The 141,842-nt window shown below is 42.3% G+C and overlaps 13 protein-coding genes across 14 annotated transcripts; 7 read left to right on the top strand and 6 right to left on the bottom strand.

Moving 5' to 3' along the window:
* Positions 1-18,942: 18,942 nt before the first annotated feature.
* Positions 18,943-23,721, top strand: rpl7l1 (ribosomal protein L7-like 1). The gene is made up of 6 exons (XM_076084280.1): positions 18,943-19,025; positions 19,570-19,678; positions 19,780-19,943; positions 21,350-21,487; positions 21,562-21,671; positions 22,827-23,721. Exons 1-6 carry the CDS (start codon positions 19,006-19,008, stop codon positions 23,033-23,035), a joined length of 750 nt encoding a protein of 249 aa, XP_075940395.1. The 5' UTR covers positions 18,943-19,005; the 3' UTR covers positions 23,036-23,721.
* Positions 23,722-31,804: 8,083 nt separating this feature from the next.
* On the top strand, positions 31,805-41,311 carry slc5a6a (solute carrier family 5 member 6a). Its single transcript, XM_076084023.1, has 17 exons — positions 31,805-31,904; positions 32,953-33,205; positions 33,307-33,528; positions 34,548-34,613; positions 36,209-36,260; positions 36,399-36,466; positions 36,742-36,896; positions 36,993-37,133; positions 37,594-37,723; positions 37,834-37,922; positions 38,085-38,197; positions 38,294-38,361; positions 38,459-38,545; positions 38,633-38,817; positions 38,924-39,027; positions 40,027-40,154; positions 40,263-41,311. The coding sequence occupies exons 2-17, from the start codon at positions 33,080-33,082 to the stop codon at positions 40,458-40,460; spliced, it is 1,932 nt and encodes a 643-aa protein (XP_075940138.1). The 5' UTR covers positions 31,805-31,904; positions 32,953-33,079; the 3' UTR covers positions 40,461-41,311.
* A 9,215-nt stretch (positions 41,312-50,526) lies between these two features.
* tcf23 (transcription factor 23) lies at positions 50,527-53,903 on the bottom strand. Its single transcript, XM_076083624.1, has 4 exons — positions 53,727-53,903; positions 52,823-52,969; positions 51,750-51,914; positions 50,527-50,664 (listed from the first exon to the last, which is right to left on the bottom strand). Exons 1-4 carry the CDS (start codon positions 53,901-53,903, stop codon positions 50,527-50,529), a joined length of 627 nt encoding a protein of 208 aa, XP_075939739.1.
* A 6,593-nt stretch (positions 53,904-60,496) lies between these two features.
* Positions 60,497-66,297, top strand: LOC142941969 (CD5 antigen-like). Its single transcript, XM_076084100.1, has 4 exons — positions 60,497-60,557; positions 64,001-64,108; positions 65,567-65,884; positions 65,978-66,297. Exons 1-4 carry the CDS (start codon positions 60,497-60,499, stop codon positions 66,295-66,297), a joined length of 807 nt encoding a protein of 268 aa, XP_075940215.1.
* A 1,701-nt stretch (positions 66,298-67,998) lies between these two features.
* Positions 67,999-70,999, top strand: LOC142941968 (scavenger receptor cysteine-rich type 1 protein M130-like). Its single transcript, XM_076084099.1, has 3 exons — positions 67,999-68,269; positions 70,263-70,586; positions 70,680-70,999. Exons 1-3 carry the CDS (start codon positions 67,999-68,001, stop codon positions 70,997-70,999), a joined length of 915 nt encoding a protein of 304 aa, XP_075940214.1.
* Positions 71,000-72,389: 1,390 nt separating this feature from the next.
* Positions 72,390-73,755, top strand: LOC142941967 (scavenger receptor cysteine-rich type 1 protein M130-like). The gene is made up of 3 exons (XM_076084098.1): positions 72,390-72,428; positions 72,982-73,342; positions 73,436-73,755. The coding sequence occupies exons 1-3, from the start codon at positions 72,390-72,392 to the stop codon at positions 73,753-73,755; spliced, it is 720 nt and encodes a 239-aa protein (XP_075940213.1).
* Positions 73,756-76,389: 2,634 nt separating this feature from the next.
* On the top strand, positions 76,390-78,837 carry LOC142941966 (CD5 antigen-like). Its single transcript, XM_076084097.1, has 3 exons — positions 76,390-76,512; positions 78,067-78,427; positions 78,521-78,837. Exons 1-3 carry the CDS (start codon positions 76,390-76,392, stop codon positions 78,835-78,837), a joined length of 801 nt encoding a protein of 266 aa, XP_075940212.1.
* A 1,413-nt stretch (positions 78,838-80,250) lies between these two features.
* LOC142941965 (CD5 antigen-like) lies at positions 80,251-84,000 on the top strand. The gene is made up of 5 exons (XM_076084096.1): positions 80,251-80,257; positions 80,876-81,190; positions 81,284-81,580; positions 82,990-82,993; positions 83,862-84,000. The coding sequence occupies exons 1-5, from the start codon at positions 80,251-80,253 to the stop codon at positions 83,998-84,000; spliced, it is 762 nt and encodes a 253-aa protein (XP_075940211.1).
* Positions 84,001-97,817: 13,817 nt separating this feature from the next.
* Positions 97,818-99,169, bottom strand: LOC142941963 (scavenger receptor cysteine-rich type 1 protein M130-like). The gene is made up of 3 exons (XM_076084092.1): positions 99,163-99,169; positions 98,231-98,545; positions 97,818-98,137 (listed from the first exon to the last, which is right to left on the bottom strand). Exons 1-3 carry the CDS (start codon positions 99,167-99,169, stop codon positions 97,818-97,820), a joined length of 642 nt encoding a protein of 213 aa, XP_075940207.1.
* Positions 99,170-100,580: 1,411 nt separating this feature from the next.
* Positions 100,581-101,899, bottom strand: LOC142941962 (CD5 antigen-like). The gene is made up of 3 exons (XM_076084091.1): positions 101,893-101,899; positions 100,988-101,302; positions 100,581-100,894 (listed from the first exon to the last, which is right to left on the bottom strand). The coding sequence occupies exons 1-3, from the start codon at positions 101,897-101,899 to the stop codon at positions 100,581-100,583; spliced, it is 636 nt and encodes a 211-aa protein (XP_075940206.1).
* Positions 101,900-104,020: 2,121 nt separating this feature from the next.
* Positions 104,021-109,905, bottom strand: LOC142941960 (scavenger receptor cysteine-rich type 1 protein M130-like). The gene is made up of 4 exons (XM_076084090.1): positions 109,845-109,905; positions 106,321-106,428; positions 104,428-104,754; positions 104,021-104,334 (listed from the first exon to the last, which is right to left on the bottom strand). Exons 1-4 carry the CDS (start codon positions 109,903-109,905, stop codon positions 104,021-104,023), a joined length of 810 nt encoding a protein of 269 aa, XP_075940205.1.
* A 10,609-nt stretch (positions 109,906-120,514) lies between these two features.
* ephx1 (epoxide hydrolase 1, microsomal (xenobiotic)) lies at positions 120,515-126,256 on the bottom strand. 2 transcript variants are annotated; one of them, XM_076084577.1, is made up of 11 exons: positions 126,023-126,256; positions 125,792-125,862; positions 124,938-125,057; positions 124,756-124,863; positions 124,493-124,673; positions 124,192-124,410; positions 123,919-124,048; positions 123,370-123,584; positions 122,263-122,371; positions 121,810-121,932; positions 120,515-121,548 (listed from the first exon to the last, which is right to left on the bottom strand). In XM_076084577.1, the coding sequence occupies exons 3-11, from the start codon at positions 125,010-125,012 to the stop codon at positions 121,341-121,343; spliced, it is 1,368 nt and encodes a 455-aa protein (XP_075940692.1). In that variant the 5' UTR covers positions 125,013-125,057; positions 125,792-125,862; positions 126,023-126,256; the 3' UTR covers positions 120,515-121,340. The 2 variants fall into 2 exon arrangements, with proteins under 2 accessions (XP_075940692.1, XP_075940691.1); XM_076084576.1 differs by lacking the exon at positions 125,792-125,862.
* A 540-nt stretch (positions 126,257-126,796) lies between these two features.
* srp9 (signal recognition particle 9) lies at positions 126,797-129,953 on the bottom strand. Its single transcript, XM_076084582.1, has 3 exons — positions 129,772-129,953; positions 129,578-129,646; positions 126,797-127,665 (listed from the first exon to the last, which is right to left on the bottom strand). Exons 1-3 carry the CDS (start codon positions 129,841-129,843, stop codon positions 127,546-127,548), a joined length of 261 nt encoding a protein of 86 aa, XP_075940697.1. The 5' UTR covers positions 129,844-129,953; the 3' UTR covers positions 126,797-127,545.
* Between the last annotated feature and the right edge of the window lie 11,889 nt (positions 129,954-141,842).

Here is a 141,842-nt window from a genome sequence, read left to right as displayed (position 1 = left end):
TTCTATACAACCAGAGGAGGTGCCCCCTGATGGCCATTAGAGAGAATGCAAGTTTCACATTGTTTTCCCTTTTCAAACCTGGAAATTGCCACCTGGGCTTAATGGGAGCAAATTGCCACCACCAGGTTCTGAAATCTGGTGGAGGAAGAGAGGTCGCCGATTAACGCCGTGTTCAATAACCACAATGTTCAGGTGTCTATACTTTTGGCCTTGTAGTGTATCACTGTTGGGCTGCGTGGTGACATCATCCTGGATCACTTTCCTTATATCACTTTTAATCTAATTTCGAGATAAAAATTTCAATAAACTTTCATTATCTCCAGCCATCTTCAGTTTTAGATTTTGCAGTGCACATCCTGGCTGTGTATCATCTCACTATCCAAAGGCCTTTCATTTTTTTTATTTTTTTTTAAACATCAACCATAAAAGATTACAGAAACCATTTCCTGGAATCGTATTAATATAATCCCATTGCATGTAATCCTTTCCAAACCTGCACAGGCTCTATGTGACAAGCAATATGAGATTATAATATTAATCTCAGTGTTGAATTTGGTGATAAGGGACGACACTTCTTCTTTGCTGGTGGAGAGTACAACAGTGTACAACATGTCTTTCTGCTCAATGAAAACATCACAGTTTTGAGTTATTTTCATGCTTTAACTGCAAGTTTAAGGGGTCCAATGCTTCAATATGGGTTGAAATGGCATATATAGCTCTTTTATACTCAAAAATACATGGTGCTCAAGGCAAAGTTTCCAACGGGTTTTTAGCTGAAAACATCACTATGTTGTTGTTAAAGTCGAGAAGATACACATCTATTGGCTGCATCGCAGCTTTGAGAAATCACAAAAGAAATAACTACCCTCCACAAGTACAAGCTCAGTCTAGAGTTAAAAGAAATATGTTTTAGTAAGAGTCAATCATCTGAATGCCCAGAGCCCGTGTTTTGGTCCTCATACAGGTTTTCTGGCGTTAGGCGCGGCAGGACAACTTGTCGGCTTGGAGGCTGGAGAGGCTCTTGTTTCGGAGCTCCGGAGGACTCGTGCACTTCAGTGCGTCCCGGGGCGACAAGGTGGCCTTGGTCTGCCCCATCCACTGCACCAAGGAGAGGATGTTACAGTCACACTGCCAGGCGTTATCGTGGAGGGAGAGCTTTTTCAGGTCTGACAGGGGTCAGAAAAAGAAAATCACCAAGAATAAATCATCAGTAAACAATGTAATCATTTCTACCCCGACTATTGTCACCCCTTTGTTTGCAGTGAAAGTGGGTCTGTAAAAAAGGCAGGCTGTTGGTAGTCGTACCAGGCATATGGGCGAACATGTTTCCGTCCACTGTCTTCAGGCGGTTTCCACTGACAGCCAGCTGAGAAAGCTTGGCCATGTTCCTGAACACATCAGATGGCAGGTGCTCCAGCTCGTTGTTCCTCAGGTAGAGTTCCTATGTCAATATTCAGCACATTTAGTGTACACAATGCACTATAAGAAACGTATGTCTCAATGAACATATTAACAACTATCTGCAAGTGGAAATAAAAATGTTTAATGGTAAGGTCACCTGATTGTTCAAATTTACAGACATTAGCTAATAATACATTCTTACATTTCCAGTAAGTTAGAGAACCCCATATGGACCAGATGTGATTATTTATGTTACCTGCAAGTTGCCCAGGCCGTCCAGAGTGGAGGAGCTCAGCGTGGACAGAAGGTTGTTGTCTAGAACCAGCATCTCCAGAGATCGCAGCGGTCTGAATGCTCCAGCGGGAACGTTCTTCAGACTGGATTTGGAAAGTCAGAATTCCTTGATGAACATCAATACACTGCACAACTAATGTAAATGTCTATTGAGCAATATGAAAACATAATCCACTCTTTTCTCATAATGTGATGAAGGCATTCCCTTATTACAAACTCCTGTCTGCTGTTAAGTTGTATCTTGTTTTGTCTCCTCAGTGTAAAAAACACAGCAAAGGCAAAACTCTAGACCTGCTATAACTTCTCTTTATCTACAACAATGCTGTATTTACTTGTTGTCACTTAGCAGAGTTTTTCCCTTAAACCTAACTGAGTGCTTTTTTGTACCTCAAGCTAACCAAACCTCAACAACAGTGTTGTCACATCACATAACAGATTTATTTTTCAACAGGGATTTGTAACGGTTCTTGACGGCAAAGAACAAATAATTTCATCCTGCTGACAGGTGCATCCGATTTACTATTCTATGTGTGGTTCTATAGGGAAGTTACACACAACGTAAATTATCCTTTATTTGGAGGACTTTTTCGCCTGAACAAACTCTATCCCTAGACAGAACATCGATATTGAATGAACGCCTAATAAAGATGTGTTTTAACGTTGAATGACTGAATTTTTTTTTATTTAAAAAATGTTAATGTTTGGCAACTACAGTATAGTTAAGGTTAGGTATAAGACAACGTATTAGGACCACAGGTAAAGAGAAAAAGAACTACGGAGTCGGCGAGGGAGGTAATATTCTGAGAAAAATTTCAGCATAACAGAAAAAAACTAAGATTGGCAAATTAGCAAGAAAAAAAATTGAATATTCTTTAAGATTATAAAGTCATACATTAGCGAGGAAAGAAAATTGGAAAAATAGTCCTTTTTTTGGAACCACATCTCTTCACTTTGCAATGTTGGATCAACCTCACCACACCACAGACCTCACTGTTAAACACTGCGGTAATGTGAGCCGCCAAGTGCAAAATATATCAATATTTTAATTATGTTCATAAAAGAACAGAGAATAAACATGAAAGAAAACAAGTGTATGTATCTTTTAGGACATTCACCTCGCTCAGAGGCTGTAAGTTAGTGAGGACATCTGTAACGGTCCAACATGAGAATGAATAGGTCCAACATGAGAATGAAATACAATGCATACTGATGTCTGCATTATATTCATAAAATAACAAAGAAAGACCATAAAAGAAGACATGTATACGTATCTTTCAGGAACTTTGCCTCAATGTTTTAATTTTTTCTCGCAAATTTGGGAGGTTTTTGTCATAAATTTACGGCTTTACTCTCCAAATAATTTTCTTGGAATACTACCCCCTGCTCCGGCTCTGTAATGATTTTGATTTTAGGTAACGTTATGGCCAATAAAATATGTTTAAGGATTTAAGCAGCAATTAAAACACTTGGGGTTAGGGAAAGGTGTTGGTCTTGGTAATATCAACACCAATTGTTGGTAGTGGACATAACTCCACACCTGCCTTGCCAAATAAGAGGTGCATGCCACTCTAGCATGTATGTAGATAAAACGTAAATGTATGGATAGTGGGGTGGTCTTAACATTCCAGTATCCCAGGATTAGGAGTCTGATTCTCAATGCAAATACCCGCACTAGAAAATCAAATCCACCTATGGCATTGCTAAGTGCAATAGGTTTGGCATTGAGAGGTATATAGAAGAATCCACTGAAGGTCATGTGTGATGACCTGTTATTGTCTAGGTTGAGGAACATGAGCTGTCTGAGTCCAATGAAGGCCTTCGGAGAGATCCTCTGAATGCGGTTCAGGGAAAGGTCCAGAACTTTGAGGGCGATCAGAGGCTTGAAGGCATTAGATGGGAGCGTTGTTAGCCCGTTAAGTGGAAGGTCTAAGTCTGACAAGTTCCTCATTCCAGCAAACATCTGAGGTTTGATGATGCCAATCTGGTTATGTCCCAGCATTAGGAAGCGAAGGTTCAGGAGATCCTAGAGACATGGAAGGAAGGCATACCATGTTTTTTTCTGGTCAAATCATTATATCGGGATTGCTGCGCATGTAAACGATTCCTCTCCAAAAAGTCTTTACCTGGAATCCCCTCGGTGGAAGGTTGACGATGTGGTTGCCGTAGAGATTGAGGAGCATCAGTTGCTTTGCGCCGGAGAAGGCCTGGGGGTGGATGGACTTGATGGCATTTCGTTCCAGGTTGATGCTCTCAATCTTTGGGATTGATCTCAGAGCGTTAGCCTTCAGGTCTGTGATACCATTCTCACCTTTAACAAAGCAGTAGGAAAGTCGGATACCAATGCAGTCATGGCGCACAATGCTTATGTGTACTAGCAGTAAATGTCCGATACGTTATTAAGTGTGGAGCATCACAACAATCTTAGGGTTTGATTTGATTAACCACAAGGTATTTACCTAGTTTGAGGATCCAGGCATCAGGGGGCAGTTTAGAGGGAAAGGTGCGAAGCCCCCTCTTATGACAATTGACCTCTGACTTTTCTGGACCGGATTTCCTGGAGCATTTACAGACATCGGGACAGCCCTCCGCAGCCTGCACCATCCATAGCATCACAAGCATCAACCACGCCAGGTGCTGCATCTCCCCTGGAGTGTCGAGAACGTAGAGAGAAGGAGACAGAGAGAGAGGTAGCCTTGGGACAGCCTTGACATTGAGAAAGCAGTTGTAATTATAGAGGACGTTCTATCATTATGTAACCAGGTGATAAAAGCGAACCGGACCGACCAGGTGGTTTGTTACACAGAACCATCTGAGAAGCTGTCATTGGAAACTGTTGGGAAAAGGGCAGGCGCTTTCAAAAATATATTTGGCAGGTGATTGGATAAACCATCTGTCAATGAAACTTTCAAATCTTTACCATGGAGAAAAGATTTTAGTGTTGTACATAGCTGTTCTTTCCATGAAGAAGTACTCTCCAGTCCTGATAGAATTAATTATATTGCAGCATCTACGCTAACCTCTTCAGGAGCCGCCATACTTGTTTACAACGAACAGTCGCCTCTCCTCCGTGTCGCGTTACACACACTTAAGCCATGCCCTCTAGCTTACAGTAATTCCTCACAGGAAGCTGGTTGGTCCGTGCTATGGCTCGCCGGACACAAGCGTATCACTTGAAGCCTGACTAGATGGATTTTTCTGAGATATGTGATCCCGTGTTTCTATCACGATCTTGTGACACCACAAGAATCGAGCTAGTTTGACCGTCTCTCAGAGCGGCGCGCTTGCTCAGAGGTCAAGGGGCCGCTGGAATATACAAGGGGGTACAATATAATAAGCTGTTTTGCTGGGAATGATGACTGTTGCAGACGGCTTGCTGATGCTTGTGGAGTGAAAACATTCCATGTGGGCCACTGGAGCTCGTTATGATGATATCTGATTTTCTGGTGCATTAATTTGCCCTATCAGTGTAGCATGGACACATTTTGTTTCCTGTGTAAGATGAAGTAGCTGCTAGGTTTCCTTGATTAGTACTTTATAGTGATTTTACAGGGCAGTGCTATGAATGGCCATAGAGGGGCCACTGCCGAATTTGTGCCATATTTGTGTCATATTTGTACAGGGCTTATTTATTTTTTAACAATACCTGTGTATTTTTGTATCAATTTCCTTCAGTGGAAGTCAATCTTTTATTCACTTTTGTTTTTCTTTCAAGAGGAGAGAATGTTCCTCCTAACTCATAGTGAAAGAGCCCAGTTGTGCATGGAAAATACAAACATGTCAGTGTAATTCTTCTATATTCACGTAAAAACCTTCGACTCGAATAGAAATAGATCATAGACATGTGCATAAATATTTGTTGGGACGTAACTCATACAGCTACAATATGGTCACACACAATGTGTGTCTGTTTACGACTTCCGCAGTTTAAAAGTTATCCATTGCAATAACTCTTATGCAGTGCAGTATTTAAATAATCTCTGAATAGAAATGGGATAAATTATGGTCTCCATAAATAATTGGAATTTACAAGTCCAACTAAAACTACAGATGTGTAAACAGTATTTAAAAAAGGTAGTGTTTCTTAAATGATACAGAGACATGTGGACATTTATCTGCAGCTAATTCCATTTTAAAGCCCACTGTGTTCAGAGACAATCCTTTCAAACATCAAGAGGGAAGCAGAGCAACAAAATACCAACGGGCCACACGTCATTTTATGTGGCCCACGAATCCGCCAGCAAAAAAATAAAAAAATTAAAAGTTAGACTTGATAATAAAAATATCCCCACAGTCGAAATGATGAGATAGAAAGTCATAATTATGAGATACTTAAACACAACAGTCATAGAAGCAGCTCTTTGGCTGGTTACTGTACATTTGACATGGAAATGTATTGTGAGTACATTGAAGACTACTTTAAACGTGACTTTACAACAGATGAAATACTTCATGTGGGATTGTGCAAACGCACCCTTGAAAGGATTTTAAGCTTTGAACAAAGTTATTGTAATAACTTGTGTTTGATATTTATCTTTGATAGTCTTTAACAGTTTGATCTTTGATAGAGTAATGTGGGTTTCTTAACCCTAAATTAAAAGGATTTAAGTTATAATAACAGAAATGTGCTGAAATATATTTTTACATTTATATAACTGCATGTACAATATTTTTACACTTGAATAAACAATAATCAAATGCAGAGACAGTTATTTAACAATATGTTAGGAGTAGTTACATTTACAACCGGCCCTTTGTGGGCGACCATGATGCTGATGTGGCCCAGAGTGAAAATGAGTTTGACAGCCCTGCTTTAAAACAAAGCACAGAGCAGCTTTTCATCAGTAGAAACATTCAAACCTGATGGTTGTTTCCACTAACTGAACTGCCTGAGGTGCATTCAATTCCTCCCACTCGAGTTGAAAAGTGATCCGAGATGGAGAAAAAAAATCCCAAGACGGGATGAAGCTCATTTCAAAGCTTTTTTCCCACTTGCTGGGTTCCACTTACCTTAACAACAACACTTGATTCTCCAGATGTCTGTCCACTTTGTGCTCACCTCACAAGCATGCAAGTTAAGTGGCTCCTTTACACTCCCTCAGTCAGAGAGAAGAAGCCCTGAGGCCGTCTGTGTCTCCACTAACACTGAGCTTTAAAAACGCGATTTCATAGATGCAAAAATTATACTTTTCAACATCACAAAGAGCATTGCAAAAATACTCAGCTCTTCCTGTGTTCTGAAACAGGGAGGTGTGCAGCATATGAAGCACTCTCTTTCTCTCCTGACATAAAAGCAGCTATGAAACACTTGCCGGTACAGCAGTGTGGGAACACAGAGCAAGACAGTGAAAGCTTGGTGTGAAACTCCCGGACCAACGACTTCTGCAATGTCACAGAGCCCAGAGAAATGTGGCATCCACAGATTATGGCATCAATCCATGTTATGCTGCCAGGTCTACTGACTGTGTGTGTGTGTGTGTGTCTGTGGTATGTCTGTGTTTGATTCCTCAGATCCAACTTTGTGCATTCAAACTGTGGACATTTTCACAACGTGATCTCATCCCTGCTTGTCATATTTGACCTCTTGGGCAAAGGCCTTTTTGCGAGGTCATAGCCATTGAGCCAACGTTGTGGGTGTGGGTGGGGGGGGGGGGATCGGGGTGGGCAGCAGGGGCGTTTGCTCTGCTCTCCTCTCCTTTCATTTCCTCCTCTCGTCCTATCTCTTCTTCTCTCCTGCTCTCCTCTGGCCCTATATTCTAAAACATTTAACAAAAAAACAAAAATAACAACAACATAATTAAACAACCATGAAAATGGATAATTCTTTCATAGGTTATAGAAAAGCATTAATATGTATAGTAATAATATAAGAGAGAGGTATAGATATTTATATATCTATATAGATATGTATATCTAGATAAAGATATTATATATGGATATATATATATATATATATATATATATATTATATTCTCCTCTGCAGTTATTGCTTTAAAAAGCACTTTCGAAACACTTTAAAAAGCTTTCGAAATCGACAGTGACGCTCACAATACATTCTAGTTTTCCACTTTTAATACTTTTGTGACATTGACTTTACCTACTCACAGCTGTCCAGCATCCACTTTGATATATTTGATGGGAATGTGTGATCTAAGTGTCTAATAATGACACAAATGCACTGTAAATATTTTGACTGTAAATTCACAGTAAATTACTGTCAAATAGTTGCATTCATTTCACAGTAAGGTATTGTAACATTTTCACTGCAAATTATTTCACAGTGGCAATGCCAGCATATTACTGTGATTAAGCAGTATGTTGCTATAGAATTACTGTAATTAACTGTAACTTTGAATGTCTACCAGATTACTTTAATTTAGCAGTATTCTGCCGTAGAATCCCCCTATTTACACAGTTTATGTCCAGGTTGCTTTGATTTAGCAGTATGCTGCTGCAGACTTACTGTGTAACTGCACAGCCAGTACTGTGCGGTTAATTTACACTTAAAAACATCATAAAATAATGTAAACCTATACAGACACTGAAGGGTGCCTTGTATTCAGACGACCAGGGCCACCGACCAAGCGTGGCTATACGACACCCTGGACGTGAGAGTGGGCTAAAAATATGAAGGGTTAGTCCAGGAATTAGGACTTGACATTAAATGAATGGTTCAACATTTTAGGAAATACTCTTATTCACATTCTTGCAGAGAGTTTGAGGGGAAGATCGATACCACACTCATAGTCTGTTCTTTTAACATGAAGCTACAGGCAGTTAGTTTAGTTTAGCATACATGAAGACTAGAAACAGGGGGAGGAAGATAGCCTAAATAAATGCACCTACCAGCAACTAGATCTCACAAATGAACATGTTACATCTCGTTTGTTTCAGCCGTGCAAAACCTGAAGTGCAGAATGGACAATTTTGTTTTGGGTGTAGCTATGTTTCAGATTACCTTTTGGCTGAAAAATAATAACTTTCGGGAGTTTTCTGGTTGCCTGGCAGCGACTGGGAGCCAGGAAATTGAAATAAATTTATATACACTTATGCCTTTAAACATTGCAAGGAACTTCAAAACTAGCTTGTTTTAAAGCATATTCAAACATATAATTAGATTAAGTAAGATAGAAGTCCCAGTAACTGAAAGAATGTGTTATAGTGTGCATTACTTCCACACCAACATCATCCACAGCATGGTAATAAAAATAAATAATTCATTCTTGCTCTGAAACAAAGACGGCACCAGAACATTTTTCATTCTTTGTATTGACATAAACAAAAACACAGCGGTTGCCAGTAATAACAAAGAATGAGTTACATCAGTGTATAACAGAGGGGCAATTAGAATAATTATTATTCATATTATAATGTTTTAATTATTATTATGATAAATAATAATAATAAATAATGAATCAACTAAAAAATACAAAGGAGTACAGTGTAGTAAATGTAATGGTTCGTTGCATAACTAGCTTTGGGAGGCTCGTTTGTTCTGCCAAAATGATGGATTCAGCTCACAAGAACATTTTCAGCTGTGCTTTGTTTTATGATGCAAAAGTTCCATTCATCACCATGTAGATCGTGGTACAAAATCACAGAGTAATCACGTACTGCATGAGCAATGAGAGAGGGGATTTAAATATTTTAATCATTGTACCCACCAGGGTCCTTTTCTGGTCTTCATCGCCGTTAAAGACGTAACGCCGCCAAGGATCACAAATCATATGCAAATATTGAGTAATGAAGTTTTCATAATTCTAAGCAGGTTTTCCCAATAACAAAGACATCCATTATGTGACACTGAGAGTTAGGATGTATATGAATTCATCTTTGCTTCTGCGAACAGCTCACCACTCATAGAGGGATTTTTGCATTAAAATGTGTTATAATAAATCAATCCTTAATCACCATAGTTGTTGTTTTCCATTAAATATCTGAACTTACAGGTGATGTAAGTTTTAGGTTTCAGGGGAAGAGGGTTTAAAGTACCTAAATATAAAGTGTCAGGTGAAGTAGAAGTTGTTTTTGTGGCAGGATTAAGATGAGCATTTGGAGCTAAGACGCTGCTGCCGGTCGTGGAGCTCTTCACCTCTGGGATCTGGGTCTGTCTGCGGTGGACTGGTTGCTGGTGGAGGCCCCGCTGGAGCTGAAGGAGTTTCTGGTGAACCTGCGGCATTTCGTCTCATTTTATGTGGAATCCGACCCGGTGGCACCAATGACAAGCATTAAGAATAACTATATAGAAATAACCAATCTTCTCGCTGATGATCTCGTTTAATTATGTAGGTCATATAGAGGCATCGGTATTAAACTGAGACCTTTCAGAACCAGTTAAAAGTTCCTCCGAGTGACTTTAAAGCTGCACAGAGCTGCGGAGGGAACTGTTGACTCGCAGTGGGACCTACTGACAACCCTTCAACATTACATACATACATACATACAGTTATTCATTGTTAATACTGATATCGCAGAAAAAGAAACCGGAACCACGTGCACATTTGAGCTACTTTTCGATAGCGAGATAAACATCTCACTTTCAGGTATTATATCACGCCCCGTGCAGTGAGGTCGGTTTCGGTAGGTTGCACATCTTTCTCCTTGGCAGTTGGTGACACAAGTTGTTTCACAGCCGCGTACCTATGTGTGGCAGCGGCTGCACGAGGAAGTGGGTCAGGACAGTGATTCCTTATGAGGGGAGAGAGCAGAGGGGGCTGCCAAACATGTCACTCTCTGTTACACAGCAACGAAAAGACTGGGGATGGAGAGTGGAGGGGAGGAGGCAGAAGCACAGAGGAGATTGGAAGACAGAAAGCGAAGGGCTAAAGGGGAGAAGAAACTGGAGGAAAATGTTGCAGCAGGAGGAGGGTGGAGAGTGAGCAGGCCGGAGGAGCAGTGCTGTACGATCAGATCGCAAGCAGGAACAGAGAGAGAATGAGACCGTATCAGAGAGTGAGACGCGGTGCACAGGACTGATGGGTGGAGTGGTGGAGGGGAGCGCGGGGCCGAGACTTGAGCTGCGCAGCACTAACGCTGGGATTAATGGAGACGCGCGCCAGGGAAAGGAGGCGGCAGATAGACAGCTGTGCTGACTGGACCGATTCTTTTGTCAGAGAAAGAGGAAGATGAAAGATCCTTTTTCAAAACCTGGCCAGCACACAATCACGCACACACGCACACACACACACACACACACACACACACACACACACACAGAAGCAAGCCATCTGGAAGAGTGTCATTAGCCAGCCTTCACAGAGATAGGGAGGGAGACAGAGGTGAGAAGTCAGAGAGCTGCAGTGTGTGTGTGTGTAGGTGTGTAGGTGTGTGTGTGCAACAGACGGGGAAAAAAGGCATAAATTACCACAAAATACAGATGGGAAGTGTCATACAAGGAATTATGACAGATTTTCGTTTTTTAAAGACAAACAACAACAAATTGAAAAATCATTAAATATGATTCTGATGATATTCAATATTTTTCACCCTGTCAACAGATCCAATGAAAGGGCCACACCAATGGATCCAAAGCCTGACACAAGCCGGCTATACAGCTTATTTCTCTGTGTCGTAGAGCTCCATTGGCCTTTGACTCGTCACAGCAGGTACAGGTGTTACTGACTTTAACGTTGGCTCCCTTCTTCTTAAGTGCCCCAGTGAGTCATGACTGTAGTCGCTTTTCCAATCAATTGGCAAGTGAATTTTAAGCGAAGCTCTGAGACGTCCAAAAAAAGAAATGTGGCGCGTTTCCATCAACTGGTTTGGAGCAAAACAAATTGCTACGGTGCAGTTTGGTCTGTAGTTGGCGCTATAGGCTACGCATTGTTGGTAATCCAACACTTTTCGACGAATGCAAAAACAACACCACAAGCCTGAAAAACTTCTGCACAGCTTTTCAAAAGCAATACTTTAAAATACGTATAAAAAGATGGTGGACGGAAGCACGGCTACTGAGACAGCCAGCACGCACCATGCCAGCACCCTGAATATGAAGCAGCTAGATAATATTCAATCCTTCATGGACTGGAAGACGATTCTGGAGAAGGTCCGATCTGGCCAAATGTCAAGCAGGCAACATTTTCTGTTGCCAGGCAGCATTCCCAACTTTGGCGACTTGAATAAAGCGAATATATTTCTCAAAGGCGACTAGCGACAAATTTAGTGACTTATTCAGACCATCAGGGAAAAACTGTGTTCCCTTAACTTCACAATAACTCCACAATACTTGTGGACTTGAACACCAGTCTCCTGGTTGAAGGTCCTGTGTTTGTTTGAGCCGTCCACGTACCCTCCCACAGTCTTTCTTGCTCTTTAAACTACGGCACTAATTCTGTGCGTTGCATATTCGCCTGGATTAATTTGAGTGTCCACCCCAACAACGGACCTGTTGCCTGTTAAAATCATTTGCCAACCTGAACAGATGTGTATATAATTCAAAATTGTAGCATAAATTCAAGTTACAAAAAAGAAAAGGAGGAAGAGCAGAAGGAGGGTGACAGATAAAAGAGAGGAAGGCAGTTAAAGAGAAGCAGAGAGAGAGAGAGAGATGGGAGGAGCTGATGATGACTGGGCTGATAAATGTCTCCATCTCCCTCCACACAGCCATCTGAAGCTGTTTACATCCACTCTGCCCACAGCAGATGGTCATTCATTTTGTATGGCAATTGTCCAATCGAAGCGTTTGTTAACAATGGCCCGGCGCCATCGGATCAAAGCTTACAATGATCAGATGGCGCTTTTCATGGAGCGGCGGTGTCTCCCAAAACCTCGCCCGTCAATAAACGGCTGCTGTGAGAGTGATGGCTGCACCAAGTGCTTATTGATGAGCTAAGACTTGACTTTACAATACAGGCTGCAAATGGCGACAGTAAGTCAATTCACGGCGGGTGCACTGGAGTTAGCTCCTCGACATCAACTTGGGACAGTTGGTGAACGTTCCCGATGACTATGTTCACTTCTTGTATACAGTCTATGGTTTTAACCAAATAGGGAACGGGAAGACCAGTATGGTGTACCAGAGAGGGGTTAGAGGACACCACCATGATGACAAGTTGTTTCTATGTCTTGTATCGCAGGTGACCAAAGGTACTAAACGTCATGTTCTGTGCTTTAAGAATGAGCCTTTTTAACATCGATTCCATGGAATGTTTTACTCTTGAAAAATGCCACGAGGACAAAGATCACGGCCAGTCTTTGGGACGCTGCGGTATCTTATATTCTGTTTTTAGCTTTACTTTGTAATATCTGCTTTGGGAACTACAGATGAAAAATGTATAGCAATGTTTTTATTGATGTGCACTTTCCCTTATCAAATAAACCAATAAATTAAAAAAATGCTACAAGTTAAAATAAAGCAGTTGTAACAAATATGTTTATGTATGAACAATGGATCAAATCTCTACCAGTCTTAGCGCTGTTATCATATTTACATTGTTCAATTATAAGCCCACTGTATCCTACCTGCCCAGAAAGCACATTCTCACTCCCAACTTGGTCGATGCTTGGTCAGTAGCCCTACGCTTCAAACTATGGCGCTCTAGGTTCGCCTCTAGCGACAGTTTTGGACGTGTCAGTTTCCGCTTGTTGCATGCGTAGTGTCTATTCAAAAAAATCTCTTTAGGTTTACTCACGCAACAAAGGTACTTGGTTAGATTGAGGAAAAGAGTTGGTTTGGGTTAAATATGCACGTATATGTCACGTATGAGTATGCTTGTTGCGTAACTGCTGCTAGTATCTTAAAAGCAAGGTCAAACAAGTCAATGTTGACTTGGTTTTACACTGGACACGAACAGCGGTCTCCTGGGTGAAAGTCCTGTGTTTGTTTGACCCATAAAAGCCACTTCACCCACCCACCCTGTGCAGTCTTTCTTGCTCTTCATACTACGACAGTTGCTTTTAGTGTCTAATAAAGACACTGATGGGCTTACATTGAAGTTATTTGGAAGCCCGGTCAACTCACACAGACGCTAAAGAGTGCCCCGGTGCGTAGGTATCAGACGCTGAGGGGCACTGACCAAGCGTCTGCATACGATAGTAGGGAGTGAAAAAATTTGGGTTCATCACTTCATCATATTACATAAATTATTTGATATTTTATTGATATAGAGATATTGATTTGTGGGGCTTTCATTTCAGTAAGTCTGAAAAGAGTTTCATGACAGCGGTTTAATGTCGGCATCCTCACTGCGCGAAATAAATACAGTCAACACGAGCATTGTTGCTTCACTCCTTATACAGTCAACAGCGCTATATCTTACAACTACAGCTGGGACTAAAAGCCTGCTGCTAAAAGAGCCTCTGTGATGAGATGCTTTGGGTGCTAACAACAGGCCTTCTGGGCGGGTTTCTATGAGACAGATATTGACTGTAATGATGCTCGGGCAAGCATGGCCAGCCCATGCACCTATTATGCAATCACCGGCTGAAGCGGTCCCGTCAAATCAACCATCGTCTATTTAAGGAGAGACTTTGATCGTTCCCTCCAGGCTAATGGCTGAGCCCACGTTAGACCCCCCGTGCTCTGTCTCCTCCCAGATCAACTACGGGGACACTCAGCCTGCAGGGCCAACACTGTACCTTAATGAACGCACCATCATCACCATGGTAATGTAGAGCACTGCGTTCTGCATGGCTCTATAGCATCACCTACTGACGGACGGTGTGTAGTACATCCCACAGTGTTTACAGGGGTTAATGTACACAAGTCAGGGGTTCCAAGAGAAGATCCATAGACAATCCTGTAGGCCCTACAGAGGTACAGGGGCGTTACCAAGGAAATATGGGCCCCTCGACCCTCTGGAAATGTGGGGACCCTTTGAAGTTACCTGGTGATTCATTAAGGGATGTTACAAAAACTCAGAGGGGACTACTTTTAGGTCTGACAGCCGCCAAACAGTTGTGCATATTAGGGTGGAAGCCTCCCGTTACACTTCAGATTTCCGAATGGATTCTCTCATTATCAGACATCATGTCTCTGGGACTCTATAGCTCAAACCAGCGGTGAGAAGGGAAAAATAATTGACACCTTGTCCAAGGCACTGCAGGAAGTTAAATTAAGTTATATATTCCAGACTGTGTGAAATACCGTCTGTATACAAATGGTCATACCATCACAGTGGTTTACATTGTTTGCCAGTTTTTTACATTTATAAATGATTATTATTTTAATTAATTTAGTTTACCATCTATTTCACTCTGTTTTTCTTTGTATATATGTATTTCACTTTTCTATTTTTCTATTTTGTTGTTTTTTTGAGTTGTCTTACCCTTGTGCCATCTTGGGTGGGGGAAGTGAGGAGGGGATCATTTAAAGGGACAGTTCATCACAACATCTAAAATACTAATTTCTTACCCTCTTCCATGTAGTGCCATCAATCTAGATAGTCATTGATTGAATCATAGATTGTAGTGGTTTGAGTTGCCTACTCTTGGAGATAACATTGAGATGTCTGCCTTTTCTCCTATATGTGTAAGTATCATTGAAAAACAGGCAAGTTAAAGACACCAAAAAAGAACCCCGTTATTATTACAGCCTGATTTTAATCATATAATAAGGTTAGGCAGTTGGTTCTTGCTCACATAGCTGTTAGCTCAGATCCCAAGCATCAAACGCAATGAAAATCAGGTCACGCTGAAGGTGCTTCTGCATTTTATGTAACAGATGTGTCCATCAAACGCCTCATTATGGTGCGAATCACTCCTTTGAAATTATTCAGCGCAATCCACCTCGCTGACACTTCGGATAGACTTCAGAAGGCATAAAAGTGACGAGCGGGCCGATTGAGCCATGTGTGCATGTTGCATGTGAGTGAGGTGAGCCTGTGTGTGCGTGTGTGTGTGTGTGTGTGTGTGTAGTTGCACACGGTGCACTGTAACTGCAGGGAAGGCCTTTTTGCATCCTGTCTAAGCTGTTTACACATCTATGAGCCTCCTGACTCGAATGTAGAAGATCATCTTTTATTTTTTATCTTTTTTTCATTTTATGCTTAGATGCTGAGGTAAGTTGACCTGCCAACCGCAGGGATGTTTATTGGTCTGGACCAGAGAGGAGTCCCTGCAACATCCAAGAAGCTTTTTTGCCCGCTAACCAAATTTTCAGGAAAGAATTACATTTTTTTTAAACAGAGCAGGAGTTAAAGAGTAACTTTCGTACTTTACAAACGTATTCCCCCTTGCTTTTGTGTCTAAGTGACTAATGGGGACAACAGTTTTTGAAATTGGTCCAGTACCGAGGGAGAACGCTGCAGTCGCGGGCCGCCATGTAACCGCTCGGGGCAGCTCCTCACCTGTCAATGTGCGTCCACTAAAAGGCTTTTGCCACCACGGGATTGTTATTATATTATTGTGCCTGACAACATTATGGAAAGAAACCTGCAGAGAACTAAAAGCTTTTTTTCTGTACCCAACGCTTGACAGCGTCTGTTTTCCCACAGCAATTACATCGCAGTTCCGTTTAGCAGCTGTCATCTGCAGCTTGCTCCTTTAATACTGGAGCAATTTCAAAAAGAAATTTCCCCCAACAGTCACTTTGACACACACAAAAAAAACATGGGAACATAGGATCGATGTCTAAAAATTGACCGAAGAAAGCTTTCAACACTATTTACTATAAACTATAGACTATTTACTGCAATATAAAAGGTCCTCTAGTAAGACAAGGCTGGTCTTTTCCAGCATTCGTAGTTATACCTAGGAAAGATAATGCGCCAATTGGTAGCTATCCCACGTAGTCATGAACGGGGAAGTATAAAGACCAGAAAAAACGGCAGACGGGTCCTACAAACCACGACCTTTGACCCAGGAGGCTGCTGTTTGTTCCCCGTGTGAAACAACAAGTCAACGCAGATTTTTTTTGTCAGTAACAGCCCAGCGACAGTTATTCTAACCCAAACCATCATCTTTTCCCAAACCGGTAAACTGGTTTTGTCGCCTAAACATAACTAAATCATTCATGATCTTTTCCTCAACATAACGAAAAAAATATAGACTTGGTGTGCAAAGGCCTTTAAACGCAAAACTCTGCACTTTTAAATAATAAACATGAATGCGGCCTTGACATGCTTTGTGCAGCCGTAAACAATATCATGTGTGGGAAATTTGGTATGGAGGCCACCTATAATCTCAAGCGCAGAAGACATTTTGTCACAATAGGAAAAGCACAGATGTAAATTAGTTGTTCTCACTGCAGCGAGATGATCAGTTACTCAGTGGTGATTCGTAAACCAGTGGTAACTGCATTAGAAATAAAGGATGTGAAAGGGTTTTACTTTGGCGGGGAGAAGGAGGAAGTCTGGACAGAATGGGATAAAAACGACAAGATGTTTCTGAGTGAAGAGCAAACTGAAGAAAGAGATCGCGGGGTGAATTGGACCGAATGAAAAATGCTTCACACACACTTCAGAAGGGCTTTAAAATCAATTCACTTTATTTTATGCCCCCCTTTCTGTCTTAATATATTCACAGACCTTAACCTCAATACGTTGATGAAACTCAGCAGCAGCGTTGGTGGCGCAGCTTTTTCTTTGATGCTTGCTCAAAGTGACTATTGTGCTGCATAATGAGACCCTGCGCTGACCTTTGTGGAATATTTTAGCTATGTTAACCCAAAAACAAAAATCATTTCAGGCTGTGTTCAGCAAAGACTAGTTTTATCTCTTTGTGTGTGTGTGTGTGTGTGTGTGTGTGTGTGTGTGTGTGTGTGTGTGTGTGTGTGTGTGTGTGTGTGCGTCCTGACAGGGTCATATTTCTGATCAACTTGAAGTGTAGTTCCTGCTCCTGTAAAATAAGTTTTCCAAATATAAACTTTAAATGACCGGTGGAAGACAAATGCAGTCTCAAAGCAAAGAGACGACACAATCACGATCAATAATGTATTTAGATCCTGATTATTCGTGACGTCATTTTGGCATCGACACTTTTTTTACAGACAGTAAGGTAGTCCAGATTTCGCAACCCAACCCGTGACCTCCACCCATTTCCAATGTTATCAGCTTCTTGAATGGCCGTTATCAGTGGTTATCACTAACATGCTGACGCTTCAGATGGGCCAAACTACACCGACCACATTGTGAAAGTCAACGTTGTGAATTGAAACAAAACAACTTAAGTTTAAGGCAACGAAACCACTTGGTTAGGTTTGGCAAAAGATCGTGTTTTGGGTTAAAATAAGTACTTAAGTTACGTAATTTACGTAAATGGCGTTAGTGAAGTATAAAAGCCCTTCAACGCATAGTGAACACAGCTGGAAGGATCATTGGTGCCTCACTCCCCTCACTCCCCTCCCTGCAGGACATATATGACACTCGCCTCACCCGCAAAGTGACCATGCTTGTGCACGACTCCAGCCACCCCTCACACAGCCTCCTGCCCTCTGGGAGAAGATACCGGAGCCTCCGTGCTCGAACCACCAGACTCTCAAACAGCTTCGTCCACCAGGCTGTTAGGAAGCTGAACTCTCTCCCTCTTCTCTTTTAAGACTCTACGTCCGACTGCTGCTAAATTATATGTTGTCTAAATGTTTTTTTATCTATTTGCACTGTATTCACTTTATATGTTTATATGTTGGACTGGAGAGAAACGTTTTTTCAACTCCTCGGTATGTTCGGTACATATTGTGCAACTGACAATAAAGCTAACTTTGAACTTTGAACTTTGATGGAGTCAGTCTGCATGTGTAGATACATATTTGCCTGGAGAATAATGTATTTCAGGGGTTAACAAATATTTTCATACATTTTGGTATTCTTTGCATGTTGTATGTACATATACCTGTATTGTGCTGTTGACAAATAGTAAATAATAACTTTATGTATATAGCACCTTCAAAGCCAGAGTTTACAAAGTGCTTTGACAGACAAAGCAAGGCAAAAGCAATGCAATAAAAACAACAGAAAGCACAACAGTGAGGCCCAACAAAGCCAGACAAACGAAGATAAGAGTTAAACCCTAATAAAACAGTACAATAGATGAAACAATAAAACCAATTATTACTATAAGAACAAACTAAGAAATTAAATACATATAAATGTAATTAAATAATAACAACAATAAAATAAAGCAGCAACGCACTAAAAAGACAACACCACTAAAATGCCAGTTTGTAAAAATGGGTCTTAAGAAATTATTGGAATACATATATGAACAAATTATGAAAAGGTTATATTGGACATGAGCACTTTCACAATACTAGTAAATAGTATGTCTGTTATTGACCGCTTGGTGGCAGTAGTGTAAGCCCGTACAGTCGGCCGGAAATAAAACAAGCGTGGGCTGTGACGTCATCTCCGAGCGACGCTTGAGTCTCCCGATTTCACCATGGCCGAAACTGAAGCTGAGTATGTGAATGTTTTTTTTGTATCATATCTAAGTCCATCCGTTCTTTCTCTTCATGTAGTTGTTATGTTTAAAGTCTCAGTAAGAATTATACGTATTACCGATTCTACCGAGACTAATATTTATCGGGCTGATGGTGAGAAAAGGCTGTTTCTAGCGGGCTTGGTTTCACATGGGTCCGAGTGTACATTACGGAGATGTAGCCACAGCTCGCGCAATGCAGCGCCAATATTTGGCACTAGTTGTGTGCAATTGAAATGACAGTTGTGTCTTCTGTTCACTTTTTCGGTGACATTCACGGAGCAAAGTTACCAACACTAAACCGGAAAACCGGAGCTGCTAATTGGTTCTGTCCGGACTGAGACGCACGGTTACTCTGACCAATGCTACATTAGCACAATGAGCTCTAGCTGGACTGTTTATCAAACGCTTGTGTGTGTGTGTGTGTGTGTGTGTGTGTGTGTGTGTGTGTGTGTGTGTGTGTGTGTGTGTGTGTGTGTGTGTGTGTGTGTGTGTGTGTGTGTGTGTGTGTGTGTGTTTTATCAGATCAAAGAAAGTGATCAAGCTGGTACCCGAGTATCTCCTGAAGAAGAGGAAAGCGTACCAGGCCATCAAAGCCACGCAAGCCAAGCTCGCGCTGCTTGAGAAGAGAAAGGTAAGTGATCACTGAGTGTTAGGAGGTCAAATACAGGTGTTCAATGTGCACTTAGATCCTGCAGTCTATTTAGCTACACGTGTATGTCTGTGTGGTTCCAGGTATCTAAAGGCAAACCGTTGAAGTTCAAGCGTTTGGAAGACTTCTTGAAAGCCAGCCACAGGAGGCACCGCGATGACACCCGCATCGAGAGATCACAGCACAGGCCGCCGGCCCCTCTGCCTCCGGCCAAGAGCAAGCTGGCCTTCGCAGTCCGCATCAGAGAGTGAGTGATTTGACTCAGAAGGGTGTTTGGAGCACAATGTCTCTCTCTATAGTCATGTCTGTATAAAGGGGTGGGCTGCATGGGAATTCATCAAAGGCTGAAAAAGGTCTTCAATACGTCCTGTAGATCACTGACAATTTCCTAAATTTTTAGGTACAGAGCACCCGGTGACATTAGTTGGGATTGCATTCCCATGTTTTCCTCAAAAGTGTGAAAGACATTTTACTTCCTCGCCCGTTTTTTAAATGTTCCTTTATTAGCAATGAGTGCTAATAAAGGAAGCGAGGTTAAAATCAGCTTGTTTTTAAAGGGACAGTTCACCCGAAAAGGAGCGGGTCTCTACGCCGGTATCTCCAAAACAAGGCAACTGGCATCAAGACAATCTACTCTATTCAATTCCATTTTTATTTATTTAGCCACGTATCACAATTTTGCCACAGAGGACTTAACTAACCTTGCATCAGAAAAGGAAGCTCAACAAAAACACCCCTTTAATGGGGGGAAAAATGTCTGTCTGAAAGTCAATGAGTGTTTTGATTGGATGCCTGAAATAAGGTCTAGTTAACACAAGCTGAAGAGATTTTAAAGTTTTGTTCTACAATATAAACATGTAATGGGAATGCCCCACTCTTCAATTTTGAAGCTTTCACGTGTCTTAAAGGGGGTTGCTAAATGAGGCCGCTAATCGTCATCACGCCGACTATTTCACCTTCACCGCCTCGTTGTTTTTCCTCACACTCGTGCCAGCGAGGTGTTGTTGCTTTACAGCCCAACGTTAGCTTTTTTTACTCCTGCCGATTGCATTTGCGCTTTAAAAAAATCGTAAAAAGTGGTGTTTATTTGTGAAAGATTAACTTGCTGAATAAAATGTGCGAGTATCATAAACGTTTGTTTGTCACGCAGTTTATTTTCTGCAAAAATCCAATGGAGAAATCCCATTGGCTTTTTGTCAAGGGTACCAGTGTGATGCTTCACGGGTTGGCCTACAAAAATATGTCACCCCTGCTTATAAATGAACAAACCCTTGCTGTAATCTCTTTGGCTCTTAAAACCCAATCTCATTGGTCATAACAATCTGAAATATGAGACAGATGGCCTATCGGCTATGAAAAGACGTCTGGTTTCGATCGTCTGCTGATCGATTCGTTAAAAATACACTGATACTGATCTTTGAGGATCGGGACATCCCTGAACTTACCTGAATGGAGGAGATCTCCCCTAAGGACCATCTTGCGGTCTACACATCTAAAACTCGTCCAGGTCTGAGATAGAGAGCTGTCACTTTGATAACATCAGATGTTGTGCGCTCCGGTGAATGAAACACCCGGCTGTGGTCGTTTAAACGTGTACATAATGAAAACACCGTTTCCAGTCCGGTCAACACGGCTCGTCCTCTCTCCCGCTAGGATCAAAGGCGTCAGCCCCAAAGTGATGAAGGTGGTCCAGATGCTGAGGCTGAGGAAGATCTTCAGCGGGGCCTTCGTCAAAATCAACAAGGCCTCCATGGCCATGATGAAGGTTGTGGAGCCCTACGTGGCCTGGGGGTGAGTAGCTTTAGCTCGGATCCAACTCCGTTACGTTTGTTACCGCGTGTTCTAAACGCAACGCTTCCAACCAGATTCCCCAACTTGAAGTCCGTCCGCGAGCTCATCCTGAAGAGGGGACAGACCAGGATCGGCAGGAGGAGGGTCCCCCTCACGGACAACAACTTCATCGAGCAGCACATGGGTGAGTCTCCCTCACGGTGTCGCGTCCGGCTGAAGCCTCAACGGTCAATCCAAAGCAAGCGTGTGCCATCGGCCTCCGGCACACATTTTCACACCGTTGTAGGTGTTGAAATGCAGAATGACTCACCGATATATACACTTTTTTGAACATATAATACAAGTAACGTTTAATTAAACCATGTCAAAATAATTAAGGTCAGTGTCATAATCAAGAAGCCTCACAGTCATAATATTTCATTCTGTATATACTTCAGCTCATGCTTGGTGAATATGAAGAAGTTACTGCTCTCCTAGCCAAAAGTACAAGCAGGATGCTACGTTTTCTACCGGTATCCCCCTCTCTATAACGCACCGACCAGAAAGAATGCGTGTCCCAGATTAACATTTGCTAGGAATAAAGAAATCTATTTACCAAGCTTATTAATTATGATCTGAAGTATTTACAAAGTGGAAAACGTGACGGGAGGGCACATACTGTGTGTTATGGAGGGGGGGGGGGGGGTTGCTGTGCATGAATTGGCAGACTGCATGTTACCTGAATTGTTTGTTAGGAAAAGTAGATCCTGTAGATGTAACGGAGGGGAGCAGTGTGTTCAAGTGTTAACATTATCGAAGGTGTATTTGAATGAACAAATTCCTTACAAAAGGTTGAGTTGCACTGAATTTGGATCCGGCTTAATTAGAACAGGATTATAATTTATTTATATTTTAAATATAACTAAATACTTTTTCTAGAGTGGCAACGGTAATGTTTTCAACAGCAAAGTCATTATAAAGTCCTAAATATCTCACTGGAAAAACAAATCTAAAATGTTTATAAAATAAATCCCATTTCTGAGTGAAGTTTAGAAAGAATGAAGAACTCAGATGTCGGTCATTCCTCCTGGCGTGTAGATCGATGAGTCGTGTGCTCCTTTTGCGGAACCTCATTGAGATGACATGAAACACTAAAATTAATGATTTAAAATAATCCGCTTGTTGCTGTTTTCCATTTCCTTGTGTGGGATGTAAGCGTAGTAGTGTAGGTCCACTGTCACTGAATTTATGAGTTGCATAAATGAGGCAGACGGCGTTTTCTCACAGTGGCAGTTGTAAATTTAACAGAACGTCTGCCCGGTTCTGACACCTGTTTCCCATCACCTCCCCCGTCTCTCAGGTAAATACGGCATCATCTGCCTGGAGGACCTCATACACGAGATCTACGCAGTCGGCAAGGGTTTCCGGGCCGCCAACAACTTCCTGTTGCCCTTCAGGCTGTCGGTGGCTCGCCACGCCGCCAAGGACAAGGCCGGGCTCCTGAAGGACCTGGGGAACCCCGGATTTCGCAACACGGGCATTAACGCCATCATCCGGAAGCAGAACTGAGGGAGGAGCGCCGCAGGGCGGACACTCGGGCGCTATGGGGATGCTTGAGGAGCAAACGCCAACGACAAAATATTCCTTTTTGTTGTTGTTCCTTTAGCAGAGAAGCTCACGGTTTCACCCACAGTCGTATTTAATACACGTGTTTCTGTTGTGGTTACAAGCTGGGAGCAGAAGGACCTGAAGTGGAGTCTCATTAACTTACGTTTAAAAAAAAAAATGTATACCATGTAGTGCCCCTGACTACAGACTGATGGAAGCTGCTTGGTGAAAAATAATATTTTGAAAAGATATTGTCTGTTAAAAGGAAAACTTCCCCCACAAAATATGTTTGTATATCAGTTACTGTGTTCTCACCTACCTCCACAGAGAAGAATTCAAGGTGACAGTGTGAGTAGTTTGATGTACAAATGTATGTTTTTTTTTTTTGGTTGAAGTATTCCTTTTTAAAGGGTGCTTACTTGCGACGCGTGTTATTCCTCAGTTTGTCAGAGGAGCGGATCAGCACTGTGCTGGTATAATATCAGTCATTGAGCCTCACGCCCACCTACAGCTGATTCATTCACTACATTCAGTAGTGTTCTGTGTGGAAACATGTCTTTTAAAATCTGTTTGACATGGATTTATGATTCACTGTTGATATTTTTATTTTTTATTTTACAATAAATAAATAAAAAAAATGATCCATTTTTTTTTTTAAGCGTTTTTTTTTTTTACACATAATGAGATGTAGAAATTACAACAAGGTGTTTCTCCACAGGAAACTTAACACCCCCAGTTGTGTTACACTGTTACTATTAATTCAAGGAGACGCATGAGTCACCAGCCGTAGGAGGAGAGGGGGGGGGGGGGGGGAGAAACCTATGCAACTGCGCTTTCATCGAGTGCGCACTGGGAGAAATGGAGGATGTCGCGCGGTGGTGGATGTAGTGAGCTCACTTGCAATCGTTGAAAACCGGTAAGAAACGAGGCAACCGTGTTCGGTGTCATCCGGGGTGAGTGACGCATACTGTCATCAAAATAAAAAAAATCAATCGGCGACCATTGCCATGGTGATTAATTACCACGATGACGATTTATTTTTCCTGCCCTCAGCGCAGGGATTGACGCCGGTTCCGAAAAGGGTGTCATCCTGTTTCACAACGTGCACGAAACTAAATGTCAACGGGAAACACGGCTGCCATGCGCGTTACACTGTCAATTTATTTAGAATTGAGTTCCGTTTTATTTTTGTCCCACTGGTAGGAAAAACTTGTCCCCACAAATCGATATAATTAAATATATTTCAGACTGCCAGAGCACGAGTTGTGCTGCCTTCATAAAAATCCGAAAGGTCGAAACTATTGAAAATGTGACGAATGAGAGCTGAATAAAAGCGCCACTACTAAACATATATATTACATAGACTGTAAGTGTCTATATAACTATTGAAACGTTACACGTACGGCAACGTTTTACACAACTGTTGGCACAAATTCGTTTTTATTGTGGCGAGTTTGTAGTTTACGAGGAGCACGTGAGGGCAGCAGCCAATCTAGTGTCAAGGAGAATGGGCGGTCCTTCACCCCAGGAGCGCCGCTCACGAGCAGATGCAAGCGAAGGGATGCACTGTAGCTTCAGCGGTTTGGCAGCGTCAGGTGGTCAAAGGTAAAACCAATTTACCTATTTATTTAATCATATGAATGGGATTAAATAGCGTTGCATGCGTGTCGTTGTCACCGAAGGCTCGGAGAATACCGGATACTCATTCATTCGGCGCACGCGGTGGCAGAAGAAAGTTTGGATTGGGCAACAAGACCATGAGGGCTCGTAGTTGGTTAACGTTAAATGCCAAAACGTGTTCGTGTGCCGGTTCTTTCTGGTTGTAATGGGGAGATGTTTGTAACGAAACAGCTCGTGTGGTGTCTCGTTACGTGAACTGCACCAAGCCGCTCAACAGCGATGTTAGCGATTTTGGCTAGCTCGCACAGCTGAAATGAATGAGATGTCGGAGCGGGTGGGGACTAATTAGCCGAGTCGGCAGCAGGTCTGTCTCTAATGTTCACATTGCTTTAAAAATAGGAATATGTTCTTATAACAACGTTATGCACGAATTGTGTATCGGTACACGTAGCGTTGGAGGGCTTTTATTCGTGAATGATGTTGACGCATGACCCAATATCTTTTGGCTGCTTCCCGTGTAAAGCCAGTATGTAGCTTATGGTTTGAATGAACCTGTTTGAGCGTGAAACCATCGAAGAAGAAGAATGACTCTTTGATGAGCCTTCCTGACAAGGTCATATTCTGAAGACTTAACTGTCTAATAGAATAGTTGTAATGTGTCTATGAAATAACAATTAAATACGAACGTTAATTACGTGGGGAATATTTACTACAGTGTATAGAGTCAACACTAAAACATTTGTATTTATTTACTTTTGCTAAATTAGTATAAACTACCCCTCCAGTTGGTTATAGTTATTTAAAAACATTTTATAAGGGTCACCATTGAAAATACATATCAGGTTGCTGCATTTCGATAAGCGCCAGTAAGGTTAGTCATATCCAAAATAGAGCTCTAGGATTGGTTGAGGTGTCCCTTCAGTTCCTCTGGTTTTAGTTTTTTTGCATCAGTGTAATAAGGAGCGACACAGATGTTGTTAATGGAGAATGAATAGAGGCACTGGATGTCTGAAACTTATTTCATTCCTCGCTGGCTGCTTGTCAGCTCATGGAGCAGATTGAAAGCCGAGGTCGCTGTATTCGTTGTTTTGGTGAGGTAGAACATTGGTGCTCGGATTAAAGCCTTTTCCCAAGCCACACTCCAAAGACTATTGGCTACAATCCGGCCACATTCCCCAGCCCCACATAGTTATAAGCCCCTCTTATTGACTGCTTCTTCCCGTTCGTGAATCGAGACCCATTTCCAGTCCGTGATACAAAGTGGTATGCAGCGTGGAATCGGTGCACGGTACGGTTGTCTCTCTGTTCAGCTTAAAGCTGGATTGGCTCGGCTGCTGTGTACGGATCTGCTCAAAGGTTGTGGGTCAAACACTTCACTGGTCAAGTTTTCAAACTGCGTATATACTAAATGTTTTAACGTTTAATTGAACCACATTAATATCCGTGATTACATTTTAGATATCCATAATAGCACTTCTCCTTGTCAGAATAGTGAGTAAGGATAGCCACAATAACATTCGTACTAGTAGAAATTGTATTTTCTAGATATCTACAGCTTTGATTGTGCTAGTCAAAACTACATTTAAGATATCCTCAAAGTACATGTGGCCCTTTGACATTTAAGAGCTACACTGTATTTATATTGCAGATATCTGTAATTTAAGACTTCCAAGTCAAAAAGAACATCTCGGATACGCACGATAACTTACTTAAGAGAACAGATGACATCAAGTTTGCCATTGATGTGTATTGGGCTTTCAATTTTAGATATCCATAGTTGCATTTTTGATGATCAGAATGTCATGCCGGATATCTGCAATGACATTTTTACGATTTAAAACTCCCATTTCAGATATTTACAATCCGATTGTTACCAGTCATAACTGGAGTGAGCCACTTTGACATATTATTATCTTTTTGGATACCTAGAACAGCTATCTATTATACATTTCTATATCTATAATACAAGTGCGTTGTTTCTAGTCATAATTCTGATAGTAGATATCTGGAGTTTCACATTTACGCGGCCTAGTCGTAATGCCAATTGCAGATATCTGTAATGATATTTTTACCAGTCAGTGTATTTTGGATAGTCATCATATTATTATGAATATCTGGAATGTTTTTTCATTTTGGATATCTGAAATTAAGATTATGAGTAATAACAATTTGACTGTAAATATCAGAAATTTGAGTGACGCCATTTTTTTCTCGTATGAGTCATGCCGTGGATGTCTGTTCATTTTGACCAGGAAGAACTTCTGCATTAGTCCAGCTTTTAAATGTCAAAACGGCTTACCATTAAAAAAACATAAAAAGTTGTTTGGCTGGTTGTATTACATCAGACCCGTTACACATTTTATTTGAAGAATATCAGCATTTGCCATCACTCAGACGATTTAGAGTCCCACAGGCTCGACTGAAGTCTTCTGTTCCTCAGTCTGTCAAACTGTGAAATCAGAGTTTGGGTTCTAAGTAGGCCTCACTGTACCAACGGAACACTGACTGTAAAAAAGGGAGCGATGCAGACACTTTATTTTCGCAATGTGAGGTGCTGTTTTATGTTGGTATTCCGATTTTGTTGTTTGGTTAAATGTCGTGTTTGTATTTATGTGGAACGGTGTACGTCTCGGGACGCAGGACAAATTTTGGAAGATGTTCCGATAATAAAGCGACATCAGGTTAGATGACGAATGTATTTCAGGGCGCACGGTCCTGTTTGCAGCATTTGAATAAAAGGCAGTTATTTTAACACTACTTTAGGTTGTCACTGAGCAAATTTACTGACACACACACACACACAGATCCACTTGAAGTGTTTTGTGTATTTACCCAGATCATCTGGCAAGGGTCAAGATGATTTCCAGTTATCTGCTGTGAGGAACTCCCGCACCTTCTGCAGGCTAATGATTACACACCAATCTCCTGTTTTAGTATTATCTGGTGTCTCGTTAACAATTGTCACAAAAGACTAACGCATTGTGTCGAGTCACTTATTTCGCTCGGTATCCTCAGCCTTCAGTGGAACAGCCTCGCGCATATCTTCATTCACAACACTAGCTTTTTTAGAACTGATAACGCATTAATCAGCGGTGGCAGTTTTGTGTTTCACTTGTCAGCAACACTTAATCTCGGTGCTTGTGGAAACAAAATGCGATGCATCTCACTTGTCTACCTCTCACCTCACAGCGTGTGCTGTAGAGTTATTTCACGGAGCAGGTCAGGGTTCAGCTGAAGGGTTTAATGATTACTCACATTAGACCAGCTGAGCCCGTATGTAAGCATGCAGAGCGCACACACGTGTATGTAGTTAGTAGCATGGGGATCACCGTACACCCCTGTGTTTTTCTGAAAATATTATGGTGTGCATTCAATTTCACCAATCTCGGGAACCCACCAGCTATCGTTCTGTCGACGGATACGTCTCTGGGAGCAAGGAGCTTTATTTTTGGGGGTTCCAGTGTAGCCAGCGGATCCGGACCAACCTCTTTCCCATTCGCAACTTGGGATGCGAGACTGGAGATGAGGGACTATGTGAACAACCGGATTGTAGCCCAAAGTAGCTGTCTTCCAAGCTCATTTTAAACCAATACAAAGTTAAATCATCTTCAGACGATAGCCAGTGTATTCCAGAATATCTTTGCAATAACCTCCAAGTGTTCCTAAAGAGAGTATTTACTGCCCACGTCTCATCCACCTGACCTTTCAGACAATAGGCCTACGTCTAACAGTCATTCCCTGACTATAACCTAATGCTGTCCTGTCAAAAGCCAACATTTATCTTTTGCTTTGACCTGTTTAAGCTTTAAACCTTCAGAGAAGAAGAATGACTATAATCCCTGGAGGAAAAGGACTGGAATAAACTATTAGGAATCTATAGGCTAAAGACTGACCGAGTGCATACATCGTCTAAACAACCTATTTGTCTCCTGTAAATCCCCAAAATACAGATTGAAAACACCTCTGAGAGAGATCTCACCTTTCTGTGTTGCTCCTGAAAGGGCACTGCAGAGTGTTATTGTTTTCCATTGCTGCCCACTGAGGCTGGAGGACAGAAAGACGTCCCGCTGGTACCTCTACAGTTATAGTGAGCCACGGTGGGCCCATTCCACGCTCAAAAACAAACTTCCACTCGCAAACTGGTGAGATTTATGCTTTACTTTCAGGAAACTTTCAGGATGAAGAGTAATGGATGGCTAGAGTCCTCTCGGCTAAAATGACCGTGTTTAACCTTGGATTGAGACGAATGTTTTCACCCTGACTGATGCACAATAACACTGGTTCTGGAGCTTCCTGTCAAGGACGATTAGAAGGGTATCTCTAGTTGGTCCCTTTAATCCCTGTTGATAGTCACACTGAGTGCTCACACTCAGTACATTAAATGCAGAGCTCGTGCTGGTTGTCTGATGAGGGGGTTGAAAATATGCGGTCTGCTTTGAACCACCTTGATAATAGCAGTCTGTCCCGTGCAGCTGCAAACCTTCCCATGCTCTACCTGACCCCCCCCCCCCCCCCCCATCAAACAGCAGGTCTTCTGTTTTTCCACCAGTTACACACTAGACGGGGGTGTAGGGGTGAAAGCGCTGGTGCCATCGGCTCAGCTCGCACTACCTCGTGTAACGCGCAATCATTGTCCCTGTGTTGCCAGGCAACCGCAGCCTCCCTCACCTCCTTGTGTGATTTGCGATGCTCGTGACAGCCCCACCACCTCCACCACCACCTAACTAACACGCAGCCTGGCCAAAAACACAGTCAGTGCTGCACACACAAGCAAAAGGACTGCACCTTTACCTCACTCAACAGAAAAAGGCCTAAATGTCGGTTGGATCCTGGGGCCGAGGCGGTGGGATAGTGTTGGATGTGAGCGATTAACGCGCGGCACCGTTTTGTACACTCGTGCGGTGGAAAGACACGGTTGTAGTTGGCCAATTGGTGCAGAAGCAAATTGTTTGCTGTGAGCCATGTTCTTTTGTATTGTACATTCTTAAGTACTGTCCTTTTCAGCGAGCCGTTTCAGTAGCCTGTGGGGGCAGTGTGCCCATGTGGGATTACACCAGATATATCTTTACAATTTAAATGTATACATTCACAGGTGTCCACTATCTGCTGTGTTGTTCGAGATACTGATTTCTCCTGCTGCGGGTGGCGTGTCAGCTTTGCCTACATGTACCAGGATGCATTGCGCAAAGGCTGATAGATTAGCAAAAAAAACCTCACAAAGCAATGAGGGAAATATTCAGACAAAAATCCAACCGTATACCTTCTATTCACGTTTGTCTTAGTTCAGTGATAGAGATTCTAATTCTAGACTAATTGTAAATCCCACTTCCTTCAAACTGGAGAGAAACAGTTATTCTTTTTTCATCTGTTCCAACAATCTGGCAACTGTGGTTTGGTTGAAATTAATCTTAAATATAGCATACTGGGACGCCATTTTACCAGCAACGAGAACAAGGGCGTTTGAGTGGCATTCTGCCCCTCAGCTGTTAAAGTCCTCTGTAGTTCTTCCTCATACCGAGTACGTCACTGTGGTGAGGAAGAACACATTTTACATTTGCACCCCAGAGACACAGAGAATATCAGTAACCACTGCTGCTGCTTTTCACACCATGTGCCTAAGGTGGATAGGTGGAGGTGAGGTTGAAAATGGATGAATTTTATTTTTTCGGAGACAGTAGGCGATACCATTTAGAACTGTAAAGGTCAGTTGGTCTGACTGTGAGGAAGAACGGTTGTGAGGACAAATTTCATTTGCATTTCACCAAATGAAAAAAAAAAGTTTGCTGTCAATTCTTTGCATGCTGGGATTTTTGGCTCTGTTTTAATGGGAACAGATTAAAAAAAACTTTGAGGAAACAAATCCTTACAAAACAGCCAGAACCAGTTGAGTCCTGAGATGGCATGTACCTCTGGTTTCACTGTGAAACCACTGGGCTTCTTGCTTTATGCTCTGCAGGATTTTAATCAAAGGGCCCTTATGTAAACCTGTCGGGTTTTAATGCATGAAGCCCATTTTTAGAATGGCATCTAAACAGTAGGGGTTTGCAACAAAAGGCCGTTGGCTCTGATCCCGTAACTCTCGGCAGGAGCAAAGTCTCGTGTGAAACGGCAGAACAAGGTGTGCACCATACAGACTCCAGACATGCCTAATCAACAAGCACTGCAGCAAATGGTTGATTTTTAAATACCGCTGGATATGTATTCCCAGCGGGCCTTGAAATAGCAAACGTGCAAAGTGACGCATTCATTGTGCTTCCTGGCTTAAACATTAGTTAAAGAGCTACAGTCTATCTGTTAAAACACCCACCTGATGGGTGCTGTTGAAGTTGAAGTTGAACCAGTTTCAACTGGCAGTGTCTTCTGTTCCCGACCTGTCATACAGCGTGGTAGATTAGCCATAATAAGCCGAAATGATAAGAGGACTTAACGGGGTCATTGGTCTCGGCCAGTGCTTGATCACTGCAGCACGGAGCATCGAACAGACGGGCCTGTCGGTACAGAACGCTACCGACGCAGTGATCGTAATCTCACATTAGACGTGACACCAAAACTTTCCGCTGCTTAATTTACCCATGTTGTGTGCACTTTTATTTCATTTCAGCTCGGTGTGAGAGTTTTTACTCACAAGGTCACACATAGAGTGCGCAGATTTAAAAACATACCGATTCTGATACTTTAAAAAAATATTGTAATACTGACCCGTAGAAGACGATGCCAACATGGCAACAACCACAGCGCTCCAGCTAGAAGAAATAGCTGTACTCGGAGGCGGTGCCGAGATCACGTCAATCACAAGTAGTGTTGGAGGCTGTAGCCAAACACGCTGTGAAGGAGAAGACGCTCTCATGTGAGGTGGAATATCCTCAGATGACCCCCCCCCCCCCCGAAGTGACCGCTGTAAAAGAACACCGTTGTGCATCTCTTGTCAAAACATAGCGAGGGATTGGGTTTTGTTTGGTTGAAATGATCCGGACCCAAAAAGAGAAGACACCGCTGTTTCTTTGGAGAACATTGCGCTGGGTCTTGAAACCTTTGTAACAGTATTGCGACAGGCGCTGCATTTCTTGCGTGTGGTGAATGGCTGAGCTGAATTTCTCCTCTTGCCTCTACAGTGATCGTGACAAAGATACTCCTCTCCAGTGAGCCTTCAGTGTGAGGGGCCAGTGTGTGTCAGCCAGCAGCAGCAGCAGCAGCGTGGACTCAGACTACAGTAAGTCCTTTGCTGTTTCTTTCTCATATTCAAGTGCTGTTGTTGTGTTTGTCAACTTAGACATTGCCGTTAGTAAGAATGCGGTTTTTGTCCAGCTGTAGTTCAGACACAATGCCGTCCTTATTATGTTGACGGCTGGGTGTGTGTGTGTGTTTCCGAGCTAATGCGATAAAGAAACGTGCTGTTAAGCTTCTGTTGTACTGCTATGGTAAAGGGTGCAATCTGAAACTCTCACTTCTGATCATGTCGCAGATCGGATCAGCGGAAAATGTAACGGAAGGACATGTATAACTTTTAGATCCCGCTTCTTTGCAGCAGGTACCGATGGCCAATCGTGGATGAGCCATTTCGGCCGACACCGACTGTTTTTGTTGTTGTTTTGTTGTAGCAGCTGGTTTACAAGTCTCCAGAGAATTTAGTTATCGCCACTATCCCGAATTTATTTTGCAGCTGCCCCAAAGTCTGTGTAAACCGTCAAAACTCCAAATGTTATCCTTTTACTTTGTTATAGTCTATATGTTTATTTGCATAAAAAAACCACCATTCAAATAATTTGGAAATAGCAGATTGTGTTTTTTTATTGATAACATTTTGTCACTAGTAGTTTTAATGATGTATTATAAGCTGCTTATAGCTGGTGTCAGCAAGTTAAACAGGCCACAGTTCCCTCTTTATTATCTATTTCATATTATGTGAAAACATTTCCTCCTTTTTCACCAAAATCTACGTAATGTGAACAAGAGCTCAAAGCACAGAGGGAATCGTACGCTGTGCAGTGTGCAGTAAAGCCCCTGAGGCACATTTATCATATCGGGCAACATAAATTAAATTGACTTCGAATTGATTTTTGTGTAAAAATCCAGTTTTAAATTCAATAATAAAGGGTCTCTGGCTTCAGTTGATTTAATAATGCAAGAACATATTTTACAGACTCCTGTGATTCCTCCGTTACAGAACAGCCGGCAGTGATGCGTTTAAATGCAGCGCTCTTGAAGGAGGTTGTATTACTGCTTCAGTACCACCTCCTCACTTGTTGTTCTCCCTGCAGCTCTCAGCGACTCTCCCAATAGGCGAGGGGCTCTCTCTGACGACGTGATCAGCCCCGGAGGCCGTGCTTCCAGCAGCGTTCCCTCTCCCGACACCCTCCTCCCTCCCCTGCCACATCCACTGCCATCATGGGGGACGTGGTCCTCATGCACTTCACCACAGCGGACTACGTCATCTTTGCCTTGCTGTTGGTGGCCTCGACCGGCATCGGCCTCTTCTACGCCTTCTCCGGTGGGCGCCAGCGCACAACACAGGTAGACTTCCATCTCTTTCCTGACAATGCTTCCCTTACTCTCAGTGTTGTTTGTGTTTTTTATTTTAGAAATATCTGACGGACATTGTGTTGTTCTTCTAGGAGTTCCTGATGGCTGATCGCTCCATGAGCTGCCTACCCGTGTCTCTGTCCCTGCTGGCCACCTTCCAGTCGGCCGTGGCCATCCTGGGCGCCCCCTCTGAGGTGTACACCTTTGGGACTCAGTACTGGTTCCTGGGCTGCTCCTACTTCTTGGGCCTGCTCATCCCGGCCCACGTTTTCATACCTGTCCTCTACCGACTGCGGCTGTCCAGCGCCTACGAGGTACGCACAAGTCGAGAATTGACACGAATCTGTCCTCTGTCGGCAGTTTTCACTTTTTTTTTTTTTTCTCGACTATGATCGCTGGGCTTAAAATTGTTATCTGTGCTCTTATCTGCTTATCCATGGCGCGTTGACGTTCAACAGAAACAAACGTCTGAAGACTGAACATCTTCACCAGGCCTTTATTGACAGCCAGACTGGCTCAGTGTACTTGGGTTCATGAGATAAGCTGAACAGTACTGCACTAATGTCCTGTGAACAAAGAATGACTTGTGACTTATAAACCAGGGGCCGGTTACACAAAACACCTCACGTTTTCTCCTTAAGTGTGACACGTAAGGTTTGGTTTCTCCTTAGTTAAGGGTTTCTTTAGCTCAGGAAAACGTCAAGGTTTTAAAAGAGATTCTACAGCCGTAAAATCCTACAGATTTCCAAGGAGAGGTTTCTTTGCTTGCACTGCTATACCTGTTATAGCCTCACAAAGTTAGCCAATAGATAGTAAAATAAATAAATGGCAGAAGACAAGAAAAGCCAGTTGGACAGAGGAGGAAAAGAATATAAGCCTTCTAGAGGATCGCAATAAAAAGTAAATGTGATCCTCAAATAACGGCAAACCTTGAATGTGGGGAAGGTCGGGTCCATCTGCAACATTAAAGAAGTGTCCGTCTTGCCGGGGAATTCAACCGTCTGCTTAACACCGTTAAGCAGACGGTTACTGCCTTGCTGCAGTTAAGATGGAGTCAGAGGTACCTTCAGAGTGTCCTTGCTAAAGTGTTTTAACTTTAAGGGATTCCTTAAGTATACGACCAAGATAAGGAGAAAACCTTCAATACTTAAGTCACCAACCTGACCTGAAACCTTCAGCAGGAAACTTAAGAACTGATTTTATTGAGGAAACCTTTGACTTTAAGGTAAGTCTCTCGGCCCCTCGCTTTGACAATGTGGGTCTAATGACCACGTATCACACGATGACTTCTAATCTTCTGTTTTTTCCCTTTGACATTCTCTCCCCTCGACAGTATCTGGAGCTGCGCTTCAACAAGACGGTTCGCATATGTGGGACAGTGACCTTCATCTTTCAGATGGTATCTTTGTTTGCGCCATACTTTGTTTTTACATTAGTTTCTGGGCCGTGTCATGGCAGCACTTACAGGAATCAGGGATCTGATTTGATAAAATGACCGCCACTCTGTGTATCACGTCACCGAAGCAGATACTTAGTAAAGACTATTATTATAAGAAAATGATGTATAATAACTTAATAGCAACTTACAATTTAGTTCAGTAAGCAGCTAAAGTCATCAGGTGATGCAGTGAAACATTAAGTGAAGATAAGCAATAACAAATCAAAAAAACAAATCTCCACTGTCGCTGTTTATCGTCCTATCTGAGAATGTGTTCATTGGCTGATTATATCACAGCCTCAGTAAAACTTTGGACATGTCACATTGACCCTTGTAAAATATCTCTTCGGGTTTGTGTTGCCTACATTTTATCCAATGAAAGCATTAACAGCGTTCACGAGTTGATGACATGATATGAATTGTTATTCTCAAAGATAATCGATATAAATGTCCCTTCAAACATCTGGCCTCTCTGGCGAACTGACAGTTTCTCTGTTGATTGGTGTGGATTGTCCCGGCAAACAAACAAAAAATGTCCCTAAAATATATTGTGAAATGTCGGCGGGTTGCTCAAAGGCTACTTTGCCTTTTCATCAGCAGACGACCTAGTGAAACAAAGTTTAACCCTCTGAACCCGCAGACAGTTAGAGAGCTTGTTATGTTTCTGCTCCGGTCACATTTTACTCACCGTGGTTGTTCGTCGCTGTAGTCTTGCACCTCTGTGGGAACACCTCTGTGGGAACACCTCTGTGGGAACACCTCTGTGGGAACACCTCTGTGGGAACAGCCCAATGATGGCGAAAAGTAGGGAGAACTCAAAAGTGTCTTTTAATGCCACACATTGTAAAGAAAACAACACACGTTGAATTTCTTTCTTTATTTTACAAACATTTGAAAGCAATGCCTTCGATATATCCAACATTTTCTAAGTGCCCACAAGTGTTACCAACATTGAGGTTCCACGTGCTGTACATATTACATATTACATATTACATATTACATATTACATACACACAACTATTTACATGTTTACAACCTCATCTGTCCTCGACGCTGTGCTCTGTGTAAACAACCTATGCAGTCCAAGTGTCACTGAGCTTTTGTCATGTGACTGTTATTTAAACAAGACACGTAGACTAAATTGATTTAGATTTGGTGTTTAGACTTCAACATGATGTGTTCAAGGACCATCAGGAATGTAAATAATCTGGCGACAAGTTGTGTTTTTACAGTTTCTGTGTATGATTAAAGGCATTTTTTTCTATTTGTTTTTAATCAAATTAAATATATTGTATTATTTATTTATTTTAGAAAACATGCCTTTCAAACATCCTGGCGGGTTTTGGGGTAGAAAGGGTTAATTGTGTACGCAGTCGTATTATTTAACTATCTTGAGGTCCGTGAGATCCAAACCTGTCTCTCTCTAAATGTATTTTGTAAAAGTGCCGACCACAGAGCGTTTCACAGTGGAGCAGGTATAATCTGATCCGTGTGAGCTCAGCTCTGTTTCTGTGATTCTTCTGTTCTGCAGTGTTTATTCTGCTCTTTCTCTGCAGGTCATTTACATGGGGGTGGTCCTGTATGCCCCGGCTCTGGCACTCAATGCAGGTAAGACTTATTATTTTCTCATATTTTACCGCAGGATTATCACACCGTTGTTACACAAACAGGTGCCAACATTTGCTGATGTTGAGTAACCCTTGAGTGCGCTGAGGTTTGTAATGCTTCTACTCTGTTCTTCTGCAGTGACAGGCTTTGACCTGTGGGGGGCGGTGCTGGCCATGGGGTTGGTGTGCACTCTATATACTGCTCTGGTGAGTGTTGACTACAGCATTTGAAAAACTTAGCAGTACTCAGGATGTTACTGTAGTTTTTCTCAAAACGTCACACCTGCACTTGACTGGAAATTCTCCTCCTTTCATCAATTTCTCTCCTCTCTGATGTCTTTATTTCTTTTCCTAGCATCATCTCTGGTCATTCTAGGATCATAAATGTCACTCATTGCATGTGTTGTCAGTATGTGAAGCCTCTGATTTTTGATGTTGATTATTATAGAATTTAAAGTGAATCCACTGCTCCTCCTTCCCAGGGGGGTCTGAAGGCGGTGATCTGGACCGATGTGTTCCAGACGGTGGTGATGTTTGCGGGCCAGCTGGCGGTCATCGTGGTGGGGGCCAGTCAGGCGGGGGGCATGGCAGAGGTGTGGAGGAAGGCAGTTAATGGCAGCCGCATTTCTGGACTGGAGTGAGTTGTGGAATGAAGTATTCCTCATTACCTTTACATGTTGTAGTGCATGAAGGTAGGGGCTGATCATACCGTGTTCACTCTCTGCCCGTGCAGCCTGAACCCGGACCCTCTGGAGCGCCACACCTTCTGGACGCTGGGTGTGGGAGGAGTCTTCCTGATGTTGGCTCTGTACGGGGTCAACCAGGCCCAGGTCCAGAGGTACCTTAGTGCTCGTACGGAGAAAGAGGCCGTCATGTGAGTACCGTCAAAGTCTCACAACATACTTGGCTAATCCTTGTCCTAGTCAGCGCTCGGTTCAGTTTGTCATGTGCGAAGCCAGTTGGATGCATCCATAGAATATGTGTAAATCACTGCAACCACGAGGTCCTTGAGCATGCAGTCATAGATGAGCACTATAGATATTAGGCCACTGGGTCCAGTAGTATGCAAGATTAGCCCTGGACAGACAGACGGACACAGAGACGCACAAACTCATGCGCATTAGCGATCGAATGCATAATCTCGTTTCGGAGATAAGTAGAACCGAGTCCAACCCCCAGTCGGTTAATAGTTAATTTGTAACTATTGTCTTAAGTATTCTTCAGTATCTATATAGTTACTTTCCTTGTCATCTGCACCTTTTTTATGGTGTCTGTCATCTTGTCTCCAGTGTTGACGGTGTTTTCGTTTGCCCTCACCTCTGTTGTCCTTCCAGGTCCTGCTACGTAGTTTTCCCGTGCCAGCAGATTGTCTTGTGTTTAGGTTGCCTGATGGGTCTCGTCATGTTTGCTCGCTATGGAGAGGACAGCCCTCTGGACAAGGGCTACGTCAAAACTAATGACCAGGTGAGCATTGAGTTGCCTTCATGGTTCCCCAGATGTCGGTGTATATGCAGTGTCATCTCTTCTGTCTTGGCTCCGGAGGTTATCGGCTAATATTTAGCTGCTTTGTGCAGATGGTGCTGTATTTTGTGATGGACGTCTTCAAGGATCTGCCCGGGCTCGCAGGACTGTTTGTGGCCTGTCTCTTCAGTGGAGCTCTCAGGTAAGAGAACCCGTTTTAAAGAAGAGGATCGTCTGCTGTTGAATGAAGCGGAGTCATGTTTTTGAACTTTACTACCGTCTTCATGTTCTATCCCAAAGGCCTGTGCTGTACAGACGCGCTTCATAATGTGCAATTCAATCCCATCTCTGTTCCTCCCTCCAGCACCATCTCGTCAGCTTTTAACTCCCTAGCAACTGTAACCATGGAGGACCTGATTAAACCTTATTTTCCAAACATGACTGAGGCTAAAGCTACGCTGCTATCCAAGGGACTTGGTAAGACAGCTGCTTTAAAGGTGCACTGTGTAATGCCTGTAACCCTGTAGCGGGTGTAACCACTCACTGCTTCTTTGTCGTCTCTTTGCCCCACAGCTCTGGTCTATGGGCTGGTGTGTCTGGCTATGGCCTACCTCGCCTCTATCATGGGATCTGTGCTGCAGGTAAACAAACTCTTGACATGCTCCGAGTTGCAAATAAAGAAAATGTATTTAATTGTGAGAGTGACACATTATGAAATGTTGTGTCCTCTGCCCTCAGGCAGCCTTCAGCATCTTTGGGATGGTGGGTGGTCCCCTGCTGGGCCTCTTCTGTCTGGGGATGTTCTTTCCCTGGGCAAACTCGACTGTGAGTGTTGTATTTTGATTTGTGATTAAATGTTCTACACACTATGTTTGAGTGCAGGTTGGAACATCTGTCCCTGTACCTCCTCAGGGTGCAGTGGTGGGGTTAGTAGCAGGCCTCGCCATGGCCTTCTGGATCGGCATTGGGAGCTTTTTGACGCGTATGTCCGATTCCATCCCAGTGCCACCGCTCAACACCACCGCCCTGCCCCTGTTTGACAACATGACCGCCACTGTCATGACTACACTGGTCAACGCCACCAGACCCAGGCTAAGGTAACACATGAGAACCAAGGAACTGACCTTAAAGACCACTGAGCACTACAGGTAGACTGCAGATGAGGTCTTACCACCACTTTGTCTTCCCCCCCCTTTCCTTCAGGCGATCGGGTGTGGAGGCGATCTACTCGTTGTCCTACATGTGGTACAGCGCTCACAACTCCACCACTGTGGTGGTGGTGGGACTGCTGGTCAGCCTGCTAACAGGTACACCCACTTTTCGTGTGTGTGTGTGTGTGTGTGTGTGTGTGTGTGTGTGTGTGTGTGTGTGTGTGTGTGTGTGTGTGTGTGTGTGTGTGTGTGTGTAAAGCTGTATTTAACATTCAGAACAATAAAGCAGCAAACAACTATTGTCTATGTAAAGTTAGAGAGGAGTGAGGTCTGAAGTCGCTCTCCCTCTGTGTGTGCTGTTATCAGAACTGTTCGTTGCTTTGTTGACAATAGAAATTGCTCCCAAAGCGCCTTTAATTCACCAAGTTAAATGTGAAGGAAACAGCTGTTCCATTCGCTCCTCAAAGCTGCCGCACTCCATTTACCTCACTGATCATTGTAAAACACACTTCATTCAAAGTCCACAGCAACCGTATAAAACTCATCACAACCGTCTTGGTGAGTTTAACACCGTTACAAAAAAATCACCAACTCTGGTTTGAGAGTTTGAAAAAGTAGCAGATATAAAGAAAAAATAATGTTCTTTATTTGTATCACACATTTCATACAGACTATGGCTCAAAGTGCTGTACATTTAAAAATACATACAAGTGGCAAGAAGAAAGCAGGCGTTATGCACTTACATTTGAAGTGTCCTTTGAAGCATTTCAACAGATGAATAAGAACTGGAACAGTGTTTAAAGGCACAAAAGGTTATTTGAAGGAAGCATGTGGGACTTTGTGTAACACGTGTAAAGTGCTGTTAAAAACACCAGCGTAACATTTTCACTTTTGTGACGTCCCATGTGACACACCAGAGACAAAAACATAGATGCTACTCTACTCTGGCAATGGGAAAGGAGTCTCTCCTCAATCATTCTGCATCACGGTAGGAATCGCGAGAATAACAACTAGTGACTGCTTGAATCAGAAAGTCCCAAATACAGTGCTTATGGGCCCAGTGATGGAACAACAGTTCATGTGATGCCCACACTGATTGAAAACTGCCCCTTTTGATTCCTCGCATCTTTAAAAGCGTTTCTGTCCACATGTTAGGACCCATGAAGGAGAAGGATCTGACCCCCGGCACAGTGTTTCCAGTCATGGGCACGCTGCTCTTCTTCCTGCCTGAGCGCTACAAGGAGAAGCTCTGCTGCGTCACTCCTCTGTCCACCCCTCAGAAGGTAACCTCGTGTCCACACTCTTCCTTGCCTGTTTTTTCCTTGTTTGTTGATCATAAAAACCCCCGAGCTTTCAACAGCAGCACATAATAATGAATCCTTGTTGACCAGTCCAAAGAAATCCAGCCTTATCAGATGGCCAAGAAAGACGGCAACGGAGCAGCCCTCTGCAAAGAGGACACGGTCACCGAGGACAAAGAGATGGAGAGCGACCGAGCCCAGACGGAGGAGGAGGACGACTTGGAGACGAGGGCGGCTCTGCCCTCGTGCCAGCTGGCGGGTCACACGGTTGAGGAGACGGTCTTCTGATCCTCTACTTGTAAACAAGCTGCCAGCTCCTCAGGGGAGGATCATAGATCATAGAAGTCCATCACTACGGAGAAGGTCTGCAGCACCAAGTATGGCTGTTTTTTTATATGTCAAAATCAGTTGAATCTGGTTATATAAAAGGCTTATGGACTTTAATGGGGAACAGGTGTTTTATTGGTACCTGCTCCCGCTTTTATTTTTTGGGGGGGAAATTAACTTCTGCCAGGCTGGAACTGTGCACTGAAAGCCCAAATGGCAGCAGTCAAAGAAGAAGAACCGAGTCAGTCGATCTCCATTAGACACTCCGGATGTGTCCAGATGTGAACGAGAGTGGGTAGCTCTCACGCACAATGAGCTGTCCCGCTGTGTCCGGACCCAGATGTTTCTGTTTGACAATAAAAAAAAAGAATCAGGTAGTCATTAAGAGATACAAGATTTAAATGATGTAAACAAAAATGTGTTATTTTTGTAGAGAAGACGGAGCCATAAAATCCCTGAATATGTTTTAAAAGAATATAATATAAAAAGAAAAGAGGGACGGAACCTGAAGGGGAGGCATGGCGGTGCTGTGATGGCGTAGTGTACTCACATAGCCTCGGTTCATAGTCATAGACTTCTAGCTGCTACTATAGATGTCTAAATACGAAAGCAAAGCCGTGTGTGTTCAGATGAGAGCAAAGATGGCGTCTTGCAGTGGCAGTTAAAGCAGATGGAGCGCAGTCATTCTAAAACTTGTCGTGCCTCCAGTTGGTGACGACTGCATTCCCCCTGACTGGAGAAGCAGACAGGAGTTACCACAAAGTGATGACCTGCAGGGGACGGAGGCAGCAGCAGAAGAAATACTAGTTTTGAGTGTTGCCATCAGCCGGCCATCTCTCACAGGGAACTACGGCCGTTGTATCCATCTATGTTCTCGCCACACTCCATTGACGAGACCAACATTGTTACCGCTGCCTCCATCGGTTAGCTTGTGCTTTTGTGCGACTTTGATGTTTTCAAAGGTTAATTCAGAATCACCAAAGTGGCACAATAACACAAACGGACTATCCGATGGAGTCAGCGGTACACCAGCAGCCCACAGGTCTACCTACTGCCATCTGATGTGACTGCTCTGAAGCACACAGAGGAGCCATGTTGGGCCTGTGACACAGACCTACCTTTAGCTCCATGAGGCAGGCACTTGATCTATTTCAAGGTAAACATGATTCAGTCATCGCTGGTGTTTTTGTAGTGTTTTTTTTTGTTTTTCTCTAATTCAGGTTGTCGTCAGTGCCAGTATGTGATTGATTTGCTTAATAGTGTGTATGTTTGAATATTATCGTCGTCGTCCTGTGTTTTGGAATCCCAGAATTCTTGACCATCCTCATTTTAACGTTTGAAGTCATCCATCGTCACTGTAAGAAGAGAGGTGTTGTGTGTGTGTGTGTGTGTGTGTGCTGTGTTTCTGCATCAGTGCCGTCTGTGCTCTTGACGATGGACCCGCGTGACTCACTGCGTTTGTTCTGCATTACGTTAAAGTCACAATCTCCAAGATTCCTTTCCTACTCATTAGTGGCGCCCTGTGGCCGTGAGCAGTCACAGGTGTGTTCTCTCTGTTAGCTCGGTGTCGTCGCCCTTTTCTTTGTTCAGACACAGAAAAACGTTAACTAGCAACATGAGCAGAGACCACGAATAGCCGCTCGTTAGCGCCGCCTGCTGGTGATGGTGAAAATATCCACTAACCTCGGCGACAGACAAGTGACTTAAGAGTCATTTAGATGAAATTATTATTATTACTTAAAGCTGGTAACGGCTAAACCCAGTCTGACATGTTTCCAAAGAGCTTTCTACAGTTTAGGCAGAGACCATATGATCCAGATGTTTACCTACATCTCATTTACACAGTCAAGGCATCTCGGGTTAGGGTTAAGAGTTTTCTGGAGTTGTATTTGAGGTACTTGTCAGACAACCAAGGTAGACCCAGTGTAGTCTCCGATAAGAAGCCGCTGAACGGTCCGGACCACGAGCTCCCCGTCTGCTGAGCCCTTTTAATAAACCCCGTCAGCACCGGTCCATCGTATCTGTGCCATCACACTCAAATACCTCGACTTATCCAAAGCATATAGAATATGAATTTATTTCATATTTTGATTTGTTTTAGTTTTTTTTTTACCAACAGAAGATATATTTGAGATTGTGTATATTTTTGTAAATTCACATAAAAGCCACATTTCATTTGTTGAAATGTGGAATTCTATATGCAAGAACCATGAAGTGTTTCCTCTCTGTGGTGAACGTCCGGCAGCATTGGGGACGCAGCGTCCTCTGCCTGAGACAGCCTTTCACACGGGGAGGTTTTAATTCTTACTCTAGTGCTACATCTCATATGCTGGCCTCCACAATCACGTCTCAAGACATTTGAACGGTTCCTAGAGAATGTTTTGAACTACTTTGAAATGACGTGACATTGTGCACTTTTATTTATGATTTATGATACCTTCATACTTGAAATTACTTGAAGTGTGTGTGCCTGTAATGTCACCTTAATGATACTCAGATAGACCCCGCCCCCCTTTTTATAACGTGAGGGAACATAATTCAAGTGCTGACATGTTGTTGTTGTTAAAGATGTCCTTTTATAGACCCAGTGGAGCACTGTGATCCTAATAAACACTAACGCGTAATAAAGCACAATGATGTTGATATTCATAAGTCTGATACATGCTTATTCTTTTCATTAGTGGCCTTTTTAAATCAGTTTGGGTTGCACAGTAACCAGAGCTCAGAATACAGTTTGTGAAAGAAATAGCATGGCACTTAGTAATTTCCAGCAATGATAAATATTGTTTTTTTAAAACAATATTTATTATATTTGTTCTCTCATCCACAAGAATTCTTCCTGTTTGCATTCCAAACAAAAACTCAGCACTCAGCGAGATGATGACTCTGCTTTGGCTGTGCCTTCATTTTGTGATGTGTTTTTTTTTTTCTTCTGTATCCTGATGATTCATAAAAGGATATTGAGATGAATATAAGCCCAGTCCCAAACATCTGTCCAGGAGTGGGCCGACTCCAGATGTATGAAGGAATACGAGTGAATCATACTCGGCTGTGCTTCTGTCTCTCAGAGGAGTCCTGTGTCTGGTGGGAGGATGGAGGAGCATGAACCCACAACGGGCTCATGCTCCTGTTCATCTGGTGAAAAGCTGAACCGACTGCATTTTAATCTGTTGACATGTTTCACTGTTGTTTGGATCTACGACTATTAGATTTATGAATTAGATGTACTTGGATTGAGATGATATTAAAAAATATACGATGACAAATACGATAGCTGTGTTTTGTATCTGTAAAAGAGTGATGTTTGTCTTTGTTGTTTCTTTTTAAAACAGACGTGTGATTTGTTCTCTGTAGCTCTGCTCAACTTCTACAATCCTATAGGTTATAGAATATGGCATTTTAATGACGTACTGTACTGTGACATTCTTAGGGCAGCATACTAGGATGTTTTGTGACATAAGAGCTTTTTACAACGTACTATACTGTGACTTTAGTCATTCTGTCCCTGATCTTTATGTAGCACATGTAGACATACAGTTTGACTTTTTACCTCACAGTATACTTTGACTTTTCTGACGAACTATACTACGTCTTTTTTTTCAATAAACGGTTACTTTTGGACTTTTTAGACTTACTATAGTTTGTATATTACGTTGAAAAAAGTTATAAAAACATCGTTGTATAGTAAGTCAAAAGAAAGGTCACGAAAAAGATGATTTTTCATGTGTAACTTTTTGACATCCTATAATGTTTATCTTTTTTATCACACTATAGTATGACTTCTCTTTCACTTTTTAGACATAATGTACTATGACTTTTTCTAAACATACTATAGTTTGGATTATGTGACTGACGTATACACGACTCTTTTCGGCAGACGATACTTTGAAGTATTATTTTTACTTTGCGAACCACTAAACTAATACTTTTGACTATTTAAGACTTCTGGTACTGTGACTATTGTATGACTTTTCAACCTACTATACTACTATGTTTCTAGGATTCTTTTCAACATACTATACTTTGACTTTTTTTTTTTATATACAAAATGACTTTTCTGACACGCTACATACTCTGACTTGTTGTGCCATTTGTTTCAAATTCTATGACTTGGTTGACATACTATAGGATTACTTTTTAATATATCTTTCTAGGTATTATACTATGACTTCTGTTTTTGAACGTACTATATTTTGACTAATTGACCTCAGCAGCAGTTTGTTATGAGGACGGAAAATAACATCAATAAATAAATACATTTATTTCTGTATTTATTTATATATGTTTTAATGCATTTATTTATTTAACTTAAGTCATATTCTGTCATCCATAGCTTGTGTCCACCTGTACCACACCCAAACAAGTCTAAAGCAAAAGAGACAGAAAGAAAATTCTTAGAACTAACCTTATTTGAACAGTCCAAAAAGATGAAACTTACAGGTGTTTTTGAGACTATAAATATCTTACACATTCATTTAGAAGATGTTGAAATGATTTAGTCTGCAGGTCTACAACAGTCAACGAGTACATTCTCACATAACACAAAGAGTACACACCTTTGTAGTGCTGGTTTTAGGGCAGCTTGTGTCTTTGGGAATCCGGGGGTTCCCCTCAGATTCAACTTCAATGGTTTTGCGTTGCATTCAATAAAACGCTAACATGCAGTGTGACACCTGACGTCGGTGATGTTGAGTTATGTGAAGCTAGTCATAAAATGCATTGTTGCTAAAACAGCTGCTACAACTACATCGCCTCTTTAAACAAGCGGATTACACAGAGTCAGCCGGATTACTCTGTAGAACAAAGAATGGATTCTTATACAATTCGTATACAATTTGAAGCATTTCCACGTATCCTTGAGTTCTGGGAAATAAGACGACACATTGGACGGATTATAAACACTCTTTTGATGCATTTAAAAGGCACCTATTCTGCTACCACATCTGTCACATAAATCCTTATTAGTTTTGTGTAATCATTTCATGCTATTTCATGAAGTAATCATGCATTACTCTGGGTTTGAAAGACCAACAGAAATGTATCTTTCGCCACACACAATCAATCCAAACGTCTATAGTCATGCTGGTGTTGAGGAGACAATGATATTACACACCAGGCCTGAGGGTGGCTCCAGAGGTACAGCCATGTTGTTACAAAAGTGTGTCTCGTGCTGCAGCTTGAGACAGAAAGCTCTCAGCACTAATATTGACGTTTGTAACATATTCATGGACGCTAACTGTTGTGGGAGAGATGATCTTTCAGAGGATGTTTACACACGGCAGCATGATTCACCAGTAAATTAAACTCATTATATTGGCATTATTGGTGATTATTTAGGAGTATTTAATTATAGTAAAAAAAAACACAAAACTACTAAATAAATCTGAACAAAGGAGCATAAAATAAACCGACCAACTAGACTGAAGACAACATGTTTTATGTCCCTTCCATACCTTTTATGTTTTGTCATAGTCACCATTGCTGCAGAAATGTCTCCCCCAACATTTAGATAGTCAACAGTTATGAATACAAACAATGAATCTGTGAAACATACTGCATTAGCTGCTGTTTCCACTTTTCAACAACTTGAATGGAGTTTGACATCTATTTGTCAGTTCCACAATTTTGGTCCCGCCACTGCTGTCAAACCACTCTGTATTTTTCTAGATGTGACTTTACACCACAGAAATAACAAATACAAACGCATGCTTCTGGATCAGTGAAATATTTGTTGATCTTGGTGCACATTTGTGGATCGTCTCCGATAAAAACTTCCATAGGTGATGACGTATGTATGAGACTTCCAGCTCCAGAGGTCTGATCAACCTGCCAGATCAGCTGTATTTGCCGTTACACAGGTTAAACCTACTGCTCCACCAGCCCACTGTGTCTCCCGGCATTGGGTTTTATTACAAACCAAATCTGACCAGCCACCAGGCAGCAACCTCCTGTTCTGCAGAGTGAAGCCAATGCGGAAGAGTCTTACAACCTGCATTCTCTCTACTGACCATCAGGGGGCGACTCCTCTGGTTGTATAGAAGTCTATGAGAAAATGACTCTACTTCTCTCTTGATTTATTACCTCAGTAAACATTGTAAACATGAGTTTATGGTCTCAATCTCTAGTTTCAAGTCTTCTTCAATACAGCATGATGTTCATTTAGTAAATGATGGTCCATTTACAGTCAAATAGACCATAAAGCAGAGTATGCTTTAGGGCGGGCTTAGTGTGATTGACAGGTCTCTATCACTACCAGAGACGTATACAGCGTCTCTACGTCCCTTCTCCACATTCCAAATATAGTAACTTCTTTTCATTGATTGCACAAAAAACCAACATGGCCACGGCCGTAATGCAAGTTGGCGACGTCGAAATCGCCGAACTCGAGGCTTCAAAGTGTCAGTCCACAAACCAATGGGTGCCGTCACCATGACTACGTCCACTTCTTATATACGGGCTATACCACCACAGCCGGCAACTGAAGCTTCGTTTCCCCAGAGGCATCACACTCCCCTCCTGGCAAAGCAGTCGCCCGTCAGCAAGGAGGACCAAACCACAACATGAGTCATTCCCTTCTGTGACTGATGACTGTGAATGTAGATTGTATGGATCCAGTAGGACAGTTGAAATGCTGCCCCGTGTTTCTTTGGATGTGGCTTTCTGTATTACACAGTGCACCTTAATGCTCCTCTTACTTACTGAAATGTCACACTGAGCCAGCTCTGACCTTTTGCCAACAACGCAACCTCAATAAAAAAGAATAGAAGTGGATAAATGTTGTTTGAAATGTGTTAGAATGTTTAGCTGAGCGTACTCTTACAAGCATCATTTTTTATCTCAGACTGATCAAATATGATTTATCAATAACAAATGAAAGCCCCACACACACATACACACACACACATTTTTCCTTTACTCCACTGACTCTTCCTCCCTCATCGTCCCCCTGTTGTTCTCCTTCGTTCTCCTGTCATCTCCTTCCATTCTTTCCTATTCTCTCAATATTTATTTTCTCCACAGTCCAACTCCTGTCTCTCTCTCTCTCTCTCTTCTCCTCCACCCTCCCCTCTTCATCCTCCTCCCCGCTGTCATCCTCTGTCTTGACTGCTACAGTTCCAGCAGAGGCCCGCGGGCCAAAGCGGGGGGGGAGAGAGTCGGCCTCAGAGCTCCATAAATCCAGCCTGTAATCAGCGTGTCCCGGCCATAATGAGCAGGAGATAGAGAAAATATGCTGATTATCTCCCATCACGACGGGGATGAGGGGGCAGACACTTTGGATACACGCTTTCTTGAATGTGTTCCAGTGGCATAAATAGCTCTTTACATGGAAGCATGACATGAGCACTAACACACACATACAAGGGAGCCACAGGGCCTGCAGTTACAGATGCTCCCTTTGGTGCACCTGCAACGGTTCTGATATAATAATATTATTCAATAAAAGAATAAAAAATGTATTCAATTGAAATGATATTTGAATTAAATGATTCAAATATCTGCCACTATATTCATAGTGTTTTTGTGCATCAGTGCAATAGGGCATTCTGTTTCCATTTAATTGAGCTAAATTCACTGAAAGAAATTTGCAGTTGAAACAAATGAAATAGTTTAAATACTGAAAGTAGTGTAAGTGGCAGTCACGATAGTTTCAGTTCAAGTGCAAGCACTGGAAGTGTCAATTAAAGCGACGGCACCGCGTGAAGTTCAAGCAAAAGCGCTGAAAGGAGTTGAAGTTAATCGGTGATTTCCTCATAAATGTGTTCCACTTCAATGTATAAAGAGAAGGAAGATGTTTCAGATGAAGAGTAAGCACTGTAAGCAATAGGCGGGGACCATGTATTAAACAGGGGAAGTTGTCAGAATTTCTGAATTCATTTTTCTAAATAAAATGTGCAGTTTGACATTGGAAATAGTTGAAATAGTGAAAGAAGTTGAAATAACATTAAGAGTGGGAGTGCTGCAAAAACGTTGCAGATTAAGTGAAAGCATTGAAGTTGAAGTGTCAATGTAACGTGCGCTAAGTGAAGTTGTAGATTCAACTGAAGTTGAAGCACTGAAAGGAGTTGAAGAGATTGAGGTGTTTGTGATTGTTTGACTGTAATTGAGAAACCTTTTATATATTTTATCATTTTATAAACCTTCTCTCTGCTTATGTCCGTCTGTCTCTGTTGCAGAGCTGCTTTACCAAACCGTCCTTCTCTAACCTCTGCCTTAGTATTTAGAATCCAGCAGCTCCAAATTAGTCATCGCCACAGTCGGCCCCCCTCTGGACAGATTTATAGAGATAGCCTTGAACGCTGGGCTGTTGCTCGTGGAGCTGAGCCCATCTTGTTCAAGGAGGAGAGGATTTCAGTTGGTCTGGTCTCTTTTGTCAACGCTACAAACATATCTGCATGAGTTATTGGACTGGATTTCAGTTCTGAGCTCTCATTTCTGCAATTACTGTGTAATCATACAGCAAAACAAATAAGATACTTAAATCATGAGTTGAGATACAGAAAGTACAAGTACTGTGGAGAACCACTATACTACACTGTACTGAGATACATGGTGTCTGTGGGTTTTATGTGTACTGGGTTCTTTTATGATCAGTAAATAGTGCCAGGTGCATGCAGCCAAAGAAAACAAGAACAAAGTAGAGGAGGTTCTTTGAAGAAAAGAAAAAAAATGATGGTTTCGCAACTACTTAAGAAAGCAGAATATAGTTAAAATATGTAGCCAACCATTTGGACTTTAGGCTTTTAATTATCTATCAGTCCACAAAGCTTTGATCCAAAACGATCTGGGCTCTGTGGCATTTCTGATGTTCATTTTCATCTCTAGCTATAATGTTTCCACTCTGCCCGCTGCGGTTTAAAACGCACTGTGTTTGTCACTTTGTAAGAAATAACAAATGCACACAAGCTTGTTATTGTAGATGGTGTTTTACTCAAAAGTAGAAGGTTACATTCTGTGGCAGGGTTGTAATGAGAACTAAGTGGTCATTACTGCGGAGATATGAAGTGATCAGACAGCAGCTGTGTTCCCACAACAATCCCTCCCTCACTGCCCATCTGTCTGTCCATCCTTTCACTCCCACACACGCACACACACACACACACACACACACGCACACACACACACACACACGCACACACACACGCTCACAGACTTCACGAGATACCGCAAACATCTAAATAAAAAAGGCCTAGACCCTCACAAAAATACATTTTATATTTCCTTAAGTGACCGAACTCTTCCTGGCAGCAAAAGTAATATCTGAAAAAATAAAACACTGTACAACCTTTAAATCAAGATAATAGGCTGCACGCTGTTCCTCCGCGTGGTGATTTGTGGCGTTGTTAGTCAAGTGAAGCAGCTTTTTCATTTCATCGCATTAAATCCGTTCCTGTCTGAAGCTCAGATAATGATGAATTAAAAATGAATATTATCAACAAGAGTGAGTCTAAACCTCTCTGTGCTTTGTGCATTAACATGTGTACGTGTGTGTGTGTGTGTGTGTGTGTGTGTGTGTGTGTGTGTGTGTGTGCACGTGATCCCTGGTGGAAAAAACAACTTTCAAGGCCTTTGTGGATACACACAACAAACTAGTCACAGTAACCAAAGAAACTGTTTTTACGATGATATGTAACTGGTTTTTGAAGGAAAATATGAAATGAAAAAAACAAACACACGCAACTTGACTTTCTAAACGTATCGACTGCTAGAGATACAAATTTGAAGCTGTCTTTGTAGCTGCATGTTGATTTAAACCCTGTCCTTCATTGTTAGATAAACCAAAAACTGCAACTTTATTATTTTCATCTCTATCCAAAATATTAAAATGTTTGCCTCACAAATTTGAAGTTTCTGCTTTGCTGAAATTAAACTTCAGCAACTATGTCACCGAGCCGTAACTTTGAAAACAGCTTCTTCTCGTAACCGATCACTGTCTCCAGATGAATATTCTTCTCCTGCTGTCCATGGCGGCTACATGGCTAGCTAACATTGCCAGTAAGAAACAGGGGGAAAGTTATATCCCACGCTATCACTCTTTTTCTGCTTCCAAGGTGGGGGTCAGCAGCTGTGTCACGTCCCGTCCAGGTGGAGGCATCTGATTGGCTTGGACTCCTGACAGCAGCTCTCCCACGCTGCCGCAGTAGAGCAGGGAACGCATGGGCCACTTCTGAGGAGGGAGACAGCGCACTGGGTTAGCTCCCCATGCTAACATGATTAGCATAGATATGTGGTGAACCTGCAAACCAGTCAAAACCGAGAAATGAAGCCGACGCGGAACTGCCGAAAACTGCAGTTCTTCAGTGGCTCCATACTCGAGCCAATCCCCATAAACACTCATATTAAAATACACAACTTTACAGTGGAAATAACCATGTTTACAAAAGCTGGTTCAAAGACGGTTTTGGTGGCTAGTTTCCCCGTTCATGATAACGATTAGCCGTTAGTTTGGTTGTGTCTTCACTGCCAAGATGGTGGCAGCAGTAACACCCACTTTGACCTTCACAATTGCAATCCAGAAATGTGCGACGTCATGGAGACTATGTCCACATTTTTTACAGTCTATGGTCAAAACTCATCTGGATAAATTCAAAAATATGCTATTCAGGCCCGAGTTAAACGTCTCAGGCTGCACGCTGGCTGCCCAACCTTACGCTGCATTCACACCAGAATGTGGCGTTGCAGCGCTCAGGGCAGGGTGGTGCTGCGCCGTGGGAGTGTCACTTAAATGGCCCATTAGTGAGACGTCATGTTGTGGACTTCAAACCCCCTACAATCCAGAAGGTGGCGGTAAAAAGAAGACTAAAACTAAAAATAAATGGACACAAACCAAAGGAAGCTTCTTGGTAGCATAAGCATAGACTGCAAGCCAGACAAAGGCATCGAAGCTGGGAACACAAAATAAACCAAGTTAAGGAACCGTCACGGGAGAGGAAAGCAGATCAATGTCCTACAACTCCAGACTGTCTACTTGCTGAAGTACTTCTCATGTGCTCATTAGGACAGACAAAACCTCAGCTCAGCGAAAAATTGCTGGTTAGCTTACTTTTTTCCGTAGTCATAATATTACAACTTTCATTATGTCTTTGCTTCAATCTTTAACCAATCTTTCTGGTTGGGGCCCCCAAAGTGAGATAGGCTCACCTAACGGTCACATAGGGTGATAATCGTCTCCAGCAGGTCATGTCCTGTGTATGTCTGACAGTCAGTGTAACTCAGCATGACAAGCAGTGCGTTGTTGTTTCCTGTCCTCACCTTAACAGGATGCAGGTATCCGCCTGGCCTGGAGGGCAGGGTGCGCTCGGCCAGCATCGCTCCCTGGTCCAGCGTCTCTGTCAGGTGAGCGATGTAGTTAGTGGCCAGAACCAGAACATCCAGCTTGGACAGCTTGGTGTCTGGTGGGACTGAGGGCAGAGCAGCCTGAGGACAGAGGAAGGAGGGCGGACGAGCTTATCAAATCTGAGAGAGAGACCTTTAACAATTTTCAACTTTTTAGTTCCATCTTTAACTGAGTGAACTGAAAATGGAGGGGTGGCAAGATGGATCAAGTTTTAAAGAGATTATTTTAAATAGATTTTATTTGACAGAGGTAGGGCACAGGGTAGGCTACAGGACGCACTTTAGACATTAAGAAGGCCTTTGTTGGGAGAAAAGGCGCGTCCATTGTCCACGCTGCCTGACAAGAGCAAACGAGATGATGAGAACTGAGTAACTTGTACATTTGCAGCTTTTGGAAACTGGGTATTTAACATGTCCACGGACTCTTGCTCACATGATTTGTCAGTGTGACGCGGTCAGGTTCCCGTCCAAAACAGCATATACAGCAGTATTCTTTTATCCACTTCACTATTATAAGTCAGTTCAAAAAAATGTAATTTGGAAAATTCACATTATATTTTCAATATTCCTATTATCAATAAGCTCTGGGGGCAAACACACGTTTATGATACTTACACATTTTGTCCAGCACGATAATCTTTAAAAATTAACTTCACTTTTTGAAGCGTGAATGCAATCGGCAGAAGCAAAATAAAAAGCTAACGTAAAGCTATAAAACAAACCACACCATGGTCACGTGACTTCCGCTAAGCTGGATGTGTTCGGCGTGATGATGTCAAATGTCCCCGACACCCTCTGTCGTCTCAATAAGCAACCGCCTCTTTTAAGACATGTAAAAGTTTCAAAATTCACGGATTCTAAACATTTGTAATGTGGCATGTTCACATGTTGTTAGCGGTTAGGTTGTACTGTACCTCTTCATGCAGGCGGGTTTTTTTTCTACCAAATACATGTTTTGCACTGATCAGGTGGGGAACTGAAGAAAGTACCTGCAGGCTGTGGAAGGCCTGTCGTAGGTTGCGTACGCGGCTCCTCTCCCGCGCTGCATTTTCTGGGGAGTGCTGACCCCTCAGTGTACTGCACTGGACCACAGACTCACAACCAGAACCAGACCTGGACCCACACACGGACTGTATCTGCAGCAGAGGACGTGTTTAGAGCCTGGCACTGAAATCAAATCATATTACATTAAACAGGCTTGGATTGTTTTGTCCAAATGGGGAAGTTAGACAATATTGAAACATTGAGACATTAGAGTTAATTAAATTTATTTTACACTGTAGCAAATTTAAAATGCTCATTCTACTTACTTTGATAAAATAAAACTGTTACATTCTGTTAATTGGTTCATTTTACAATATAACTTCCTATTGCAGTCTGTATTCTATGCATACAGTAAAATCTGTAATTTTCTATTCAAGATTATCAGTTAATGTTTCAACCTTCGTTCATCGGTGTCACTTTTTCATTTGAGTCTTAGGACAGAGAGAGTTATTTACTAGTACTACACACACATTTACCAAACGGACATCTACTAGCTGGTATTGAGAGAAACGTTTTGGAATTATGAAGAAACTGGATAACTTGTTTTTCTTTACTAGCTATTAGGTGCATTAGTGTTCGGAATTAATCTACACTGTGTGAGATTATCAGAATCCAAATTAGCTTTATTGCCAAGTAGGTTTTCACATACAAGACAATTACTTTGCCGTATTGGTGCATAACATAAACAAGGTTTTTAAGAATATTTTGAATATATTTTGAATTTAAAAATAAAAGCAAGTATTGCAAAAATATGGAAACCAAAATATAGAAGAAAAATACAAGGTGGCACCGATGGCATTTTCCCTGTTTTATTATGAATTAAGTATTATTAATTGCTGTCAGACTCACCCACTTCCTGGGCGCCCGGCTGCTGCGTGTGCTCTGCCTGTGTCCGTGCAGGGATGCCGGGCCGCCGGCCGCACGGGCCTCCTGCTGCTGCTGCCTCTGTGGCTCGGCTGCGGAGCTGGAGACCAGCTGATGGTTCGTCGCCACCGCCATGAGACCTTGCAGGGGACTCAGCGCCATGGGTGCCACCGGGGCGCTGTAGCGGACTCTCCTGAAGACCTTAATTCACTTCTGTCCCGTCTGTTTTCATTGGCTGGATGGAAGTTTGCTTTCCCGCGTTGGAGATGGTCGTGAAAATATCATCCACTCAGTGCTTTTGGGAAGTAGGAAACTACAGGACACAGAGCCTGAGGTCATCTTTCCATCGAAGCATTTTAAATGGAGATATAAATACTGGCTGAACATCAAATCACTCATCTGATCTCAGACATTCTATTCTGTGCTCATTTTGTCCCGGCTACTCTGCTCAAGCATCTCCAAGCTCCTCTCCTCTGTGGGTTCCCCTAAAAACCCCACAAAAAAAAACACAATCCCCGTCTGCCTCTCTGCGCATCACCGTCCTCCCAGTCTGACCCCCCTCCTCTCTCTCTCTCTCTCTCTCTCTCTCTCTCTCTCTCTCTCTCTCTCTCTCTCTGCCTCTCCCTCTGTCTCTGCTTGTTTCCTTATCGGGTGAGGTAACGTGGGGAACTTCATGTGGTCCTTATCTCAGCCGCCCCGGTCATCCTGATCCTCCCCTGGCTGTTTGGCTGCCAAGAGGAGCAGGCGGGCAGTCAGTCAGGCCCGGGGGAGTGCAGCACTGGGAAAGGGTGTCCCGAGCCAGGGCACTGGGGGGGGGGGTCTTGGGAAACTGAAAAGCTCTGCTAACAACTGGTCAGGGGTGGGACTGGAAGCTCGGGGGCAGTGCGACATTGAACATTACCAAAGAGAGGCGGAAGAGTCCTTTGGTTGGTTCAGGACAGTCGGGGCATCCCGGCATCTTATCAGCCTCGTTGTGATGATGAGGATGAGGAGGACAGAAAGTAGAACTACAGTTGCAGTTTTACATCCATGTCTGTCCAACATGTCATTCATCATTTTATCCTTTTAGACGTTCGTGTGAAATTGATATAATTAGCGTATTCATTCTTGAGTTATGGCCAAAAAACGTGTTTTGTGAGGTCACAGTGATCTTCAGTTCACCCTTGAGTCCAAGTGGACAAATTTGAAGAAATTCTCTCAAAGCGTTTCTCAGAAGGGACGGATGGACAACCGTAAAAAAAACTGAATTCCCACACAAAATCGCATTCACTTGAGCAGCAATTTTGAACGTCATGAACCCCATTATGTGAGTGACGTGTGTGATACAGATCAGAACTTGCTAAAAAGCATTCTGGGCAAATGTAGAATAACTTCAGGGTCGTATTCCAGAAAGGAGAACAAATAACAGAGAAGCCCATCTGTGAAATCCAAGATCACCTGCCCCTGTTCCACAAGTCAGGTTCAATGGAAGTCCATGTCTCTTACTATGGCAACTGATGCCCCAAAGCTAACTTGCTATCAGACAAGTTAACTTTAGTTTTTAATTCTCAACCAAGATGCTGGCCAGTTTGACAATCTGCCATCCCCCCCATTGTTGTTGTTCTTCTTGTACGTCTGTCCGAAATAACGACAAATTTGCCCAAATGTCTGATAGGATAAAATGATGAAGTGAAGACATTTTTGGACAGACATGGACGTAAACTGCAACTTGACCGGTTGGCGAAGGCAACCAACCATGAGGCGGCAATTCTAGTTTGAATATAAAACAGCTGAAGTGACACCCGAACGCACATTTATCTATTTACCATTTGAAGTGGTAAGACCCACTCTGTACTGTGTGCTGTGAACATCACAGCTGTCTCTTTAAGTGTCCATCGTCTTGTGAGTTAATTATCTGTGCTTCTTGATTGTTAAAACCAGGCTTGGATGTTAGCCTGTGATGGCTTTGAGGAATGGCTTGAACCAGAATCAGCTGTTCAGCTGTCTGTCTTTTTCACAATAGGACTGGGTTTCTTAACCTCCTTTACAGAATGAGCTCTGGGAGTTAATCAAAAAACACAGTGAATTGTGAATGAAGCAAACACACACGACACAAGGTGCCTTTGCCAGTGGAGCTCTGTGGAGGCCTCACTGTTCTTACTAAGGACAGTACACTATAGTGTCAATTCTATCTGGTCAAAGACGGATCGTTGTGTCACAATCCGAGACACTACATGTCATTCTGCTCATCTTCAAATGGTAGCACACACAGCAATTTATTTTAGATTGTAAAGTAAAAAAAAAGGAAAGTTCTGATTGTATTTTACTGTAAATTAAAATGTTATTGCAGACATTAGCAGTTATACATGTGGTGAAAACATTTTTCTAAATATATCATCTTCAGACTAATTGTTATTCTCATGTTAGGTTACCATGGTAAATGGCAGACATGTCACCATTCACCCATTCATACACTGACGGTAGGAGCTACCATCAGGACTAACTAACCATTCATATCAAGTTTAAGGTTAAGTGTCTGGCCCAAGGAAACATCGTCATGGACTACAGCGGATCAAACCGCCGATCCTCTAAGTGCATGACGCCCCTGCTCTACCACTGAGCCACAGTCGCCATGCATTCATATCAAAGTGCAATCTTTTGAAGGCCTTCAAAGTCAAAACTTTGACGGAGGCTTACATCAATATAGATATACACGTATATATATATATGTATAATATAAACACATTTACATCGTTGAGCAACCCTGTGTAGCAAGATGACAATAAATGATCCTTGAATACACAGTAAGCAGCGCTTCCAGTCTGTCTAGTCATCGTAAATAAATCAATAAGATAGGGGAACACATTAAAGACATGAATGCCTTTAAACTACTAAAATGAGTTTGGAATACGTCTGACATGAATAGAGTAAAATCAAGCATGACTCAGAGGTTTAAGGCGATAACGTGGCAGCATCTTCACGCTCAGAGGTTTGGTGTTATCAGTTAGAGGAATGTCTGGCACCTTGTCCAGGCTGTCAACACAATAACAACGAGTGCCCCCCCCCCGACCTCCACCATCTGCAGCTGCTTTTAAACTGTTCAATACTACAAGGCTGAGGGACGTTCTGAGCAAGGGCCTAAGGGCCTATAGGTTTGGTTTCAACATTGGTGGGGACACATATTAGAAGGGGGGGGGGGGGGGGTCTGGCGGCCCTGATCTTGAATCAAACGTCTGCTACGGACACTCACGGTCAGCTGTGGATCAGCTTGTAGCGGGTTTGACCCTTTTAAGTGAAGAGGGGGGCGTCTGTCAAATAATAATGATAAAATAGAAAGAAAATAGTTCAGTCAAACCATACGATACAATAAAGCAAATGCACAGTAGCAATGAAATATATCACTAAAAACTAATAGACAACAACTCAGGTCAACTCTCAAGAAGTGAACTCAACCAAGGGAGCTAAACAGTTGGTGTGTGTGTGTGAGTTGAGTGTCTCACAGTCTTAAAGTTCAGTCCACTCGCTAAACATTCTGTTTGGCTGTTTGTTTTTTTACAACTTACTGAACTCCATTCCAGTAGAATTCAAAAAGGAAGACAACTCTAAACTCCGAACCAATCAGGAAATCTAATAAGAGCGTCTGTCTGCTGTTTAACAACAGCGGTTATGCACAACATGAACTATAGACATCGGGTCCTCACAGGACCGTTGAAGAGTCAGTCAGCCAAGAGTCAGGTCAGGACTACAGGCTGATGAGAGGATCACCATCGGTTGTAGAAATCCAAGATGACATCAAATAGCATTAAAGAATGGCTCAACGGAGTGTCACTAGTTCCAGATAATCTATTCTTCTATCTTCCAGGCACGCAGGACGAGGGGCTGAGAAGTGCTGTCATTTATTTGTGAACAAATATGAAACATCATTTAGAGTTTTATGAATCTGCTTTTGATTTCCTTATTTGTTTATTTACAGAAAATCATTTTACAGAGAAAACATTTCAGGAAGAATTAAATGTTCAGACGAAGGCTGCGATATATATATATGTAACACGGTTTCAGACATTGTATTATAATTATTAATATTAATATTATTGTTGTTGTTACTGGTATTATTATTTTTATGACTATTATTGTTATTATTATTATCATGCTGATATTAAGAATTGTTTTTTTTTCTGTTCATCTATATACTCTGAAGAATAGACCAGAAAACAGCTTTATAATTTCAATCATGTTTAGTTTCCAATTACCAAATTGATTATTAATACAATCCCTCCGTCTCTCCGGGGACAGAAGAGTCTGCTCCCTCAACCTCGGGCCTGTTCGTCTCCACGAAGAGGACCAGGGAGGAGAGCCTCATGGAGCAGGTAAGTACGAAGAGGCGGAACGGTGAGCACAGCCATGAAGACTCGGCGCCCTCGACCTCAGGCCTCGTCTTCTCCTCAACCTGGACATGCTGGAGAGGTCCTTTGGATCACCTGAGGTGGACTGATGACAGCGACTCTGACGAGGACTGTCAACCCATTTAGCTGCAGGATTTGAAAAGCTCTGCATCTGGAGAAGCTAACACAGCCCGTGGTAGCGTCTTGCACCAGGACCCGTTTGTACATATCTGGTGGCAGGATTGTCCCGTTGCAATCTTGAGGACTGAAAAAAGAAACAGGGTAGCCTTCTAACGTGTCTGGTGGGGGCGATGACCCAAGTAGCATCTTGCTCCAATGTTGTTTTTCTCTTTTGAATAATAGTTCCCTTTAATAATAATGTGTAAGACTTGTAAATGTATTAATAAGTCTAAAGGCAGCAAAGCTACCATGCAAGGAACTGGTCTGACCGTTGGGGTCAATGTGGGGTTCAGTGTCTTGAAGAAGGCCACTTGTTGTTCTTTGATTTTTTTTACCGATACCAGAGGTGAGTTTTAATTACTGTAAGCATCAACAACAAAAATTATTTCACTTATTTAATATTTAAGGGATTATTAATCTTACTCACTCTGTTGTACTGTTGTGTATTTTTCTTTGTGAGGTGTAGATGGCCGGAGCAGACAAAGGTAATGTACTCACTCTGTTCACTGTCATGTGATTTTAGTGAAGTGTAGGTGGCTGTAACAGAGGTAAAGTAATAATTACTGACATTAAGAAAAGTCAACAGCTAATTATCTTTTTCTAATCAATATTCTGTGAATCCCACACACAGGAAGCTGTCACCACCTCTGCTGTCTTCATCTCTGAGCAGAGACGCAACATTTATGCCCAGAAATGAACGAGAATTAATTCAAAAAATTAAAATGTATTCAGTTTGTCACATTGAATACAGTGTGTTAGTGTGAACTGTATGTACAGCATGTTTGCTGTTTATCTCATGAATAGCACAATGCGATATATGTAAGACAAACTTTCTATATATGCCTTTGTATCGTAATCAATATCATATTTCATACATGATTCAGAAATCTGACAGTAAATGACATCTTAAATAAATAAAACAAATTGTGCAAATTATGATTTTACTGTGGTATTAGTGCTTTTACTGTACCAGAGTATTTCTACACTGTCGTATTAGTGCTTTTACTGTAACAGAGTATTTCTACACTGTCGTATTAGTGCTTTTACTGTAACAGAGTACTTCTACACTGTCGTATTAGTACTTTTACTGTAACAGAGTACTTCTACACTGTCGTATTAGTACTTTTACTGTAACAGAGTACTTCTACACTGTCGTATTAGTACTTTTACTGTAACAGAGTATTTCTACACTGTGGTATTAGTACTTTTACTGAAGTAAAAGATGTGAGTACTTCTTCCATCTCTGCTCACACAGAGAAACCTGATCAAGTGCAACAACAGTCAGTTTTAATCAGGAGTTCACTGAATCATCAGAAATAATAAACAACAAGAAACTATTCAGTGATGAGAAACAAGCAAACTGAGACGCTCGCATGTGGTTTGGATCGCCATAGCAACACACAGGAAGGGCTCGATGTGCTCAGAGAGACTTTGATCTGTTGATTGGCCGTCAGATGGACCAGTCAGGTCGTGCACAAGCCGCTCTTAAACCGTGTAAAAGTGTTGATGCAGCTAAACAACAACACAAACATATCCACAGCTTCAGATCAGTTTCAAAATAAAAAGCAGAGATTAATAAATGAGCCGACGGAGCAAAACAATATGAGTTGATGTGAATACAGAAAGCAGCAGAGCTGGAAACATCCTGCAGCTTCATGAAGGACTAAAGTGAACCAACACAGAAACATGATGCAGTAAACTGAGTCAGACACAGTCAGTGACAGTGATAGGAACCCAGCAGTCACTCACACTGCAGCAGTAGCAGTAGTAGTAGTAAGTAGCTGTAACTGCTGATGTTAACACATCTATCAGAAATAATAAGAGGACACTGACAGCATTAATCTGATAGGAACATCTCAGCCTGTCCTGGCTGTCATGGTAACAGTCATTTAATCTTCAATCAGTTTCACAGAGACGTGCAAATATTATCTGTCAAACTAAAGGCAACTATGAGCTCCACCTCTCCTCCCGTATGCAGATATACACTGAGGACAGCACATGTGACTATCAGAGCAGAGAGAGACAGACGGACAGAGAGACGGACGGACAGAGAGACGGACGGACAGCGAGACAGACGGACAGAGAGACAGAAGGACAGAGAGACGGACGGACAGCGAGACGGACGGATAGAGAGACAGACGGACAGAGAGACAGAAGGACAGAGAGACAGACGGACAGAGAGACAAACGGACAGAGAGACAGACGGACAGAGAGATGGTCTACCTGGACGTCATGGATCACCTGTTGATGCTGTTGCTGTTGGTCTGGAGCTCAGGTAGGACTCTGCTTTAAAGATGATGTGCTTTATTCAAATATGTCTGCTGGATCGTTAAATCAGAACACACACACACACACACACACACACACACACACACACACACACACACACACTAGAAAACAGTAAAACTGCAATATACGCACATACATATACAATTATAATATTTTAAATATATTATTATTTATATTGGTCCTGTTTGCTTTTTTGCTATATATTATTCATCTATATCATAGCCTATTATATTTAATAGTAGTTATTGTACAGGTGGAGCTGTTATCTTCATATTTATTCTCTTCTAGAAGATCCTTTTTTTTTCTTGTGTTTTTCTGTTTTTTTTGTTTTATTATTATTATTTTTGTTTATCTCTGACGATGTTGTATTATTGTTGTGATGTTGCTGTTATTACATATTATAATAATTATCACTATTATCATTATTATTACTGTTATTATTATTATAAAAGGGGGAAAAATGATGATAATAAGAAATACATGAATTCCTATCTCGCACTGACAACCTCTCAACCACTTTTTATTTTATTTTCATTTTCTTAATTAAATGAAAAAGAAAAAACAATAATAATAATAACAACATTTTGTCATATTGTTTTAACCACGGCCTCCCCTGGTGTTCCGTCCCGTCCCTGGCGGCTCGAGCTCAATCCGGGGCAGTCTGATGGATCCCTCTGGAGCGGGTGGTATGGGGATGGAAGGCTGGGTCACCGTTAATATATCACAAATGTATATATATTATATACGTATACAGTATAACTGACTGATAAGCCCCCACAAAAGAACAGGCCCCCTCCCAGGGTCTGGGAGCTGTTTCTTTGCTCAAACCCGCACTGGGCCAGCCCCCTCCTCAAATGGTCTGGGGGCGACCCAAAGCTGGACCGATCAGTCTTTAAAAAAACAATAAATAATAAATAAATAAAAAGCATTTTTTCGGACGTTATTATTTTGTCATTTATGCAATTTGCCCTCATTTATGTACTTTCTTATGTTTTTTTCTTTCATCTCAAAAGGCTCAGGCACACACACACACACACACACACACACACACACACACACACACACACACACACCGTTCTCCCATACACTGACTATATGACATATGTTTGTTGGCTTGTATCTCACTGTTCTTGTCGTCCTCTTGTTGTTATGTCTATGTATTGTCTCGTCTTGCAATGAATACATTTAAACAAAAAATAATAATAATTTCATTGCAATTCCACAAAACAGTTATGACAACAGAGTGAGGTCGTATTGTCATGTATTTCAAGATTATTGCGATCAAATAAAAACTGTTCATGAATTATTCCTACTAATAAAAAAAGATTGATGTAAGTGTAATTAATTATTGACTGTATGAACTGTACCAGTATGGTGGAACCGAAAAAAACTAAAGTATCCTTTTGGTTGATAAAACACATACGTACACATTCAATTTATAATCCCCCAAATTTTCATCAAATCATAACTTATTGATTATATTTTTAGTCAACCAACTAATATTTCTGCAATCAATGTATATTTAGTCATTATCTCTCTGTGCAGTGTTTTTCAATGTTCTAGGTGGAGTCGGCCATAGATTCTGACTCAAGACAAATTGACAGGAAACGATGTAATCAGCTTTACTGTTTCCTGTTCACTCTCCTACAGCCGTATCAGAGCCGCATTAAGATACTGCTAATGCTAACATGTCCTGCTGCTGCCTCTTCACATTAAAGCACCTCAACAACACAATCACAACTGGGGCTTTTATTGTGAAGCAGTCACAGGAAACACAATGTATTCATCACTGAGGTCAAAAACGGGGGAGACTATCATGACTCACTGCCTCTGATTAGCTAAACCTGGATGGTGAATCTAAAATGTACTCCAATGTTTTTGGAGTTGGGAAGGTCAACAAACTGGAGTGACAGCAAGCTATCACCTGTGGGGGTCGCTTGCTAGCCAGCCGACCGGTCCAGCTGCCAACACTCTAAACCACACAGTTGATTTCTGGCCTAAATAAATCTCAAAGAGGAGTTTAATGATGAATAGCATACAAACATTGAAGAAAACGTACAGGTTGGGTCCGTTTCTCTGCTGCTCTGGTGCTTGGCTCTTGTTTAGTTCGTAATGCTGGTTAGCACCATAGCTAGGCTAACGTTAGCATTTAGCAGACACCTGTAACACCTGGCAGGGCATAGCCAATCACAGGCAGAGTCGGGGCGGGTCTTCCTGCAAGGCACACTGGTTAGACGCGCCCAGCGAGTCATGATAGTCTTTCCCATCAAAAATGTATCAACGAAACTAGACGGCAGGCATTTTGTTCATTTTGTTGTCAGTGGATTCATTTGAGACATTGTCCGGAGTCACAGACAGATTACATCCTACAGAGTACATAGAAGGTTGGAAGGTTGGAAAAGGAGGAAGCGTTTAGGAGAGGGGACAAGGACAGGTTTAACGAGACAAAGCACAGGTTTAGCAAGGCGGTGAGAGATGGTAAACAACTGTACTCAGACTTTGACAGCAGTTCTCAGCAATTGACTGCTTCTGTCTGAAAGGTTCTCAAACTCATCAATAAAGGCCGGGACTCCCACTGACACTTACATCCCCGGGACAATTTCTTACAGTTACACACCATTGCCCTTTTCTCCATTAATATATACTTGACACTTTAATAACATACTTGTTTTGACAATTTCATATTTGTTTATGTGTTTGTTGACCATATTTTATTGTAAATGTTCATATTTTCTCTTTTTAAATGATGTCTTATACGATTGGACTGTGTTTATCGTTATGCACAATGGACTAGCAAAATGTCTTGTACTGTATGTGTGACGTACTTGGCAATAAACCGTTTCTGATTCTGTTCACACTGCAGTATACTAGAGCAACACAATGCTTGTTGTGATTGTATGTAATGGTGGGTGTGTTTGAAATGTTTGGATGTGTGCTGCTGTCTTTTTAACTTTTGACATGTCTCTTTATTAAGCCCCTTCCCTCAGGACGCTTTGCCTTCTGCCACAGAGTCATCGTAAATAAGAAAAGAAATGTTTTTAATTATGCCAAATTTTTATTTTTTTGGTTGTATTGTCACAACAAATAATACCCTTTAATCGAACCTTCTGTGATTAGCTGAAACGGAAGGAGATATCTAAAAAACACTGTAACACAGTCTGTATGTAACAACATCCAAATAAGTGTTTGATGAAAATTGCAAATACATTAAAAAATATATATTTGTGAATTTCTATTACATTTACTTACAACAAATATGTGCCTTTTTCTCCAGGACTCCAGACTGAAGGAAATCACACATCAACAGGTAAATAGAGAAAGAAAAGATAAATAAAGACTCAATGAAGCAGAATCAGCAGTCAAGTTTTAATTTGATCTTTTCTTAATTAAACTCACTTCTTTACTGACGACTCTCTTGTTTCTGTTCAGAGTCTGTCAGGTTGGTGGGAGGAGACAGTCGCTGTGCAGGAACACTGGAGGTGAAACAGGGAGACTGGAGACCAGTAGATGGCTCTGACTGGAGCCTGAAGGAAGCAGCTGTTGTCTGTAGAGATCTGGACTGTGGCTCTGCTGTTTCTATCAGACAGAGAGAGGAGTCCTCAGACAGATCTGTGTGGAGTATCTACTCTCACTGTGTTCAGTCTGGATCTCCTGTGAGGGAGTGTGTAACATCAGATTCCTCCTCATCCATCATGGATCTCACATGCTCAGGTAAGCTAATCAGTGACATCATCTATGTGCCAAACTGATTCATATTTTTCAATCGAGTCCCTCTCTAACTACATACTGAGAATCTGTATATAACACTCTCTGAGGAGGCTCTATCCCTTCATGAGCCTTCACCTGTCTCTTCCTTATTTGGTGTACCATTACATTCCTCATTGTCTGCTTTCAAACATGACTTTATTGAATGTTTATTTCTGCTGGCTCAGCACCTTATTGCTGAAGTGGAGACATGTTTCTTCATTCAAGACAGGTGTTTCCCTTGATTTGATCTCAATGTAAATCTGCAGTGAGAGAATCTCCTTCTCAGCAGCAAAGCTGTCCAGGTGGAACAGTGATACTATTTTACACTCAGTTAAGCTCTTCTGATGATGTGATCTTGCTCCACATACATGTCAAGCTGCATAATGTCTTTGTCCTGATGTTTCACTTCTGCCTGCATGTGAGGAAAGTTCACAGCGTTAAAGTCTACTTGACAGCAGTTGTATCTTTTAAACGTGTTCCCTAATCCTGTTAATGACATGTTCATCATAACCCTGCAGCTCTAAATTAGGTTTGTTGAACAGGCAAGGAAGAGCTTTCAGAAACGCTAAACCCAAAAGCCACTGGTAGTCCTCAAGCTCTGCATGTTCTGCATGTAATGAAAGATTCAGAAAGTCTCCCTGAATCTCAACAGAAATGTGCCTCTGCTCATCCATCTTACATCAGTGTGCAGCAGTAGGTCTCTGTGTTTCATGTCCTACTCCTCCAAATGAGATGAGGTTGCCATGTAGTCAGTACCGAGCATGCACCAGCAAGCCAAAGCTTTAATGTTATTTATTATTGATTTGATGTGTTGTCACCCTTGGGTTGAATTGTATTTGTCAGAATATGACACCTGTGTATTTCATTTTAGAGCGGATTGTGCACAAGGGAGTTACATAGATCATTCATTTCATGATTACATTTTTTGGCCTAAGCTTCTTGCAATCAGCTGGAAATCAGACAGATGAATTGGTTGGACACCTCTGGTCTGGACCTAGTGTCTGACCCACACCTAATGTGACCCATTTTACTTATGTCATATAGTTATGAAAACTCCACAGTCAATGCACTGTATCTATTGAACCAGTATTATGGTATATGTTTTGTATTATTATAAATATTGCTTAATATTATTATTATTATTAACTTGTATTATTTTTTAATTACACCTCTGAATTGTTGCTTCATGACATCTTGTTATTTAGTGTCCGATGTCTTTTATCTCTCTTGTATCTTCTATCATCTCTCCAGACTCTGTCAGGCTGGTGAATGGGACTAGTCTATGCTCAGGCAGACTGGAGGTGAAGTCTAACCAGTCTAACCAGTGGTGGTCCTCAGTGTGTGAAGCTGACTTTGACCAGCAGGATGCAGAGGTGGTCTGTAGGGAGCTTGGCTGTGGGGCTCCTTCAGTCCTCCAGGGGGCGCTCTATGGAGAAGTGGAGGCTCCAATGTGGACCAAAGAGTTCCAGTGTGGAGGCCATGAGTCTGCTCTCCTGGACTGTAGAAGCTCAGGCTCAGATAGAAACACCTGCTCACCTAACAAAGCTGTTGGACTCACCTGCTCAGGTAGAAGAGGAGCTGCAGCTTTGATCTGGTTCATTTCTGATTTAATTAAACTCACTTTGTTCTTTTACTGACGACGCTCTTGTTTCTGTTCAGAACCTGTCAGGTTGGTGGGAGGAGACACTCGCTGTGCAGGAACACTGGAGGTGAAACAGGGAGACTGGAGACCAGTAGATGGTTATGACTGGAGCCTGAAGGAAGCAGCTGTTGCCTGTAGAGAGCTGGACTGTGGCTTTGCTGTTTCTATGGGATGGAGAGATGAGTCCTCAGGGAGATCTGTGTGGTGGATCAACTCTGACTGTGTTCAGTCTGGATCTTCTCTGAGAGAGTGTGTAACATCAGATTCCTCTTCCTCCATCATGGATCTCACATGCTCAGGTATGCTAATCAGTGACATCATCTATGTGCCAATATGATTCGGTCTTGTCCCTCTCTAACTACATACTGAGAATCTGTATATAACACACTCTGAGGAGGCTCTATCCCTTCATGAGCCTTCACCTGTCGCTTCCTTATTCGGTGTACCATTAGATTCCTCATTGTCTGCTTTCAAACGTGACTTTTTTGAATGTTTAACTCTGCTGGCTCAGCACCTTATTGCTGAAGTGGAGACATGTTTCTTGGTCAAGTTCAAGGCACATCTTCTGAGGTGTGGATACTTGTGTTCCATCAGTAAGTATAATAACTTTTCACTTATGCCAGGTGTTGCTCTAGATTTAATCTCAATGTAAATCTGCCATGTCCTACTCCTCCAAGTGAGCACAGTCTCACAGAACAGAACTCACAATCTTCATGGCAACATCCATCACTTCATTCATGTTTAACATCTTCCCCCAGAATGCTTGCTGGTGAATTGTACATGATAATTAAGGGAGCCGGGAAAGTTTACTGTATTTGCACAATATGATGAACCCGGTAGCGCTAATCCATCTCGTAGCTTCTGTGCACCGTATTTTAATGCCGCTCTAAATTGTCCTACTTTGGTAAGGACACGCTCGCATTGTAGATGAGACAGACAGTGTTGAAATCTCAGTCAACAAAAAGAAATTCTCCTCCCAGTCTGACTAAAAATGTTAAGTATTCGGTCTTTTGACTGTTGATGTTTGTATTTTGAGCTTACTTAGCTAGCTAGTCGATCGCATGGACAGTTCTAATCTTCTCCAGTTTGTCACTGACAATGAGCAGCGACCAAGAATCCCAACGTGCCTACAGGAACAACAGGACAGTGACATAGAACGTATAGAAGACGTGGACGTAGTCACTGTGACGTCATCCATTGCTTTGTGGACTACCATTTTGAATCCTCAAATTCAAGATTTTGGCCGTTGCCATCTTGTTTTTTTCCAACCAGAAGTGACATGAGAGGGTGGAGCTAAATAAAACATGAGTGGAGCCAAGTACAACCATCTTTAGGCAACCAAAATATTATAATTAACTTTCATGAAGTGAAAATACACTGTGAAAGGGTTAAAGTAGTGGGACTAAGGCCTAGTCCACATTACTCCGTTTTTTACTCCGTATTTGCTACGTTTACACTGAGCGGCCACACTACGCCGGAGTTTTGGAGCACCCTAAACGGAGGAATCTGAAAACTCCCCCGAGGTTGGAGGTATTTGAGAACTCCGGGGTTGCATTTGCGTGTGGACGGTCGGATACGGATGTGCTTAGAAAAAATTACGCCCACACCCGTGTTCGCTACTGGATTGGTTCTTGGCAACCATGACGTCTCCGTCCCTGATTCGTCACACTCACTATCACGTGACCCGTACCCGGAAGAAAACAAACAGCCAGGGCGACCAGTAATTCATTTCAACATGGATAACGAATGGCAAGCCTTGCTTGCGTTGTTGTCTGCACTAGCAGCTATTGTGGAGTTAAATTCACCATTTTACGATGCTGCTATTGCCTACAGGCGGAAGAGGCGAGCTATTCTTCGCGCGATGAGCAACAATTCCCGAGTCCAGAGGTGTTATCAGCCGTACACGGAGTGCCGGTTTTGGGTGAGACCAGGAAGAAGGAGCGCCTGGTGGAATAATTTCATCAATGAAGTTATGATTCCCGAAGAATGGCGAGAGAACTTTCGAATGTCCAGATCGGCATTGATCAACCTTAGCGAAATGTTACGTCCGCATGTGGAGGGAGCAACAACCACGATGAGGGCGCCCGTGGATGTACTTACAAAGGTAGCGTGCACGTTGTATTACCTGAGTGACGAGGGCAGACTCCGGAAAACCGCTAATGCATTTGGACTATCTCGACAAGTTGTTTCAGTCATCATCCGACAAGTCTGTAGGGCCATCACCGTCTTCCTGGCTCCCAAGTACATCCGGAAACCGAGTACCGAGCCCGAAGTGAGGGACCTTGTGGTCAACTTCTTCCAAACACATGGTATGCCACAATGCTTGGGGGCCATTGACTGTACACATATCGAAGTGAAACAACCACGTGCTAACTCTGACTACATCAACAGAAAGGGGAAACATTCTTTGAACGTACAGGCCGTGTGTGACTACAAATACTGTTTCATGGACGTTGTTGTGAAATGGCCGGGAAGTGTTCACGACGCGCGTATATTTGCCAACTCGAAATTTAGTTGTGCCCTAAAAGATGGAGCAATTCCCCCATGTCCTAAAGAATTGATAGAGGGCGAAGATGCTGTCCCTGTTTTTCTGCTGGGTGACCCAGCTTATCCCCTGATGCCGTATCTCATGAAGGAATACCCGGAAGATCGCCGGGTGGATGCAAAGACATCATTTTAGCATGGATAACGAATTGCGTTGCGTACTAGCAGCTGTTGTGCAGTAAAAAGTCTGCATTTCTGTGGAGGAAGCAGCTGTTATTGGAGCGATTAGTGAGCGCCGTGACCAGCGGCGTCATCAGCCCCCACGGAGCGGCTGTCTGAAGCTACAGTTAGCAATAAATGCTATTCAGACCTACGACTGACAAACAGACAACACAGAGGAAACGAGTGAGAGACGAGTGATCGACGTGTGTTGACCACATTTATGGACCCATAATCGAGTAAACGTTTACGTGTAAGTGTTGATTTTAAAGTAAAGTTGATGTGAGAGAGAGAGAGAGAGAGATAGACCCGCAGCACTGTAACTACGTCTGAAAAATAAAACTTCTAAAACTTTCCACGAACTGTCTGTTTGAGTTTATAGAGGAAGATTTTAGAGGAAGATCTTAAGTATCAAATACAACCTTTCATTATTAAAGACTACTTTATTACTCTGTCGTATTTTTTTAACTAAGCAAGCAATCCACTTCCTGTTTACACCGTCATGCGCATGCCCAGTGTACATTAATGGTCACGTGCTGTCCGCCTTCGAAGGCTGCCGTGTGGACGCAGATCAACTCGAGAATGATGCTAAAACTCCCGTGTGGACGGAGATCGTTTCTATTTGACAAATCTGCATCCAAGGAGAAACAGAGTAGTATGGACAGGGCCTAAAACACGGACAACTCCCAGACTGGACATTGCCATGGTAGTGACGTGTCTATCACAAAGTAGCCCCGCCCTAAAGCATACCATGCTTTATGGTCTATTTGACTCTAAATGGACCATCATTTACTAAATGAACATCATGCTGTATTGAAGAAGACTTGAAACTAGAGATTGAGACCATAAACTCATGTTTACAATGTTTACTGAGGTAATAAATCAAGAGAGAAGTAGAGTCATTTTCTCAAAGACTTCTATAATGTTTAATGTAGTTCAGCATTGACTTCACTCTCAGACCCAGAGGTTGCCACATGGACAGTACCCAGCATGCAGCAGCAAGCCAAAACTTTAATGTGATTTATTATTGATTGGTTGTTGAAGTTGTTAAGTGTTGTTTATAGAAGCCTACATGTAAAAGTGATTTTTCTGTTAAGTGATACATTTGATGATTTGACCTCTCTTAATATGTGAGTAATTTGACGTGTTGTCACCCTTGTGTTGAATTGTATCTGGCAGAATAAGACACCTGTGTTGTTACACTACTAGTGGGGTGTGCACAAAGAAGCCACATAGATCATTAATTTCATGATTACATTTTTGGAGCTGAGCTTCTGGCGAACAGCTAGAAATCAATCTGATCGACTGGTTGGACATCTCTGGTCTAGACCTAGTGTCTGACCCACAGTGATTTTAGTGTTTTTTACCATTGTGACCCAGTCGTATGTTGTTGTGAAAACTTCTCAGTCAATGCAACTTATTGTACCAGTATTATGTTATGACATGATTTGTATTATTATAATTATTTCTCAATATTATTATTATTATTTTTTGATTGTATTGTTTTTTAATTACACCTCTGGATTGTTGCTTCATGACATCTTGTTATTTAGTGTCTGGTGTCTTTTATCTCTCTTGTATCTTCTATCATCTCTCCAGACTCTGTCAGGCTGGTGAATGGGACTAGTCTGTGCTCAGGCAGACTGGAGGTGAAGTCTAACCAGTCTAACCAGTCTAACCAGTGGTGGTCCTCAGTGTGTGAAGCTGACTTTGACCAGCAGGATGCAGAGGTGGTCTGTAGGGAGCTTGGCTGTGGGGCTCCTTCAGTCCTCCAGGGGGCGCTCTATGGAGAAGTGGAGGCTCCAATGTGGACCAAAGAGTTCCAGTGTGGAGGCCATGAGTCTGCTCTCCTGGACTGTAGAAGCTCAGGCTCAGATAGAAACACCTGCTCACCTAACAAAGCTGTTGGACTCACCTGCTCAGGTAGAAGAGGAGCTGCAGCTTTGATCTGGTTCATTTATGTTTTAATTAAACTCACTATGTTCTTTTACTGACGACTCTCTTGTTTCTGTTCAGAACCTGTCAGGTTGGTGGGAGGAGACAGTCGCTGTGCAGGAACACTGGAGCTGAAACAGGGAGACTGGAGACCAGTAGAAGGCTCTGACTGGAGCCTGAAGAAAGCAGCTGTTGTCTGTAGAGAGCTGGACTGTGGCTCTGCTGTTTCTATGGGATGGAGAGTGGAGTCCACAGTGAGATCTGTGTGGATCATCGACTCTGACTGTGCTCATCCTGGATCTTCTCTGAGAGAGTGTGTAACATCACATTTCTCTTCCTCCATCATGGATCTCACATGCTCAGGTAAGCTAATCAGTGACATCATCTATGTGCCAATCTAATTCATATGATTCGGTCTTGTCCCTCTCTAACTACATACTGAGAATCTGTATATAACACACTCTGAGGAGGCTCTATCCCTTCATGAGCCTTCACCTGTCGCTTCCTTATTCGGTGTACCATTAGATTCCTCATTGTCTGCTTTCAAACGTGACTTTTTTGAATGTTTAACTCTGCTGGCTCAGCACCTTATTGCTGAAGTGGAGACATGTTTCTTGGTCAAGTTCAAGGCACATCTTCTGAGGTGTGGATACTTGTGTTCCATCAGTAAGTATAATAACTTTTCATTCATGCCAGGTGTTGCTCTAGATTTAATCTCAATGTAAATCTGCCATGTCCTACTCCTCCAAGTGAGCACAGTCTCACAGAACAGAACTCACAATCTTCATGGCAACATCCATCACTTCATTCATGTTTAACATCTTCCCCCAGAATGCTTGCTGGTGAATTGTACATGATAATTCAGGGAGCCGGGAAAGTTTACTGTCTTTGCACAATATGATGAACCCGGTAGCGCTAATCCATCTCGTAGCTTCTGTGCACCGTATTTTAATGCCGCTCTAAATTGTCCTACTTTGGTAAGGACACGCTCGCATTGTAGATGAGACAGACAGTGTTGAAATCTCAGCCAACAAAAATAAATTCTCCTCCCAGTCTGACTAAAAATGTTAAGTATTTGATCTTTTGACTGTTGATATTTGTATTTTGAGCTAACTTAGCTAGCTAGTCGATCGCATGGACAGTTCTAATCTTCTCCAGTTTGTCACTGACAATGAGCAGCGACCAAGAATCCCAACGTGCCTACAGGAACAACAGGACAGTGACATAGAATGTATAGAAGACGTGGACGTAGTCACTGTGACGTCATCCATTGCTTTGTGGACTACCATTTTGAATCCTCAAATTCAAGATTTTGGCCGTTGCCATCTTGTTTTTTTCCAACCAGAAGTGACATGAGAGGGTGGAGCTAAATAAAACATGAGTGGAGCCAAGTACAACCATCTTTAGGCAACCAAAATATTATAATTAACTTTCATGAAGTGAAAATACACTGTGAAAAGGTTAAAGTAGTGGGACTAAAACACGGACAACTCCCAGACTGGACATTGCCATGGTAGCGACGTGTCAATCACAAAGTAGCCCCGCCCTAAAGCATACTCTGCTTTATGGTCTATTTGACTCTAAATGGACCGTAATTTACTAAATGAACATCATGCTTTATTGAAGAAGACTTGAAACTAGAGATTGAGACCATAAACTCATGTTTACAATGTTTACTGAGGTAATAAATCAAGAGAGAAGTAGAGTCTTTTTCTCATAGACTTCTATACAACCAGAGGAGTCGCCCCCTGGTGGACATTAGAGAGAATGCAGGTTTAATGTAGTTCAGCAATGACTTCACTCTCAGACCCAGAGGTTGCCACATGGACAGTACCCAGCATGCAGCAGCAAGCCAAAACTTTAATGTGATCTATTATTGATTGGTTGTTGAAGTTGTTAAGTGTTGTTTATAGAAGCCTACATGTAAAAGTGATTTTTCTGTTAAGTGATACATTTGATGATTTGACCTCTCTTAATATGTGAGTAATTTGACGTGTTGTCACCCTTGTGTTGAATTGTATCTGGCAGAATAAGACACCTGTGTTGTTACACTACTAGTGGGGTGTGCACAAAGAAGCCACATAGATCATTCATTTCATGAACCCATTTTTGGAGCTGAGCTTCTGGCGAACAGCTAGAAATCAATCTGATTGACTGGTTGGACATCTCTGGTCTAGACCTAGTGTCTGACCCACAGTGATTTTATTGTTTTTTACCATTGTGACCCAGTCGTTTGTTGTTATGAAAATTTCTCAGTCAATGCAACTTATTGTACCAGTATTATGTTATGACATGGTTCGTATTATTATAATTATTTCTTAATATTATTATTTTTTTATAATTACACCTCTGGATTGTTGCTTCATGACATCTTGTTATTTAGTGTCTGGTGTCTTTTATCTCTCTTGTATCTTCTATCATCTCTCCAGACTCTGTCAGGCTGGTGAATGGGACTCGTCTGTGCTCAGGCAGACTGGAGGTGAAGTCTAACCAGTCTAACCAGTGGTGGTCCTCAGTGTGTGAAGATGTCTTTGACCAGCAGGATGCAGAGGTGGTCTGTAGGGAGCTTGGCTGTGGGGCTCCTTCAGTCCTCCAGGGGGCGCTCTATGGAGAAGTGGAGGCTCCAATGTGGACCAAAGAGTTCCAGTGTGGAGGCCATGAGTCTGCTCTCCTGGACTGTAGAAGCTCAGGCTCAGATAGAAACACCTGCTCACCTAACAAAACTGTTGGACTCACCTGCTCAGGTAGAAGAGGAGCTGCAGCTTTGATCTGGTTCATTTCTGATTTAATAAAACTCACTTTGTTCTTTTACTGACGACTCTCTTGTTTCTGTTCAGAACCTGTCAGGTTGGTGGGAGGAGACAGTCGCTGTGCAGGAACACTGGAGCTGAAACAGGGAGACTGGAGACCAGTAGAAGGCTCTGACTGGAGCCTGAAGGAAGCAGCTGTTGTCTGTAGAGAGCTGGACTGTGGCTCTGCTGTTTCTATGGGACAGAGAGATGAGTCCTCAGGCAGATTTGTGTGGAGGATCAAGTCTGACTGTGTTCAGTCTGGCTCTTCTCTGAGAGAGTGTGTAACATCACATTTCTCTTCCTCCATCATGGATCTCACATGCTCAGGTATGCTAATCAGTGACATCATCTATGTGCCAATATGATTCATATGATTCGGTCTTGTCCCTCTCTAACTACATACTGTGAATCTGTATATAACACTCTCTGAAGTGGCTCTATCCCTTCATGAGCCTTCAGCTGTCGCTTCCTTATTCGGTGTACCATTAGATTCCTCATTGTCTGCTTTCAAACGTGACTTTTTTGAATGTTTAAGTTACCCTCTATAGCCCGAGCGAGCCCCATTTGGGGTTCGAGTACCGGTACCGAAGTTCCGAATGGACTTTTCATCAAGAAATATGAAAAATGGTTCAGACATATATAATACCGAAAAAAAAAAAAAGTCCGGGCAAAATCATCATGCCAGCCATTTTACACAATTATACACAGTTATACACAAACTAATTCAATAAACTAGAAGTATTCTGCTCTTGCTTGGTGTAGGAAAGCTTAGCAGATCGCTAACAGTAGATCCATGAAATAAAGACCCAGGCATCCATCGAAGAGTTTCAGGGCTTTAGTTAGAATCTTTCTTAATTTTGTAAAACTGTGGAAACACAATATGAAATATGGCCTTACAAACTGTCCATATACACATACATGAATACATAACAACAATCCAGCATATAGCCAACATGTACGAATGTTCGACTAGCTAGCTTCTAAGCTAATATTAACATTACCGTTAATGCAGAATGCTAACTGCGATTAGCATTTAATACAACGCAAATGCTTATACTAAAAGAGCAAATAGAATATAATAGAATATATCTTCTCATGCTTCATAACGAAATACTCACAGACTAAGGTCTCTCAAGGCTACCAAACAGAAGAGGTGAAACGTTAGTGCTGCATGTCCTTTCATTAGAATCTAGAAACGCGGTATTAACTACGGCAAGAGAGGAGGGATAAATAAGAGCATGAAAATGCAATGAAATTTTACAACACAGAAATGTGGGGGCAGAACAAGAAGATTTATCACAATATCAGGATTTTTCTCCAAAAAATCCGTGAACTATGCACCCGAAATTCATCTTTCATCACAAAGCCGGCAGCGATCATGGCGGATGGATACATGATTTCGCACTAGGGCTCGATACGGTGTCGACCCAGCGTGTCCAAATTGACCTCAGACAAAGCATTCAAACGTTACAGCACAAACGCCAAGAAACCATACACTGCTCTCCAGAAAAAAAATTGAAAATCTGCATACCTTTTTGTGATTTTCGTCCCGAAAAAAACAGTTAATCCATTGAAAGTTGCTGCAGCGCTGCACTCCGTTTCCTGGTCTGTCTGCCTGCATTGAAATGAACGCGCTGTGACATTCCATGAGAAAATGGCCCGCATTTTTCTCCTGGACCAATCTATTTTATGCATGTGGTTGAGCTCACCTTATCAAGATTTTTACTGACTAATGGCTCTCAACTTTCCAAATAACACCCCTGACGGCTTTCAATGGACTATTCTGCACCTAACGAGGTGTCATATGATTAAATCCGCCAATCACAGGCCTTACAAATCTCACATACACATTGAGTGAGAGCAGATTTTTTTCATGGAGGAGACATATGGGAGCTAAAAATGGCTGAACATGGCTGAAAATGATTCCAAACTGCTTTATTACGATGTATTGAACACTCGTAGTGATGAAGCAAGTGAATATATAGTTAATATATAGTTATATAGTATATAACATTGGAATAGAGCAGCGCAAAATCTGATTCCAAAAATGAGAATTTGGCTTGAAATTCTGTACTCAGACCTCATCTATGCTGGCCTGCTAAGTAAAATTAGCTTGGAGAGACCACAAACCTGTTGTGCTATAACTGTGGAGTATTTTTAGGCTTCGATCTGCATTATTTTTAAAAAAAGTTCAATAAAAGTGCTTTTATTTCACGCGAATCTGAAACTTTTCAATTTTAGCTGTGTGCCATCTTCATTCACTATTAACCAGTAACATATACACAATATTTACACATCTGAACAAGTCTCTCACAAGTTTTACCTGTATTATACCATCACAATTATTAAAATAGACCTTGTAGTTTCAGATCTACAGTCTTTAAGTATGGGTATGCAATTTTTGAGCAGAGGCCTAAAAATAGGGCTAGGGCTATCTCTGCTGGCTCAGCACCTTATTGCTGAAGTGGAGACATGTTTCTTGGTCAAGTTCAAGGCACATCTTCTGAGGTGTGGATACTTGTGTTCCATCAGTAAGTATAATAACTTTTCATTCATGCCAGGTGTTGCTCTAGATTTAATCTCAATGTAAATCTGCCATGTCCTACTCCTCCAAGTGAGCACAGTCTCACAGAACAGAACTCACAATCTTCATGGCAACATCCATCACTTCATTCATGTTTAACATCTTCCCCCAGAATGCTTGCTGGTGAATTGTACATGATAATTCAGGGAGCCGGGAAAGTTTACTGTATTTGCACAATATGATGAACCCGGTAGCGCTAATCCATCTCGTAGCTTCTGTGCACCGTATTTTAATGCCGCTCTAAATTGTCCTACTTTGGTAAGGACACGCTCGCATTGTAGATGAGACAGACAGTGTTGAAATCTCAGCCAACAAAAATAAATTCTCCTCCCAGTCTGACTAAAAATGTTAAGTATTCGATCTTTTGACTGTTGATATTTGTATTTTGAGCTAACTTAGCTAGCTGGTCGACCGCATGGACAGTTCTAATCTTCTCCAGTTTGTCACTGACAATGAGCAGCGACCAAGAATCCCAACGTGCCTACAGGAACAACAGGACAGTGACATAGAACGTATAGAAGACGTGGACGTAGTCACTGTGACGTCATCCATTGCTTTGTGGACTACCATTTTGACTCCTCAAATTCAAGAGTTTGGCCGTTGCCATCTTGTTTTTTTCCAACCAGAAGTGACATGAGAGGGTGGAGCTAAATAAAACATGAGTGGAGCCAAGTACAACCATCTTTAGGCAACCAAAATATTATAATTAACTTTCATGAAGTGAAAATACACTGTGAAAAGGTTAAAGTTGTGGGACTAAAACACGGACAACTCCCAGACTGGACATTGCCATGGTAGCGACGTGTCAATCACAAGGTAGCCCTGCCCTAAAGCATACTCTGCTTTATGGTCTATTTGACTCTAAATGGACCGTCACTTACTAAATGAACATCATGCTGTATTGAAGAAGACTTGAAACTAGAGATTGAGACCATCAACTCATATTTACAATGTTTACTGAGGTAATAAATCAAGAGAGAAGTAGAGTCATTTTCTCATAGACTTCTATACAACCAGAGGAGTCGCCCCCTGATGGACATTAGAGAGAATGCAGGTTTAATGTAGTTCAGCGTTGACTTCACTTTCAGACTTATGCTGCGTTCACACCAAACGCGTCGCGAATTCATCGCGCCGCATATTCACGTCCATCGCGCCACCGGTCAAAACGCCGGGGACCAAGTGTTCATTCGAGTGAATCGCGCCAATCGCGCTGGATGCGCCACTATTAATTTCTCCTCCATTGTTTCTGATTCAGCAACGGCAGGACGTCGCTGATGACAGGGGGAGCAACTCAACGCTGATAGGCTATCGCGCCGGGGCGTAACGCGAATATTTCGCAGAAGTTGAAAAATTTCAACTCGCGCGTCGGGGCGGATTCGCGTCAATCGCGACGCGCCATCACAGATTCGCGCTGCGACAGTCTCATCGCGTCTGTGCATAGACTGTATGTAATCTACTCGCGTGAATAATTCGCGACGCGTTTGGTGTGAACACAGCACCAGAGGTTGCCACATGGACAGTACCCAGCATGCAGCAGCAAACCAAAACTTTAATGTGATCTATTATTGATTGGTTGTTGAAGTTGTTAAGTGTTGTTTATAGAAGCCTACATGTAAAAGTGATTTTTCTGTTAAGTGATACATTTGATGATTTGACCTCTCTTAATATGTGAGTAATTTGACGTGTTGTCACCCTTGTGTTGAATTGTATCTGGCAGAATAAGACACCTGTGTTGTTACACTACTAATGGGGTGTGCACAAAGAAGCCACATAGATCATTAATTTCATGAATCCATTTTTGGAGCTGAGCTTCTGGCGAACAGCTAGAAATCAATCTGATCGACTGGTTGGACATCTCTGGTCTAGACCTAGTGTCTGACCCACAGTGATTTTAGTGTTTTTTTACCATTGTGACCCAGTCGTTTGTTGTCATGAAAACTTCTCAGTCAATGCAACTTATTGTACCAGTATTATGTTATGACATGGTTTGTATTATTATAATTATTTCTTAATATTATTATTATTATTTTTTAATTGTATTGTTTTTTAATTACACCTCTGGATTGTTGCTTCATGACATCTTGTTATTTAGTGTCTGGTGTCTTTTATCTCTCTTGTATCTTCTATCATCTCTCCAGACTCTGTCAGGCTGCTGAATGGGACTAGTCTGTGCTCAGGCAGACTGGAGGTGAAGTCTAACCAGTCTAACCAGTGGTGGTCCTCAGTGTGTGAAGCTGACTTTGACCAGCAGGATGCAGAGGTGGTCTGTAGGGAGCTTGGCTGTGGGGCTCCTTCAGTCCTCCAGGGGGCGCTCTATGGAGAAGTGGAGGCTCCAATGTGGACCAAAGAGTTCCAGTGTGGAGGCCATGAGTCTGCTCTCCTGGACTGTAGAAGCTCAGGCTCAGATAGAAACACCTGCTCACCTAACAAAGCTGTTGGACTCACCTGCTCAGGTAGAAGAGGAGCTGCAGCTTTGATCTGGTTCATTTATGATTTAATTAAACTCACTATGTTCTTTTACTGACGACTCTCTTGTTTCTGTTCAGAACCTGTCAGGTTGGTGGGAGGAGACAGTCGCTGTGCAGGAACACTGGAGGTGAAATATGAAGGAGACTGGAGACCAGTAGAAGGCTCTGACTGGAGCCTGAAGGAAGCAGCTGTTGCCTGTAGAGAGCTGGACTGTGGCTCTGCTGTTAGACAGAGAGAGGAGTCCTCAAAGAGATCTGTGTGGAGGATCACCTCTGACTGTGTTCAGTCTGGATCTTCTCTGAGAGAGTGTGTAACATCAGATTCCTCTTCCTCCATCATGGATCTCACATGCTCAGGTATGCTAATCAGTGACATCATCTATGTGCCAATATGATTCGGTCTTGTCCCTCTCTAACTACATACTGAGAATCTGTATATAACACACTCTGAGGAGGCTCTATCCCTTCATGAGCCTTCACCTGTCGCTTCCTTATTCGGTGTACCATTAGATTCCTCATTGTCTGCTTTCAAACGTGACTTTTTTGAATGTTTAACTCTGCTGGCTCAGCACCTTATTGCTGAAGTGGAGACATGTTTCTTGGTCAAGTTCAAGGCACATCTTCTGAGGTGTGGATACTTGTGTTCCATCAGTAAGTATAATAACTTTTCATTCATGCCAGGTGTTGCTCTAGATTTAATCTCAATGTAAATCTGCCATGTCCTACTCCTCCAAGTGAGCACAGTCTCACAGAACAGAACTCACAATCTTCATGGCAACATCCATCACTTCATTCATGTTTAACATCTTCCCCCAGAATGCTTGCTGGTGAATTGTACATGATAATTCAGGGAGCCGGGAAAGTTTACTGTCTTTGCACAATATGATGAACCCGGTAGCGCTAATCCATCTCGTAGCTTCTGTGCACCGTATTTTAATGCCGCTCTAAATTGTCCTACTTTGGTAAGGACACGCTCGCATTGTAGATGAGACAGACAGTGTTGAAATCTCAGTCAACAAAAATAAATTCTCCTCCCAGTCTGACTAAAAATGTTAAGTATTCGGTCTTTTGACTGTTGATGTTTGTATTTTGAGCTTACTTAGCTAGCTAGTCGATCGCATGGACAGTTCTAATCTTCTCCAGTTTGTCACTGACAATGAGCAGCGACCAAGAATCCCAACGTGCCTACAGGAACAACAGGACAGTGACATAGAATGTATAGAAGACGTGGACGTAGTCACTGTGATGTCATCCATTGCTTTGTGGACTACCATTTTGAATCCTCAAATTCAAGAGTTTGGCCGTTGCCATCTTGTTTTTTTCCAACCAGAAGTGACATGAGAGGGTGGAGCTAAATAAAACATGAGTGGAGCCAAGTACAACCATCTTTAGGCAACCAAAATATTATAATTAACTTTCATGAAGTGAAAACACACTGTGAAAAGGTTAAAGTAGTGGGACTAAAATATGGACAACTCCCAGACTGGACATTGCCATGGTAGCGACGTGTCTATCACAAAGTAGCCCCGCCCTAAAGCATACCATGCTTTATGGTCTGTTTGACTCTAAATGGGCCATCATTTACTAAATGAACATCATGCTGTATTAAAGAAGACTTGAAACTAGAGATTGAGACCATAAACTCATGTTTACAATGTTTACTGAGGTAATAAATCAAGAGAGAAGTAGAGTCATTTTCTCATAGACTTCTATACAACCAGAGGAGTCGCCCCCTGATGGACATTAGAGAGAATGCAGGTTTAATGTAGTTCAGCATTGACTTCACTCTCAGACCCAGAGGTTGCCACATGGACAGTACCCAGCATGCAGCAGCAAGCCAACACTTTAATGTGATCTATTATTGATTGGTTGTTGAAGTTGTTAAGTGTTGTTTATAGAAGCCTACATGTAAAAGTGATTTTTCTGTTAAGTGATACATTTGATGATTTGACCTCTCTTAATATGTGAGTAATTTGACGTGTTGTCACCCTTGTGTTGAATTGTATCTGGCAGAATAAGACACCTGTGTTGTTACACTACTAGTGGGGTGTGCACAAAGAAGCCACATAGATCATTAATTTCATGAATCCATTTTTGGAGCTGAGCTTCTGGCGAACAGCTAGAAATCAATCTGATCGACTGGTTGGACATCTCTGGTCTAGACCTAGTGTCTGACCCACAGTGATTTTAGTGTTTTTTACCATTGTGACCCAGTCGTTTGTTGTTATGAAAACTTCTCAGTCAATGCAACTTATTGTACCAGTATTATGTTATGACATGATTTGTATTATTATAATTATTTCTCAATATTATTATTATTATTTTTTGATTGTATTGTTTTTTAATTACACCTCTGGATTGTTGCTTCATGACATCTTGTTATTTAGTGTCTGGTGTCTTTTATCTCTCTTGTATCTTCTATCATCTCTCCAGACTCTGTCAGGCTGGTGAATGGGACTAGTCTGTGCTCAGGCAGACTGGAGGTGAAGTCTAACCAGTCTAACCAGTGGTGGTCCTCAGTGTGTGAAGATGACTTTGGCCAGCAGGATGCAGAGGTGGTCTGTAGGGAGCTTGGCTGTGGGGCTCCTTCAGTCCTCCAGGGGGCGCTCTATGGAGAAGTGGAGGCTCCAATATGGACCAAAGAGTTCCAGTGTGGAGGCCATGAGTCTGCTCTCCTGGACTGTAGAAGCTCAGGCTCAGATAGAAACACCTGCTCACCTAACAAAGCTGTTGGACTCACCTGCTCAGGTAGAAGAGGAGCTGCAGCTTTGATCTGATTCATTTATGTTTTAATAAAACTCACTTTGTTCTTTTACTGACGACTCTCTTGTTTCTGTTCAGAACCTGTCAGGTTGGTGGGAGGAGACAGTCGCTGTGCAGGAACACTGGAGATGAAACATCAAGGAGACTGGAGACCAGTAGAAGGCTCTGACTGGAGCCTGAAGGAAGCAGCTGTTGTCTGTAGAGAGCTGGACTGTGGCTCTGCTGTTTCTATGGGACAGAGAGAGGAGTCCTCAGGGAGATCTGTGTGGAAGATCTACTCTTATTGTGTTCAGTCTGGATCTTCTCTGAGGGAGTGTGTAACATCACATTTCTCTTCATTCTTTATAAATCTCACCTGCTCGGGTAAGCACATCAGTGACGTCATCTATGACATCATCTCTGACAGCAATGTTTCCAGTATGTTCCTTCCTCTGTCACAGTGACAGTCAGTGGGTTTCCATTGGACTGAACTGTAAAGTTATCCAGGACAACGACATCCTAAAGTGTAGAGAGGTGGGCTTATTCCTGGAAGCTCCAAACCCTCCATAGACTGCTGAGCTTCACCTGGCAGGACATACCTGTCTGTCTGTCTGTCTGTCTGTCTGTCTGTCTCTGTGTTGTCAGACCCGTGACATCACATTCTTTTTCAGAGTCCATCTTGCTCAATGGAGGGTAAATGTGAACTTTCATCATCTCTCTGTGTTTACAGACCTGCTGCTTCAGCCAATCATCTCTGTGTCGTCCTCCATGTACGGGGTCTCCGGGGCCCAGCAGCAGGGGGCTCCGGTGCTCAGGCGCTCCACCTTCACCATCTGCTGCTCCATCCAGCCACAGTACCCAGGAGGCTCCTTCCAGCTCACCTTCACCTCCTCCAACTCAGCGCAAAACTACACCCAACCAGCTGTCAATCACTCTGCCAACTTCCTGTTTCCTGCTGCAGAGCCCGCCCACCAAGGAAGCTACAGCTGTGTTTATCACATCTATGTTTTTAATCATGACTTCTCCTCTGAGAGCCGTCTGCTCTCTATCACTGTCTTAGGTAAGCTGACTTACATGCAGGTTTGAAGATGATTGGTCCAAACTGACTGAAGATGATCAGCTGACCACAGAGTCCATGCATGTTGTTGTTTCTGAAATGACTCTGTGACTCCTGTCATTGTGTTACACATGTAAACTTAACCAAAGTCTATGAATGGCAACAGCAAACAATACACTGGTTACCAGGATAACTCTGGTTCTCTGAGAACTGAGGGAGGCGTTTCACTATGAGAAGCACCTTGTGACGTGACCAATCACAAAGCTCCACTGCCACCGCATCGGCCATAACACCCCTTAGCCCCTAACTCTCCATTTTCAAGTGTAATTCCTCCACTTAACAGAAGCAAGAAGGGTGGTGTGCTCAGATACCTCACTCAGAGAACCAGGGTCATCCTGGAAACGAAACATTGAGACAGTTGTTAGGTTGTTACCACTAATGATAGCAATTCCACTTTCAATTGACTCTTCACTAAGTCACACCCCTCTAACACTGACTAACCAATCACAGCGTTGCATAGTCCAGCTCTGACCAGGAGTTCTGCTCAATAGACTCTCATCAAAGGTTTCAGGCTAGTTTAGTGGATTAGGAGCTAGTCATGGTTTAACGTTGTTTAATAATGATACTCATTAACCAGAGAGGTTGGAAGGAGATATACGTTTCTAAAACATTAGTGGAGCTAACATTAGCAGATTACGTTAGCACAGCATTAACTAGCGTTAGCACTTAAACTGAATGTATTTCAAAGTGGTGTTCCTTCATCTCAGTTCTTCTCTCTGGATCTCCAGGTGATGTGGTGGTTCACTTTTACACTTTAGCTGCAATCTTCATCTTTTTACCTGTTTTCATCCTGATAATTCCTTCAGATGCATTTTGTAGACCCTTCTGTCTGCTGCTCTGAAATCACCTTTTAGTTTGAACAAAAATTAAATAATACTTCTTCAGGGAGATCAGTTAGTGGCAGTGTGGGCTCCATGGGAGCTCTGACAGCTTGATGGAGTAGCAGCGTGGGGTGGGACTGAGCTAAGGGTCAATTATGGTGGTGAACACGGCATTAGCCTGTGAATCATATTGAAAGGGGTGTGGTCAAGTGGATTGGAAAGAAGCTGACCCGCCTGGGACCTCTCGCCCTGGGTAACTCCGGAAAAAGATAAGAGTCCAGCCGCTCTACAGGAGTTTGGTTCCACACATGTGATATGCGAGGAGGTGAGCCCAACTATATAGTTGGTTCCGCTCCACCAACCGCACTAACTCCGGTTCCTTCCCCGCTAGAGTTTACATTCCACGTCCCTAGAGCTAGTCTGCAATGCCCGGGGGTCGGCACGCTTAGGTTTCCTGCCGCCCGGCTCACAAACCCCTCCACCAGGTTACGGTGGTGATTTATTGGAGGGCAATACGTGATGCTGGATTTCAGGTTCGATGGGAGCTGTTGTGTGATGTAATGACTGTCCATGTGTTTCATCAGATCCATTACCTCTGATCATCAGAGCGGTCGTCCTGCCGCTGACTCTGCTGTTGGTGAACGTTGCCCTTTACTTCTACTGTAAGGTACGGACACACGTCTGTTGTTTAGACCAGCGAATGAAATGAAGCACTCGCTCTGTGTTTGGTGAACTGAAGACAGGACTGTGCTGTCATGTCTCTCCAGGCCAACAGGGGTCAGATGCCGTGCAGACAGAAGAACACTGAGCTGGATTATTATAACCTGGGTGTTCCTGCAGCTGAAGAAGAAGAAGAAGGAGCTCAGGGAGCAGAGTAACTCCTCCAAGGAGCTCATCTCACATCCAGATGGATTCCTGACACACAACCACCATCAGCTCCCTTGTATGTACATGTTCCCTTTAAACAAGAAGGCTGGAATAATATTACATTATTATAGCTGATCTTTCTTAATCTCAAAAAAGACCAACAAATTGCTGGTCTCTATATATGCTCTGACTTCCTGTCTGTGGCTCTCAGCTGCAAGCCAATTTTGTTCCTGCTTCTTTCTTCTTTTTTGTTTTATGGCGGATGGCATCCAGTGAAAGGTGCATTACCGCCACCTACTATATTGGAGTGTGGACCCGATAACCTATCCCCTTACAAAAACTAAAAAAAAAAAAACTAAACAAAACAAAAAATTAAAAAAAAAATAAAATAAAAAAAAAAAAAAAAAAAAAGGAGTTCTCCATTTCAGAGACTTAAATTATTTTGGTCAATCCTGTTTCTTTCACGTATTGTAGTATGTTTCCTGCCCCCAAGGTTAATGCATCTTTTAGGTTTAGTTCCTCAACTCCCAGCCTCCTCTTCAACCTGTCTCGCTCAAGTGAGAATTTCTGGCAATGACATATAATATGGTCTACAGTTTCTGGTATCTGGCAGTGCTCACATAGTCCTGTTGGGTGTTTATTTACTGTATGAGTTGCATTGTTTTGTTCAGCCTTGTGTGTCCAATCCTCAGTCTGGTTACTATGTTTTCTTCTGTGGTGCGTCTTCTGGATGGCCTCCCTTTGCCAACTTCTCTCTGAACAGCATAAAGATGTAAACCAATTTTGTTCCTGCTGAAGACGTGAATCTTAAACACCTCACAGATATAAAGTTTCATCAGAAAACTAGACTTGAGAGCAGGTTTACCAGACTCCAAGCAGCCGGTGTCTTAGAAACCAAAGACTATCATGAACAATGTTAATGTTATATATTTAATTAGAATAAACATGAAACATTGACATATATCTTCTACATTCTGTGCAACAATACTCAATGTTAAAATCACATTTAGTAACTTGTGAATAAATAAATCCTGATATAAAAGGAGAACAGAGCCACCTACTGTTGGATGTGTAGATCTGGAGCTCATCAGGGTTGGTGAACCACATCTGGTGCCATGTTGAGAATCTGTTGGTGTTTGTGAAAGAATTATTACTTCATTTTTGAATGTTCTGATTTCATAAGAATGTCATTTAACGATTTAGCTATTTTTTTTATAACTAAGGATTTTGCTTATTTCATAATAATGTACTCAATTTAGTTTATTAAGGGATTTGCTTATTTCATATGAGTGTTACATCTTTTGCTTTTTATTCATGAGAGTTTTTTACATTATGATAACAGTGAGCAAAAAAACCAAAGACCAAACAAATATGAGGTTGTGTAAATCAAACAAACACAGAGTATTCAATAATTATGAAAGATCTTTCTCAGGAATTTAGTTTATTTTTGTATTTAAGAATTTTGATTAATTTGTGCGAAAGGAAGAACTTACGTTTCTGCTGAAAAATGACTTCTACTGTGTTCATTTTGTACTTAAATTATTTTTGATAAAATATAACCTAACTAATCATACAATCTGAATGAAATATGAACACATACTGTATGTAGCAGGAGATTCAGAGATCATTAAGATGAAAACATGAATCAAAATGAGAGGATTATTCTACGTGGAGACGACGCCACTTTAGGACGTCTGCTCACAACCAATTAAAGACAAAATTAAAACATGTTTCATGACTAATAAAAAAACAAAAAGACAAATTTAGTACTCGTACTTAATTAGCAAAGTACTTTAAGGGTTATGAGTCATAATGCTGACTAAGAAAATCAAAATCTTGACTTTGTACATTCATTTTGTAATTACTGTCTATCACAAATATATCTCATTTTATTTTAAACATGTTATATTTTATCCCTTTATTTTGATTTCTTATTTTTTACTTGTGTGATTTTCTTTTTATACATATTCAATGAGCTTTGTTGAACCTGACTTTTAAGATTTGTGTTGCCAATGCCTGCTTCTCTGTAATCTATATGACAATAAAATGTTTTTAATGTGTTTAAGTGCGACATCCTTCTCCTCAGAGTGTCAGCAGCAGTGTTTCTGAGCGGAGAGTAACTCCCTTTGGGCGTGGACTTCAGGCTTTGACACTTTGCAGGACTTTTACATGAACAGAAATATATAGAACACACTAAGGAGAGGGAAGCAGCAGGAAAGCACAATAGGTCCTCTTTGATGCTTCTATAATTATATTACAATACAATAATATTATTCTGAAATGCTCCATTGTGCATAATGAGTGCTTTTACTGTAACAGAGTATTTCTACACTGTGGTATTAGTACTTTTACTGAAGTAAAATATGTGAGTACTTCTTCCATCTCTGCTCACACAGAGAAACTTGATCAAGTGCAACAGTCAGTTTTAATCAGGAGTTCACTGAATCATCAGAAATAATAAATAACAAGAAACTATTCGGTGATGAGAAACAAGCAAAGTGAGACGCTCGCATGTGGTTTGGATCGCCATAGCAACACACAGGAAGGTGGCTCGATGTGCTCAGAGAGACTTTGATCTGTTGATTGGCCGTCAGATGGACCAGTCGGGTCGTGCACAAGCCTCTCTTAAACCGTGGGCGGGACTGAAAATGTTCATGGAGCTAAACTACAACACAAAAGGAAGGCCATCCTCTTCTGGTGTCTCACAGCCAGTGTGGGCTACATTATTGAGTGTCATTTACAACTTTTTTAAAGAACGTGCGCTTTCCTTCAAAACGCATCGTCCACACATCTACTCGTGGGCCAAAGGTTTTTATCATTTGAGGGTAGTGTTCAATGAAATGATGTTTCGGACGAAGTTTGTAGTCCGGAAAAGTTTTCTGCAATAACTCTCTGTGTTCTGAGATTTTGCAATCCAGGAAGTGTATTAACTCTTCAGTAAAGTGCGATGACAATACCAATTCCAGTATATCTTTTAGAAGTATCAGTATCTCCCATGCTTGATCCCCCTTAGGGATATTGTAGCCTATCATCAATGGAGAGACCAATTTCCAATGCTATTTCCTCCAATGGTTCCCTTAGAGATGAAGGTCTTTGGAATGATCTGTGGTTGGTCAGCTTTATCAGATAATGTGTAAGGGAACTGTCTTATTCAAAGAGTCCAAAGAAACACACTTCTTGGTAATCAAAGTCTTAACACATAATGACAATTCTGTTGGCACTACACACCTTCAAGAAATCATGCAGAATGTCAGGTGGAAAACCATCCACCACAGGAAAGTGTCTCCAGTTTTCATTCAACGGACACTCCCTATTCACACCACCATCTTTGGCCAATATAGGGTCATGTAGAACCTCTTGCACGTGTCTATCACGGTTCTCTCTGATCGTTGGCTCGAATAGACCTGATCGGACCTCCTTATCCTGTATTTCACCTCGCTCACACATACAAAACCAACAAAAGCTATCTGCTGCAAAACTCTCCTGGAATCCTGCCAAAGAGCGAGCCCCCAAGTTGTCTGCTGCTACATACAGTACAGTGCCTTTAACACTTTCTGCTAGTTGTTCAACACACACACCATGTTCCTCAAGAGTAGCGAGATCCTGAATGACAGGACGAAGAACTCTTGGATGGGCATGTTCCTTTACGGTGTTAACCTTACACAAAAAGTGCAAGTTGAATTGAGTGAAGAGCTGACCGATATTTGGAGTGAAGATTAGCAAGCACCCAATATACAGCCCAAGAGCAGTCCTAAATTCTTCCACATTCAGAGCAGGTGAGTGTTTAATGTGTGAAATTCATACTGTGCCCCTCAAAACAGCCCAGAATATCAGCTGGTAACATTATTTGGTCCTAACGTGTATGTAAAGGAACTTTAGGTGGATGAATACTTTATATTTTACCTGCCAGGATTTGGCTTCTCCTGTTATTTCAGACAACAAAACACAAATATAGCCGACATGTAAATGACTGATTACAGTAAGTTTTACATACAAAAGTAAAACATTAACATTTGTAGATGTAGGAAAGAAAACAAGATTATAAATAAATATAAAAATTGGAAATAAATAACTAGTAATAACTTAAGGTAAGACTGTAAAGCTACCCAGCCTCCATCACACAGGACCCTCGGCTCGGTGCACAGAGGTGCTCTGCATCCAGCGGTGGACTGTTTACACAGCTATGCTAAGATGTCACAGCCTATCCGAAAAATGTGAAATGCACATTGAAGTTTAATATGACCTTTTTCATGTAATCTTTCAGAATTCACTTCTGTTTCTCTGTGGGCATTACTACTAGAATGCTACGTAATAAACCTGGAACAAGTAACCTCAGACTAGGAGTCTGTATAAGTCCTTGAGAGTGTCTGTAAAAACACATGAAACAGTGTTCTTTAATACTCATACTTACAGTTCATAACCAATTTAAACAAAGACAGGAAGTAAAGTAACTGATGAGGCATGGGTAGGTGAACGACAAAATAAAACAGGAAGTGAAATCAACAAGCGTTCATGCGAGTCCTCACACTGTGGAGTATAAAGTTGGTGTCACTGCTGAGTTCTACATCCTGATGAAAATACAATATTAGATAAGCATGTTTTAAGAAGACTGATGACACAGAAGGAACTCCAGAGCAAACATAAAGTGGACCAATTAATCAACACTATTGTTATGGAACAATATATAGATTTGAACTTTCTTCCATTTCATAACTTTCTATTCTATTTTGAAATATCTGTTTTTCTTTGTGACCTTGATGTTTCCTGCTACCTTTGCATTTCCTCCTGAGTCTCTCGCTATTCGATCCAGAAACACACACTTCTTTTTGTGACGATAAGTGACCTTCATATTTTTGGGAGGAAACATGTTTCAGGTTGTGCATTTTTAAAGCTAAAACACTTTAATATTCTGACCCAAGAAAGTAGGCTAGCACACACACACATCACACACACATCATGGATTGTTTCAAATGTTATCTAACCTGTATTCATCTGACTCTTCTGTGTCGTTAATTAGAAACTACTACTGCTCAGAGCCCTGATCTCATGGACTCCCAAATTAAGAACAGATTAGTCCTTTATTAAACAACTTCTTAAAGCTACAACAGTCACACTTTTACCGATAACATCCTGTAGTGGTGCTCAATATCAGTGTGTATTGTAATGGTAACTTTTTATGTAGTATATATTTCTACTTACTTGGTATATATTTCTACTCAGTATAGTGTATTCATGAGTAATTTTGCTCTGAACTTTGTTGAACTTCACCGTGTCTCTGTTGTGCAGAAGAAGAGTTCTCCCTCTCTGTTCACAAAGATAACTAACTGTGTTGTATGAGAATGTTCCAGCACCAAGGCCTTTGGGCCGCTTGCTTTGATTGCTGGCAGTTTGTTTTTCATTGTTGTTTCTATCAGTCTGAGACCAAAAGTCTGAGACTGAAATGTCTGTAACATTGGCCATCGGCCCCCACCTTTGCTCATTCTGTATAAAGAAAGCTTGTTCACTTTTTTTCGAGGTTCTTCCTCACTGAGACCGTACGCATTCTGTTGTGATGATTGAACCTTCTCTGCGCAGAGAATAAATACTTAAAAGACAACCTGGTTTTTGGTATTATGTATTTCTGCATGAAAAGACTCACGCAAAGCGGGTATAGGAATTTTTTCCATTACAGTATCTCAAAGGATCAATATGAAAATCAAGATACATGAAAGTATTTTGTTTCAGTTGAACACATGTCCAGATCAATTTATATAAATCCAAATTATTATTCTCTTTGTCAAAATTATGAGTCGACTTCAGTTTTCTAAGACAAACTTCTGCTGAAAAATAGGCTGGATGGAAAGTTTGGAACAATATAAACAAAAAATACTGATGGTCAATAAAAATGAGCAGTTTCATTGTATCTATTTATTTATTGTCATATAGATTACAGAGAAGCAGGCATTGGCAACACAAATCTTAGAAGTCAGGTTCAACAAAGCTCATTGAATATGTATAAAAAGAAAATCACACAAGTAAAAAATAAGAAATCAAAATAAAGGGATAAAATATAACATGTTCAAAATAAAATGAGATATATTTGTGATAGACAGTAATTACAAAATGAATGTACAAAGTCAAGATTTTGATTTTCTTAGTCAGCATTATGACTCATAACCCTTAAAGTACTTTGCTAATTAAGTACGAGTACTAAATTTGTCTTTTTGTTTTTTTATTAGTCATGAAACATATTTTCATTTTGTCTTTAATTGGTTGTGAGCAGACGTCCTAAAGTGGCGTCGTCTCCACGTAGAATAATCCTCTCATTTAGATTCATGTTTTCATCTTAATGATCTCTGAATCTCCTGCTACATACAGTATGTGTTCATATTTTATTCAGATTGTATGATTAATTAGTTAGGTTATATTTTATCAAAAATAATTTAAGTACAAAATGAACACAGTAGAAGTCATTTTTCAGCAGAAACGTAAGTTCTTCCTTTCGCACAAATTAATCAAAATTCTTAAATACAAAAATAAACTAAATTCCTGAGAAAGATCTTTCATAATTATTGAATACTCTGTTTGATTTACACAACCTCATATTTGTTTGATCTTTGGTTTTTTTGCTCACTGTTATCATAATGTAAAAAACTCTCATGAATAAAAAGCAAAAGATGTAACACTCATATGAAATAAGCAAATCCCTTAATAAACTAAATTGAGTACATTATTATGAAATAAGCAAAATCCTTAGTTATAAAAATAGCTAAATCGAAAATAAACGACATTCTTATGAAATCAGAACATTCAAAAATGAAGTAATAATTCTTTCACAAACACCAACAGATTCTCAACATGGCACCAGATGTGGTTCACCAACCCTGATGAGCTCCAGATCTACACATCCAACAGTAGGTGGCTCTGTTCTCCTTTTATATCAGGATTAATTTATTCACAAGTTACTAAATGTGATTTTAACATTGAGTATTGTTGTACAGAATGTAGAAGATATATGTCAATGTTTCATGTTTATTCTAATTAAATATATAACATTAACATTGTTCATGATAGTCTTTGGTTTCTAAGACACCGGCTGCTTGGAGTCTGGTAAACCTGCTCTCAAGTCTAGTTTTCTGATGAAACTTTATATCTGTGAGGTGTTTAATATTCACGTCTTCAGCAGGAACCAATGGGCTTGGAGCTGAGAGGAAAGGAAACATGTACATAAAAGTGAGCTGATGGTGGTTGTGTGGTAGAAATCCATCTGGATGTGAGATGAGCTCCTTGGAGGAGCTACTCTGCTCCCTGAGCTCCTTCTTCTTCAGCTGCAGGAACACCCACGTTATAATAATTCAGCTCAGTGTTCTCCCATCTGCCCGGCATCTGTCCCCTGCTGGCCTGGAGAGAAATGACAGCATAGTCCTGTCTTCAGTTCACTAAACACAGAGCGAGTGCTTCATGTCAGTCGCTGGTCTAAACAACAGACGTGTGTCCGTACCTTACAGTAGAAGTAAAGGGCAACGTTCACCAACAGAAGAGTCAGCAGCAGGACGACCGCTCTGATGATCAGAGGTAATGGATCTGATGAAACACATGGACAGTCATTACATCACACAACAGCTCCCATCGAACCTGAAATCTAGCATCACGTATTGCCCTCCAATAAATCGCCACCGTAACCTGGTGGAGGGGTTTGTGAGCCGAGCGGCAGGAAACCTAAGCGTGCCGACCCCCGGGCATTGCAAACTAGCTCTAGGGACGTGGAATGTAAACTCTGGCGGGGAAGGAACCGGAGTTAGTGCGGTTGGTCGAGCAGAACCAACTATATAGTTGGGCTCACCTCCACGCATATCAGATGTCTGGAACTAAACCCCTGGAGAGCCCCTGGCTGAGGGTCACCTCTATGCGACTGCGAGTCTCTGACTGTTGTTTGTGCCTATGCACAAACAGGACTTCTTGGAGTCTCCGTCTGGCATTCTGTAAAGGGCGCTTATAGTTCTTCTGGGGGACGCTCAGGGGAGTGATTGGGAGGAACGGCCTTTGTTGTTGGACTTCTGTGCTCCATGTTCAAGAATAGCGCGGTTCATAAGTGTACTTGGTACCAGAACACCCTAGGCCACAGCTCTATGATCGATTTTGTGGTCGTATCATCAGATCTGCGGTCGCATGTCTTGGACACTCGGTGAAAAGAGGAGCAGAGCTGTCAACTGATCAACACCTGGTTGTCAGTTGGATCAGATGGCGGGGAGGCTGTCGGACAGAGCTGGTCAACCCAAACATGTAGTGAGGGTGAACTGGGAACATCTGGCTGAGACCCCTGGCCGCAAGGTCTTCAACTCACACATCTGGACGAATTTCCGTGTATCCTGGGGGAAGCTGGGGACATGGAATCTAAGTGGGCCATGATCAAAGCCTCTAAAGCCTTGTGAAAGGGGCTGCTAGGAGCTATTGTCGGAAGGTCATCGGTAGCTGTCGTGGTGGCAACCTGAGAAGGAGGCCGTCAAGCTGAAGAAACAGGCCTTTCGGGCTTGGCTGGCCCAGGGGACTCTGGAAACAGCAGATTTGCTTTCCTAAATGCAAAGCCCAGAGCTGAGACGGTTTGGGGGGAAATAGTGAGGACCCTGACGCAGAGTTTACTCAGTTTAGCTAGCTCCCTGTCTGTGAGGAGGAGGGCGGCGGCAAAAAGGACAATGAGAATGACGTCAACATACAATAGATCTTCTTAGTAACAAAGAAAGGTGCTATCCTCCCTCCTGCCTAGCCGTCACACCCTGGCAGCTTCATCGAGGTCGACCAACACAAGGTTTGCAAGAGCCACAGTCAGCGTTCCCTGGTTCCTCTGGAATCGCAAGAGCATCCCAAACATCCGAGTGGTCAGTGTCCAGTCAGGACCTGCTAATCTTATCTTCTTTCATCTTGAAAGAAGAGGGGGGAGACTAAAGCTTTTTGTTCAGCTTCTTTTAAATCCACTTGACCACGCCCATTTCAATATGATTCACAGGTTAATTGACCCTTAGCTAAGTCCTACCCCACGCTGCTAATCCATCAAGCTGTCAGAGTTCCCATGGAGCCCACACTGCCACTAACTGATCTCCCTGAAGAAGTATTATTACATTTTTGTTCAAACTAAAAAGTGATTTCAGAGCAGCAGACAGAAGGGTCTACAAAATGCATCTGAAGGAATTATCAGGATGAAAACAGGTTAAAAAGATGAAGATTGCAGCTAAAGTGTAAAAGTGAACCACCACATCACCTGGAGATCCAGAGAGAAGAACTGAGATGAAGGAACACCTAATCCCTTAGCCGCTAAGGGGTGTTATGGCCGATGCGGTGGCAGTGGAGCTTTTGTGATTGGTCACGTCAGAAGGTGCTTCTCATTGTGAAACGCCTCCCTCAGTTCTCAGAGAACCAGAGTTATCCTGGTAACCAATGTATTGTTTGCTGTTGCCATTTATAGACTTTGGTTAAGTTTGGTTACTATATGACATGTGTAACACAATGACAGGAGTCACAGTGTCATTTCAGAAACAACAACATGGACTCTGTGGTCAGCTGATCATTTTCAGTCAGTCTGACCAATCATCTTCCCCAAACCTGCATGTAAACAGTCAGCTTACCTAAGACAGTGATAGAGAGCAGACGGCTCTCAGAGGAGAAGTCATGATTAAAAACATAGAGGTGATAAACACAGCTGTAGCTTCCTTGGTGGGCGGGCTCTGCAGCAGGAAACAGGAAGTTGGCAGAGTGATTGACAGCTGGCTGGGTGTAGTTGTGTGCTGAGTTGGAGGAGGTGAAGGTGAGCTGGAAGGAGCCTCCTGGGTACTGTGGCTGGATGGAGCAGCAGATGGTGAAGGTGGAGCGCCTGAGCACCGGAGCCCCCTGCTGCTGGGCCCCGGAGACCCCGTACATGGAGGACGACACAGAGATGATTGGCTGAAGCAGCAGGTCTGTAAACACAGAGAAATGATGAAAGTTCAGGTTTACCCTCCATTGAGCAAGATGGACCCTGAAAAAGAATGTGATGTCACGGGTCTGACAACACAGAGACAGACAGACAGACAGACAGACAGACAGGTATGTCCTGCCAGGTGAAGCTCAGCAGTCTATGGAGGATTTGGAGCTTCCAGGAATAAGCCCACCTCTCTACACTTTAGGATGTCGTTGTCCTGGATAACTTTACAGTTCAGTCCAATGGAAACCCACTGACTGTCACTGTGACAGAGGAAGGAACATAGTGGAAACATTTCTGTCAGAGATGAAGTCACTGATGTGCTTACCAGAGCAGATGAGATTCATAATGAATGAAGAGGAATCTGATGTTACACACTCCCTCAGAGAAGATCCAGACTGAACACAATAAGAGTAGATCTTCCACACAGATCTTTCTGAGGACTCCTCTCTCTGTCCCATAGAAACAGCAGAGCCACAGTCCAGCTCTCTACAGGCAACAGCTGCTTCCTTCAGGCTCCAATCAGAGCCTTCTACTGGTCTCCAGTCTCCTTGATGTTTCAGCTCCACTGTTCCTGCACAGCGACTGTCTCCTCCCACCAACCTGACAGGTTCTGAACAGAAACAAGAGAGTCGTCAGTGAAAGAACAAAGTGAGTTTAATTAAAACATAAATGAACCAGATCAAAGCTGCAGCTCCTCTTCTACCTGAGCAGGTGAGTCCAACAGCTTTGTTAGGTGAGCAGGTGTTTCTATCTGAGCCTGAGATTCTACAGTCCAGGAGAGCAGACTCATGGCCTCCACACTGGAACTCTTTGGTCCACATTGGAGCCTCCACTTCTCCATAGAGCGCCCCCTGGAGGACTGAAGGAGCCCCACAGCCAAGCTCCCTACAGACCACCTCTGCATCCTGCTGGTCAAAGTCATCTTCACACACTGAGGACCACCACTGGTTAGACTGGTTAGACTTCACCTCCAGTCTGCCTGAGCACAGACTAGTCCCATTCAGCAGCCTGACAGAGTCTGGAGAGATGATAGAAGATACAAGAGAGATAAAAGACACCAGACACTAAATAAAAAGATGTCATGAAGCAACAATCCAGAGGTGCAGCAAAGACATAACATCAGTCAATAATGCTAAGTAATATTTATAATATTACTAGTGCAGGGCAACGATTACAATTTTTAATCGCGATTAATCACATTGTTATGCGCAAAATTCAATAATGAATTCAAAAGTAGTGTATTGCGCACTTTTATTTTAAAAGTACTGCTATATGAACAAAAGTGCAATAACATTTGGTTTGCAAACACTTTAAACAAATAAGGTTCTTTTTAACAGCAGTATTCCCTTTACACAGTAGCAGTTAAAATACAGTTATGATTCTGATAATAGATATTCAGCCGGTGTTCACAACTTTATCTCCATGTGTGTAAGAGATGCAATTTGAAATATACACCTTGAAAACTGCAAACCTATCTACGTCATGTTTTTTTCTTCTTTTTTTAATGTTTATTAAATTTTCAGTAGCGATAACTAAATGATATGCTTATTATACATATTCCAAACAAAACAACTTTAAAAACTCGAATCATTTCATTTTTGCTTTTTTTGGTATTTTGGTCAGACACATATGCAACGCTGATTACCGTAATATATGTGGTATTTGTTATAAATGTACGTTGGTACATAGAGGGTGATAAGAAGCTGTAAATGGAGGGACTTAGGACCCAGGGGAATATAGGTGAAGCATGGAACCTGTAGTCTGTACCTTGGCAGTAACGTGCATCATGTGGAAGTTATGCTAGTAAAGAGCTGCAGTTAAGAGCAGTTTGTTCTCACGTGCTTATATGTTTATTTAAAAACACGACAATATGTATTTTGATATTGTCACGATCCTGTAACGCAGTGGCGGGCCGTGCATTTTATACCTGGGCCTTCACTGCTGTCCTGCAGCTGAAACACAGCTACGGTTATTATTTGTTTCGTGTAAAAATGAAGCCAACACCTATAGATCCACTAACTGCAGAGAATATGCCAAGAGTGCGTCTCCTCTCTTCTCTGACTGCAGCTGGGACTGCTGCGCGAGGCTTCTGTGAGAGTACCCGCCTGTGTGAGCTTTGGGGCGGCGGAGGGGCTCACGGCAGCATCTGCTGCTCGTTCACAGCAGTAACTGCAGAACGTACGTGCTTTAACGTCAGAGTCAAAACACCAGAAAAGTCTCCAACAACACCAGAACAAGTCGCTAGATTTGTCGCTAGTAACTTTTGACAAAAAAAGTCGCCATGAGGGTTTGGAAAGTCGCCAGATTTAGCGAGAAAGTCGCCAAGTTGCCAACACTGGCACCGACTAAATATGTCCCTAGAGCAACATCGGACGTAACAATGGTTCCTATCACATATTAAGCCAAACAAAAATCCATCTTCATAAAAGCAAGTTGTACAAATAATAATATAGAAACAAGCATATTAAAGCGACTGCAGATGTAAAAACAAACACATTTAACTTACCAGAGCTGCTGTTAACTATTTAAAGACAAAGTTCTCCTTTCTTTGTTAATAAAGAGTTTAATCTCACGGTTGTTCAGTACATCCGTGCGTTTTAGTTCCAGTAAGAAGTCCTTCTCGATTCATGGACGCCAGTGAAGACAGTCGAGCCTCCCCAGTTGTATGTCTTGAATATATTTTAATGCGTTTGAGGGCTGAAAATGTCCGCTTGACAGAGGCAGCAGATATTGGGATTGTCACCGCCCAACATGTCACGCTAGCCCACTGACCAATCACGTATGGCTAGGCCAGCTAGAAGGCTCTGACATGTCAAAGAATACGCCCAATATGTCAAACTAAAGATCTGATTGGTTGAACACTATGACAATCAACAATATCGTCCCCATTCACTTAAACTGCAAAGGGATGCACATGAGAGTCTGCAGGCCTGGGGCCTCGACAGCGAGACCAGAGCCTTTAATCAAGAATTGACAGACTCTTATAACTTCATTCTTCCCATCGACAGTTCATTACCTCAGTAAACATTGTAAACATGGGTTTATGGTCTCAATCACATTACAAGTCCTCTTCAATACAGCATGATGTTCATTTCATACATTATGGTCAATTTAGAGTCAAATAGAACATAAAGCAGGGTATGCTTTAGGGCGGGGCTACCTTGTGATTGACGGGTCTCTACCACGGCTGGTCCAGTCTGGGTATTGTCCGGGTATTCAACTCAGAACTTTAACCTTTTCACAGTGTGTTTTCACTTCATGAAGGTTTGTTGTAATATTTTGGTTGTACTTGGCTCCACTCATGTTGTACTTAGCTCCACCCTCTCATGTCACTTCTGGTTATAAAACAACAAGGTTGCAACGTCCAAAATCTTGAATTTGAGGTTTCAAAATGGTAGTCCACAAACGTTTGGATGATGTCACAGTGACTACGTTCACTTCCTATATACGGTGTATGACACTGTCCTGTTGTCGCTAGGCACGTTTCTGCTGGTGGTCACTGTTCATTGTCAGTGATAAACTGGAGAAGATTAGAACTGTCCCTGCGATTGACCAGTCAGCTCCAAACACAAATATCAAAAGTCAAAAGATCAAAAACTTAACATTTTTAGCAGATTTGCTGTGAGATCAAATCAAGGACAACACCTGGCATGAAGGGAAAGTTATGGGATGTGCCTTGAACTTGACCAAGAAACATGTCTCCACTTCAGCAATAAGTTGCTGAGGCAGCAGAGTTAAAGATTCAAAAAAGTCATGTTTGAAAACAGACAATGGGGAATCTAATGGTACACCGAATAAGAAAGCAACAGGTGAAGGCTCATGAAGGGATAGAGCCACTTCAGAGTGTATTATATACAGATTCACAGTATGTAGTTAGAGAGGGACAAGACCGAATCATATTGGCACATAGATGATGTCACTGATTAGCATACCTGAGCAGATGAGATCCATGATGGAGGAAGAGGAATCTGATGTTACACACTCTCTCAGAGAAGATCCAGACTGAACACAGTCAGAGTTGATCCACCACACAGATCTCCCTGAGGACTCATCTCTCCATCCCATAGAAACAGCAAAGCCACAGTCCAGCTCTCTACAGGCAACAGCTGCTTCCTTCAGGCTCCAGTCATAACTATAAACTGGTCTCCAGTCTCCCTGTTTCACCTCCAGTGTTCCTGCACAGCGACTGTCTCCTCCCACCAACCTGACAGGTTCTGAACAGAAACAAGAGCGTTGTCAGTAAAAGAACAAAGTGAGTTTAATTAAAACATAAATGAACCAGATCAAAGCTGCAGCTCCTCTTCTACCTGAGCAGGTGAGTCCAACAGCTTTGTTAGGTGAGCAGGTGTTTCTATCTGAGCCTGAGCTTCTACAGTCCAGGAGAGCAGACTCATGGCCTCCACACTGGAACTCTTTGGTCCATATTGGAGCCTCCACTTCTCCATAGAGCGCCCCCTGGAGGACTGAAGGAGCCCCACAGCCAAGCTCCCTACAGACCACCTCTGCATCCTGCTGGTCAAAGTCATCTTCACACACTGAGGACCACCACTGGTTAGACTGGTTAGACTTCACCTCCAGTCTGCCTGAGCACAGACGAGTCCCATTCACCAGCCTGACAGAGTCTGGAGAGATGATAGAAGATACAAGAGAGATAAAAGACACCAGACACTAAATAAAAGATGTCATGAAGCAACAATCCAGAGGTGTAATTAAAAAACAATACAATCAAAAAATAATAATAATAATATTGAGAAATAATTATAATAATACAAATCATGTCATAACATAATACTGGTACAATAAGTTGCATTGACTGAGAAGTTTTCACAACAACATACGACTGGGTCACAATGGTAAAAAACACTAAAATCACTGTGGGTCAGACACTAGGTCTAGACCAGAGATGTCCAACCAGTCGATCAGATTGATTTCTAGCTGTTCGCCAGAAGCTCAGCTCCAAAAATGTAATCATGAAATTAATGATCTATGTGGCTTCTTTGTGCACACCCCACTAGTAGTGTAACAACACAGGTGTCTTATTCTGCCAGATACAATTCAACACAAGGGTGACAACACGTCAAATTACTCACATATTAAGAGAGGTCAAATCATCAAATGTATCACTTAACAGAAAAATCACTTTTACATGTAGGCTTCTATAAACAACACTTAACAACTTCAACAACCAATCAATAATAAATCACATTAAAGTTTTGGCTTGCTGCTGCATGCTGGGTACTGTCCATGTGGCAACCTCTGGGTCTGAAAGTGAAGTCAATGCTGAACTACATTAAACCTGCATTCTCTCTAATGTCCATCAGGGGGCGACTCCTCTGGTTGTATAGAAGTCTATGAGAAAATGACTACTTCTCTCTTGATTTATTCCCTCAGTAAACATTGTAAACATGAGTTTATGGTCTCAATCTCTAGTTTCAAGTCTTCTTCAATAAAGCATGATGTTCATTTAGTAAATTACGGTCCATTTAGAGTCAAATAGACCATAAAGCAGAGTATGCTTTAGGGCAGGGCTACTTTGTGATTGACACGTCACTACCATGGCAATGTCCAGTCTGGGAGTTGTCCGTGTTTTAGTCCCACTACTTTAACCTTTTCACAGTGTATTTTCACTTCATGAAAGTTAATTATAATATTTTGGTTGCCTAAAGATGGTTGTACTTGGCTCCACTCATGTTTTATTTAGCTCCACCCTCTCATGTCACTTCTGGTTGGAAAAAAACAAGATGGCAACGGCCAAAATCTTGAATTTGAGGATTCAAAATGGTAGTCCACAAAGCAATGGATGACGTCACAGTGACTACGTCCACGTCTTCTATACATTCTATGTCACTGTCCTGTTGTTCCTGTAGGCACGTTGGGATTCTTGGTCGCTGCTCATTGTCAGTGACAAACTGGAGAAGATTAGAACTGTCCATGCGATCGACCAGCTAGCTAAGTTAGCTCAAAATACAAATATCAACAGTCAAAAGATCGAATACTTAACATTTTTAGTCAGACTGGGAGGAGAATTTATTTTTGTTGACTGAGATTTCAACACTGTCTGTCTCATCTACAATGCGAGCGTGTCCTTACCAAAGTAGGACAATTTAGAGCGGCATTAAAATACGGTGCACAGAAGCTACGAGATGGATTAGCGCTACCGGGTTCATCATATTGTGCAAATACAGTAAACTTTCCCGGCTCCCTGAATTATCATGTACAATTCACCAGCAAGCATTCTGGGGGAAGATGTTAAACATGAATGAAGTGATGGATGTTGCCATGAAGATTGTGAGTTCTGTTCTGTGAGACTGTGCTCACTTGGAGGAGTAGGACATGGCAGATTTACATTGAGATTAAATCTAGAGCAACACCTGGCATGAATGAAAAGTTATTATACTTACTGATGGAACACAAGTATCCACACCTCAGAAGATGTGCCTTGAACTTGACCAAGAAACATGTCTCCACTTCAGCAATAAGGTGCTGAGCCAGCAGAGTTAAACATTCAAAAAAGTCACGTTTGAAAGCAGACAATGAGGAATCTAATGGTACACCGAATAAGGAAGCGACAGGTGAAGGCTCATGAAGGGATAGAGCCTCCTCAGAGTGTGTTATATACAGATTCTCAGTATGTAGTTAGAGAGGGACAAGACCGAATCATATTGGCACATAGATGATGTCACTGATTAGCATACCTGAGCATGTGAGATCCATGATGGAGGAAGAGGAATCTGATGTTACACACTCTCTCAGAGAAGATCCAGACTGAACACAGTCAGAGTTGATCCTCCACACAGATCTTTCTGAGGACTCCTCTCTCTGTCTAACAGCAGAGCCACAGTCCAGATTTCTACAGGCAACAGCTGCTTCCTTCAGGGTCCAGCCATAACCATCTACTGGTCTCCAGTCTCCTCGTTTCAGCTCCACTGTTCCTGCACAGCGACTGTCTCCTCCCACCAACCTGACAGGTTCTGAACAGAAACAAGAGAGTTGTCAGTAAAAGAACATAGTGAGTTTAATTAAAACATAAATGAACCAGATCAAAGCTGCAGCTCCTCTTCTACCTGAGCAGGTGAGTCCAACAGTTTTGTTAGGTGAGCAGGTGTTTCTATCTGAGCCCGAGCTTCTACAGTCCAGGAGAGCAGACTCATGGCCTCCACACTGGAACTCTTTGGTCCACATTGAAGCCTCCACTTCTCCATAGAGCGCCCCCTGGAGGACTGAAGGAGCCCCACAGCCAAGCTCCCTACAGACCACCTCTGCATCCTGCTGGCCAAAGACATCTTCACACACTGAGGACCACCACTGGTTAGACTGGTTAGACTTCACCTCCAGTCTGCCTGAGCACAGACTAGTCCCATTCACCAGCCTGACAGAGTCTGGAGAGATGATAGAAGATACAAGAGAGATAAAAGACACCAGACACTAAATAACAAGATGTCATGAAGCAACAATCCAGAGGTGTAATTATAAAAAAATAATAATATTAAGAAATAATTATAATAATACGAACCATGTCATAACATAATACTGGTACAATAAGTTGCATTGACTGAGAAGTTTTCATAACAACAAACGACTGGGTCACAATGGTAAAAAACACTAAAATCACTGTGGGTCAGACACTAGGTCTAGACCAGAGATGTCCAACCAGTCGATCAGATTGATTTCTAGCTGTTCGCCAGAAGCTCAGCTCCAAAAATGTAATCATGAAATGAATGATCTATGTGGCTTCTTTGTGCACACCCCATTAGTAGTGTAACAACACAGGTGTCTTATTCTGCCAGATACAATTCAACACAAGGGTGACAACACCTCAAATTACTCACATATTAAGAGAGGTCAAATCATCAAATGTATCACTTAACAGAAAAATCACTTTTACATGTAGGCTTCTATAAACAACACTTAACAGCCAATCAATAATAAATCACATTAAAGTTTTGGCTTGCTGCTGCATGCTGGGTACTGTCCATGTGGCAACCTCTGGGTCTGAAAGTGAAGTCAATGCTGTACTACATTTAACCTGCATTCTCTCTAATGTCCATCAGGGGGCGACTCCTTTGGTTGTATAGAAGTCTATGAGAAAATGACTACTTCTCTCTTGATTTATTACCTCAGTAAACATTGTAAACATGAGTTTATGGTCTCAATCTCTAGTTTCAAGTCTTCTTCAATAAAGCATGATGTTCATTTGGTAAATTATGGTCCATTTAGAGTCAAACAGACCATAAAGCAGGGTATGCTTTAGGGCGGGGCTACTTTGTGATTGATACGTCGCTACCATGGCAATGTCCAGTCTGGGAGTTGTCCGTGTTTTAGTCCCACTACTTTAACCTTTTCACAGTGTATTTTCACTTCATGAAAGTTAATTATAATATTTTGGTTGCCTAAAGATGGTTGTACTTGGCTCCACTCATGTTTTATTTAGCTCCACCCTCTCATGTCACTTCTGGTTGGAAAAAAACAAGATGGCAACGGCCAAACTCTTGAATTTGAGGATTCAAAATGGTAGTCCACAAAGCAATGGATGACGTCACAGTGACTACGTCCACGTCTTCTATACGTTCTATGTCACTGTCCTGTTGTTCCTGTAGGCACGTTGGGATTCTTGGTCGCTGCTCATTGTCAGTGACAAACTGGAGATGATTAGAACTGTCCATGCGGTCGACCAGCTAGCTAAGTTAGCTCAAAATACAAATATCAACAATCAAAAGATCGAATACTTAACATTTTTAGTCAGACTGGGAGGAGAAATAATTTTTGTTGACTGAGATTTCAACACTGTCTGTCTCATCTACAATGCGAGCGTGTCCTTACCAAAGTAGGACAATTTAGAGCGGCATTAAAATACGGTGCACAGAAGCTACGAGATGGATTAGCGCTACCGGGTTCATCATATTGTGCAAATACAGTAAACTTTCCCGGCTCCCTGAATTATCATGTACAATTCACCAGCAAGCATTCTGGGGGAAGATGTTAAACATGAATGAAGTGATGGATGTTGCCATGAAGGATGTACTTCCTGAGGTAGCTGAAGAAATTCAACCTGCCAAAGACAATGATGGTGCACTCCTACACAGCCATCATCGAGTCCATCCTCTGCTCCTCCATCACAGTCTGGTACGCTGCAGCCACTGCCAAGGACAAGGGAAGACTGCAGCGCATCATTCGCTCTGCCGAGACAGTGATTGGCTGCAATCTGCCGTCCCTCCAGGACCTGTTCGCTTCAAGGACCCTGAAGCGAGCAAGAAAGATTGTAGCCGACCCCTCTCACCCTGGACATGATCTGTTCGTGCCCCTTCCATCTGGCAGGAGGCTGAGGTCCATCAGAACCAAGACCTCACGCCACACAAACAGTTTCTTCTCGTCCGCAGTCGGGCTCATTAACAAAGCCCGGGTCCCCCACTGACTCTGTCATCCCCAGGACATTTCCTTCTGGTCTCTCCCCTGCACATCCCTGTTTCTTTATTTAAACACACTCATCACTTTTAACATTTCACTTACACTTCACTTGTTTTACAGTCCTGTTATCTGTTTTGTTGTGCACTTTATTTTATATTTTATTGTAAATTTTAATATGTTTCTATTTCGTGCACTGTGTTGATTGTTGTTTATTGTTAAATGTTACGCACCACCCGCCATGACAAATTCCTTGTAGGTGCAAACTTCCTTGGCAATAAACGGTTCTGATTCTGATTCTGATTCTGATGAAGATTGCGAGTTCTGTTCTGTGAGACTGTGCTCACTTGGAGGAGTAGGACATGGCAGATTTACATTGAGATTAAATCTAGAGCAACACCTGGCATGAGTGAAAAGTTATTATACTTACTGATGGAACATAAGTATCCACACCTCAGAAGATGTGCCTTGAACTTGACCAAGAAACATGTCTCCACTTCAGCAATAAGGTGCTGAGCCAGCAGAGTTAAACATTCAAAAAAGTCAGGTTTGAAAGCAGACAATGAGGAATCTAATGGTACACCGAATAAGGAAGCGACAGCTGAAGGCTCATGAAGGGATAGAGCCTCCTCAGAGAGTGTTATATACAGATTCTCAGTATGTAGTTAGAGAGGGACAAGACCGAATCATATGAATTAGATTGGCACATAGATGATGTCACTGATTAGCATACCTGAGCATGTGAGATCCATGATGGAGGAAGAGAAATGTGATGTTACACACTCTCTCAGAGAAGATCCAGACTGAACACAGTCAGAGTTGATCCTCCACACAGATCTCTTTGAGGACTCCTCTCTCTGTCTAACAACAGAGCCACAGTCCAGCTCTCTACAGACAACAGCTGCTTCCTTCAGGGTCCAGTCATAACTATCTACTGGTCTCCAGTCTCCTCGTTTCAGCTCCACTGTTCCTGCACAGCGACTGTCTCCTCCCACCAACCTGACAGGTTCTGAACAGAAACAAGAGAGTCGTCAGTGAAAGAACAAAGTGAGTTTCAGTAGAACAGAAATGAACCAGATCAAAGCTGCAGCTCCTCTTCTACCTGAGCAGGTGAGTCCAACAGCTTTGTTAGGTGAGCAGGTGTTTCTATCTGAGCCTGAGCTTCTACAGTCCAGGAGAGCAGACTCATGGCCTCCACACTGGAACTCTTTGGTCCACATTGGAGCCTCCACTTCTCCATAGAGCGCCCCCTGGAGGACTGAAGGAGCCCCACAGCCAAGCTCCCTACAGACCACCTCTGCATCCTGCTGGTCAAAGTCATCTTCACACACTGAGGACCACCACTGGTTAGACTGGTTAGACTGGTTAGACTTCACCTCCAGTCTGCCTGAGCACAGACTAGTCCCATTCACCAGCCTGACAGAGTCTGGAGAGATGATAGAAGATACAAGAGAGATAAAAGACACCAGACACTAAATAACAAGATGTCATGAAGCAACAATCCAGAGGTGTAATTAAAAAATAATACAAGTCAATAATAATAATAATATTAAGCAATATTTACAATAATACAAAACATATACCATAATACTGGTTCAATAGATACAGTGCATTGACTGAGGAGTTTTCATAACTATATGACATAAGTAAAATGGGTCACATTAGGTGTGGGTCAGACACTAGGTCCAGACCAGAGGTGTCCAACCAATTCATCTGTCTGATTTCCAGCTGATTGCAAGAAGCTTAGGCCAAAAAATGTAATCATGAAATGAATGATCTATGTAACTCCCTTGTGCACAATCCGCTCTAAAATGAAATACACAGGTGTCATATTCTGACAAATACAATTCAACCCAAGGGTGACAACACATGAAATTACACACACATTAAGAGAGGCTAAGAACATCAAATTGATTACTTAACACAAACACACTTTTGCATGTAGGCTATGATAAACAACACTTTAACAACTTCAACAACCAATCAATAATAACTAACATTAAAGCTTTGGCTTGCTGGTGCATGCTGGGTACTGACTACATGGCAACCTCATCTCATTTGGAGGAGTAGGACATGAAACACAGAGACCTACTGCTGCACACTGATGTAAGATGGATGAGCAGAGGCACATTTCTGTTGAGATTCAGGGAGACTTTCTGAATCTTTCATTACATGCAGAACATGCAGAGCTAGAGGACTACCAGTGGCTTTTGGGTTTAGCGTTTCTGAAAGCTCTTCCTTGCCTGTTCAACAAACCTAATTTAGAGCTGCAGGGTTATGATGAACATGTCATTAACAGGATTAGGGAACACGTTTAAAAGATACAACTGCTGTCAAGTAGACTTTAACGCTGTGAACTTTCCTCACATGCAGGCAGAAGTGAAACATCAGGACAAAGACATTATGCAGCTTGACATGTATGTGGAGCAAGATCACATCATCAGAAGAGCTTTACTGAGTGTAAAATAGTATCACTGTTCCACCTGGACAGCTTTGCTGCTGAGAAGGAGATTCTCTCACTGCAGATTTACATTGAGCTCAAATCAAGGGAAACACCTGTCATGAATGAAGAAACATGTCTCCACTTCAGCAATAAGGTGCTGAGCCAGCAGAAATAAACATTCAATAAAGTCATGTTTGAAAGCAGACAATGAGGAATGTAATGGTACACCAAATAAGGAAGAGACAGGTGAAGGCTCATGAAGGGATAGAGCCTCCTCAGAGAGTGTTATATACAGATTCTCAGTATGTAGTTAGAGAGGGACTGGATTGAAAAATATGAATTAGTTTGGCACATAGATGATGTCACTGATTAGCATACCTGAGCATGTGAGATCCATGATGGATGAGGAGGAATCTGATGTTACACACTCCCTCACAGGAGATCCAGACTGAACACAGTGAGAGTAGATACTCCACACAGATCTGTCTGAGGACTCCTCTCTCTGTCTGATAGAAACAGCAGAGCCACAGTCCAGATCTCTACAGACAACAGCTGCTTCCTTCAGGCTCCAGTCAGAGCCATCTACTGGTCTCCAGTCTCCCTGTTTCACCTCCAGTGTTCCTGCACAGCGACTGTCTCCTCCCACCAACCTGACAGACTCTGAACAGAAACAAGAGAGTCGTCAGTAAAGAAGTGAATTTAATTAAGAAAAGATCAAATTAAAACTTGAATGCTGATTCTGCTTCATTGATTCTTTATTTATCTTTTCTTTCTCTATTTACCTGTTGATGTGTGATTTCCTTCAGTCTGGAGTCCTGGAGAAAAAGGCACATATTTGTTGTAAGTAAATGTAATAGAATTCCACAAATATATATTTTTTAATGTATTTGCAATTTTCATCAAACACTTATTTGGATGTTGTTACATACAGACTGTGTTACAGTGTTTTTTAGATGTCTCCTTCCGTTTCAGCTAATCACAGAAGGTGACATTAAAGGGTATTATTTGTTGTGACAAAACAACCGAAAAAAAAACATTTGGCATAATTTCAATTTTTTTTTTATTATTTACGATGACTCTGTGGCAGAAGGCAAAGCGTCCTGAGGGAAGGGGCTTAATAAAGAGACATGTCAAAAGTTAAAAAGACAGCAGCACACATCCAAACATTTCAAACACACCCACCATTACATACAATCACAACAAGCATTGTGTTGATCTAGTATACTGCAGTGTGAACAGAATCAGAAACGGTTTATTGCCAAGTACGTCACACATACAGTACAAGACATTTTGCTAGTCCATTGTGCATAACGATAAACACAGTATAAGACATAATTTAAAAAGAGAAAATATGAACATTTACAATAAAATATGGTCAACAAACACATAAACAAATCTGAAATTGTCAAAACAAGTATGTTATTAAAGTGTCAAGTGTATTTCTATAGAGTAAAGTTCTGCAAGGGTCAGTGGGAGTCCCGGCCTTTATTGATGAGTTTGAGAACCTTTCAGACAGAAGCAGTCAATTGCTGAGAACTGCTGTCAAAGTCTGAGTACAGTTGTTTACCATCTCTCACCGCCTTGCTAAACCTGTGCTTTGTCTCGTTAAACCTGTCCTTGTCCCCTCTCCTAAACGCTTCCTCCTTTTCCAACCTTCCAACCTTCTATGTACTCTGTAGGATGTAATCTGTCTGTGACTCCGGACAATGTCTCAAATGAATCCACTGACAACAAAATGAACAAAATGCCTGCCGTCTAGTTTCGTTGATACATTTTTGATGGGAAAGACTATCATGACTCGCTGGGCGGGTCTAACCAGTGTGCCTTGCAGGAAGACCCGCCCCGACTCTGCCTGTGATTGGCTATGCCCTGCCAGGTGTTACAGGTGTCTGCTAAATGCTAACGTTAGCCTAGCTATGGTGCTAACCAGCATTACGAACTAAACAAGGGCCAAGCACCAGAGCAGCAGAGAAACGAACCCAAACTGTAAGTTTTCTTCAATGTTTGTATGCTATTCATCATTAAACTCCTCTCTGAGATTTATTTAGGCCAGAAATCCAGAAATCAACTGTTTGGTTTAGAGTGTTGGCAGCTGGACCGGTCGGCTGGCTAGCAAGCGACCCCCACAGGTGATAGCTTGCTGTCACGCCAGTTTGTTGACCTTCCCAACTAGTACATTTTAGATTAACCATCCAGGTTTAGCTAATCAGAGGCAGTGAGTCATGATAGTCTCTCCCGTTTTTGACCTCAGTGATGAATACATTGTGTTTCCTGTGACTGCTTCACAATAAAAGCCCCAGTTGTGATTGTGTTGTTGAGGTGCTTTAATGTGAAGCAGCAGGAAACGTTGTGTTAGCATTAGCAGTATCTTAATGCGGCTCTGATAGGGCTGTAGGAGAGTGAACAGGAAACAGTAAAGCTGATTACATCGTTTCCTGTCAATTTGTCTTGAGTCAGAATCTATGGCCGACTCCACCTAGAACATTGAAAAACACTGCACAGAGAGATAATGACTAAATATACATTGATTGCAGAAATATTAGTTGACTAAAAATATAATCAATAAGTTATGATTTGATGAAAATTTGGGGGATTATAAATTGAATGTGTACAATTTTTACAAAGTTCAGGGCACATCATCACGTTTTATCAACCAAAAGGATACTTTTTTTTTTTTTTGTTCCACCATACTGCTGCAGTTCATACAGTCAATAATTAATTACACTTACATCAATCTTTTTTTATTAGTAGGAATAATTTATGAACAGTTTTTATTTGATCGCAATAATCTTGAAATACATGACAATACGACCTCACTCTGTTGTCATAACTGTTTTGTGGAATTGCAATGAAATTATTATTATTTTTTTAAATTTATTTATTGCAAGACAAGAGAGACAATACATACAACAAGAGGACGATGTATGTGTGTGTGTGTGTGTGTGTGTGTGTGTGTGTGTGTGTGTGTGTGTGTGTGTGTGTGTGTGTGTGTGTGCCTGAGCCTTTTCAGATGAAAGAAAAAAACATAAGAAAGTACATAAATGAGGTCAAATTACATAAATGACAAAAACCACGACCAGGGCCCCGTCAGAGAGCTCCAGAACAGGACAGTAGGATCAGTCAGGCCGGGTCAACCGAGTTAAATATTATTTTATTATTTTATTTATTTATTTATTGTTTTTTTTAAAGGCTGATCGGTCCAGCTTTGGGTCGCCCCCAGACCATTTGAGGAGGGGGCTGGCCCAGTGCGGGTTTGAGCAAAGAAACAGCTCCCAGACCCTGGGAGGGGGCCTGTTCTTTTGTGGGGGCTTATCAGTCAGTTATACTGTAATTAATATATATACATTTGTGATATATTAACGGTGACCCAGCCTTCCATCCCCATATCACCCGCTCCAGAGGGATCCATCAGACTGCCCCGGATTGAGCTCGAGCCGCCAGGGACGGGACGGAACACCAGGGGAGGCCGTGGTTAAAACAATATGACAAAATGTTATTATTATTATTATTATTGTTTTTTCTTTTTCATTTAATTAAGAAAATAAAAAATAAAATAAAAAGTGGTTGAGAGGTTGTCAGTGCGAGATAGGAATTCATGTATTTCTTATTATCATCATTTTTCCCCCTTTCGTTTATAATAATAACAGTAATAATAGTGATAATTATTATAATATGTAATAACAGCAACTTCACAACAATAATACAACAAAAATAATAATAACAAAACACAAAAACCTGAAAAACAGAAACACACAACAAAAGAAAAAGGATCTTTTAGAAGACCAGAATAAATATGAAGATAACAGCTCCACCTGTACAATAACTACTATTAAATATAATAGGCTATGATATAGATGAATAATATATAGCAAAAAAAGCAAACAGGACCACTATAAATAATAATATATTTAAAATATTATAATTGTCTATATATGTGCATATATTGCAGTTTTACTGTTTTCTATTGTGTGTGTGTGTGTGTGTGTGTGTGTGTGTGTGTGTGTGTGTGTTTTCTGATTTAACGATCCAGCAGAAATATTTGAATAAAGCACATCATCTTTAAAGCAGAGTCCTACCTGAGCTCCAGACCAACAGCAACAGCATCAACAGGTGATCCATGACGTCCAGGTAGACCATCTCTCTGTCCGTCTGTCTCTCTGTCCGTTTGTCTCTCTGTCCGTCTGTCTCTCTCTGCTCTGATAGTCACATGTGCTGTCCTCAGTGCATATCTGCGTACGGGAGGAGAGGTGGAGCTCATAGTTGCCTTTAGTTTGACAGATTATATTTGCACGTCTCTGTGAAACTGATTGAAGATTAAATGACTGTTACCATGACAGCCAGGACAGGCTGAGATGTTCCTATCAGATTAATGCTGTCAGTGTCCTCTTATTATTTCTGATAGATGTGTTAACATCAGCAGTTACAGCTACTTACTACTACTACTGCTACTGCTGCAGTGTGAGTGACTGCTGGGTTCCTATCACTGTCACTGACTGTGTCTGACTCAGTTTACTGCATCATGTTTCTGTGTTGGTTCACTTTAGTCCTTCATGAAGCTGCAGGATATTTCCAGCTCTGCTGCTTTCTGTATTCACATCAACTCATATTGTTTTGCTCCGTTGGCTCATTTATTAATCTCTGCTTTTTATTTTGAAACTGATCTGAAGCTGTGGATATGTTTGTGTTGTTGTTTAGCTGCATCAACACTTTCAGCCCCGCCCACGGTTTAAGGCCATGTCCACACTACTCTGCTTACGTTTGGAAACACATATGTTTTGCTACGTTTACACTGAGCGGCCACACTACGCCGGAGTTTTGGAGCACCCTAAACGGAGGTGTTTGAAAACTCCGGGGTTGCGTTTGGCTACATCCACATTACCGTTTCTATTTGTCCTGATTAAAACTGACTGTTGTTGCACTTGATCAAGTTTCTCTGTGTGAGCAGAGATGGAAGAAGTACTCACATCTTTTACTTCAGTAAAAGTACTAATACGACAGTGTAGAAATACTCTGTCACAGTAAAAATACTAATAGGACAGTGTAGAAATACTCTGTTACAGTAAAAGCACTCATTATGCACAATGGAGCATTTCAGAATATTATTTTATTGTAATATAATTATAGAAGCATCAAAGAGGACCTATTGTGCTTTCCTGCTGCTTCCCTCTCCTTAGTGTGTTCTATATATTTCTGTTCATGTAAAAGTCCTGCAAAGTGTCAAAGCCTGAAGTCCACGCCCAAAGGGAGTTACTCTCCCCTCAGAAACACTGCTGCTGACACTCTGAGGAGAAGGATGTCGCACTTAAACACATTAAAAACATTTTATTGTCATATAGATTACAGAGAAGCAGGCATTGGCAACACAAATCTTAGAAGTCAGGTTCAACAAAGCTCATTGAATATGTATAAAAAGAAAATCACACAAGTAAAAAATAAGAAATCAAAATAAAGGGATAAAATATAACATGTTTAAAATAAAATGAGATATATTTGTGATAGACAGTAATTACAAAATTAATGTACAAAGTCAAGATTTTGATTTTCTAAGTTAACATTATGACTCATAACCCTTAAAGTACTTTGCTAATTAAGTACGAGTACTAAATTTGTCTTTTTGTTTTTTTATTAGTCATGAAACATGTTTTCATTTTGTCTTTAATTGGTTGCACCACAACACAGTCTCAGAGCTTGGGATTGTAATACTTCAAGCTTCTTTAGTGAAGTTTTTGCAGCTGATCCAAATACTACACAACCATAATCAAGGACTGATCTCATCAAAGCGGTATAAATATTTTTAATTGCAGACCTACTGGCTCCCCATTCTGACCCTGTCAGACACCTCATTACATTTAGAATCTTTTTACATTTCATAACTATCCTCTGAATATGCTCATTCCATGTTAATTTATCGTCGAGCCACACACCAAGAAACCTAAAAAATTTCACTTGCTCAATCTTTTGCCCGTACATCTTTATCTGAGCATCAACTCCCCTCTTTCTAGTAAACATGATTGTTTTAGTTTTTTCCACAGAAAATTTGAATCCCTATGAAAGGGGGAGGCACCCAACCATTTCCTCTATTTATACACTGGATGATGTCATCCTTGATGTCATTGGGTCAGACCAAGTATGGGGAGGAAGTAGAGTATGTACAGGTAGATTTGTAGGTTGGTTATGATCTGTTTTACATTGTTATTAGTGTATAGCAAAGTGTAAACCATATACAATTGTTGGCTACCTAAAGGGGTGCTGTAAGTTGTAGGTTTTGTCTGTTAACTATGGAGTCAGTAATTGGTGTCACCTGCACTCATGGTAGGAACTGAATCCTGCTGATAGGAGGCTCTATATAAAGGTGATGACTTTGACTGAACGGGGGAGAAAGGAAGATCAGTGTGTAGCTGTGTGCACGTGATTATGTTACTTTAAGATGAGTTGAGTTTTATTCAGTTAAGCTAAGTTAAACTTTTGTTTTGTTTGTATATATGTTTTATAAATAAAACACCTTTTTGATATCGTAAACAAATCCTCTCGTGTCTGCCTCCTACCACTACAGAAGCCACTCCGGTCAGGCTTCACCACACTGACATAACAGAAACCTTTTGAAAAATCCATCCATCCATTTTCCTCCGCTTATCCGGGGTCGGGTCGCGGTGGCAACAGGCCAAGCAGGCTGACCCAGACTTCCCTCTCCCCGGCAACATGTTCCAGCTCATTCTGGGGGATCCCGAGGCGTTCCCAGGCCAGCTGGGAGATGTAATCCCTCCAGCGTGTTCTGGGTCTTCCCCGGGGTCTCTTCCCAGTTGGACGTTCCTGGAAAACCTCCAGTGGGAGGCGTCCAGGAGGCATCCTAATTAGATGCCCGAACCACCTCAGCTGACTCCTTTCAACGCGAAGGAGTAGCGGCTCGACTCCAAGCTCCCTCCTGATGACCGAGCTCCTTACCCTATCTCTAAGGCTGAGCCCGGCCACCCTACGGAGGAAACTCATTTCGGCCGCTTGTAGCCGCGACCTTGTCCTTTCGGTCACGACCCAGAGTTCGTGACCATAGGTGAGGGTAGGAACGTAGACCGACTGGTAAGTTGAGAGCTGTGGAGTTCCAGTGTGGAGGCCATGAGTCTGAGCACAGACTAGTCCCATTCACCAGCCTGACAGAGTCTGGAGAGATGATAGAAGATACAAGAGAGAGATAAAAGGCAAGGCAAGTTTATTTGTATAGCACATTTCAACAACAAGGCAATTCAAAGTGCTTCACATAAAACCATTAAAAGCATCAAAACATAAGGCAAAAGAAAAGGAGATTTAAAAACAATTAACAACATTGATTGAAACATTAAAAAAAAACAATCATTAAAACACTAAAAAGCAGTGTAAGAAATAAAATACAGTAGTACAATACAGAAATGCAGGAAATTGATTAATATCCTTTAATCTGGTTCAATAAAAGACACCAGACACTAAATAACATTCTGTCTCATTTTTCTGAGCAGATATGTAACCCAGAATAAAATGTTCGGTAACAGTTGATAATTGTTGAGATTGAGATTGTAGTTGAGATTGTTTGCATCCTGCAATAAATATTGATATGTTCTTGATCACTTTGTGTTGTGTCTATTTGCCTTTTCTGATGAAAAACTGTGTGTTTTGAGGCAGTGTTGGTCATTCAATGTCATTTATAAATGCTTTGTAAGGCATAAATAGTCCTCACTTTAGATGAGGTCACACAAAACACTTTACTAACGAGTAGTAACTACCTGAATTAATTATGAATTAATCATGAATTGTATTAATACGTGTTCATAAAGCATATATTAACATAGTCCATAACCATTTGTGCATATCTAAATCATTATATATATAAATGCATGAATAATGTACATCTAAATACGTTCTTAATCATTTACTTACACTTTATACATGATCTTATTAATCATCTACAACTCCTTAATAATTAGTTTATAATACATATAATACTTCATTTACAAATGTGGAATCCATCATGTATAAAGTATGAAAACAGAATCATGAAACACATAATAGACCAGCTCATTAATCAAGAACAAAACATTTATAACTGTTGTTATGAATTGCATACTAATGAGTGTTAATGTAGGAACAATGCTGTATAAATGATGAATTAAGTGTTTACTCATATTAGCATAGTCCCCAACCATTAGTGCATATCTAAATGCTTCATAGTGTATACTTATTATAAACTGTTACCAAATGTTCCTTAAACTCTAAAAGGGATGGGGGCTGGACTCTCCTTTTAAGGAGTGTCCCAGGGTAAAGGACACTGTGTGGGTGAGAAAATACTTGAGCCCCCGGCTGAGCTGAGCTGTTCAGGAGGTCATTGGTGCCTGTTATGGTGGAAACCAAAGACCCTGCTTGTGGAAACCTGTGGCTAAGAAAGCAGTCAAGCTGAAGGAGGAGTCCTTTCAGGCTGGTTGGTGGTTGGCCCAGAGGACTCCTGAAGCAGCAGACATGGAGGTTTCATATATAAAGATATCTTGGTGCATTCAGCACCTGATTTACTGAGGCAGCAACTCATCAGACAAGTCTGTTGCCATTCTAGCTGGTGCATGTGTGTGTCAACCTAGATACACGTCAGAGATGATTCCACTGATAGGCATACCTGAGCAGGTGAGATTAATGATGGAGGAAGAGGTATCTGATGTTACACACTCCCTCACAGGAGTTCCAGACTGAACACAATCAGAGTTGATCCACCACACAGATATTCCTGAGGGCTCATCTCTATGTCCCATAGAAACAGCAAAGCCACAGTCCAGATCTCTACAGACAACAGCTGCTTCCTTCAGGCTCGAGCGATAACTATACACTGGTCTCCAGTCTCCCTGTTTCAGCTCCAGTGTTCCTGCACAGCGACTGTCTCCTCCCACCAACCTGACAGGTTCAGAACAGAAACAAGAGAGTCGTCAGTAAAAGAACAAAGTGAGTTTCAGTAGAACATAAATGAACCAGATCAAAGCTGCAGCTCCTCTTCTACCTGAGCAGGTGAGTCCAACAGCTTTGTTAGGTGAGCAGGTGTTTCTATCTGAGCCTGAGATTCTACAGTCCAGGAGAGCAGACTCATGGCCTCCACACTGGAACTCTTTGGTCCATATTGGAGCCTCCACTTCTCCATAGAGCGCCCCCTGGAGGACTGAAGGAGCCCCACAGCCAAGCTCCCTACAGACCACCTCTGCATCCTGCTGGCCAAAGTCATCTTCACACACTGAGGACCACCACTGGTTAGACTGGTTAGACTTCACCTCCAGTCTGCCTGAGCACAGACTAGTCCCATTCACCAGCCTGACAGAGTCTGGAGAGATGATAGAAGATACAAGAGAGATAAAAGACACCAGACACTAAATAACATCTGTCTCATTTTTTTGAGAAGATATGTAACCCAGAATAAAAATCTATTTTTTAGAATGTTCCTTAAAATCTAAAAGAGATGGGGGCTGGACTCTCTCCCTTTAAGGAGTGTCCCAGGTTGACGGTTGCCACATGGGTGAGGACATACTGACGAGTCTCCGGCTGAGCTGAGCTGCTCAAAGTTTTGTCCAGTAGGTCATTGGTGCCTGTTATGGTGGAAACCAAAGACCCTGCTTGTAGAAACCTGTGGCTAAGAAAGCTGTGAAGCTGAAGGAGGAGTCCTTTCAGGCTGGTTGGTGGTCGGCCCAGAGGACTCCTGAAGCAGCAGACATGGAGGTATAAAGATATCTTGGTGCATTCAGCACCTGATTTACTGAGGCAGCAACTCATCAGACAAGTCTGCTGCCATTCTAGCTGCTGCATGTGTGTGTCCACCTAGATACATTACTGTCATAGATGATGTCACTGATAGGCTTACCTGAGCAGGTGAGATCCAAACTGAGGAAGGAGAAATGTGGTAGTAAACACTCCCTCAGAGAAGATCCAGACTGAACACAGTCAGAGGTGATGATCCACACAGATCTGTCTGAGGACTCCACTCTCCGTCTTGTAGAAACAGCAGAGCCACAGTCCAGATCTCTACAGACAACAGCTGCTTCCTTCAGTTTCCAGTCAAAGCCTTCTACTGGTCTCCAGTCTCCCTGTTTCACCTCCAGTGTTCCTGCACAGCGACTGTCTCCTCCCACCAACCTGACAGGTTCTGAACAGAAACAAGAGAGTCGTCAGTAAAGAAGTGAGTTTAATTAAGAAAATATCAAACTAAAACTTGAATGCTGATTCTGCTTCATTGATTCTTTCTTTATCTTTTCTTTCTCTATTTACCTGTTGATGTGTGATTTCCTTCAGTCTGGAGTCCTGGAGAAAAAGGCACATATTTGCTGTAAGTAAAGGTAATAGAAATCCACAAATATTTGTTTTTAAATGTATTTGCAATTTTCATCAAACACTTATTTGGATGTTGTTATATACAGACTTTGTTACAGAGAGATTTTTAGATGTCTCCTTCCATTTCAGCTAATCACAGAAGGTTAGATTAAAGGGTATTATTTGTTGTGACAATACAACCAAAAAAATAAACATTTGGCATAATTTAAAATTTTTTCTTATTTACAATGACTCTGTGGCAGAAGGCAAAGCGTCCTGAGGGAAGGGGCTTAATAAAGAGACATGTCAAAAGTTAAAAAGACAGCAGCACACATCCAAACATTTCAAACACACCCACCATTACATACAATCACAACAAGCATTGTGTTGATCTAGTATACTGCAGTGTGAACAGAATCAGAAACGGTTTATTGCCAAGTATGTCACACATACAAGACATTTTGCTAGTCCATTGTGCATAACGATAAACACAGTATAAGACATAATTTAAAAAGAGAAAATATGAACATTTACAATAAAATATGGTCAACAAACACATAAACAAATATGAAATTGTCAAAACAAGTATGTTATTAAAGTGTCAAGTATATATTAATGGAGAAAAGGGCAATGGTGTGTAACTGTAAGAAATTGTCCCGGGGATGTAAGTGTCAGTGGGAGTCCCGGCCTTTATTGATGAGTTTGAGAACCTTTCAGACAGAAGCAGTCAATTGCTGAGAACTGCTGTCAAAGTCTGAGTACAGTTGTTTACCATCTCTCACCGCCTTGCTAAACCTGTGCTTTGTCTCGTTAAACCTGTCCTTGTCCCCTCTCCTAAACGCTTCCTCCTTTTCCAACCTTCCAACCTTCTATGTACTCTGTAGGATGTAATCTGTCTGTGACTCCGGACAATGTCTCAAATGAATCCACTGACAACAAAATTAACAAAATGCCTGCCGTCTAGTTTCGTTGATACATTTTTGATGGGAAAGACTATCATGACTCGCTGGGCGCGTCTAACCAGTGTGCCTTGCAGGAAGACCCGCCCCGACTCTGCCTGTGATTGGCTATGCCCTGCCAGGTGTTACAGGTGTCTGCTAAATGCTAACGTTAGCCTAGCTATGGTGCTAACCAGCATTACGAACTAAACAGGCCTAGAAGGAGAGTGACTCAGCTAATGTTTTTGTTCCAGTAGTCCAAAGGTCGGCTACCCGGCACGGAGATACCAGAGGGACGAGCAGCAAAGAAACTGACCCAAACAAGTTTTCTTCAATGTTTGTATGCTATTTCATCATTAAATTCCTCTTTGAGAATTTTTAAGGCTAGAATTCAACTGTGTGGTTTAGAGTGTTGGCAGCTGGACCGGTCGGCTGGCTAGCAAGCGACCCCCACAGGTGATAGCTTGCTGTCACGCCAGTTTGTTGACCTTCCCAACTCCAAACACATTGGAGTACATTTTAGATTCACCATCCAGGTTTAGCTAATCAGAGGCAGTGAGTCATGATAGTCTCTCCCGTTTTTGACCTCAGTGATGAATACATTGTGTTTCCTGTGACTGCTTCACAATAAAAGCCCCAGTTGTGATTGTGTTGTTGAGGTGCTTTAATGTGAAGCAGCAGGAAACGTTGTGTTAGCATTAGCAGTATCTTAATGCGGCTCTGATAGGGCTGTAGGAGAGTGAACAGGAAACAGTAAAGCTGATTACATCGTTTCCTGTCAATTTGTCTTGAGTCAGAATCTATGGCCGACTCCACCTAGAACATTGAAAAACACTGCACAGAGAGATAATGACTAAATATACATTGATTGCAGAAATATTAGTTGACTAAAAATATAATCAATAATTTATGATTAGATGAAAATTTGGGGGATTATAAATTGAATGTGTACAATTCTTACACATCATCACGTTTTATCAACCAAAAGGATGCTTTTGTTTTTTTCGGTTCCACCATACTGGTAAAGTTCATACAGTCAATAATTAATTACACTTACATCAATCTTTTTTTATTAGTAGGAATAATTTATGAACAGTTTTTATTTGATCGCAATAATCTTGAAATACATGACAATACGACCTCACTCTGTTGTCATATTTTGTGGAATTGCAATGAAATTGTTTTGCAGTTTTACTGTTTTCTAGTGTGTGTGTGTGTGTGTGTGTGTGTGTGTGTGTGTGTGTGTGTGTGTGTGTGTGTGTGTGTGTTCTGATTTAAAGATCCAGCAGACATATTTGAATAAAGCACATCATCTTTAAAGCAGAGTCCTACCTGAGCTCCAGAGCAACAGCAACAGCATCAACAGGTGATCCATGACGTCCAGGTAGACCATCTCTCTGTCCGTCTGTCTCTCTGTCCGTCTGTCTCTCTGTCCGTCTGTCTCTCTGTCCGTCTGTCTCTCTCTGCTCTGATAGTCACATGTGCTGTCCTCAGTGTATATCTGCATACGGGAGGAGAGGTGGAGCTCATAGTTGCCTTTAGTTTGACAGATAATATTTGCACGTCTCTGAGAAACTGATTGAAGATTAAATGACTGTTACCATGACAGCCAGGACAGGCTGAGATGTTCCTATCAGATTAATGCTGTCAGTGTCCTCTTATTATTTCTGATAGATGTGTTAACATCAGCAGTTACAGCTACTTACTACTACTACTGCTACTGCTGCAGTGTGAGTGACTGCTGGGTTCCTATCACTGTCACTGACTGTGTCTGACTCAGTTTACTGCATCATGTTTCTGTGTTGGTTCATTTTAGTCCTTCATGAAGCTGCAGGATGTTTCCAGCTCCGCTGCTTTCTGTATTCACATCAACTCATATTGTTTTGCTCCGTTGGCTCATTTATTAATCTCTGCTTTTTATTTTGAAACTGATCTGAAGCTGTGGATATGTTTGTGTTGTTGTTTAGCTGCATCAACACTTTTACACAGTTTAAGAGCGGCTTGTGCACGACCCGACTGGTCCATCTGACGGCCAATCAACAGATCAAAGTCTCTCTGAGCACATCAAGCCCTTCCTGTGTTGCTATGGCGATCCAAACCACATGCGAGCGTCTCAGTTTGCTTGTTTCTCATCGCTGAATAGTTTCTTGTTGTTTATTATTTCTGAAGTTTCAGTGAACTCCTGATTAAAACTGACTGTTGTTGCACTTGATCAGGTTTCTCTGTGTGAGCAGAGATGGAAGAAGTACTCACATCTTTTACTTCAGTAAAAGTACTAATACCACAGTGTAGAAATACTCTGTCACAGTAAAAGTACTAATACGATAGTGTAGAAATACTCTGTTACAGTAAAGGCACTAATACGACAGTGTAGAAATACTCTGTTACAGTAAAAGTACAAATACCACAGTGTAGAAATACTCTGGTACAGTAAAAGCACTAATACGACAGTGTAGAAATACTCTGTTACAGTAAAAGCACTAATACGACAATGTAGAAATACTCTGTTACAGTAAAAGCACTAATACGACAATGTAGAAATACTCTCACAGTAAAAGCACTAATACTAGTGTAGAAATCTGTTACAGTAAAAGCACTAATACGACAGTGTAGAAATACTGTTACAGTAAAAGCACTCATTATGCACAATGGATCATTTCAGAATAATATTATTGTATTGTAATATAATTATAGAAGCATCAAAGAGGACCTATTGTGCTTTCCTGCTGCTTCCCTCTCCTTAGTGTGTTCTATATATTTCTGTTCATGTAAAAGTCCTGCAAAGTGTCAAAGCCTGAAGTCCACGCCCAAAGGGAGTTACTCTCCCCTCAGAAACACTGCTGCTGACACTCTGAGGAGAAGGATGTCGCACTTACAATGACTTTGGGGTGCATGATGTATTATAAGAGCGTTAAGATAGAACTATGATGAAGGTGATGACAGACGACGATGGTAAGAGGCCTGATGTCATTGTTGCAGGCCTGGTCAGACTAGAGATACAACCACATTCTAAACACTTTCAATACGTTCCAACAGTCTAGAAGAGAAGAGGAATGAAGGAGATTACTCCAGCAGCCTGTACAGCTTCTTCTTCATGTGTTTTATCATTGCATGGTTACCAAGTCATCTTTCCCCAAATAATGCATCCACCTGTTAAGTTCCTTTACATACACTAGGATCAAATAATGTGACCAGCTGATATTCTGGGCTGTTTTGAGGGAACAGTATGAATTTCATACATTAAACACTCACCTGCTCTGAGGAAGGAGCTTACAATCCTCAGCAGGTAATAAAATATACCTCTGCTGAGTAAACGCTCCACATTGTGACTTTGTTTATAGAGATCTATAAATGAAATGAGGTCATCAGCAGATATTTCCACACATTTAATAACAAGCTATAGTCTAAACTGAAATAAAAAGAGGCTGATCTGTTCTAACAAACATTTACCTCCTAACATCTCAGTAAGATCACTTCAGATCAAACCGTGAATGAATCAAACGGTGTTATCAGCACATACTTTATTTCATCGGCTTTGACACAGTGATCAGGACATTTGTCTCAATTTGAAATAACAGTTCAGTGTTTCTGTCTGAAATGTGCAAAAACACAACGAAGACGAGCAGAAAAGAGTTCTCCCTCAGAAACATTGACAGATTAATCAAAGATAACTTGCAAATCTAAGACTAATCGTATCAAGGAAGTACTAGTTTACTGAGTAATCAGTTATAGATGACTCTAAACGTTCCTAAACTATAGACGTCATCTTAATTATCATCACTGATAAACTCCACAAAGAAATTTATATCATTATTAAACTACTTTGCCGTAGAAATCATTCAAATTCTTTACGTTTTGCTCCTGATCATGCACAAACTCAGCATTAGTCTACAATTATAAACATCCTTAAAATACTCATCGCACTGTATATTTATAGTTATAAACAGTCCTAAATATTCATAACGCTTTATAACAAAAATCATTAATTATTAAGTATTTCATAATGACTTATATGGTCATGTATCGGAATACTTATTACTAGTTTACATAATTGCCGGCACACTTTTGCAGGTATGTTGTATGTTAGAATTCCCATAATTGTAATACATTATAATCTTTTCTTTATGCATTATAGTCACTGTTATAATACTAATAAGACCGGCTCACTCACAAAGAAGTATGATGATGAATTTCACTAGATAGAGCTGACTATATTAACGATCCAGCTCGTAGAGAAACACAGCGCTTACTTCTCGATCTCGAATCATGACGCGTCTACTGAGTGCTCGCCGCTGTGTTCCAGATTCTCTACACCCTCACTCTGTACTTTGACTACTTCTTCTTCTTCTCCACCGTCTTCGTGAAGTTCTGGATGTCCTCGGCCATCAGCTGGGGCTCCTCCATGGCAGCAAAATGGCCACCGCGGGCCATGGGCGTGAACGTCACCAGTTTGCGGTACTTCTGCTCGACCCAGAGTTTGGGAGTGTGCATCAGCTCGTCGGGGAAGCAGGCGAACCCAGTGGGGACGTACACAGGCATCCTGCGAAGACACGGGGACGTGTCAGCGTTTAACCAGGGGACGACTTTCACATTAGACATGTTATTTGACCTCCTAACTTCCCATGACATGAACACATAAGGCCTTGGGCCACGGGGGTCTCCGGTGCGAGGGCCACCAGACTTGTAATTTTACTTTGCAGAACACAGGATTTGCTGGTCCACAGCAGCACATTGTTAAGCTTCTGTGTTTCCACGTGTTCTTTGAGCAACGTAACACCGGCTTGGTCACATTAAAACTCACTTAGAGTGAGGCTGGTCGAGGCCTTTGCCAAAGTTTTCCTTGTAGAACCTCATGGAGGAGACGATGCAGCCAGACGTCCAGTAGATCATCACATTCGTCAGCAGGTCGTCCAGAGAGAACTTCCTGCAAGGCACCACACACACACACACACACACACACACACACACACACACACACACACACACACACACACACACACACACACACACACACACACACACACACACACACACACACACACACACACACACACACACACACACACAGTTACAGTAATGAGGCTACTGAGCGGTACCCACTACAGGAACTCATCATTCATCCATACAGTCTGAATCTGAATACCTTGGATCGACTTTTACTCATACATATGCTGCTGCGACTGATGGTATTCAGAACGTATCGCTTGTTTATACTTGATAGTGTGATCGAAATGTTCTTTTGTGTTCTAGTCACCGGGTGAGCCCTCCGTCCTCCAGGTTCCTGAAGTCGTGGCTCGTCCACGTCGAGAACTTCTCCAGAATGTAGGCAGCCAGACCCACCGGGGAGTCATTCAGCCCTCGACCTGTAACGATATCATTCAGAAATGATGAGAGGCTAAGGCTACGTCCACATGACCAGCAAATGTGGCCCGAATCCAGGTGACGCAGATCTGATTTGTTCAGAGTAGAGTGTTTCTTTAGTTATTGTGGTTGTATAAATGAAGGCTAAATCATGGTGCTGTTAGATTGCTGCTAGACCCCCCTGTTAATACAGATGCAGGCCTCTCTTTGTGTGCAGTGGGGGTGAAAGCAGTTTTCTTGCAGTGAAAATTTTAGTTTTTGAAAGGCTGAACGCCAACAAATAGGGATTGTGAAAAAAGATGTATTTAGATAAAGACAAGTTGTGAATTATCAATAACAATATTGATTAAAATAGCGATTAACAATATGTCAACGAAGGCTTTCCTCCGACTTTAGGAAACAGATGAAGGTTTTATTTGCCTCGTCGTCAGTCATTCAAAATGTAAATGAACTTATCAAACTTATTCACTCAGTTCTTCTGATAAATGTGTCATGTTTCACAAAGTAGAACTCTGATTTGATGAAATCATGTTACAAAGATGCTGACTGGAGGTGTTTCGGGACAGCAGACAGTTAAGTTACACGTCTTACTTGAGTTTCTTCAACTTAATTCACAGTTATCAGTCGAAATGAGTCCTTCAAAGTCATACTTAGGAGTATTATCTGTTCATCAGGGGACCCATATCTTAAAAATTGAGCAATATGTTCACTTCAATGTGAATTTGCAGACCAATGGGCAGTCTTCCCATGTGTGCGACATTATTGGTTGCATGTGAGGCGTCTCAGTGCAGAGATCTGTTAACACCAAAGTCAGATATGAGTCACTGCGACCATGAACGGAAACAGAGTCGGCAGAAAGATCAGATCTGGGTAAAAAAGAAAAAATGGTAATTGAGCATTAAGCCCTGTAATGTGAGCGTATAATACCAGTTAAGATTCTATGAACCACTTTAAACTCTATGGAAGTCCAGTCCACAGTCTCGTGCTGCCAGGTCCTTACCCACGGTGTCGGGCTTGGTGGCCTGGATGTGCATGTAGCCAGACTCCTTGATGGGCTCCACCACCAGCTTCTCCATGCGGGGATAGAGACGCTGAATATCCATGTCAGTGAAGCCAAACATCTTGGGGAAGCGACGGCCGAGCATGATGGATAAAGCCATGGACAGGCCTGGTTTGGAGGGCGGAGCAAAGTTCACATGCAGGCCTTTGACTATCCTGGGTAAGAGATAAAACAAAAAGAAAAGACTAGTGATACCTTATTTAAAGTACTGTGAGGAACTTTTAACTGGCTATGAAACGGTCTCAATATAATACTAATGCCTTCAGCATGAATTAAATCCAGCCCGCTGGAGGGAAGCCAGGCCCGGCAGAACCAGAACAACGCGGGGCCAGACTGTCAGACAAATGAGCGCTTTTCGAAAGGTAATCTGGTGCTCAGACACACTGGGAGCGGTCTCCACAGGGAGACCACCACAGTCAACAGACAAGCATTTACACAACAATAAAAAGCGTGTGTCAGGTGTTGAGGAAGTTCTTGTGTGTGTCTTACCCGGGCTCCAGCTGAGCCATGTTGGTGGTGACCAGCCAGCCCCAGTCTCCTCCATGAGCGTAGAACTTCTGGAAGCCCAGGCGCTTCATCAGTTTGTGAAAGACGTGTGCCGCACAAACTGAATCAAAACCTGTTCACACACACACACACACACACACACACACACTTAGAAATTGCAGTATGAACACACTTGACGTTAATGTTTCCACATCTATACTGTACTACTTTATCACTCTCAAGGCAAGAGGAAAAAATATATCTCTCCGGACTCACCTTTCTTATGTGGTGCTTCCGAAAAACCGTACCCTGGTATGGAGGGACACACCACCTCAAACACAAGATCCTGTGGGTCCGACGGTTCTGTCAGCAGAGGGATCAGTCCGTAGAACTCATAGAAGGAGCCGGGCCAGCCGTGGACCATTATCAGAGGAATAGCAGTAGATCCCTCTGGCACCTTCTTGGGCTTCACGTGCAGGTAGTGGATATCAATGCCTGGATGGCAGGTCAGTGAGGGACAACAGGTTAGAGGTGGGACATCTTCCTCTTCATGAAGGTGTCAGCAGTGCGGCCTCACCTTCGATGTTGGTTCTGAAGTGGGGGTACCGGTTGAGCTTGTCAACTTGCCTCCTCCAGTCAAAGTCGTTTCTCCAGTAGGAGACCACCTTCTGCAGGTACTGGGAGTTGAAGCCGTAGTTAAACTGGCTGTCCTCTAGGGAGGGGACGGGGCGGGTCTGGTCTATCCTCCTGTAAAGGTCCTGACAAAGAGGGACATGTGGAAGCATGAGTAAGCGCTACGTGGAGACGACTCGTGTGTGACACATCAAGAGGGGATCTAACCTCCAGCTCCTCGTCGCTGCTGGTGACTTTAAAGGGGTGAATGGTGGCGTCCTCCCCGCCGTCGGGGGGCGCGCCGGCCCCCCACCAGCCATCCTCCGTCTTCAGGACCTGGGTCCTGAAGACGGAGGATGGCTGGTGGGGGGCGCGCCGGCCCCCCACCAGCCATCCTCCGTCTTCAGGACCTGGGTCCTGCTCCGCTGAACCAGGAAGAAGATCAGCCCGCCGATCACCAGAGCAACCAGCACCTCCGTGAACATGGCGCTCAGAGTCTGTGCCGGGTGGAGGGATGGAGAGATACAGGACTGGGAGGGAGGAAGGGAGGGAGGGTGAGACAACAAAAGGACGTGTAGGACCGATGACACAAGGAAACGTTCATGAGTTATTTTACATGGCCAAGACAGCATGAAAAGTATACAAAGCAGAGCAAGCTGTCTGTTATCACAGTAACCATAAATGTGCTATCACATAATGTAACAATTGCATCACTAAAGTATGCATGCATTCTTTGGACTTCATTAAAAATGAAGTTACTTATTAGACTTGATAGACTAAATAATAAAGAATCAATACTTTGTAACTAGATGTGACAGAATCCTCATGTTGTCACACTAAAACAAATGATTCAATGATAAATCAACAACACAGAAGTATGAGGGTGACTTTCTCTCACAGTGTGATTTGAGTCTGGGGCACAGCGGATTTATGAGCCTGAGTTTACAGGGGGGGGGCAGACAAAAGCGTCCCTGTTGTTGTGGCCAGCTGACAGGATTTGGTAAAGAACAGGGCTGACCAAGGCCCCCTCAGCCTGCTGAGACCTGCATGACAGAGCTTTTCCCATTCAGCACTCCACTGTGACGCCTCACTCACGTGTCACCAGCAGGTAAACACGTCAGTGTGCTGCAGTCTGATAGCAACAGCGGGAACAAGGCTGCATTAGTATAATGCAGCCTTGTGTTTTTGCTAACATTAGCTAACGTGAATAGCAGCCATACAGCGAGAAGTTCACTTCATTTAACCAACTTAATATAGAACAAACCGTTTACTACGAAAGTCCACATTCTTCCTCCGCACTCTGAAGTAAACTGTCACGGTACGGTTACTTCGAGGCTGTAATGTAAGGTTGCATTTGCGTCAACTAAACGTCACATGCAACTTTTCTATAACTTGGTGAAAACAAATCACTATTTCAGATGCGGGTCGCCAACGACACAGTCTGAAGACTTGAAGTCACTACAATGTCACCAGAAGTAGTTTTAAACGCTTTTACCTGCTCGTGAACCTCGTAGCACGGCGGAGTGTGAGGTGTGTTGGACTTCAGTCCGCTCTGCTGGACTCACGGTGTGCGTGCTGGACCCGTCCGGTCCCTCCTACCCGTTTCACTAACGTTAGATTACGTTCTTAAAATTACGTTTTTAAACTTGGACTGACTTTTGTGTGCAGCTGGATGGACAAATGTTCATACGAGTGTTTTGCTGTTTACACTTTACGCGTGTGAAGTAAAAACGTGAGGATAACAAGTGAAGAAACTCTGTGGAAAAAGCGGAGGTGCATGATGGGACATGTAGTATGAAGAAGCGATCATAAGAAGTGGACATTTTTTGAAGCATGGAGATGCACACAAATATATATATATAAATAAATATATATATACACATATATGTACATATGTATGAGTATGTACAGATACACACCCACAGTTACAATCAAATTAACTTTTCCCAGCTAGACAAGGGTATATTTTGGAATTGGCCCCTTCTGTAGCAAGAGCTACAACAGTAGCTGTTTTGAGATATTTGCCATGCGTTTATGTTTCTATCTCTCTGGGGACAAATTATGTTACCGCGATAACGTCGCAACCGTGCAAGGTGCAGTCGCGAAACTTTACTGGTGTGTAGCTGAGCTCAAAATTAAGTTCAAAGTTGGGTGTGGTCCTAGCAAAGGAGCCACAAGTAGGAGGTAGGAAGTGGGAACGGGGCCATTGAAATCATGCAGACATCGCGTTGTATACAACACCAACACAAGATGAATACAGGAGAGATACTGGCTGTACTGGGGTAAATAAACATTTATTGAACATGTAACGTATGATTCTCAGACGATAAAATGGCATTTGGAGGTGCGTATGGGGGGGGGGGGGGGGGGGTCCTCCACACTGTCGTTAGGAAATCAGAAGGTCCTGCTTCATTCATGTGGCACAAGTCCATTATGAAAAAACCAAAAAGAAAACACTCTCTGTGCTGAAACTGAATCAGACATAGCTACATAGATGTGAATAGAAAGAAAAACATGCAATGTCTTCATTGCCCGTCCTTTGTCCTCTTTAAAACTGAAAATAAACACAAGCTCCTGTCAAAAATTTAGAAAAAAATAAAATCAAGGTGCCAAAGCTGCTTACACTGCAGCAGAGGAGCTGTAATTTTTGGACACTTTTTCCCACATTAACCGAACCTCTCTCCTCTACATTTCCTAAAATGTCCCAGCAGCCTACACTGACCATACTTTACAGTAATACCATCAGGGATGAGATCACAATACCCGATAAGTAAAAGGAAGGATGACTGGATCGTTTATGAAGAACGCATCATAAAAAATCCTGAGAATAAAATATATACAGTATATATACGACACGTCCCTGACAGCATTAGATCAGTGTAGGCAGCCAGATCAATCCCACCACATTCACATCTCTCGGACTCCACGTTGCAGTCAGGTGGTACTGCGCTCTCAACAACCAGTGTGTCCACTGAACTCAGTCCGGGTGCTCTACAAGGCCAGAGCCTGGAGAGCGTGTTAGTCCGTCTCCATGGACCCGCTGTGCGTCTCCTTGGACACCATGAGTCTCATCAGTTTTCCGTGGAGCTTCTCGATCTTCTTCACGTCCTGGGCCTGGTCCGTCTTGTACTGTAAACACTGCGGGGACGGACAAAAGACAGCATGAGGGCAAGGGTAAGTTACCATTACTATTGTTACTGGTGTCACGGCCTGTCCATTTCTTTACAGAAAAGGATAGTTTACATCTGCAGGCCTAAGAATGTCTACTATCCATTGTCTGCTGACATTAGGGATTTAATTGCACTTTGTCAACAAATCTGAATGGCCTAGTTTATGTGCAATATTTGTGTTAAACAAGTTGTTTTAAAGTCAGTGTTTGAAATAAAGCTGCTTTAATCATCTGATTATTGTGCAGTCACTGCAGCAGGGACAATGAATGATGATTCGAACAATCAAAGCTTTTATTGAGTTTTTGAAAGACGCTTTGAATGTCTGATGTCATTGAAAGGCTAACCCCCCCCGAAAAAATATGGATATAATTACTGAACGCTGCTTCGCTCGCTGTGTGTTTGAGAGTGACAGAGAGAGGGGAATAAAAGGTGGACTATTGCAGGCCATGTTTCTGTACGTTACTAATAATAATAATAATAATATCAATGTAAATGTTATGAATGCAACGCTTTGAACTGTTCCGATACAGACCTAGTTATTTGTTATAACTAATGTTTACAACCGGAGTGCGAGTGTGTGTGTGCGCGCCCGTGTGTCGGTGTCGCATGTGTCGAGTTAAATGCAGAGCACGTCATCGTTTCACGACGGCGGGGCAAATTCAATTTATCCTAATATTACTGTTATATCAATAATAATAATTGAATACATTAATGGTAAAACAAGCTAAATATCTTGACAGTGGCGATCGTTGATCCCCAAGATCATCATCTATCGACACAACCCCATCACATATGAAACATTAATTTGCATCTCTTCATCTACCAGATGGATTGGTATCGACGCTGGTAAACTCACGACGTCATCAGGTTTGTCCGATACTTTGGTTTATCTATCAGGGCTCGACAGTAAGGGTTGCCATTGTCAACCATTTTGAGAAATTGGTAACGGATTCTTGGCCTTCGACACTTTTTAACATATCAAATGTAAGGACAGCAAACGGCCAAACATGCACCGTAAAATAAATACATTTTTTAATGCGTTGCATTGGTGATATTTAAACATCGGCGTTACGGTCAGAACCGGAACCAGACAACACCCCATGTGACAACGCTGCACGTGCGTTCGCTCCGTGCGAGGAATCTGTTTCAGAGATAAAAAGTGAGGCAAATCACGTTGTTACGACTGTGGGGTGAAAAGATCGACCGACCGGTCAACACCACAGCTGACAAAGAACCAGAGCAACCTGCGCGAAAAACAAATAGGACATTTGAGACGTCTTGGGAGGCGAAGCATCCCGGCATCTTTGAGCTGAAGCAGACAAAGATAATGCAAAGTATGTACAACACACACACACATGCATGTCAAATGTTCATTGTTAAAAGGAATACTTCACCCACGAAATGACCATTTGTATATTAATTACGCACCCTGTTTTACATTGAATTATTGAGGAAAATTATTGAGGAAAACTGAGAACTAAAATAATCACGTGATAGTTGATGTTGAGCCCCGTCTATCAAACATGATCATTGTCTTTATGAATACTAGTGTGTAGACACACTGCACTGTTGTAATGCTGCTGATCAATGTAGTTGATGATTCCATCAATCATTAGAACACTACTGACTACAGCCGAGTATGTGGAAGTAAGTACGAAGTAACAGCCTCACAGTTGTTGACATCTGCTTACGTTTCCACGTTACACGTCAGTAGAATCCCTCAGCTTTCACGCACTGTCTTTTTCCCAGCATTCTAACGTTAATGCTAACGTTAAGTGATACATTAAAATAGATACGGAACGCAGGGGAAGGTTTGGTAAGTCTCTCCAACAGAACTCGGTATAATGTAGTACTCAACATTATTCCCTTATGTCACTTACCACGGCGTTGTCGGTCACTTTGATGCAGAGGTTGCCGTCGCAGTGTCTGTACTTCAGAACCACACGGACCTGGAAACAAGAACAACTGAAACATCAAGACCGGCAGCTGGCGCATTCACGTCCCTAACGAGCTATCCGGCTAGCGAGCTAACCAGCTAGCATGCTAAACCACGTATGGGGTAAAGTGTTTTCACCTTCATGGGGTCTGTCAGATACAGTTTTTCTGCTGCACGGGCGAACTCCTCCCAAGTCTGAAAGTAAGGCATATTTTTTTGTTTTTTCTAACAAATCAAAGTTACTATTAAACCAAAGAATATGTCAGAATCGTTCGACCAGGCTTGCTAACTTCAGAACACCACATCAGCGTGAACGGAGCCAATCAGAAGGAAGGGAATATGAAGCCGAAACCACTTCCGGGTTGCTGTTTCAAAACAAAGGCACGTCAAGAATAACTTCTGAAGTTTGTGGTATTATTGAGTAATATAAAATAATTACAATAAAAAAATGAAAGCTGATTCAACTAAATAATGTTTTATTGTATTTGAATCCCTCCAACCAAGTTTAAAATGTATCATAACAAATGACAAAAAGTCCCACTGACAAAAATAATCTGAAGTTCCCATTCATCAGCTTCATCTAACCCTTACCCCCATGTTGTTATATGTAAAAAGCTGATGCTCTCAGTTGATTGTAGTTATACATATTTGGTTGAATCAACAAGTTCGCGTTAAAGCTACGTAGCTCCATAGCAACTAATGCCTCTTGCTTACGGCCATGGTCCCGACGGCCGCCAGCCTTTGTTTTGACATGATCCCGGAAATAATCCTGTACTGAATTGTGTGGGAAAGTCAACGTGTCGCCCTCTAGTGGTTACCCTTAAAACTGATGCATTTCCCAACTCCCTGCGAATGGTCCATAAAACTCGGAATATGACAGATTAATTATTAATTATTTTGAGATTAAACATTTCCAAACCTTAATTTCTTCTTGTCTCAACGTATTTATTTAGAACCAGAGTTGGGTATGTGGTGCTCAGTCATGGTGGAAGTATTCAGATCATTCTAAAGTTACTATATTAAAATAGTATTACAATACAATCAGTCCAGCCTTGCTGCATTGGCATGTAAGTAGCATTACTGCACGTGGTGGAAATATGGCTTAATGTATCTGGCATTAATCCGCCACAACAATGATTTACAAAATTATCACATGTTTTGTAAATAAAATCTTAATCTGCAACATAACTAGCTGTCAAATAGATTTAATTGAGTAACAAGTGAAACACCCTTTGGAAAAATACGAGAGTAGGCTGTATAACGTATCTCAAAGTGCACAACAAAGCACAAGTACCACAAAACTTCTTACAAGTGCAGTACTCAAGTAGGCTACATGTACCTCTTACCGCTGGTAGTGCTTTGAGAAGAAGCGCTCCGGTTGTGTAATACCACAGTTTGTACACTAGATGGCGGACAAAGTTGAGGTATTTTATTTTTAATTGAACGATATTGGATGAACTCAGAAGACTGAACTAGGAGGTTTTATGAAAACATCTTTTCTCTTCCTGATGATTTCATAGTGAACGTATCGCAGAGAGATCTAAGGACGTTTCGACGTGTTAGAGGATCACAATAACAGAGCTGGTGAGGAGTGGGCGGATCGCAGCTGACGGCTCATTCATCACCAGCTGAGTCAGTTGCAGCCCGGTCACCTCCAGCGCCTCATGACTTTCTGCATCCACTTCAGATTCCACGATCACAAACGTGAACACGAAGGAGTCCGCGCCTTCAAAGTACTCCCATATGACTTCAGAATGCATTTTAATTAAATTGACTAGACAGATTTTTTTTTGCATGAAGTCACTCCTCTAACAACCTATAGTAAAAAGCTAGAACTGCAACCTAAAAAGTGCTGGTGTTGTTTTGGTCAGATCTGCCCTTTCCACAGAGGTGAACCTTTGTTCCAAAGTGCAGTGGCGTTACATAAAGGCAGAAGAGCTCAAATATAAGCTTTGCCTCCACCTTTCTTTTTTCTTTTTTTTTAAGATCATAATCCTCTTTTAAAATGTCAGAAAACTATAACAACAGTCAGTGCATATATCCAGAGCAGCTTATAGGGGGCTTAGTTGTGTTATATTTGGGTTTATTTTATTATTGTGGATTGTCTTTATTGTTACTGTTCCTCAGCCTACAAGTCAGATACGGTCTGAGGCATCATTTCAAACAGCGGGGCTAACAACGCTCATGCTTCCCTTCAGGATTCAACTACAAGGCCAGAGAGGACCTATTTGTGTCATTCTCCTAATCATTCTGCCTTTTTTTTTAAATTTGTTTGCATTGTACTCATCTCCAGATAACATAAGCTAGGGGTTGGAGAATAGTACCCCCCCCCCCCCCCCCCCCCCCCAGAGCTAAATAAAGAAGCAGCGCTTTTGGCGGTATAACGGTTATAGTTAGCGGAGCTGTGTGTGATTGGCTAATAGTACCGGCTTCATCAGCTGATGTGCTGTCATAGCTCAATGATGTGTAATGTTACACGATGGACACGTGACATATGCACGCAGCAGCTTGTATGGAAAATATCTTTACTTAAAAATAAAAAAAATAATACAATAAAGGTTATTAGCCTACTTTGTCACCTTTTGCATTTGCATTGAATTTACAAAATCCAAAAGTTGTCAAAAGCCACCATATCACAACACAATAGTGATATGGTGTTATTGTTCATCAAAGTTTCAGTATTTTTACTTCGACCTGTGGATTGTGCACTGCAAGAGAGTTTATAGTGACCATAAATGTAATTAATAATGAAATTATTATAATAACAATAGTAATACTACTACTAACAATAATAATAATATCTACAGTTGAAATGTATTTTAGGATTACTGTATTTATTTATTTCAAACAGCATATTTAGTAATATGTTGTTCCACTTTGGTCCCATCTCAACATCTCAGGCAGACAGCAGGAGAGCCAACTCAGTTGTCAGGGGCAACCTGTACGTGCTACGTCCTACAAGTTGCGTCAATTGCTGCCTTCAGGTACTGTGGGAAAGCAAAGACTCATAAATACAGCGCACACGAAAGCCCCACAAAAGAGTTTTTATACAACCCAACATTTAGATGAGTATTTTAGGTGACGCGCAGCAGAGGCTGTATTAACCTAATACTGTCTCTGTTTAATAAATGACCCCAATATATATCAAAGCTGCACGCTGTCCAAATAATTCACCATTGAGCTATTTTGTTCACTTTCCTAGGAGTATATTATCAGAACTCAGAGACTTTTGAACTAAGAAACATCCCACTGGCTAAATACGCTCTAAAATGTGCCTCCTATAATTAAAAAAGTAGCTTTAACGTTTATAAATTAGAAAACGTTTTTTTTCCCGGCTGTGTCACTGTGATACTTCAAAGTAGGAGGTTCCAGTGCGGCCCTGAACGCAGAACGTGTTGCAGCCAGCAGGCAGCGGCAGCAGACCGGCACCCGAGCCGCACAGCGCCGCATCACAGCCGACCCCGAGTGCGCCAGAAAACGGCGAGAAACGCTGCGATTCTCCACTTTCCTCCCAGCGACTGTTCACCACCAGCGGAGCCGCGACGCTCTGGACCATGTAGGACTCGACTGTTTCTTCTTCTTTTTTTTTTTTAAATCACAATTTTCTTTTTTACCTTTTCTTTTTGTGTGTACTTTTTTTCTTTTTTTTTTACCGGATAGCCTGCAAACTGTGAAGCCGCTTGTCACTCCGTCGGCACCCCCTTTCATCTGATCGCCCGTAAGCCTTGAACCGAGCGGTGAACTTTTGGGGAGAAAAAAAACTACAAGTCACCCGTCGTTGATACCTGAGGAACTTTGTGATATATTTGGCCCAGCGACACTTTCGTCATGAGGTAAGAAGCTTCCCCAAATGGTCTTAAATGTGAAGTAATATCAGAGGAGATAACGAGATGAAAGTCGGGGGGCCGCCCGGGAGCGCGAGGGAAAATACAACCAAGATGTTAGCTAAACATGTTGCTTGACATGTCGCATACAGTGGCGCCGCTCCGTTGTATTGACGGAGCGGCACGCAGCGTGTTTCGCCTCATTAGAGGCTGAATATCGTCCGCTTTTTTATCGCACCGTAGGGGCTCGCTCAACGGCGCTCCAAAATGTGTGCTGCATTTGTGGACGTGCACGGGTTTGGGAATGGCGCTCGCTCGTTCCTGCCGCTATACTCCCACACTGCATACGAGAGAGATTAATCTCTCAGCGCTGGTGATGGGGAAGCATTTATTTGATGGCACATTACGAGTGTCTCACACACACACACATGCAAACACGCGCACAGGCTCTGTGGTTTGTCGGTGCTTCTCGGTCCTCAAAGCAGCTCGTGCGCTTTTGTCAGTTGGGGGGATGACACGGGGGGGCAGCCTCTCTAAACATGCAGTAGATTCGTGCTTAAATGCTAATGAGAAGAACACGCTCACAGACACTTCCTGACAGAGGTGTACTGTTGGGGGACACACCTCTTCAAAACTCCCGGTGATGGAGGTGCACCCTCTTTACACCCACGCGCATGCTGCCCTTTAAAGGCTGTTGTGTGACACGGATGGAGACTTTGTTTTTACCTGGTGAACATGATGCTGGCTTTGTAGGGTCCTTTGAAGGGCGACAATGACCCAAAGCTGAGTGTACTGGTAATGACTTCGATTGAAGATTGTCCAGATTGACTTCATTTTGCTTTTTTTATGCTCTTTGGAGTCAGTTGCATGATACATTTCCTTTTTTGGGGGTTATTCGAAATCTCCTGTAACGTTACTGTTGCACATTGGACTAAAAAAGGCTGTTGGAGTACCACTCCGTTTACGTTACCACCTTGGTGTCAAGTTCTAGAAACGTCCTTGTTTATCAGAGACGACCTGGTGAAAGCTGTTTGTGTTAGTTTTGTGTCGAAACCCCCCCCTTCATTAACGTGTCCTAAAACAAAAACAAATCAACCCGAGGTTGCTGATGTGGCTGTTGTTGTTTTTTTGCTTGTTTCCGCTCAACATGTCCAACACAGTGCAGCAGCTTTTGTCAGGATACTTCCCCCCTCTGCGTGCGGGGGAGAAAGTTAAAATGTCCAAATCAGCTTCTATGGACCTGTTGGACCCCCCCCCACGCACACGCACACGCACGCACACACACACTCCCATCTCCGAACAAACTTTTTGTGTGTGTATTAAGAAGTGAGACATGTAGTGTGGATGGTGCCGGCCGGTCCCCCTTTAAGAAAGCCCCTAATTGATTCCAGCTGTTGGAATCTCTCTGTTGGCCAAACTGCTGGTTAACAACAGCTTTGGTTGTTTCAAAGAGAATGGAAACCACAAACTTTTCATCTCTCTCATTTTCTCCCCCCTATTCCTCATACCTTTTTTTTTTTTAAGCAACTTTCTATATTAATTCTTCTTGAACTGTGTCCAGTGTTGGACATCGGCTCACCACTGACGGCAGCAGACAGGACTAAAGACGCGATCACTGGTTGTTGACAAGACTGTGCCGTAGCTTTTAAACGCAAGTTGTCCCCGCCGTCATTCAATGGGAGACATGAGGGACCAGTGGAGGTGTGTGTGTGTGTGTGTGTGTGTGTGTGTGTGTGTGTGTGTGTGTGTGTGTGTGTGTGTGTGTGTGTGTGTGTGTGTGTGTGTGTGTGTGTGTGTGTGAGAGAGACTGACTGACTGTGTGAGTGGCGGCCCCAGCTGCTCAGAGCTGACTCATGCAGGACGCTTGTGGCAGTGTCTTAGTGTCTCATGAGGTTGTGGCCACCCTAAGTTATTGGTCCACCGGCTGTTCAGTGCTGGAGCTCAGCCGATGCGGCAACCTCCGAGGTCTGAAAAGTGAAGCCAATGCGGAAGTGCCTTAAAAGTTGCATTCTCTCTAATGGCCAGCAGGGGGCGACTCCTCTGGTTGTATAGAAGTCTATGAGAAAATGACTCTACTTCTCACTTGATTTATTCCCTCAGTAAACATTGTAAACATGAGTTTATGGTCTCAATCTCTAGTTGTATAACTGTCCAATAACTGGAAAGTGGTGCTTGGAGGACCCGCCTGCAGGTTTCCGGTCAGCATTGGCAACATAGAGAGAGTTGTGCATAGGATGAGGACAGTGTGTTGCAGGCGTTGCTCAACCGTAATGGGCACGTGTGGAAACACATCCAACACGCATCACCCAGATGTGCCGATCACGAGGATGAGGAAAAGAACCAACCGAACTCTACTTCCCCCGCTGCTGTCAAGCAGCAGTTAAACGGGAAATCTGAACCGGATAAAACAATTAGAGAAGTAATTGTCCCTCACATTGGCATTTAGCCAAGGTGGAACTAATTGAAACACTCCTAATGCACATGTTCTATTCTGGTTTTCAGAGCATGAGGGATGCTTTTTTAGTTTTATATCCTGTTGTGACCCGCTGCCTTGTGGGAAATTGTTCATACAGTGTAATACAAAAGTGTTTTGAAATGTTCCTTATTTTGATAATGAGAATAGTTTACCAAAGTTGCCAGTGGGCTAAATGCTCCCTCCAGCAGGAGGACTGTGTGTGTCTGACACTTCCACTCCTGTCGTATTAGTTTAGATCGTCAGTGTGCAGTCACACATAATTAACTTTATTTCTGTTACGGACTGATGTAGGTTCTGAATGCCTTTTAAAGCTGCTATAAGTACAGATATTTGTGTTATTTTTATTCAAAAATATAGTTGTGTTGTCAAAATAAGTGCACGTGTTTTTGTTCAGTTAGGAGAAAAATGTTAAGGTCAAAGATACTACGAGCACATTCCTGAACCGCGAGGATGACGATGTAGCGGCCAGTTCGTTTCCCTGCGTCGTGTCAGGCAGCACGTAGCGCTGATGTCTGCTTATCTCCGCCAGGGGGACGCGGGGACGGGGACGGGGGGGGTTAAGCGTCACGGTAACGAGCCCTGACAACCGCTGAAAGGCCTGGTTTCTGCCGGCCGCTGCAGGTTCACGCCAAAGATGACTGACAGGAGCTGAGGGAACGTTTTTTTTCCAGAACTGCTGCACTGTGTGGTCACTTAGAGGTTAAAAATAGACCGCGGCCAGTTATGTCATCCCATCTACATTAAGGTGTTAATGAGGTCAGCCAGAGGCTCCGTTCAAATGGGAATAAATGTGACCCGTACATTGATTTAAAGACTTGAGGTACGGTCGCTGAGTTTTATTGAGTCTAGACAGATAATGAGATGCAAAGAAAGAGTCAGTGGGGAGCTGAGTCATGGTATCGCTCCTCTTTACTTTACAGACTAATAGCTCATGTTGCTGTATCATCAGAAGAAGTATGACTTCATCACCAGCACACAGACACAATTCTCAGTCAATCTCAATGGTCTTTGTTGAAGAGTCACTCATTAACAGTACTTGCTTTGTCCTATTGTGTTATTGTGAAGCTGAATCAATGGGACTGATAGCGAACCCTGCAGTCAAGTATTGTCTGCTTCTCCTCTTGTGTCACACAGACTGATCATAAGCTTAGTGGAGTAGACACAGGAAACTGTTCCCAAGGCTGTCCAGAGACGTGGATACATGACACGTCGTTTGATGAAGACAAAAAGTGCATGTAGGGAGGGCAGCCATTATTCAGGATACACAAACAAATGAACAAAAACAAAATACAAAAAGATAAGTGAATTAAAAAATACTTTTTTTTTGCTGATGTCAACATGGCTACTTCCATATACACTTGCGCAATACAACCGGCCAGTGTTATGCATCATTCTACGATACGTCATGGAACTTTCCACCGACATTTATAAACTATTTTGGTTCAAAACCTTTTGAATGAACTATTACGTACATTACAGCTGCAACTAACCAATATGTTGACAATCGATTGATCTGTCTAATGTAGTACAATGCTCTTTCACTACACATCGGGGGTTGCAGCCATGTACTCTATATACACACACACAATCAAATTTTTATTATTAAAATAAAAAATAAAAATTGGAATCTACTGTCCTTTTATTACCTTTGTCACTTTGAGCTTTGAAAGTGCTCTAAAAATTTGTATTTTGATTCCGTTTATTGACTATAATCTTGAATAATTCATATGAAATGTTAGAAAGAAATCATTAAAAGAGAGTGTAAACCCACGCCATCTCTCCCTTACTCTCACTGTTCTGCTCTCCTGAAGGCATCTCAAGGTGGATTGAGCTATAAAACGTTGAGCGTGCGAGCGAATTAGGACGGGAGAAGGAAGTTATTGTGCTCCACCAGTTTCCCCCTTTTGAAGTTTTCGGGAAGATTCTGATCGCGTCTGGCTCCCCGCCACCATCTGCTCCTCGCTCTCCTTATCTCCCTCGCTCCCTCTCTCCTCCCTGTGCAGCCTCTCTCCGCCAATCTCGCCTAATCTCGCTCTCTCGCTACAACCCCAAATCTGCTCCAAAAAAGGGCCGCTTTACAGGCTTCTTACTCCCAACCAGCTCTTTTTGCATTATTATTTCCATCCGTTCCCCGCCCGTCCCTCACGTCTCGCGTTTCGACCGCCTGCTGACTGGCTGTTTGCGGAGGTAAAGTCACCCCAAGGAGGAAAGTAACCGCAGCCTGTGGCAGACGCAGCTCTCTCTCCGGATTATTGCTGATTCACTCGAGTGAAAGACGAGACTTTGAGCTCCGAGTGTAGCCACGAGCAGCAGTCGTCACTGCGGTCACAATATGACCAGATTTGAGTATGCATTTCTACGTCATTAGATGGTAAAGACCAGCTGAAGTCACGTGCCGTAAAGTGCAGCTGAAGGTTAAGTGCCTTGCTCAAGGGCGTCCCAACAGTAGCTACGAAGGGAGCGAATTTTAATCACACTCGAGTGTCCCAGTTGACCCGGTGATTAAACCAGCAAACCCCCTGTCACAAGCTCACTTCTCTAATCTCGAGGCCACCACCACCACCCATCGTGTGTGTGTGTGTGTGTGTGTGTGTGTGTGTGTGTGTGTGTGTGTGTGTGTGTGTGTGTGTGTGTGTGTGTGTGTGTGTGTGTGTGTGTGTGTGTGTGTGTGTGTGTGTGTGTGTGTGTGCTGCCTTGTTTAGTCATGTTGAAGGATAGAACACGGGTCACTACATAGACACTCAGGGATATTACAGACCAGGTTGAGTAACTGCCCTCTATTCTTTCTGTCGCATGGTGTGTTGCCGACCTCATGGTGTGTAATTTGGGGTTTAATTGTTCCTGTGTTTGGGGGCCGCTGGCAGCTAATGCACCCACACTGTCTGTACTGCAGCAGGCCGCACAGAGAGCATGACGCCACCTCGTCTTTACCTCGTCGACATTATAAGTACGAATGCACCGATCTGACTTAACGGCTCCCGGTAACAATTCTGATACCAAGTACAGATTTCATTTGACTATCTCTTTTTTTCCCCAAATGTAAAAACTAGGGGTGGGAAAAAAAATGCATTCACTTAAGTAAACCGATTTATTTTGAAGTTACTTTTATTGACTTTTTTTTTTTAAGTCTCATGCGATATAATTCAAATTCAATTGTGTGTAAAACTACACATACTGCACATACAGTGAAGTATGGAAACACAGGAAACGCAGAGCTAGACGAGGCTTAAAGTAAACTCTGTCATGGATAGGTAAAATAGTGGTATTGCATAATAGTATTGCAGTAACATAAGTAACAGTGGTGAAAGCGGTCTGTGGTCACTGCAACTGTACTGCAGCCAAATACTGACATTCATGGTAAATTCATTCAGATGATCCATGTCGAGCTGACGGGGAGAGCTAGAGACAGACATGGTGGGGCTACTGGAACGATGCAATAAGGTGCTAATAAACATAATCTGGTACATACAAAATAGATTTATGGAAAGGAGATTCATTTGATCATATTCACCAGAAGTATGTTGTAAATATATAAGTAAATATGTTGCCTGTGATTTAAAAAATCCTGACAATGACCGATAGAGTTGACTTCATCTCTGTCTACATACACATACTGTCTACTGTGTCGATTTGAGAGATTTCCTAAAGCAAAGGTCTGTAGAAGTGTGTGATTCAACGTTTCTCATGATCTAGTGTCAAACAAATGTGCAATAAATCCAAATGTTGAATTGCAACACTTAAAAATTGCAAGTCTTGAAAATCGGCAATACATAAATCGAATTGGCAATCGGTAGATTTTGGAGTCGGGAGATAAGCATATGGTCCCAGCCCGAGTAATAACTAAATACTAAAGTCTTCTTCTTTTGTTGTAACAGCAGGGCAGTGCTGTGGCTGACAGAGAAAACACTTTAGAATGACCTCAACAGAGATATTGAATGTGGATCGGTCATGTCACGGCCGCTTCCCCCGAAGGTCAGTGTTGGCACCAACGTTGATCCAGCGCATGCTTGAAGAATTCCCCCATCAAAAGCTTAAACAGACCTGTCAGCGCGGCGCAGCGCTTGCATTCATATTAATGCGGTAATTGAAGAGTTAAAGTATGAACGGAATGAAACACCCAAAAAGAAAGTCTACACCCAAAAATTCCCATCTGCTCATCGTTACTCTCGTTGAGAGTATTTGTGCCCTGAGCCTGTCCAGAAAATATGTGACGCCTTCATCAGCGGGGGGGCTGAACTGACCTGAGGGAGGCCAACTCTCTCCTGCTCTCGGGTCACTTCCATCCAACAGCAGAAAGGGAAGGTGTGATCCCGGATTAGCACAAGCTTACACCCGCACACTTGTTTTATGTTTTCATATCACAACCGTAGCTCCATGATTACTAATAATACAATCCCAGCACGTTGGCAGTACCGATGAAACTGTGACTGTCTCAACAACCGACCAAAATAGGTCCTTTTTTACTGCCTCTGTAGCACAGTGAAGTGTTCATTTGAGCGGCGTTAGTGCGTACTTGTAAGTGTCCCAGACTACGAGTGCTGATAGTGTTGGGTGTTTGCTGAGCTCTAGATAGTTCCGTCAGCGTGTGTGTAGCGTGTGTGTGGCGGACAGGAGGGTTGTGTGTTCAACACTGCGAGGCGTTCTCCTCACCACCCTGCCACTGACATCACTTACAGACTGGTGCGAAGCCACAGTTTGGTTCACAAACATCTGCCACCGATGAGCCCTGTGCCGAGTCTACAAAAAGTCAAACATGATTCTTTATTCATTTTATTCAAAAATGTTTATAAATCCACCCGTTCTGTTCCTCTGGGGTGTTCCAGAAGTCCAGCAAAGCGTTCCAGCTCTTTCCCGGGGAACCCCGAGGCCAGACGAGATATATATATATAGTCCCTCCAGCATTTTTTGGGGTCTACACCGGGGCCTCCTACCAGTTGAACGTGCCCAGAAAACCTCCAAAGGGAGGGATCAGATGTCCGAACTTTCTCAGTCGACCCCATTCGATGTCAGGGAGCAGCTCTACTCCGAGCTCCCTCCGGACGTCTGAGCTCCTCCCCCTATCGCTAAGGCTGAGCCCAGCCAACCTATGAAGGAAGCCCATAAGAAATGTATTCATCACAATCTGGACAACCTCGGATTCAATTTGCAGCGTTTCTTAATCTCCTATTTTTTACCAAACAGCCACTGGGTTTTGAGACCTCTGTGTATATTTTTTATTGTCTTCTGTGAGATTGTTTCTTAAAGCCTCCCCAGCTCCATGTACAACTTACATCTGTGTGTTCAGGTGTGTGTGTGTGTGTGTGTGTGTGTGTGTGCGCGAGGTCCTGCCACTTTGTTTCGGGGGCAGTGCCAGTCGACGGTACCCCCCCCCTGTGGGCATGAAGCGCCTATCCGACCAGCTGCGTTGCGTGCCCATGGTGCGCTCAGCTGTGTGATTTGCCAGCAGGAGGCCAGGCTAGCACGATGAGGTGCGACAGCTCATGAGTGTGCACTTCTCCACTTTGCCCTGCCAGCCCCCCCTCCCCCCCCCCCCCACACACTTGTCTTGTTCTGAGATTTCCGCTCATGTCGGTCAGCACGCTGTGAGGAAGAGGAGGGGAAACACATCACCTCTTCTCTGCGCTTCTTCATTGAGTTTAAATGTAAGTGAGTCAGTGATAGAGATATAACATTTTTACAAAATAAAAGCCTGAATCCTTTCTGTTTTTTTTCCTCAAAAGTTGTACTTTTGACCCGCCAAACGCCATCGGGCATCGTCGCCCTCACCCACTGACCTTATCCAGTGCATTGTTTTCTGAGGACGTTGTTTCAGAGAAATGGACGACGCTGTTTGTTGTGTGTGGGTGTGTGTGTGTGGGTGTGTGTGTGTGGGGGGGGGTGCGGCGCTGTCTGTACTGAAATAGAGCGGA

Source organism: Anarhichas minor, unplaced genomic scaffold (assembly GCF_050575085.1).
Source record: "Anarhichas minor isolate MPS153535 unplaced genomic scaffold, ASM5057508v1 ptg000136l, whole genome shotgun sequence".
Classification (NCBI taxonomy): Eukaryota; Metazoa; Chordata; class Actinopteri; order Perciformes; family Anarhichadidae; genus Anarhichas; species Anarhichas minor.
Note: the sequence above shows the minus strand (reverse complement) of the source record. Positions and strands in the feature narration are given on the sequence as shown.

Coding starts and splice junctions, on each gene's coding strand:
- LOC142941969 (XM_076084100.1), top strand. CDS start 60,497: ATGGTCTACCTGGACGTCATGGATCACCTGTTGATGCTGTTGCTGTTG. Junction 60,558..64,000: donor GCTGTTGGTCTGGAGCTCAG/GTAGGACTCTGC, acceptor GTTTCTGTTCAG/AGTCTGTCAGGTTGGTGGGA. Junction 64,109..65,566: donor CTGGAGCCTGAAGGAAGCAG/CTGTTGTCTGTA, acceptor CTATCATCTCTC/CAGACTCTGTCAGGCTGGTG.
- LOC142941967 (XM_076084098.1), top strand. CDS start 72,390: ATGACTTCACTCTCAGACCCAGAGGTTGCCACATGGACA. Junction 72,429..72,981: donor CAGAGGTTGCCACATGGACA/GTACCCAGCATG, acceptor CTTGTTATTTAG/TGTCTGGTGTCTTTTATCTC. Junction 73,343..73,435: donor TGTTGGACTCACCTGCTCAG/GTAGAAGAGGAG, acceptor GTTTCTGTTCAG/AACCTGTCAGGTTGGTGGGA.
- LOC142941965 (XM_076084096.1), top strand. Junction 81,191..81,283: donor TGTTGGACTCACCTGCTCAG/GTAGAAGAGGAG, acceptor GTTTCTGTTCAG/AACCTGTCAGGTTGGTGGGA.
- LOC142941966 (XM_076084097.1), top strand. CDS start 76,390: ATGGACAGTTCTAATCTTCTCCAGTTTGTCACTGACAATGAGCAGCGA. Junction 76,513..78,066: donor AAGACGTGGACGTAGTCACT/GTGACGTCATCC, acceptor CTTGTTATTTAG/TGTCTGGTGTCTTTTATCTC. Junction 78,428..78,520: donor TGTTGGACTCACCTGCTCAG/GTAGAAGAGGAG, acceptor GTTTCTGTTCAG/AACCTGTCAGGTTGGTGGGA.
- LOC142941960 (XM_076084090.1), bottom strand. CDS start 109,905: ATGGTCTACCTGGACGTCATGGATCACCTGTTGATGCTGTTGCTGTTG. Junction 106,429..109,844: donor GCTGTTGGTCTGGAGCTCAG/GTAGGACTCTGC, acceptor GTTTCTGTTCAG/AGTCTGTCAGGTTGGTGGGA. Junction 104,335..104,427: donor TGTTGGACTCACCTGCTCAG/GTAGAAGAGGAG, acceptor GTTTCTGTTCAG/AACCTGTCAGGTTGGTGGGA.
- tcf23 (XM_076083624.1), bottom strand. CDS start 53,903: ATGGCGCTGAGTCCCCTGCAAGGTCTCATGGCGGTGGCGACGAACCAT. Junction 52,970..53,726: donor GCCGGGCGCCCAGGAAGTGG/GTGAGTCTGACA, acceptor CCTCTGCTGCAG/ATACAGTCCGTGTGTGGGTC. Junction 51,915..52,822: donor AGGCCTTCCACAGCCTGCAG/GTACTTTCTTCA, acceptor CTCTGTCCTCAG/GCTGCTCTGCCCTCAGTCCC.
- rpl7l1 (XM_076084280.1), top strand. CDS start 19,006: ATGGCCGAAACTGAAGCTGA. Junction 19,026..19,569: donor ATGGCCGAAACTGAAGCTGA/GTATGTGAATGT, acceptor GTGTTTTATCAG/ATCAAAGAAAGTGATCAAGC. Junction 21,488..21,561: donor GAGCCCTACGTGGCCTGGGG/GTGAGTAGCTTT, acceptor GCTTCCAACCAG/ATTCCCCAACTTGAAGTCCG.
- LOC142941968 (XM_076084099.1), top strand. CDS start 67,999: ATGTTACGTCCGCATGTGGAGGGAGCAACAACCACGATGAGGGCGCCC. Junction 68,270..70,262: donor CAACTTCTTCCAAACACATG/GTATGCCACAAT, acceptor TCATCTCTCCAG/ACTCTGTCAGGCTGGTGAAT. Junction 70,587..70,679: donor TGTTGGACTCACCTGCTCAG/GTAGAAGAGGAG, acceptor GTTTCTGTTCAG/AACCTGTCAGGTTGGTGGGA.
- ephx1 (XM_076084577.1), bottom strand. CDS start 125,012: ATGTTCACGGAGGTGCTGGTTGCTCTGGTGATCGGCGGGCTGATCTTC. Junction 124,674..124,755: donor GCAGCGACGAGGAGCTGGAG/GTTAGATCCCCT, acceptor CCTCTTTGTCAG/GACCTTTACAGGAGGATAGA. Junction 124,411..124,492: donor CTTCAGAACCAACATCGAAG/GTGAGGCCGCAC, acceptor CCTGCCATCCAG/GCATTGATATCCACTACCTG.
- LOC142941962 (XM_076084091.1), bottom strand. Junction 100,895..100,987: donor TGTTGGACTCACCTGCTCAG/GTAGAAGAGGAG, acceptor GTTTCTGTTCAG/AACCTGTCAGGTTGGTGGGA.
- srp9 (XM_076084582.1), bottom strand. CDS start 129,843: ATGCCTTACTTTCAGACTTGGGAGGAGTTCGCCCGTGCAGCAGAAAAA. Junction 129,647..129,771: donor ATCTGACAGACCCCATGAAG/GTGAAAACACTT, acceptor TCTTGTTTCCAG/GTCCGTGTGGTTCTGAAGTA. Junction 127,666..129,577: donor AAGTGACCGACAACGCCGTG/GTAAGTGACATA, acceptor CCGTCCCCGCAG/TGTTTACAGTACAAGACGGA.
- LOC142941963 (XM_076084092.1), bottom strand. Junction 98,138..98,230: donor TGTTGGACTCACCTGCTCAG/GTAGAAGAGGAG, acceptor GTTTCTGTTCAG/AACCTGTCAGGTTGGTGGGA.
- slc5a6a (XM_076084023.1), top strand. CDS start 33,080: ATGGGGGACGTGGTCCTCATGCACTTCACCACAGCGGACTACGTCATC. Junction 33,206..33,306: donor GGCGCCAGCGCACAACACAG/GTAGACTTCCAT, acceptor TTGTTCTTCTAG/GAGTTCCTGATGGCTGATCG. Junction 40,155..40,262: donor CTCTGTCCACCCCTCAGAAG/GTAACCTCGTGT, acceptor CTTGTTGACCAG/TCCAAAGAAATCCAGCCTTA.